The sequence below is a fragment of the Eleutherodactylus coqui genome, chromosome 2 (assembly GCF_035609145.1).
Source record: "Eleutherodactylus coqui strain aEleCoq1 chromosome 2, aEleCoq1.hap1, whole genome shotgun sequence".
NCBI classification, from domain to species: Eukaryota; Metazoa; Chordata; class Amphibia; order Anura; family Eleutherodactylidae; genus Eleutherodactylus; species Eleutherodactylus coqui.
The window spans coordinates 178,255,156-178,399,334 of record NC_089838.1 but is presented as its reverse complement, the minus strand read 5'-3'; the positions used below and the strand labels follow the sequence as shown (position 1 = coordinate 178,399,334).

At 44.2% G+C, this 144,179-nt stretch overlaps 1 protein-coding gene across 1 annotated transcript; it reads right to left on the bottom strand.

The window, feature by feature from the left end:
• Positions 1-26,735: 26,735 nt before the first annotated feature.
• On the bottom strand, positions 26,736-82,066 carry CD36 (CD36 molecule (CD36 blood group)). Its single transcript, XM_066589905.1, has 13 exons — positions 81,947-82,066; positions 78,091-78,248; positions 71,617-71,764; positions 67,604-67,786; positions 55,725-55,816; positions 53,653-53,702; positions 51,430-51,499; positions 37,388-37,575; positions 36,561-36,679; positions 34,036-34,109; positions 29,784-29,838; positions 29,283-29,440; positions 26,736-26,871 (listed from the first exon to the last, which is right to left on the bottom strand). The coding sequence occupies exons 1-13, from the start codon at positions 82,064-82,066 to the stop codon at positions 26,862-26,864; spliced, it is 1,425 nt and encodes a 474-aa protein (XP_066446002.1). The 3' UTR covers positions 26,736-26,861.
• Between the last annotated feature and the right edge of the window lie 62,113 nt (positions 82,067-144,179).

Genomic DNA, 144,179 nt, shown 5'->3' with positions numbered 1-144,179 from the left:
TTTGGAGGCAATCAGACACTCTCTGTTTTCGAAATTTTTTTTACTTTGCAGCAATTTTTCCACACATGCCTAAAGTACTTACACAGTACTGTATATATTATGTTCACTGGATCTGCCAGTATTTCTTGAGATTTAATATTTGATTTATCGTGTCTCAACTTTTTACATGCCATGCCAAAATATCACTTGTCTGTCACTTGTCATAAATCTAAAGTTATGTAGCAAATGTTTACAAAAATACATGGTATATCAAGCTACAAAATACAATTTTTTCTAAATTGTGTGAATGAAACAAAAAATTTATTTTTTTTACATTTATTTTAAAGTGCCCAATAACTTCCAGCTGCTGTACAAACAAAATACAGACAGGTTAGAAAACATAAAGAATACAATAAATATATGCTTACTGAGTAACTGGTACAGAGGGTGAAAGCACCTTGCTCTTGAAGTCTATGCTTCTCTGTCTGGTTAAAAAGCCGGAACTGAAAGGAAACTTGAAAAGCCCCCAGCTTTGTTCTCCGTTCTAGTAGTGACATCCTATTGTTTTATCCAGAGTCTATTAAAGCTGTCTTCATATTTCACATGGAAGCCTGGGATGGAGACCATAGAAAGAGACTTGGATGTAAGCTGAGTATAGCCCAATCTGCAAGTTATGTACACATTAAGTTTTTGTTGTGTTTCTGCCATATATTTTTGTAATTTTTCATCATTTTTTCAGAATAATGACAGAAAAATATTTTTTAAGCTTGCATTCATATGAAAAAATGGGGAAATGGGGCAAAAATACCCGATATGAACGTGAAGGAAGTGCAGAAAATGTAAAATTATCTTAGAGATATTCATGAAGCTACTTAAGATAAATTTGAAAGGAAATGTAAACTGCGCTTCATTTTAAATATATTTGATAGTGGAAATTTTTGTGTTCAAAAATGTTTTCTATTTTCTAGATGATTATATAAAGATAATTTCCAATGCAAAGAAACACTAGGGCACATTTACCATTATGGCTGCACCTCAACTGTGTTGTATTTTGGGCCCAATTGTGGTGGATTTTTCTCACACAATGTCACAACTCAATTGAACCCCTTAATGACGCGGCCCTTTTTTCCCCCCATTTTCATTTTTTCCTCCCCCCTTTTAAAATATTGTAACTCCTTTATTTATCCATCGACGTCGCTGTATGAGGGCTGCTTTGTTGTTGTTACAAAAAGTTGTATTTTTTAATGGTGCTATTTAATGAACCATGTACTGAAAAAAAAGGAGAGTAAAATAACAAAAAAAAGGATGACATTCGGTCATCTTTCAGTGTGTCTTGTTTCTACGGCGCAAAAATTGCAACAAAAATGACATGATAACTTTATTCTATGGGTCAGTACGATTGCTACGATACCAAACGTGTATAGTTTTTTTTTCTGCACTATTATTTTTTTTCAAAGATATTTCATATTTTAAAATTATTTTCTGCCGCGATTTTCTGCGTGCAATAACTTTTTAAATTTTTCATCAACGTAGTTGTGCAAAGGCTTATTTTTTGTGACACATCCTGTAGTTTATGTTGGTACCATTTTGGAATACATACGACTTTTTGATAACTTTTTATTGCATTTTTTCTGGGAGACAGGGTGACTGAAAAAGTGCATTACTGGTGTGATTTTTTTTACAATTTTGACTACGTTCACCGTGCAAGGTGAATAATGCACTACTTTTATAGATTGGACTTTTACAGACGTGGCGATCCCAAATATGTATTTTTGCTTTATGATTTCGTATTTTTTATTATGGATATGGCAAAAGGGGGGTGATTTAAACTTTTAATACTTTTTTTTTCACAATTAGTAAAACTTTATCGATGTTATTTTTAGTTGTTTTTTTTCGCCCCCCCCCCCCCTTCCCCCCGGGGGGACTACAACTAGTGATGCTTTGATCGCTTCTGCAGTTAACGAATGGCTTGATAGGCAGTCTGCTAAGGCAGCCCTGGGGTCTTTCAGAAGGCCCCCGACTGCCATGACACCTGCACATCTCCCTGCGATCTTATCGCGCGGGGCGTACGGGGGATTTAAATGCTGCTGGCCGATTGCATCTATTGCCCACGGGTGTCAGCTGTAATAAACAGCTGACGCCTGCGCTGTATGAAGAGAGGTCGCCCTGTGATCTCTCTTCATACATACACTGACGCTGCATGACGTAAATGTACGTCATACAGTGGAAGGGGGTTAAACTTTTTTTTTTCATTATTAAATTTTTATTGCAATCCTCAAACATGTTACATAAAGAATAGTAGACAGAAACCATCAATAATATGCTGTAACAAGAACTGGAGTAAACCCCAGCAACATAGAAGAGTATATGAACGTCCATTATTGGTAATCTAGCAATATACAGAACATACAGCGGACAAAACCCTATAAAATTGTATATACATTGGCACATCCATTCGGATTGTTATGATGCATGGCATTGTCCAAAACAGCATATAGTATAGCAATTTCATTAGAGTAGAATAGAAGCAAAAAAGGAGAAAGTATTCCAAGTATAAATATAGAACAAGAAGAAACAGTAAGAAAGAGGGGAAAAATGGGGAAGAATTAGTGTCTTGAGGCAGTGGACCAGCGCATGAGGGAGATGATGAACACCCCCAAAGTACCTGTGCATTAATATACTGTTCTGCACAAAAAAAAATTTCTGTGCTTCACCTGCCAGTTAGCAAGACAATCTCCAGCCGAGAAGTCCATCCATTGAGACCAAGTATATAATTGACTACTAAGACCCATTCATTAAGCGCCGGAGGAATAGTATACTCCAATGGTATAGTATGACTGTCCTAGCTGCTGACAGGAAATGTTTAACCCCTTAACGACCAGCCCATAGTGTTTTTACGTCCTGCCCAAAAGTTTAAAAAAAAAAAATTTAAGTTTCATCCCCCCTCACTGATGTGATCGGTGAGAGGAGATGAAACTTTTTACCGGAAGCCTCCGTATTTGCACCCCGACGCGATCCTCATCCGCAAACTGACCCGGATTCTGTACATGTGACCGCCGGACACATGCGCAGGAGTCGCGGAGCCCAGGAAACTTAAAATTTCCTTGCTCTCGGCGACCAACGGTCGCCGAGAGCATGGAGCAGTGACGGGTGGCCTCGTTGAGCGGTCCCTGGTCACGTAATAAAAAAGTAGCGCTCTAACATAGGTCGGTCTCACATGACTGGATAGGAATTACAGATTCCACATGCGTCTAATCCGCGCTAATACGCAGATCAATCGCAGTGGATTACTCAATTCCACTCACATTAGCAGGTTGGAATTGTGTAATCCACTCGCAGAAAAGAGAACAGAGCAGGTTCTATTTTACCGCGGATATCCGCAACATAGAGCCCATTTTGCTCCATGGTCGCGGATATACCCGCAGCCCATACGCAACTACGTTGTGTACGGGCTGCGGGTACCCGCGTCATCGCTAAGCGACGGTGCAGGAAATACAAACAAAAAAAGGTGTACTGCGCATGACCGCCCATGTAAGTACGCAGTTATGTGCAGTACATTACGCGGCCGTACGCAGGGTCACAGCCGGGCTCACAGCTGGGATCCGCTGCGGGCCTCCGCAAGCAGATTCCGCCTACGGCTGCGTGAGCCCGGCGTTATTCAGACCGCTACCTGTAATACGTATTTTACAAGAAGCCCCGGGAATGCTTGCCTTTATGCAGTTCCAGGAGCAGCTTGTTAAGTGCCTTCTATGTGAGACCGCCGCACCTCATCAAGCCTACGGAGACTCACGGCACGCCACTTTTTACACCCCATTCCAACCAGCCTCCGTAATTACCCCTGTCTTCGGAAATACCACACAGTTCACATTATTATTACTTTTATCTAAGATTTGCGAATGCCAAAAAGGGCACGGAGTGTGTGTGGGCGGGATTTTTAGGGAGTCAATTTTTATTCCGTACAAATAAGCAATGGGGCCTGGAATTTATTCAGTTGTGCCCTGAAATCCAACGGGTGTTCCCTCCTTTATAGGCCTTGCCATGGGTCCTGTAAGTAAATTAGTGTTACAATGTGTATGTTTCTGAACACGGGACAAATGGGGGTATCCATTTGGGGGTGAACGTCTTCATTCCTATGTACACTGTACAAAAAAACTGTTTTTAAATTTAAAAAATTGAAAATTGTAACTTTTTCCTTCTGCTTTGCTTAGATTCATTCAAATACTGTGGGGTCAAAATACGCAGTACACCCCTAGATGAATTCGTTAAGGGGTCTAGTTTTCAAAATGGGGTCATTTGAGGGGGTTCTTTATAGTTTTGGCCGCTTAATGGCTCTATAAGTGGGCAATGGGGCCTGGAATTTATTCAGTTGTACCCTGAAATCCAACGGGTACTCCTTTCATTGTAGGCCTAGCCATGTGTCCTGTAAGTCTATTAGGGCCACAATGGGTATGTTTCTGAACACGGGACAAACAGGGGTATCCATTTTGGGTTGAAAGTCTTCATTTATATGTGTGCTGTACAAAAAAACCTGTTTTTAAATTGACGCAATAGCCCAAAAAATGAAAATCGCAATTTTTTTCTTACTGCTTCGCTTAGATCTATTCAAAAATTGTAGGGTTAAAATACACAGTACACTCCTAGATAAATTCGTTAAGGGGTCTAGTTTTCAAAATGGGGTAATTTGTGGGGGTTCTCTATGGTTTTGGGCGCTCAAGAACTCTACAAGTGGGCAATGGGGCCTAAAAGGACTTCAAGCAAAATCTATGTTCTGAAAGCCACCGATTACTCCTTTCATTTTGGGCCCCGTTGTGCATTCGGACATAATATTAGGGCCACAATGGGTATGTTTCTGAAAACAGTAGAAACAGGGGTATCCATTTTGGGGTGCAAGTCTTCCTTCATATGTGTGCTGTACAAAAAAAGCTGTTTTTAAAATGACAGAATTGCCAAAAAAATGAAAATCCTAATTTTTTCCTTTTGCTTTGCTTGAATTTATGGGGTCAAAATACACAGTACACCCCTAGATAAATTTGTTAAGGAGTGTAGTTTTCAAAATGGGGTCATTTGTGGGGGTTCTATATGGTTTTGGGTGCTCAAGAACTCTACAGGTGGGCAATCGGGCCTAAAAGGACTTCAAGCAAAATCTATGTTCTGAAAGCCACTGACTACTCCTTTCATTTTGGGCCCTGTTGTGCATCCAGACATAAGATTAGGGCCACAATGGGTATGTCTCTGAACACGGGACAAACAGGGGTATCCATTTTCCAATATTATGTCCGTTGTGCATGTGGACATAATATTAGGGCCACAATGGGTATGTTTCTGAAAACAGTACAAACAGGGGTATCCATTTTGGGGTGCAAGTCTTCCTTCATATGTGTGCTGTACAAAAAAAGCTGTTTTTAAAATGACAGAATTGCCAAAAAAACGAAAAGCACAATTTTTTCCTTTTGCTTGGTTTGAATTCATTCAAGAACTGTAGGGTCAAAATATGCAGTACACCCCTAGATAAATTCCTTAAGGGGTCTAGTTTTCAAAATGGGGTCATTTGTGGGTGTTTTCTATGGTGTTGGGTGCTCAAGAACTCTACATGTGTGCTATGGGGCCTAAAAGGACTTCAAGCAAAATATCTGTTTTGAAAGACACTGACTACTCCTTTCATTTTGGGCCCCGTTGTGGACTCAGATATAACATTAGTGCCACAATAGGTATATTTCTGAACACGGGAGAAACAGGGGTATCCATTTTGGGGTGTAAATCCTCATTTTCATGTAAACTATAGGAAAAAAATATGCCTTTAAAATGATAGATTTGCAAAAATATGACATTTTACTTTTTCTCCTCTAAATTGAATTAATTCCTGAAAAAAAACTGTGGGGTCAAAATACTCATGACACCCCTCAGTGAATACACTAAGGTGTGTAGTTTTCAAAATGGGGTCATTTGTGGGGGTATCTATTATTCTGACACTCATGAGCCTTTCCAATCTTGGCTTGGTGTAGGAAAACAAAGTGTTCCTCAAAATGCTAAAAAGTAATGTTAAATTTGTACGTCTTCTAAATGGTTAAAAAAAAGCAAAAGTTTTTCCAATGTGCGCCCAAAATAAAGTAAACGGGTGGAAATATAAATCTTAGCAATAATTTCTACATTATGTTTGCACATATTTAAGATATTGCTGTTGGAAATGTGAAAAAATGATGATTTTTTCAAAATTTTCCCAATTTTGGTGCTTTTAATAAATAAACACAAATTCTTTCGTCTATTTTTTACGCCTAAATGAAGTACAACATGTGGCGAAAAAACAATGTCAGAATTGCTTGGATATGCAAAACCTTTCTGGTGTTTTTCCATGTTAAAGTGACACATGTCAGATTTGCAAAATTTGGCCTGGTCATTAAGGCGCAAACAGGCTTGGTCACTAAGGGGTTAAGTAATCCCTATTTTGTTTTAGAGCGTGGACTAGGGAGAATAAAGCGGGGGCCAATATAAGATGTCACAGAATATTGTGCGACTAGTGAGATGATTGAGGAGCTCAAAGATCCTACACCAAAATAAATGAATGGGAGGACATTCCCACCATATATGTAACCTAATTCCCGAGGTGCTACCACAGCTCCAACAAATGTCCGACTCAGAGGGGAACACCTTGTGCAAAAGATATCACCTCAAAAGAATTTTAAAGTTTTTTTCTTGTGCAAAGCAAGCCATCGATAACACTAGGCAATCATTTTTTTTTCTTTTTGTGTCCGGGAAAACAGTGGTATTTTGACATCAGCTAATGACAGCTGAATGACAGCTAAGAGCTGCCCCTGATTGGTCCCTGCGCTGAGACAATCAGAGGCAGCACTCACTCACCCATTCATGAATTCATGAATGGGTGAGTGAGAGCTGCCTCTGATTGGTGAGGCTGTGACCAATCAGAGGCAGCTCATTCAGCAGGCGGGGATTTTAAATCCCCGGCTGCTGAATACTACTCAGAGCAGTTCAGGAGAACTGCCGGACGGCCGCGGCTGAACTCCGTCTGCCGGGACAAGGTGAGTATATATTTTTTTTTAAATTTTTACACAGTTTTGGATGATTTTCAGGGAAGGGCTTATATTTTTAAGCCCTTCCAGAAAATTCATCCCGTGCTCGCCGGCAGCCCATTGCTTTCAATGGAGCCGGCTGTATTGCCGGCTCCATTGAATTCAATGGGCGAACATTGTTCTTCTCTGCCACAGCTGTTACAGCTGTGGCAGAGGAGAACGATCTTTATGCTGACAGTGCGGGGGGTCTCACTCTTGCCACTATTGTGGCTTAATAGTGAGACCTTGGAGCCTGAAATGCAGTCCTGCATGTTGCTCCCCGCCTGCCCTATCCATTTCTGTGTTTTTACATGACTTTGGTGATTTGCTAAGATTTTCACAAATGAAAACCTTAGCGGAGCACCAGTCATATACAAAAATGCTCGAGTCGCCCATTGACTTCGATGGGGTTCGTTACTCGAAACAAACTCTCGAGCATCACTGAAAGTTCAACTCGAGTAACGAGCACTCGAGCATTTTGGTGCTCGCTCATCTCTATTTATTAACAGTTATTGAACCAAAACTTTAATTGTCACATTGCTGACTAAGATTATATGTACAGTGCAGGTTCATGACCACATGTGCTTCCTGACCACAAAAGCAAACTTTTGCTGAAATGAAAGTTATTTTCCATTATATTTTACAATAAGCTAACAGGAACAAATAAACTTTTCTTAGACACAAAAATCGCGTTGCCTGGTGTAATGGGCGAAAATAAATGCTTTTTTTTGGCCAGTCCTCTGCAGTAAAATGTCCATTTAGTTCCTCCCATGCCAACTGCTTTAGTGTTTTTACACATCCACTTTTTCATTAACTGCAAATTCTTGCAGATCAGTGTTATGACGACAAATGTAAGTTAATCGACTAGGCGATTGGCATGTATCAAGGTCAGTTAGGGTAGTATGTTAAATCTAATATGCACCCTTTAATAATGCATTATGTAACTTTGGCCATCTGAGCTTAATGTCCTTGGGCTTTGGTATATTAATTATAATAGTCAGAATTATTTTATTTCTTTATTGCACAAAGAACAAAGTTCTTCCAATAGCCAAAATCAGCATATAACTGAACCTTATCTTTGTTCTGCTCAGTGTTCAGATAAAAGCTGTTACAACCTAAAGAACTGTTCATCACTTAAAGGGAACCTATAATGGCATTGCGGCTATTAAACCACCAGAATGCACAATGAACATTTGAGTTAACAAAAATGTTTATTGATTTTAGAAGGGCCAAACATATTAATCATGGCTTTCAACATTACATTCATGTATATAGTCAGGGGGTTACAAAGTTGAGTAAATGCCCAGAATTACATACCAGGTATTACTTCTTACAGAGAAAATTAAGATACAATTCAAAGTTCTGTTCCTTTATTAGAAAAACCCCTAGTAAAATAAAATAGAATCAGCCTGAATAGACCTGTAACAGAAGTAGCAGTTAGGGAGAGATGAATATGAAGGCAGTGGGCAAAACACATAAGGGGAAGATCATGGGGAGAAGGGAGTTGGGTTGTGCTTGTTGCTTGTAATATCAGAGCACCTGAGTTGAAAGGTAAAGTAAACTCTTCTGTTTATTAGCTCAGTTGATGTGTACCTCATAAATTTGTTGGGGGGGGGGGGAGGGTAGAGGTTATACTTTATGGTAAGCTAGAGACCCTTGGGAGGGTCAAAGATCTGTTTATTAGGTTACATAGATGCATAATGAGCGAGTATTGATACCAAGACGACCAGATTTTTTCATATACCGTTTCACGGTCTGAAAGAATAGCCGCCAATTTCTCATTGACCATAATCCATGACAATTTGTTTTACCTAAATCAACACTAACTGATGGTTTCCTCCAGGAGCAAGCAATAGCTGTACGTGCAGCTAGCAGACAATAGAATATCCATTTATGAGTGTGTTTGGGGATGTTAGGAATACGTTTGTCCAGTAAAGCTTCCAGGATGATTTTTGTTGTGAAATGTTAGTAATGGAATATATGTAGATAAATAGCACGGTACCAACAGCACACTTCAAATACCTCACAGGAGGAAGCCATATAAGTGGTAAGATGCCCGCTCAATCCAAGGATGTGGACCTCACCATCCAATATCGTCATGTCCAATAGTCATTATTTGAGCAGCAGTCGGGGTAATATCACAAACGTCAGAAGCAGCCTCTTATGAAGTGATCATCTTTATTTAAATCCACCGCATACAGCAGCGTTTCAACCGCTACTGCGGTCTTTGTCAAGCTGATGCCACAAGTTAAAAATCACATACAATGTATAAATACCGTTTACCAATCAACACATCTCTAATCACATCTTAAAACAGACCATCTGTGTCAAACATACCTAATAGGCTGTGTTGTGGAAAGGCAGGCAGGTGTGGACACTCTGGCAATCATCCTCATATGGAAACAACTCTGTCCCCATTTCCTTTAAATCACATTTGGCATTAGGAAGCCGCCATACTATCAGATGTGGTGTCCTGGATCGCAATTGCGCATGTGCAAGATCCACTTTTACTGATGTGAGGGCTACAGTCATTAACTTCCGTGACTATCCATCTGCACATGCGTGAGAGTATCGCGAGATCACGCAGTATAGGACAATTGATAGCAGAAAGCATCACCTATTTTTACTACCTTCACCATCACTATTCTAACAAGATAATCCTGGGCAGACAGTCTCTATGCTTATCCTATACTATCATCTCTAGCCTACCTCAGCGCAATATAAATGTCTCGGTCATAGCAGGTTGGATATGTGACATGTATGGTATACCTAGTTGTATTGTGCAAGATCCAATCTAATCACCCCTCTGAAAACAACCAACAGAGAACAAACACTGGCACCATGTATTCATATGCAAAATTCACTTTTATTAAACCATATTTCTGTGCATCAATTATTGCCAACCTTCAAACTGCATTATTGTATTACAAATACGGATAATTAATTGTAGCCTTGGACCAGTAACATGGAGATGCCAAAAATGTTCCACATCGTCTCTAGTCCAATACAAGTCTGAAAAAATAAAAACACTGTAAAATCAAACATCCACAACAAGGACATCACATTAAATGTGTGAAAAGTCCCTATTATGCTTTTGAAAGTGGGGTCATAGATAAACAACTCTATGATTTTCTTTTACCCTCCTTTGCTTTTGTGCCAATTCTGTATACACTTCCAAAAGTCCATAAAAATTTGACAACCTCTCCAGGTAGGCCCATAATATCTGGTAGGGGATCCCTTTTTCATAATATGTTGGGTTTTCTCGATAAAGTACTTAGAGGTTTTGTTACAGAATCCAAGTCATTTTGTATACGGCACACTTTCTGTCTAAATTGCAGGGGATCTCCATTACTGAAAACTCTCTCTTGGGCTCTTTTGATGTCACTTCACTCTATACCGTCATTGATCATGAGAGCGGGATAAATGCAACTAGGGAACATCTGATTACATCAGATCTGTCAAACAGAAGCATTCTTTTTGTACTGTCTTTATTAATGATTGTATTGCAAAAAAAGTTTATATGATGGCGCATTTTACAGGCAGAAACAAGGGACTGCCATGGAGTCCAACATGGCCCCCACTTATGCTAACTCTTTATGAGTTTTGTTGAATACAACTATATACATACCTCCCCATCCTGGACCTTGATCCAGGTTTGGTGGAGGTATATTGATGACATCTTTTTCATTTGGACTGATACTGAAGTTGAGCTAAGATTCCATGATGAACTGAATGGACTTTTGATGAAATTGGAACTCACTCTGTCCTAGGAAAGAGTTGAATTTCTTGATGTCCTAGTAATGAAGTCTAGTCATACTCTCAAAACGGATTTGTACATCAAACCCACTGACCGTAATAACATGCTTAGGTTTGACAGTTACCATCCTCTCAACATGTTACAGATGTTACCTTGGAGTCAGATATTACTCTTTAGACGCATTGTAGATGAGGAATAAGTTGACGAACGACTGACAGCTGTGTGTTACCCAAGAGAACAGGTGGAGGAATTTAAAAAGAAAGCACGCAACATTGATCGAGAAACTTTGCTGACACCCAAGAATAATAATAAGGCCTTAACTCGTATTCCCTTTGTCTCGTTCTTTAGTCAACTTAGCGGAAGAATTAGACATCATAAAATCAAACATTGGTCTATATTAGCCCGTTTTCATCCGGAAATTGCAAAATTTAGACAACCACCCTTAATAACCAATTGCCGTGGAGCTAATTTTAAGGATAAGTTAATCAACAACATGCAGACATCCAGAATTGGTATGATACAATGTACATTGGCACCTGTGAAAACAGGTAATTTCCCGTGTTTGGGATGTGCATGTTGCCACAATCTGACTAAAGGGAGCAGGTTTACACATCCCATCCTCATACTAGTAAGATATATCATATTAAACATAGATATACATGCCCTTCTTCCTTTGACATCTATATGATTACATATCCATGTGGACTACTTTACATTGGCAAAATGACCGTGCAGATCAGAAATAAGATGACCAAACATAAAAGCACCATTAGGACTGGTAGGACGGATGTTCCAGTAGCGAAACATTTTGTGCAGGCAGGACATATGGTTAGTCAACTAAGATTCCGGGTCAATGATTTAGTGCCCAAATATACTGGACATAGGGAGGTATTTAGATATCACATTGAACATTTAAAGCTGAGCAGAAAATGTATGGTAACTATTCTCAAATTGTCAATGTGGTAGAAGCAACTCTGTGATACTGAAGACAAAAACATGTTTATACTACAGTAAAATAATAAAAGGGAATAAGACAGATGTTAAACTGATTTTGATTTACTTTATTCTGTGAATAACTAAAAAAATATTATTACTATTAATACAACTTACTAGGGTTAGAGCCTGTAGCTATATAGAGATAAGCATGAGGGTCTTTGTTAAGCTCTTACGGTAACCTATTGGAAACCCCCAAAATCATCTTGTTCAAGTTTTATAAGTGTAATCCATATGATTTATTAGCTTGTATATACTGTATATTGTTTTTGTTAATTTTGTATTGTATTTCCGCAGTCATACCATATAAATATAAACTTTACATCCATTTTCACATATATAGGTATATAGTTACTTCTAGTGGAGAACTATGCCCACCATAATCAGGTGCGGACTTTGGTCATTGACTTCCTGTTTCATTGGCTGGGATACAGTTACCTGCCTGACATTGGTTATTCCAGTTAAGCTTACGGTTAGCTGAAATCCCCAAGTCCTTTTCCATGTCAGTTTTGCCCAGTGGTTTCCCATTTATTCTTTCCATTTTTGGATATATGGCACACTTCTGTTAGAGCTTTAATCAACATTTGATAAAAGAGCAAGACAGCCTGATAAACACAAAAATACAGATTTTAAATGCTCATTTCCTTTTTTTAATGGAAACTTTGTTGCAGAGATTTTGACATTGTTGTATGGTAAATTTTGGTCTTAACATCTTAAAATAAAATGTCTAGTTATAGTAGTTTGTGATCTGAAGCTTGTGCGCAATGTGTTTATGCAGCAACAACCATTCAAAGCACACAAGCAAGTTCACCTCTCAATAGTGCAAAAAAACAGAATTGTGGTTTTGGGCTGGCCTAGTCAAAGTCTTTATTTGAACAACAACAAAATGCTGCAATAGTACCTTAAACAAGCAATTTGTATTCAAAAGATATTCAGGGTTGCTGAACAAAAACAAATCAGGTTTGATCTGTGGTTCTAGCTTACTTTGGAGTGGAACTCATTTTAGGGGCGGCTGTGAAGTCTCTATGTAGGAATCTGGTCTATACTGACGTCCTGATGAACATGTGAAAACCCTGTGCTATGCACAGCAATCAATCTGAGGAGACAGGGCAAGAAAACAACTGTTGGAACCAACAGATAAGTGTGTCTACAGAGAAAAACAAAAAGTAAATAGCAAGTAATTGTAACCTAGAGATACCGGATAATATGTAATTTTTAGCCCACAAATGTGCTTTAAATGGTTGCAAACTCAGGACTCTAAAGAAATTAGCTGGTCTGGTTTTATTACATTTTTTCAAAAATACAGAAAAGTTATAAGAGATAAGTAGTTAAAACAATACATTTGTAATATAAAGGTATAAAATAAAATCAGTACAGAGTATTAAAGTAAATGAAATCACATTAAAATAGAAAAAAAACTAATTTTTAGACCACATAATAAGCTCATGGCATGAAAAATAAATGGAGAAAGAAACACAAGAGTGGAAAGAATGAGGAGAAAGAAGAAGAATTAAAAAAAAAATTAGAGCCTCACAAATATATGTGTTACAAGTGTATTAAAAACCATTGTACTGCCTGCGCTGAACGGCCACAGCGGTACAGAGGTGAGCCAAAGACCTTATTACCTGGCAGAGCTGTGGAGAACTGTCACCAGCTACCCCCAGAGGCCCCCCCCTCTCCTCCCCTGAGGAAGATAACACAACCTGTTAACTATTGTGCCCACCAGACCAGTAGCCACACGCCAAGCAAGTCCGCAGCCGTCATTCCCAGTATTGGACAGTACTGATGTTTAAATAAGAGCCCGCCAAACACCTACCAAAAAGCCGCAATATAATCAGCCACCACATAAAGCAGGCCCTGCATCTCGCATGAGACTCTGAAAAAATACATAATATCTGAACCCTGCATCAGCGGAGACCCTCTATACATCAAAGTCCACAAAGGCACCCTACAGCCGGCCGCATATTCAAGCCTATACCTAAGAATATATACGGCCCCACATCAAGATACCTAATACTGGGAGCCCCCCCATATAGGACAAGGGTCATACGCAGTTAGTGGAATGACTACGGTCTACCCGTAGGCTGCGCTCTGTCCCCGTCCCAATCTTCAGAACAGAAAAAACGCTCAACATTGAACTAGGTGACCTCACAATATTGATTATCTAATATGTCCAGGAGGATTAGCAGACAAAACAAGGGACAACCTGCAGCATCCCAGTGTACACTACCAGAACTATTCTCAGGCAACCAATTTTCTCCACTAGCTCAAATGGAGCAACCACCCCACAACTCCGAAACAGGGGACACCCCCGATACTGGTCAGAATACTGACCCACTTGCTACGCCACAAAATTCTGATCTCTCCATCGGATTCCACACTTCTTACCCACATCAAGAAATTGTTCCGAGAAGAACTCCAGGCAGCAGTACATGACATCTCTAAACAAATCAATGATTTAGGACAATGAACAAACGATCTCGAGCACAAGACCGACGACATCATTGATGCGTTAGACCATGAAAGAGCAAGATGGGACGGCTACGCTGAAAGAATGGAAGCTTTCAAATTAAAATGCGAGGACCTTGATAACCGGAGCAGGAGAGAAAATATACGCATCCGTGGCCTCCCTGAAACCATTACCAACCTGAAAGAGGCCGCTATGAATTTGTTCTCCGCTCTCCTCCCCCAAGTAGCACATGAATCTTTTCGTATGGACAAAATACATTGTGCCCTCTCAAGACCGACTAACACCGACCTCCCAAGAGACACAATTTTAAAGCTACATTATTCTGATATGCGAGACCAACTCCTAATGGCGGCCCCTAACCTGGACTCCCTACCGGGGGTCCCCCCCCCCAGTTCAAATTTTTGCCGACATCGCTCCGTCTACCCTCGCTAAACAGCAATCTTTGAGACCCATCACCTTAGCTCTACAACAAGCAAACATAAGATACCGCTGGAACTTTTCATTTGCCCTACTGGTTCGCATCAACCAAAGATCGTTCGCTATAAGAAATTTGGAAGATGGAAAGCGTATGTTAGAAGAAGAACGCATCCCCTACGTGATTGAACCGAGTAGATCCCCCAGGCAACATCGACCAACGCGCTCCTGGACAACTGTGGGGAACCCTCGTTGTGGACAGAACTTGGCAGAAAACCGAGCCCAGATCGCCTGAGACAGATATGTATTGCCCAAGTTGTAATGCTTATTAATCTTGATAGACTCGGGCTCTTCCAGGCCTCCCCTTGAGGGGCCGGGGACAGCTCAAGGTCCTTCCACCTTTTCCTCAGGATGTGATGGACTTTAAATGCAGGAATGTGAACTACCCTGCGAATTGCATAGACAACCTTATGAAGCTTCGCTCATTGATAATACATAAGGACAATGTACCTCCAAGATGAATCACATTCACAAACACCTTATCCAGGTGGGGTCCTGTGGCACTTAATTCATAAATTGCTGATCCCCACTGTACGGGAGGGGGAAGCTCAGATCCATTACCACCACAGGCGCTGCATGGACCCCACCCGGTTAAATACAACACTAAATAAATAAAAACTTTAATAAGGCGCTACCTCTCTTGCTCTGTCCCTGCCTCTTACCCCTGTCTAATCCAGCTAGGACTGACACTGTAGGGGTTCTGTCTTTCCTGGTCTCTATGAAAGAACTTTGAATGGGGTATTATCCCCCAGGTCTAGCCGAAACAACCCTCTATTCTCTGAAGCTAACTCTATCTGAGACTTATATTGCTACTTACCTGAGCTTCATCTGTGTAGGCAGTGCCCTCAGCACACACAGCCGGGATAACTACCAGCTGTGTGAGAAGGGTCGGCCATAGATCCTGGAGAAGCATTCGCTTTAACAAACACTGAGAGACAGAACAATTTCCATCTGGGTATTGCATTAATCCACACTGGTCACAGAAATCTACAGACCAATGCAAGTACCCTAATGGATATTGCAGGAATTCTCTAGGAGGGTATTACCTGGCCTTGCCGTAGTAGCCGGTGACTAAGCCTGATTAAAGGGCGCCATCTGCTACACGGAAGTGCTATCTGAGGCATTCAAATACTGGCACATACCATCTTATATGCCAGATGGGATGAATGACCCTCTCCCTCTCTGAATATTCAAATAGAGAGCCCGATAGCGGTACTAACACAGATACCGCACGGGAAGTGACAAGCAAGAAGAGGTGACTATCGAACAGGTGGCATCACCTTAGCAGTATCAAACTGCAGCAGGACTATGTCCTGACGCACTAATCCTGTTGCTCTATTATCTTTACGTACTTTTCGGGCAATAATTACCCGCGCTCCTGAGGAACTGCCCCCTACATGGGTAGGGAAACGCGTCGAGCGAGCTTTCCGAAACGTTCTGGTCAGCATCACTGACACACAATGAGCCCATGTGTTTAGCACCTGTATACACAATAACTGTGCTACCAATGGGAAGTTATTAAATAAAGTGTTCTAGCAACAAGAGTACACATAAGACTACTGTGCCCTAGTACAGGTACCAATTCCTGTACCATATCAACATCTAAGTACAAATAATCCTTAGACGTGGATATCACTCTTTTACCTTCTGGAGTTCTATCCTCTCTCATTTGTATGAGCGGCAGCTATCTCTAAAAATCTATCCGAGAGATACGTTGTCTTACATATATCCATAAGGGCCTATTCTTTGCTTATATGTTACCTGTCCTTTTTACGTATTGTCTATAAGTGTTATATGTGAGCCCACAATTTTAGAAATTTTCAATAAATGTCATTATATTTTAATCTATATCTGTGAAGTTAAAGTTTCAACGCTTTTAAGAGCATTGAAACGTATAAAAATTGTTTAGAAAAATTATATGAGTGAGCCTTGTGGCCCTAAGAAAAATTGCCTGTTCGGCGGGATTACGTCAGGTTTCAGGAGGAGGAGCAGGAGGAGGAGGAGGAATATTATACACAGATTGATGAAGCAGAAATGTCCCCGTTTTGGATGGTGAGAGAGAACGATGCTTCCATCCGCGGGTGCATAATACGTATTGCTTAGGTATCGCTGCTGTCCGCTAGTGCAGAAGAGAAGTCTGGGGAAATCCAGGATTTGTTCATCTTGATGAGTGTAAGCCTGTCGGCACTGTCGGTTGACAGGTGGGTACGCTTATCCGTGATGATTCCCCCAGCCACACTAAACACACTCTCTGACAAGACGCTAGCCGCAGGACAAGCAAGCACCTCCAGGGCATACAGCGCGAGTTCAGGCCACGTGTCCAGCTTCGACACCCAGTAGTTGTAGGTGGCAGAGGCGTCACGGAGGACGCTTGTGCGATCGGCTACGTACTCCCTCACCATCCTTTTACAGTGCTCCCGCAGACTCAGCCTTGACTGGGGAGCGGTGACACAGTCTTGCTGGGGAGCCATAAAGCTGGCAAAGGCCTTGGAGAATGTTCCCCTGCCTGCGCTGTACATGCTGCATGATCTCTGCGCCTCCCCTGCTACCTGGCCCTCGGAACTGCGCCTTCTGCCACTAGCGCTGTCGGATGGGAAGTTTATCATCAGTTTGTCCACCAGCGCCCTGTGGTATAGCATCATTCTCGAACCCCTTTCCTCTTCGGGAATGAGAGTGCAAAGGCTCTCCTTATACCGTGGGTCGAGCAGTGTGTACACCCAGTAATCCATAGTGGCCAGAATGCGTGTAACGCGAGGGTCACGAGAAAGGCATCCTAACATGAAGTCAGCCATGTGTGCCAGGGTACCTGTACGCAACACATGGCTGTCTTCACTAGGAAGATCACTTTCAGGATCCTGCTCCTCCTCCTCTTCCTCCTCCTCAGGCCATACACGCTGAAAGGATGACAGGCAAGCAGCATGGGTACCGTCAGCAGTGGGCCAAGCTGTCTCTTCCCCCTCCTCCTCATCCTCCTCATGCTCCTCCTCCTCCTCCTGAACGCGCTGAGATATAGACAGGAGGGTGCTCTGACTATCCAGCGACATACTGTCTTCCCCTGGCTCGGTTTCCGAGCGCAAAGCGTCTGCCTTTATGCTTTGCAGGGAACTTCTCAAGATGCATAGCAGAGGAATGGTGACGCTAATGATTGCAGCATCGCCGCTCACCACCTGGGTAGACTCCTCAAATTTTCCAAGGACCTGGCAGATGGCTGCCAACCAGGGCCACTCTTCTGTAAATAATTGAGGAGGCTGACTCACACTGCGCCGCGCAAGTTGGAGTTGGTATTCCACTATAGCTCTACGCTGCTCATAGAGTCTGGCCAACATGTGGAGCGTAGAGTTCCACTGTGTGGGCACGTCGCACAGCAGTCGGTGCACTGGCAGATTAAACCGATGTTGCAGGGTCCGCAGGGTGGTAGCGTGCGTGTGGGATTTGCGGAAATGTGCGCAGAGCTGGCGCACCTTTCCGAGCAGGTATGACAAGTGGGGGTAGCTTTTCAGAAAGCGCTGAACCACCAAATTAAAGACATGGGCCAGGCATGGCACGTGCGTGAGGCTGCCGAGCTGCAGAGCCGCCACCAGCTTACGGCCGTTGTCACACACGACCATGCCCGGTTGGAGGCTCAGCGGCGCAAGCCAGCGGTCGGTCTGCTCTGTCAGACCCTGCAGCAGTTCGTGGGCCGTGTGCCTCTTCTCTCCTAAGCTGAGTAGTTTCAGCACGGCCTGCTGACGCTTGCCCACCGCTGTGCTGCCACGCCGCGTGACATCGACTGCTGGCGACGTGCTGCTGCTGACACATCTTGATTGCGAGACAGAGGTTGCGTTGGAGGAGGAGGAGAAGGAAGGTGCTTTAGTGGAGGAAGCATACACCGCCGCAGATACCACCACCGAGCTGTGGCCCGCAATTCTGGGGGTGGGTAGGACGTGAGCGGTCCCAGGCTCTGACTCTGTCCCAGCCTCCACTAAATTCGCCCAATGTGCCGTCAGGGAGATATAGTGGCCCTGCCCGCCTGTGCTTGTCCACGTGTCTGTTGTTAAGTGGACCTTGGCAGTAACCGCGTTGGTGAGGGCGCGTACAATGTTGCGGGAGACGTGGTCGTGCAGGCCTGGGACGGCACATCGGGAAAAGTAGTGGCGACTGGGAACCGAGTAGCGCGGGGCAGCCGCCGCCATCATGCTTTTGAAAGCCTCCGTTTCCACAAGCCTATACGGCAGCATCTCTAGGCTGATCAATTTTGCAATGTGCACGTTTAACGCTTGAGCGTGCGGGTGCGTGGCGTCGTACTTGCGCTTGCGCTCAAACTGTGGCGCTAGCGACGTCTGGACGCTACGCTGAGAGACATTGCTGGATGGGGCCGAGGACAGCGGAGGTGAGGGTGTGGGTGCAGGCCAGGAGACGGTAGTGCCTGTGTCCTCAGAGGGGGGTTGGATCTCAGTGGCAGGTTGGGGCTCAGGGGGAGAGGCAGTGGTGCAAACCGGAGGCGGTGAACGGGCATCGTCCCACCTTGTGGGGTGCTTGGCCATCATATGCCTGCGCATGCTGTTGGTGGTGCCTCCCCAGCTGATCTTGGCGCGACAAAGGTTGCACACCACTGTTCGTCGGTCGTCAGGCGTCTCTGTGAAAAACTGCCACACCGTAGAGCACCTTGACCTGTGCAGGGTGGCATGGCGCAAGGAGGCGCTTTGGGAAACAGTTGGTGGATTATTCGGTCTGGCCCTGCCTCTACCCCTGGCCACCGCACTGGCTCGGCCTGTGCCCACACCCTGACTTGGGCCTCCGCGTCCTCGCCCGCGTCCACGTCCTATAGGCCTATCCCTACCCCTCAGCATGGTGTATTACCAGTGATTTGATTTTCCAGGCAGGAAAGAAAGTGGCGCAAGCCTGCAGCCAAAATAGAATTTTTTCCCTTGTTTTTCAAAGGACAAGCCACACTGCGTGTATTCAATGAATACTACTAAGTTTAATAACTGTGTTGTGGCCCTGCAAATGTGTCAGAGAACTGCAGTGATGCAAAGTTATTCGCTACAGCAGATCAGGGATGTCCCATGCAGGAAAAAAATTGGCGCAAGCCTGCAGTAAAACGTAGCTGGCTGCGTCTGATCTTTTTTAACGTTCTGCACGCAGCACACACGTACCCAGAGCCCTGAGGACTGTCAGAGGCAGGCGAAATAGAATTTTTTCCCTTGTTTTTCAAAGGACAAGCCACACTGCGTGTATTCAATGAATACTACTAAGTTTAATAACTGTGTTGTGGCCCTGCAAATGTGTCAGAGAACTGCAGTGATGCAAAGTTATTCGCTACAGCAGATCAGGGATTTCCCATGCAGGAAAAAAATTGGCGCATGCCTCCAGTAAAACGTAGCTGGCTGCGTCTGATTTTTTTTAACGTTCTGCACGCAGCACACACGTACCCAGAGCCCTGAGGACTGTCAGAGGCAGGCGAAATAGAATTTTTTCCCTTGTTTTTCAAAGGAAAAGCCACACTGCGTCTATTCAATGAATAATGTATGTCTTCTGGCCCTGCCTATACAATTCTATCCCTGTAGTATTAATGCCGGGTGCAATGGTCTGCACAGCCGGTTTTGAGAAAAAAAAAAAATATGCAACACTGCTAACAGCAGCCTGGACAGTACTGCACACGGATAGATGTGGCCCTAGAAAGGACCGTTGGGGTTCTTGAAGCCTACACTCACTGCTAACACTCTCCCTGCCTAACCACCACTTCTGTCCCTATTGTAGGGCGCAATGCTCTGCAGATCCAATTTTGAAAAAAAAAAAAAAAAATACAGTGCTAACACAGTACTGCACACTATTAGATGTGGCCCTGAGAAGGACTGTTGGGGTTCTTGAAGCCTACACTAACTCCTAACGCTCTCCCTACAGCAGCTCCAGCACGATACCACTGTCCCTCAGCTAACTCACAAGGCATCTGAGCCGAGCCGCGGGAGGGGCCGATTTTTATACTCGGGTGACATCAGATCTCCCCAGCCACTCACAGCAGGGGGGTGGTATAGGGCTTGAACGTCGCAGGGGGAAGTTGTAATGCCTTCCCTGTCTTTCAATTGGCCAGAAAAGCGCGCTAACGTCTCAGAGAGGAAACTGAAAGTAACCGGAACATCGCGTGGTACTCGTTACGAGTAACGAGCATCCCGAACACGCTAATATTCGCCCGAGCATCAAGCTCGGACGAGTACGTTCGCTCATCTCTAGTTCTTTTATATAAAGCCAACCTATTATGAGATACTGTGCTATCTGTGTAGGTGATGTAGGATCTAATCACATTTTGAACTTTATGTGAACTCATTTTATCTATATTGATAAAGGGAATCAAGATTAGTACAATGTGACTTCAAAACTAGATGTCATATTGTGTATAGAACCTTTGACTCTTTTGATATGAAGCTTACTGTATTCGAGGAATCTTATAAGCTGCACAGTTATACATGCATAGTCATTATATTTAGCTCAACTGTACTAAATAAAATACATAAATTTAGGGACATGATCATGAGAGCGTAATGTATTATCAATGTAGTCAATACCAAATTGGAAGTTAGCTCACATTACTGTTAGTTAGACTGTCTTCAGTTTAATACTGTAGCTGTAAAGCTATAAGGTTTAGCTATTTAGCACTCAGCTTGACTGTAGCAGATTCACTGTAGGGTTATATTGAGATGTGTGATGGGATGCATGGTGCATTACAAAGGCTGTCAAGTATAGACTAAATTGTATAATCACTAGCTGCTAATTTTCTTCTTCTCTTCACTGCCAATATTTCAGATCATATTTGCTATAAGTTATTCTTTTCTGATCTATTCTATGAAGACTAATAATAATGCTCCAATGACCATTGGATTAGGAGTTTAGACAGCAATAGGAGAAGATATGTCTTATGAACTACTGCTATTCTTTTTTTTGGTGGACATCCTTGAATATTGTGTTACCGCAGTACGTTTTATTATGTTGAAAATAGTACACTGATTGCATATTTACTATAGCTCATAGCATTGAATGCAAGCTTTAACAAAGAAGCATATCATATTAGTCAGTGAAGCTAGCAAGGCCATTACAACCCAGAAGGTCGCACACATTCATCCCCCACATTTTGTCATCCACAGGCACTAAAATGCACGACCCAACACTCATATCGGGGCAATTTCAGAAATTCTACCAAGATTTATACAATATATGAGCACCATACTCAGAGTTGCCCCTAGATCAGCTGGATATTAAAATAAGAGAATACATTCAGAACCCTCTCTCATCTATTTCAACAGAGGTTAAATCATCCTTAGAGGAGGAGTTTGCAGTAGAAGAGGTGGCGGAGGTCATCAAGGCAACCCTGCCAGGGAAAAGCCCGGGCCCGGATGGCTACACTCCCCACTTTTACAAAACGTTTGTGGAACAGTTAATACCCTTTATCACAAAAGCAATCAACAGTATATCTCCATCCTCCTTGTTTCCAGCTCAGTCCTTATCTACACTTATTACAGTCATACCAAAGCTGGGAAAAGATCCATCTGTGTGCAATAGTTATAGACCAATCTACTTAATTATTGTAGATGATAAGATATTCTCTAAATGTATGATAAATAGATGAAGTCCTGTCATCCAATCTTTGATACATGTAGACCAGTTTTTGTTTCGATTATGAGAAAATTGTAATAAAAAGAGTTTAAAAAAAAAAAGGCTCTTGACCGGGTACACTGGGGTTTCCTAAGGGTTCTCAATAGCAAACAGAACTAGGCAGGGTTGCCCACTGTCTCTGATGGTTTTTGCTCCGATGCTGGAGCATCTTGCCGTGGTGGTCTGATGGAACTCCAGTGTGCACAGTCTCTCAATAGGGTCCAGAGAGTACAAAATGTCTTTATACGCACTGAATGCATCTCTACTTCCTGCAGAGGTTGCCAGTTTATCACAGCGTTTCCCATTTAAATGGAGGAACTCTAGCATTAAGTGTCTGGGCACACATATAACCAGAGATTTTTCATCAATTCATTCTCTAAAATTGCCTCCCATTACTAGAATGTACTATTAAGGATTTAAACAATTGTGACAAAAAAGTCTTGTCATGGCTTGGTTGTATTAATGTTCTTAAAATGGATGTTGTCCCTCGCTTCTTGAATCTGTTTCAGATGCTCCCCATTGCCTCCTCCCTTCCTTTCCCCTGAGGTTTTTTTTTTCAAACAACTGCAAACAGCATTTAGTAAGATAGGTTTTGGACCAATTTACGAGACCTAGAGGGGATGGAGGAGCAGGTCTTCCCGACCTAAGGATCTACCACTTGATCTCCATAGTAATGCATTTGTTTGACTGGCATTTTCACAGAGAGTCAATGGGTGAGTCTAGAAGAGGACTTGTTGGAAACAGTGGGGGGTTTGCCATGGTTAGCACAGACATTCAAGACCTTCGCTTTTTGCGGGAGATTTCCTGAAAATTTAAAATAAATCAGTGATAAGATATGGACTGTCCAATAAGAGGGGACCATTAACTACTTTATTTGATAAATAGATTTCCTTCCTGTTATATGGAGACTTTTAGATTCTTAGGTTGGTCAATAGCAGATGACATTAGCGTGTACCAGATTTTGAGAGATGAGGGGATTTCGTCATACGAGGGCCTTATGGCGGCACAATCAGAAGAATCGTTGTTATGGTTCTCCTACATGCAATTAGCGCATACCCTGAAATCCAATAGCACTCCACTTCTTTTGAAACATTATTTACAAAGGGATCACCCCCACCTAGATACCTGTCAAAAATCTATCAAGAAATGATGCGGAAAACCCTTGACTGGGACCCCACCTTTATTAAAAAAGTGGAAACATGCCCTGGGATGTTCAATCAAATCTAGCCTCACAAGCTGTTCATAGCCTGTAGAGCACAAGAAGGAATTACAAAATAATAAGATGGTACAGATGTCCAGCTATGCTGCATCACATTTTCCACATGATCTTTCCAGATTGTTGGAGATGTGGTAGAGAAATAGGAACCATGCTGCATATTTGGTAGAATTGTCCTAGCACTGTGCCCCTAAGGGGTATGGTGTTCTCCACTTAGAAGGAAATTAGGAAATTTGATTTCTCCATCCCCACAGACAGCGCTCCTGTCTATGCTTCCTAGTTCAGTTTCTGCTATGGTTATTTTTAACAGCTGCACACCCAGTTATACCTAGATATTGGAAAACTCACAAAAAACTGACATTGTAAGAGTGGATACAGGAGGTCAATGAGTTGATGTCTATGGAGGAGTATGTGGCGGAGGAGAGAGATAATGCCCCTTAAGGCACAATGATTATTGCTCAAAATTCGCTCAAAAGCCATGTTTTGAGCGATAATCGTGTTTAAATGTGCCCATCTTTCAGTTTTCTGCTTGAAAACCATCCTTCAGCAGAGCAGCTGAAAAGCAGCTGTTCAATTCAGCAACAGCTCCCAGAAGCTCATTTGCATGCACATGAAGCTGATAAAGTACTAATAGCAATTAGTGCCTATTATTACTTTATGCAAAATGATTGCTGATCTTTAAGTCTTTTGAAAGATTATCTTTGTGTATAAATGGGCCTTTAGTAGGGAGAAGTTTATTTGAATTTGGAGTCTCTGGATACACTTCCAGAAATCTCCGGAATGTAGAAGACTGATTGGAAATTTGCAGACAACAGTCTAGGATTGATCTTTCTTTTTCTTTGTGTATGTCAAATGAGAAATAATAACTATAAATGAATATAGACACATACTTTGTTATTCCATATACCATTATACTATGTATTCTTCTTTTCCCACTGATGTGTGCAAGGTGAATGGATGAAGATTCCTTCCCCTCCCCCCCTTTTTTGTCTTTTATATTCTTTATTTCTTCCATTCCATCTTAGAACAACCTAATTCTTAATATAGATATCCCCAACTTCTTAAAGGGTACCCCCCTGACGAATGCTATCACAGGCGCGATTCTAAGGGTCAGGGACATAACCCTAGGTGACGGATTCAAAACATTACAGGAACTACTGGAAGGACAGAGACCCCCATCCAGAGCATGGTTCCAATACTTACAACTGCGTCAATACACAGGGGCCCTAGGGGATGCACGCCAGATGAGACGCCCTCTGACCACCTTTGAGAGGATGTGTCTCGCGTCCTCTATGACTCAACAGAAAATATCATCACTGTACAGGATGTTAATAGAAGAAGACACTCGTGATAGAAATGGGGACTTGATGCGGCACTGGGAGAGGGACCTTGGAATTACACCCCCAGAGGAGTCGTGGAAGAAAGCGTTCATCCTAACCCACAAAATAAATGTATCTAGCAAACTGCAAGAACTAAACTATAAACTTCTAACAAGATGGTACCGAACCCCAGCGAAACTAGTTAGGATATTCCCCCTGTATCCTGATACCTGTTGGAGATGCCAAACAGAAACGGGCACGCTGGTCCACATATGGTGGTCTTGCCCCAGGTCCGCCCCCTTGGGCAGGAGGTCAATGCCTTGTACTCTTATGTATGCAGATGCAAAATTACGTTTACGCCAGGAATGGCTTTGCTCTCCATGTTCCCTGGATCAATAGCCCATTCTAAAGGTTCCCTACTTAGATTTTTTGGAATGGCTATGGGCCAGATAATCCCCAGGAACTGGAAATCGATGACACCCCCCTCAAAATTGATGTGGCTAGAAGCGCTGGACCACATGAGGTACATGGAGGAAATATGTGCAAAGGACGAAATGAGGCACAACAATTACATCTTGACATGGCTGACCTAGAACCAATTCAGACTTTCCCCAGACCTTAACACATGGCTCGACAACGGAGCTTTGCCCACTCCCACGACCACCACCATAGCCAGCCCTATCACTCCATAAACCATAATTCTACTATTACTCATCTGAAAGCCAGGACCGTCTATCCCCCACCCCTCCACACCCCCCATCTGCTCCCCTGCTCTCTTTCTACTCTCTCCCCCTTCCCCTCTCTTTTTCCCCCCTCTCGTCTCTCTATTCCCCCCTTTTATTGTTTCTTTTTTATATCTGTTTAAATAATTAGTTTCATACCCGTCGGAGCACAAAATTGTTATAACAGATTTGTTCATATAGGAAAAAGAAATTGAATGTGGACCGAGAAATGAAGACAGACTGAGTATATGTTAAGTATATCTATGTTTATTCATGACATTTCTCCACAACGTTGTAACCACTGTTTATCCATGGCAAACAAAATAAAAACCGTTTGAATCTTAAAACAACCTAATTCTGGTACCCGTACTAAGAGCTAAGACTCTCAGGAAAACTTAGGAATAGGGATCAGACAAATAAAACTTTTGGTTCATTTGGTAGACAGTGACACTGATCAAGAGCTAATAGCATGATATGGAAGACAATGTGAGATGCGCTGTGAGAGCATGCTCCAACATAGGGCATGCTACGATTTGCAATACAGGAAAACATCGCTCATGTGTATGCATATTGTAACGCACAAATCTTGCGCAATTTCTTAATGCATTAAATCAGGTTAAACTTAGCTACATCTGTAGAACCACAGACTCAAATGTAAGTAAGGAAACCATAAAATGTACAGCAGTGTATAGATGTGTCATAGTCATATAGAAGATAAGAACAGAAATCGGTTTTGAAATACAGGAGTGATATTACAATTTATTTGTTAGAAGATATGTAGTTAAACTAATAAAATCACACAAGATAAATAAATATAAAGAATTTATTATTCTTATGGTTTGCACAGAATTTCTCTCAATATCCGCTACGAAGTGTACAAATACAGTCATATGAAAACTGTACAACATTATATTGCACTTTATTTTGAGTTATAAAACTTTATCACATAAGTGTATTGACATAGTATTGCATTAAATTAATACAGGATAGTTCAAATATACTGTGCAACCAAAACTGTGTATTGGCCATAGTTATATTTATGGTACAGCTACAAAATAACACATTACAATGTAATACACAGTTATCATGCTTGTCCAGTTTTAGTTGGATCATATATGGGATGTGGACATGTAATGTCTTGTATACTGTTGCAATGGACTATATTCTATTTTAATATTCTGGGACAATGTTCTAAATGTTATGGTCGAATAATATTAGGTTTCCATCATTTCAGCATTCATTTATGCTTTCCTGGAAAGAAAAAACAATGTATTTAGTATCAGCATCAGGTGATAAGTTACTACTACTAAGCTAAAAGAATAAAAGTATTTCCTGTAGCAAGGCTGAGTTCACAGCACATTTACTGGGAGCGTTTGAGATGGTCCATAGAACATGGGTGGCAGAATTACGCAAGTGTATACATATACAATTGTATACATCTGCTCAGTCATACATCATCATTGACTCTTTTGGCATATTGTACATCTAACTAATAAAAGTCTATGAGCATGTTATACATATGAATCTGTATTTTTTCCCATTGAATAAACCACGTGTTCACTGCAAATTTTTGGTAGCTAAAAGTAAAACTTGTACGGCTTTGGCCAGTTTCACAATTAAAGTAGCGTGCATCTTGTTATATTTGGCCTTGCCCCTTTTCCTTACTCCACATGTGTTACTTAACTGTCAGAAACTTCCCATTTCCCAGCAATTATTGTTATTGAACAAAAGAGATATTGTAGCCTGCGGCTGTGGGACAAAAAAGGAGCAACCTACAATATCTTCAGTGGCATCTGGTAAATCTCACAGACAAATGGTTCTTTTACACAGTAGGATTATTGTGCCAATAGTTGTTAAGGCCCATTTAGATGTGCTGATTATCCTGGAAAAATGGCTTAACGATTGAAAAAGTGTGATAATTGTTACGTCTAAACCTGAGCCATCGTGCACTTTTTGTTCACTTTTTGTTCGTTGTTCAGCCAGCATAAAAATCATCAGCATCTTGTTCACTTCTCATTACGTTTAACCCCTTGAGTGGCACGCCCGGAAAATTTCCGGGACGAGCTCCACTGCTCATAGCAACATAGCCCGGAAGATTTCCGGGCTATGTATCACTATGGGAGCTGCAGAGCACAATGCCACAAGCTGTGACATTATGCTCTGCCTGCACAGACCCACACAGAGCAGTGCAAGGGCTTTGAAAAAACAGCAGAAGGTATTGCCGACATGTCGGCAACCTCCTGCTTTGTTTACAAGTTGCCATAGAGACCATCCGCTTGTCAGAAGCAAGCCGATGGTCTCTGTGGCAGGGAGAGCTGGTTGTTAGCTGTCAGAGGACAGCTAGGTACTAGCTCTTACAGCAGAGATCAGAGAAAACCTCCGATCTCTGCTGTGTTAACCCTTTACATGCTGCAGTCTATGTAACTGCAGCATGTAAAGGCCTGTCACTGCAGCATGTAAAGGGCTGTCACCATCGGACCCCCGGAATGTGATCAGGGGTCCTGATGGGTCCCTGTGGAAGTCCCCTAAAGGGACAAAAAAAATAAAAAATTTAAAAAAAAAAAAAAAAAAAAAAAGGAAAAAAATAATTAAAAAAAACACTTGTCTCCCTTTGCTTTGTAAAAAATCAAAAATACAATTACACATGTGGTATCCATGCGTCATAATGACCCAGAGAAGGAAGTTAATACATTATTTAACCCCTTAATGACATGGACCCTTTTTTTCTTTTTTCCCCATTTCTTTTTTTCCTCCCCCCTGTTTAAAAAATCACAACTTGTCCCGCAAAAAACAAGCCCTCATATGGCCATGTCAATGGAAAAATGAAAAAGGTATGGCTCTTGAGACGCAACTGCAAAACTAGTTGAAATTCAATGATTAGACCATTTTAAAAAACCTGCCCTGGTGGGCACGACAGGGTGGTAGGAAACCTGCCACTCAAGGGGTTAAACGCTCCCCGCTCAGTGTTTCATGTAGAATGGAAAGCACTGAAGGAGAAGTGAACGATTCTCAACGATAATCTAAACAAGCTGCACGAATGTGAATGAGGTGACGTCACCCGCCTGTGTGCTTTGTTCAAACGAGAATCAGCTCATGTGAAAGGGGCATTAGATTGATTGGTTTGTACAATAATTGTTAGGTGTAAATGAGTGCAGCACCTGAGCAATTAGTGATAGATTGCTGATTGGACCTTCATGCAGAGCTAAAAATCCTTCTTCAGGTCATGCAAATTTCTTGATATAAACAGACATTTTAAAGATTTGCTGAAAAGAAAACAGTGGCAGGAGGGTTGACAAGAGGTAGGGTCATGGTCCGATGAACAATCAAAACTACCCCGTGCATGCCAAGTGAAGGATATACAATCGCTACTTCACCACTGGTCACATGCTCCTTCCAATTTATCTTGCAATTTAAAAGGGCTTTAAATCTACTGCTAACTTCAAACAAATGTTCAGTATTTACATGGGTGGAAGGAGATAAATATCTATGAAGTTCACACATCTGAGTGATCAATGTTGGCCACATTGTGTTACAAAAGAGGAAAAAACATCCTTCCCAACTCTGCAAGAACAGTTAGATATATCTCCTGCGCCATTTTGCCTTCATATTCATTATCAAAATATGGAGACATTTGTAATGACATAACACCATGTAGTACTCACTTCCCTCTGCACCTTCTGACACAAAGTGTGATGGAGCATGGAACAAATAGAATACAGCCAAGGCAAAGAAATAGGATCTGCATAGCCTTTAATACAGTCATTGGAGTAGTTACGCTGGATTTAAACAAATTTGCTGAATCTTCACCAATGACGGCAGTCTGAAAGAAGACAAAGCACAGATATATTTCTATATTCAGGAGCTCTGACAAGTGTAAAAACAAGTTTAAAATGTGAATTGGAAGTCACTAAGTTAGAACTTTAAATAATGCATTTTCTGCCTAAACATTTCTTTTAAGGCTATGGAGACCTGTGCAGACACAGTTTTTATTGCATTGCATGTGTTTTATTAAATAAAACAAATTTACAATTGGTTTTAATTTTAAGACTATTTGTCTTCTATTTTTCTTGTTTTTGCTCCTATTTAAGGGGCAAATATTTTTTATATAGAAACTACTGCACAATGCAATTTAGGTCCAAGTAAAAAAGTCTTTAAATGCTCACCTCATTTAGCCACACTATAGGAAACATAAATTCTCCTTGAAGATTTGACATGATGCTGAAATATAAAATGCAAGAAAAGGTGAAAAATATTGGAAGCGATTCTCTCTGACATTACAAGAACATACTAGAATGTTGGGTTTTATCCAAAATAATGCAAATAAGGCAGATCGAAGAACACCTTTGTAGCACCACCTATTGGATGGCAGCATTCCTGCAAATCAATGTCCAACGCTTTAGACAGGTCTTTAGAAAAATAATTGGGAATTCACATCATAGGCCTCTTACTAGCCAAGCCAGATTCCTACTGCACACTGATGAAGAACAAAAACCCCGGAAACAGCTGTCTGTGTATGGATTCTGCTTGCTTTTCAACTCCCAATCATGATAAACTGTATTCTTCACAACAGAAATAAGGGTTTATTTAGATGAGGCAATTTTCTTTTGTACGAGCAAACTATGTCAGAGTTTGCTTGTTCGCTCATGCAGCATATTTATACAGGCATATACATCACTGGCTCGTTCAAACAAGAAGTCGTTCTCATTCAATATATTAGTGAATGAGAATGACTAAATGATTGGTATTTAAACTGAACAATAAGTGAATGAGCTGACAATGATTTTTAGGCCTGCATAAAATGAACGACGAATGAAAAATTAATGATTTATCGTTTGGTCATTGGCTGCGTTTAGACTGAACAATTATCATTCACTTTCACTTGTTTGAATGATTTTTCTGAATAATCATTCTGCGCAAAAGTGCCTTAACTGATACTGTAATGGATTTCCCCAGAATAAAAGAAAAAAACAACATAGTGCTTCTTCAACCTTATAACGACCACCCAGATACCCTTGGACAGCTGTGCAGCTTTATTCTAATGCAATCACCTTTTTACAGCACTGTATCAGAACCCTAGCATGGGTCTCCCATACCAAGGAGAGTGGGTGCACAGCTGTTAAATAATAGCCTGGCACCTGCTCTAAACTAATTATATTAAACTACAAAGGGTGGATTCACACAGGAGATATTTGAAACTGTCTAAAGCAACCAATGATAGTGTAGCTTTAATTTCATATTTGCTATGGGCAACAAAATCTATTTTTCTTTTAGACAGTTTCTTAAATCTGCCCAATAGCGTTTTTAGAAAGAAGCCTGGATTTTACTGTTTTTTCTAAGCTTCGGCTAGATGTTTGCTGTAAGTCAACAGGGAAATATTAAATGCACAACATCATGTATGTTTTTTGGTTTTTTTCTGTGGTGTTTTTTTTCACTTTTTGTGGAGTTTTTTTAGGTCAGTTTTTACCTAGCCCTTTACCACGCCAAACAAGTTTATTTCACCTCCCTTGTCTCCTCACTATCCCCCAAACAACTCTTTGAGACCTTTCACTCCCTCCTCAGACCCAAAGAACAGGCCCCTGTGACAGACCTGACTGCTGGAGAACTAGTTGCCTATTTCAAAGAAAAAAAATCGACAACATTCGAAAAGAAAAAGAAATGTCTGAAAACTGCATGGTTAGCCCCGATCCCAGTTTCCTCAGCACTGCATCCAGCACCTACTCATTTTTTACGTTAGAACCACAGAGGAAGAAGTCTCCAGGCTCCTTTCTGCTGCCCGCCCCACTAACTGCGTTAGTGACCCTCTCCCCTTTCCCCAGCTCTCATTACTCACCTCACCACAATCTGCAACCTCTCCCTAACCTCTGGCACTTTCCCCTTATTTAAACACTCCATCATATCCCCTCTGCTTAAAAAAAAACAACCCTGGACCCAACTGATGCTGCCAACTACCGACTCGTCTCAAACCTCCCCTTCATCTCCAAATTACTAGAATGCCTGGTCTACTCCCACCTTACACGCTTTCTCTCTGACAACTCACTCCTCGACCCCCTCCGGTCTTGTTTCCGCTCTCTACACTCGACCGAAACTGCCTTTACAAAAGTAACAAATGACCTGATGACTGCAAAGTCGAGAGGTGACTACTTCCTACTAATCCTCCCTGACCTGTCTGCTGCATTTGACACTGTCGACCATAACCGCCTTCTCACTATGCTCCGCTCTATTGGTCTAAAGGACACTGCTCTCTCCTGGTTCTCTTCCTACCTCTCTGACCGCTCTTTCAGTGTCTCCTTTGCTGGTTCTATCTCCGCTCCACTTCCTCTCGCTGTTGGGGTACCCCAGGGCTCGGTTCTTGGTCCCCTTCCCTTCTCTATCTATACTGCCCCAATTGGACAAACCATCCACGAATTCGGCCTCCAATACCATCTCTACGCTGACGACATCCAACTATACACCTCCTCTCGTGAGATCTCTGGACCATTCCTCCAAAATATCACCGACTGTCTGTCCGCTGTCTCTAACACTATGTCCTCCCTTTTTCTCAAACTAAACCTCTCTAAAAAACTGACCTCCTTGTCTTTCCACCTTCCAACTGACCTCCCCTCAACATCTCCATTCCAGTGTCTGGGACCATCATAACTCCCAGGCGGCATGCCCGCTGCCTTGGGGTCACACTGGTCTGTGACCTCTCCTTTACTACCCATATCCAATCTCTGGACCAAACATGCCACATACACCTCAGAAATATTGCTAAAATACGGCCGTTCCTAACCACGGACACGCTAAAGACATTCGTGGTTGCCCTCATCCACTCCCGGCTTGAATACTGCAACTTGCTACTCATCGACCTCCCTTGTATTAGACTCGCTCCACTCAAATCCATACTAAATGCGGCAGCTAGGCTTATTTTTCTATCCAGCTGTTATTCAGGCGCCTCTGCATTATGCCAGTTGCTGCATTGGCTGCCCATCCACTGCAGAACTAAATTTAAACTCCTCTACCTCACTCATAAAGCTCTGCATGGCGCCGCGCCACCATACATCACCTCCCTCCTGTCAGTACACCACCCAGCCCGCTCACTCCGATCGGCTAACACACTCAGACTAAACACCCCTGTAATACGAACCTCACATACTCGCCTACAGGACTTCATCAGAGCAGCACCCATCCTCTGGAATGCTCTACCCCAACCAAGGCATCCGGGCAATTCCCGATGCACGAAATTTCAGACGTGCCTTAAAAATGCACCTCTTCAGGGAAGCATACCAAATCTCCTGACCTAGTCCCCTACCCCTCCCTATGGCTCCCCACCCCGTTTGCCTTCTAATAACGGTTTTCCACATGAAATCCCCTACTGCCTGTGTTCCCCATGCCTTGCTCCTCCCCCCACCCCTTGCACCTCCTGTACCACCCTCAACCCATTTGTGTCAAACCAAATGTACGTCACATTGTAATTGTTGTATTGTTTTGCATTTATGAATGCCTGAAAGTGCTGCGGAATAAGTTGGCGCTATACAAATAAAGATTATTTATTATTATTATAAATGCATAAACTACATGTGTTGCTTTTTGTACATACGTTTTGCTATAAGACTGTAAAAATGCATAAAAAAGCTTATAAAAATATATCAATAAAAAGTCCTGCTAAAAAACAACAGAATGCATAAAATCCATGGAGTTTTTTATTAGCTAAAAAAACAGTGTGAAAGTAGGTTAAAGAAGGAATGAAAGAAATTTGCATTTCTTTTCCAATTTTTTACATTTTCCTCTATATAAAACCTAAAAAAAAGAAATACAGTTTTTTGGTATCACAATAAAGCCTTAACAGTATTGCAGAAAAAGAAAACAAATACCCAAAAGTATTACAAAAAATGTTCATTTTTTTTAGAATGTGTCATTCTAAAAGATCCAAAAATGTATCTTTGGACATTCACGTATCTGAATGTCATGGTCTAGAAAGGATAAAAAGGGGTTTCCGTGACTAGGATATTGATGACCTATCCTGAGGGGAGTTCATCAATATCAGATTGATGGGGGTCTGCTGCTTAGAACCCCTTCCAATCAGCTGTCTGAAGTAGTAGTGGCACTGTGCATACCAGGCACAAGGTCTTACATTTTACAGAGGCTGTACCTGTTATTGCAGCACATTCCCATTCACTTGAATGGGTCTAAGCTGCTCTCAGGCCATGTGACCAATGAATTTGATACCCGCAGCAGTGGACCCTTACTGATCTGACTGATCTGATACTGATCATCTATATTGAGGGTAGGTCATCAATACTGGAGTTCCAGAAAATCCCTTCAATTGATTTTTTTATATTACAGTTTATAAATTTGACATATCATATAACTTACATTTTTGTATAAAAGAGAAATTCTCCAACAAAAAAACAATTATATAGTAGTTTGTATACTCACTCTACTTGCTCTGTTCGGTTAAACATAACATTGACTTGCAATCTTTTAGCAAAATGCATAGTAAAGCCTGTAATCTGAAATAAAGAAAAACAGTGTTTTCACTTAGCAGCAAGCTAACACATGTATGCATATGTGTAGCTTCCATAAGTAGTTTGTACAGCTTCTCTCATTCTATTACAAAAATACAGCAGCAATTCTCTGAGAATAGCATATATTTATGACATACTTCATAAAGGAGTTTCCCCCTCAGAATAGGCATATGAACTTTCTAGAGGGTTCTCCATTGAGCTACAGTACAGAGCCACTGACGAGTAGCAGCTCCCACATTTGTGAAGTGGTTAACTTGACTAACTTAAGGCTGCATTCCCACGAACGTATATCGGCTCGGTTTTCACGCCGAGCCGATATACGTCCTCCTCATCTGCAGGGGGGGGGGGAGGATGGAAGAGCCAGGAGCAGAAACTGAGCTCCCGCCCCCTCTCTGACTCCTCTCCGCCCCTCTGCACTATTTGCAATGGGGAGAGGTGGGACGGGGGCGGGGCTAATTATCAGAACTTAGCCCCACCCCCGTCCCGCCTCATTTCATTGCAAATAGTGCAGAGGGGCGGAGAGGAGGCAGAGAGGGGGCAGGAGCTCAGTTCCTGCTCCTGGCTCTTCCATCCTCCCCCCCGCAGATGAGGAGGACGTATATAGGCTCGGCGTGAAAACCGAGCCGATATACGTTCGTGGGAATGCAGCCTTACACTAAATAACCCCATCAGAGGTCCTCAAAGGGGTTTTCCAGGCAATTTTTATTGATGACTAGAGATGAGCGAGCACCAAAATGCTCGAGTGCTCGTTACTCGAGTCGAACTTTCAGTGATGCTCGAGAGTTCGTTTCGAGTAACGAACCCCATTGAAGTCAATGGGCGACTCGAGCATTTTTGTATATGACTGGTGCTCCGCTAAGGTTTTCATTTGTGAAAATCTTAGCAAATCACCAAAGTCATGTAAAAAACACAGAAATGGATAGGGCAGGCGAGGAGCAACATGCAGGGCTGCGTTTCGGGCTCTGAGGTCTCCCTATTAAGCCACAATAGTGACAAGAGTGAGACCCCCCCCCCCGCACTGTCAGCATAACGATCGTTCTCCTCTGCCACAGCTGTAACAGCTGTGGCAGAGCAGAACGATGTTAGCCCATTGAATTCAATGGAGCCGGCAATACAGCCGGCTCCATTGAAAGCAATGGGCTGCCGGCGAGCACGGGATGAATTTTCGGGAAGGGCTTAAAAATATAAACCCTTACCTGAAAATCATCCTAAAATGTCTAAAAAGTAAAAAAAAAAATATACTCACCTTGTCCCAGCAGAACGATGTTAGCCCATTAAATTCAATGGGCTGCCGACGAGCGTGGGATGAATTTTCGGGAAGGGCTTAAAAATATAAGCCCTTACCTGCAAATCATCCTAAAATGTGTAAAAAGTAAAAAAAAAAAAAAAAAATTTAAATCCCCGGCTGCTGAATACTACAGACAGCAGTTCAGGAGAACTGCCAGCTAGCCGCGGCTGAACTCCGTCTGCCGGGACCAGGTGAGTATATATTTTTATTTTTATTTTTACACATTTCTGGATGAATTGTAGGCGATCGCACAAGGAATTTTCGGGAAGGGCTTAAATATATAAGCCCTTCCCGAAAATTCCTTGTGCGATCGCCGGCAGCCCATTGCTTTCAATGGAGCCGGCTGTATTGCCGGCTCCATTGAATTCAATGGGCTAACATCGTTCTGCCGGGACAAGGTGAGTTTTTTTTTTTTTTAACTTTTTACACATTTTAGGATGATTTTCAGGTAAGGGCTTATATTTTTAAGCCCTTCCCGAAAATTCATCCCGCGATCGCCGGCAGCCCATTGCTTTCAATGGAGCCGGCTGTATTGCCGGCTCTATTGAATTCAATGGTCAGTGCTCGTTTAATCGAGACGAGCATCGCGTGGTGCTCGTCTCGAGTAACGAGCATCTCGAGCACCCTAATACTCGAACGAGCATCAAGCTTGGACGAGTATGCTCGCTCATCTCTATTGATGACCTATCCTCCATTAAAATCAATTAAGGATGCACCTGCAATTACTAGTGCTGACCACTAGACTTGTGTCACAGCGATCTGCTTCTGCTCCCCGATAGGTGAGTATATATATTTTTTAAACAAGCCAGGGAGGATTTTCAGGGAAGGGCTTATAGTTAAAGCCCTGTGAGAGCTGTCACAGTCTTCAGTGACAAGGGGACTCCCTGTGGGGAATATTGACACGCACCACGGATCTATGCGTGCACACATGTACTCGTGTTTGCACGCCTGTAAAACACAGATATGTGAACACATCATAGGGAACCAATGGTTCTAAATAGATGTGTGGTCTTGTGCGCGTGTATGTACGCACATAAACATGCTAGTGTGAATGAGGCCTTAGAATGCTATGCATTCAAGTATAACTATGTTCAACGTGAGAAGGTGCTATAAAAGAGAACCACATATTATTTAGCAATTCAACTTACTGGCTCCACGTCTACATAAGTCTCATGCTCCTCTATATTCGGGCTCAAACCTTCAAGAGTGTCCAAAATATATGAGGTTGCAAACAGGAAATGAGGTAATGTAAGGAATATAGGTTTTCCTACAATAAAGGAAATGATGCAGATTCTTTAATTAGTGTTATTAAATTATGGAAGGAAGTTACACTTTAAAGGTTACATTACATTTCAAAATATGCTTATCAATTTCTCACCATTCCCATAGAGCTAGTTTTCTCATGCCTTGCTGATGTTTGTGTACATGTCCATATAACACCATGCTACGTCAGTGGGCAGTTACTTCCTCTAATAGGAATGTACACAGACAACAACATAGGGCCAAGAAGATCAACACTACAGGAAATAAGAGGAAAAGTGAAAAGTTTTTTTGTAAGCTTCACTATTTTTTTGTTTTAGGCGCATAGAAAGCAAGCTTTATTTAGCTTTTGTTATTCTGTTTATATTGCAAGTAGAGATGAGCGAAAGTACTCATTTAGGGCAATTACTCGATCGAGCATCGCTTTTTTCGAGTAACTGCCTAATCGGGCGAAAAGATTCTGGGTGCGCCGGGGGTGAGCGGGGGGTTGCAGAGGGGAATGGGGGGGGGGGGGGGGAGAGAGAGAGCTCCCCCCTGTTCCGCACTGCTACCCTCTGCTCCACCACGCCGCCCACCCAAATCTTTTCGCCCGAGTAGGTAGTTACTCGAAAAAAAGCGATGCTCGATCGAGTAATTGCCCTAAACGAGTATGTTCGCTCATCTCTAATTGCAAGTTGTTTTGACAGGGTGCAGTACATCTTATCACAACACTTACCGCCTTGGCAGCCTCGAAGATCCAATAAACCTTCAAGACTACAGTTATAGGAAACTACCGTATCTGTGCAAAAACATTGGTTGTCTGGATTTACATGCGGGGAGGCAAAAGCTCTTTTTGGCAGTACAAACCGATACAGGGTAATTCCTTTTAACGTATATTCTTTTTGAAAATCAGCAAATATTGATCTGTTAAAGATACAAAACATAAAAGGGCAGAGTTATAAAAATTTCTAAAAGAAAAAAAACTGTCTTTGTAGCCCATAACAACCAATCAGTAAGACTTTCTTTTATCAAGAGTAGAATATGTTGCTATGGGTAACAAAGAGCCATTCTTTTAAAATAGTGTTTCACAAACTCCAGTGCTTACAACTCCAAACGGGCCATGTTTTCAGGATATCCTATAGAGAGGACAGCAGTGGCAATTGTTTGACAATAATTATATCACCTGTGCAATACTATGGTAGCAACCTGTTGCGGGTGGGGTGGGGTGGGTGCATGAAGAATGGAGTTTGTGAAACACTGTTTTAGACAGTTTTTATAAATCTTTCACATTGCTTAGAAATATTTATATCCCATGGAGTTCATTCATAAATCTAATGTTCCAAGAAATGTTCTATTAGCCTTAGGCTGCTCTCACACATGCGTCCCCAAAATGCCACTTCCGAAACCGCAGTGTTTTACAGCAATTTCACACTGCATTTTCAAACACGTTACAGCATTTGACAACATTCCTTAATGCATCCCATCATTGTGATGAGTGCTGAGGTACATTAAAAAGCACTAAAACACACAAAAATGAAGCATTTTCTAACTCTGCAATTTCTGCATGCCATCTGCTCATTTTTATGTGTTTTAGCACTTAGAATTGAATAATCAAATTGTGACTGCTTTACTTTTCCTATTTAGGACCTAAAGAATGGTCGTGCCAAATTTCACATTTGTATGACACTGGAAAGTTAGAGAATCAGTCAGTCAGTTAGTCAGTGAGGGATTTCGCCTTTATATAGATATATATAAAAATAAAATAAATCTTGGTATTTGTATAGCGCCAACTTATTCCGCAGCGCTTTCAGGTAATTATTACTTATTACCCCCCACCAAGCTGGGTTCTCATTTTACCGACCTCAGAAGGATGGAAGGCTTGAGCCGGCTACCTGACTCACACGGGGATCGAGCTTGCAACCTTCAGGTCGTAGGCGAGACCTTACACTCTGCACCACACGAGGCTCATATATATATACATATATATAAAACATGTTTCCCTCGAAAATAAGACCCTGTCTTATATTGATTTTTTATATCAAAGAGACACTAGGTCTTATTTTGGTGGGAATGACTTATTATACTTACCTAGCAGGCTTGGTCCAGGTCCCCCCGCTCCCCACAGCTCTGACACGCTTCCCGCAATCCTTGACCGCTGATACAAGATCACTTCCTGGTTACAGGATTCATAAATCCCACCTCCAGAAAGCAATGCCTGTGATTTGGTTCTTCAACCGCTGCTCAGTCAAATCAATGCAGTGCTGGATGAACCAATGCAATGGCTGTGATTTGTTTATCCACCACTACACTGATTGTTTCTTCCACCTCTGTGCAGCCAATCAATGCAGTGCTGGATAAACCAATCACAGCCATTTCATTGGTTTAGCCAATGCTGCATTGATTGGCTAACCAGCAGTCAAAGAGCCAATCACAGCCATTGCTTCATGGAGGTGGGATTAAGGAATCCCATAAGCAGGAAGTGATGTTGCACAAGTGGCTGAGGACTGCAGGAACCGCGTCAAACCTCTACACAGCAGCGGGAGGGACCTGGACCAAGCCTGCTAGGTAATGTATTTTTTTTTAAATGTAGTTTAACTAGGGCTTATTTTCAGTGTATGACCTATATTTCAAGCCTCCTTAAAAATTAGACTAGGACTTACTTTTGGGGTAGGTCTTATTTTTAGGGAAACCGGGGATATATACATATTTTTTCCAGCTATTTATTTGCTACTTTTGCACAATAAAAGCATTTCTAATACAATTTTTTTCTTGTATTGCCATATCCAGGAACTAGAGATGAGCGAGCACCAAAATGCTCGGGTGCTCGTTGCTCGAGTCGAACCTTTCGCGATGCTCGAGAGTTCGTTTCGAGTAACGAACTCCATTGAAGTCAATGGGCGACTCTAGCATTTTTGTATATGACCCATGATCCGCTAAGGTTTTCATTTGTGAAAATCTGGAAAACCCAAGGAAGTGATGGAAACGACACAGAAACAGATAGGGCAGGCAAGGGGCAACATGCTGGGCTGCATCTCAGGTTCCCAGGTCCCACTATTAAGCCACAATAGTGGCAAGAGTGCCCCCCCTCACAATTTTTACTTCGGACAAACCCTCATTAGAAAGGCACACCTTAGCTAAGCACCACACTACCTCCAACCAAGCACAATCACTGCCTGCGGGACACACCGCTGCCACTTCTCCTGGGTTACATGCTGCCCAACCCCCCCCCCCCCCCGCATGACCCTGCATACACAGCGAACACAAAAGTGTCCCTGCGCAGCCTTCAGCTGCCACATGCTCACTTCATAGCCACACCACCCTCATGTCTATTTATAAGTGCGTCTGCGATGAGGAGGAACTGGAGGCACCCACAGGCCCAACTTGGCACCGTTGCAGTTCCCCCGGGACATAGGCCTCGGCCAACAGCTTCAGCAATCGTAGGCAGGAAGCGGACTTCGATGCTAGTACACCTGTGAGGGTCTCAGTAAATCCATGACGTTTTCTTTCACCGCTCCAAAGACTGCATTAGCCAGGAAAATGTTCCACAGGCCCAACCTGGCACCGTTGCAGTTCCCCCGGGACATAGGCCTCGGCCAACAGCTTCAGCAATCGTAGGCAGGAAGCGGACTTCGATGCTAGTACCCCTGTGAGGGTCTCAGTAAATCCATTACGTTTTCTTTCACCGCTCCAAAGACTGCATTAGCCAGGAAAATGTTCCAGAGTCCCAACCTGGCACTGTTGCAGTTCCCCCGGGACATAGGCCTCGGCCAACAGCTTCAGCAATTGTCGGCAGGAAGTGGACTTCGATGCTAGTACACCTGTGAAGGTCTCAGTAAATCCGTTACGTTTTCTTTCACCGCTCCAAAGACTGCATTAGCCAGGAAAAAGTTCCACGGGCCCAACCTGGCACCGTTGCAGTTCCCCCGGGACATAGGCCTCGGCCAACAGCTTCAGCAATCGTAGGCAGGAAGCGGACTTCGATGCTAGTACACCTGTGAGGGTCTCAGTAAATCCATTACGTTTTCTTTCACCGCTCCAAAGACTGCATTAGCCAGGAAAATGTTCCAGAGTCCCAACCTGGCACTGTTGCAGTTCCCCCGGGACATAGGCCTCGGCCAACAGCTTCAGCAATTGTCGGCAGGAAGTGGACTTCGATGCTAGTACACCTGTGAAGGTCTCAGTAAATCCGTTACGTTTTCTTTCACCGCTCCAAAGACTGCATTAGCCAGGAAAAAGTTCCACGGGCCCAACCTGGCACCGTTGCAGTTCCCCCGGGACATAGGCCTCGGCCAACAGCTTCAGCAATCGTAGGCAGGAAGCGGACTTCGATGCTAGTACACCTGTGAGGGTCTCAGTAAATCCATTACGTTTTCTTTCACCGCTCCAAAGACTGCATTAGCCAGGAAAATGTTCCACAGGCCCAACCTGGCACCGTTGCAGTTCCCCCGGGACATAGGCCTCGGCCAACAGCTTCAGCAATCGTAGGCAGGAAGCGGACTTCGATGCTAGTACACCTGTGAGGGTCTCATTAATGCAGTTATGTTCCTCTCCTGTGGCCCAAACGAGTCTCTCAGATAACTGTGGTAACACGAGAGAAAATACATGATGCGCAATGCTCACCCCCTGACCCCAAGCAGGAGGAGGAGTTGGTCTCACAAGGCCAAGAAAGCAGGACCCGCTGTAGCCTGTGCTGAAAGGATGTGAGCGGGCCCTTGGCCAGGCTCGGTCTCAGCAAACACCTTGTGTGGCCCAAGGTGCTGCGAGTGACATAGCAATGGGGAATCTATGTGTCAACACACTACTTATTCTGTTTTGGTGTCAGATACCTCATCGACAACGCAAGGGGTAAACCATCTGCACTCTGCACCCTACCTGAGTCTGTCAGTCTTTTGAGGACAGACAGGTAAAACACCTCTATGGGAAGTCTGTGTGCACCCACAGCATGGGTGGGCCCAAGGAACTTAAAGACAGTACACATAAAGAAATCAGAGTGCCCAAACATGGCAGACATTCACTGCGCCCAGGACATAGGCCTCTGCACAAACCCTCAGCAATCGCGGGCATAGAGCGGACTCCGATGCTAGCGTAGCTGTGAACGTCTCATTAGCGCTGTATCGCTCCTCTTGTTTGTCCCAATGCAGTGCCCCGGATAGCTGTGGTAACGTGAGAGAAAATGCATGTTGGCTTCGGCCCACACTCCATGCCCTAGTCAGTCTGTTTTTTTTTTTTAAAGTGCCAGGCAGGTACAACTCCGCTATGGGAAGTCTGTGTGCACCCACAGCATGGGTGGGTCCCAGGAACCCAGAGAAGGTACATAAAGAAATCCCATTGCAGTGCCCCGGATAGCTGTGGTAACGTGAGAGAAAATACATGTTGGCTTCGGCCCTAGTCAGTCAGTGCTTTTTTGGGGGCCAGATAGGTAGAACACTGCGATTGGAAAACTTAGTGCACCCATAGTATGCACAGACCCCTGTAATATTCCTGTAGCAAAGGTATAAGCTGATCCCAGTAACAGTTATGTTGCAGAAGTCTAGGGAGACCCCAGTAACATTCCAGTAGTAACAGTATAGGCAGACCCCAGTAACATTTCTGTAGTAACAGTATAGGCAGACCCGAGTAACATTTGTGTAGCAGCAGTATAGGCAGACCCCTGTAACATTTGTGTAGCAGCAGTATAGGCAGACCCCTGTAACATTTCTGCAGCTGAAGTATAGGCAGACCCCTGTAACATTAATGCAGTTACGCTCTTCTTCTTTGGCCCAAACAAGTTTCTCAGATAACTGTGGTAACACGAGAGAAAATACATGATGCGCATTGCTGATCACCTGACCCCAAGCAGGAGGAGGAGGTGGCCTTACAAGGCCAAGAAACCATGACCAGGACCCGCTGTAGCCTGTGTTGAAAGGATGTGAACGGGCCCTTGGCCAGGCTCAGTCCCAGCAAATACCTTGTGAAATCCAAGGTGCTGCGACTGACATAGCAGTGGGCAGTCCATGTGCCCACACAGTATTCTTTCTGTCTAGGTGTCGGATGGCTCTATCGACACCGCAAGGGGAAAGCCATCTGCACCATGCACCCTACCCAAGTCAGTCAGTGACTTTGTGCAGGACAGGGAAATCACCGCTATGGGAAGTCTGTGTGCACCCACAGCATAGGCGAGTCGAAGGAACTCAAAGACAGTATTAAATATGAAGGAATCAGAGTGCCAAAACATGGCAGACTTAAAGTGTGCTAAGGCCATAGGCCTCTGCCTACACCCTTAGCAATCGCGGGCATAGAGCAGACTCCGATGCTAGTACAGCAGTGAACGTCTCATTAATGCAGTTACGCTCCTCTCCTTTGGCCCAAAGGAGTTTCTCAGATAACTGTGGTAACACGAGAGAAAATTCATGATGCGCATTGCTGACCCTCTGACCCCAAGCAGGAGGAGGAGGTGGCCTTACAAGGCCAAGAAACCATGACCAGGGCCCGCTGTAGCCTGTGTTGAAAGGATGTGAGCGGGCCCTTGGCCAGGCTCAGTCCCAGCAAACACCTTGTGAGACCCAAGGTGCCGCGACTGACATAGCAATGGGAAGTCCATGTGCCCACACAGCATTCTTTCTGTCTAGGTGTTGGATAGCTCTATCGACACCACAAGGGGAAAGCCATCTGCACTATGCACCCTACCCAAGTCAGTCAGTGACTTTGTGCCGGACAGGTAAATCACCGCTATTGGAAGTCTTTGTGCACCCACAGCGTAGGCGAGCCGAAGGAACCCAAAGACAGTAATAAACATGAAGAAATGATAGTGCCCAAACATGCCAGACTTTCACTGCGCCGAGTACATAGGCCTCTGCAAACACCCTCAGCAATCGTGGGCATAGAGCAGACTCCGATGCTAGTACAGCTGTGAAGGTCTCATCAATGCAGTAACGCTCCTCTTCTTTGGCCCAAACCAGTGTCTCAGATAACTGTGGTAACACGGAGAAAATACATGATGCCTAGTGCCGATCCCCTGACCCCAAGCAGGAGGAAGAGGTGGCATTACAAGCCCAAGACACCATGACCAGGACCCGCCATAGTCTGTGTGGGAAGCAAGTTAGTGGGCCCAGGGTCAGGCTCGGTTCCAAGCCTTCACCTTTGTAACCCAAGGTGCCCTGAGTTACATAGCAATGGGAAATCCATGTGTCGCAACATAGATAGCTCAACACTGGAAGGGGCAGTCTTTGGCCTAGCCTATGCTGTAAGTGCACAAAGATGGTATTACACAGGAAGAAATTGGAGTGCCCAACCATGGGAGAGTTTCGCCCCGCCAAGCAACTTTGCCTCGGCCAGCAATTCTGGCCTAGTCAGTCACTGTATTATTTGTGCCACATAGGTAAAACACCGCGATGGGAAGACTTAGTGCACCCATAGTATAGACAGACCGCTGTAACATTCCTGTAGCAAAGGTATAAACAGACCCCAGGAACATTTCTGTAGCAGCAGTATAGGCAGACCCCTGTAACATTTTTGTAGCTGCAGTATAGGCAGACCCCAGTACCATTTCTGTAGTAGAAGTATTGGCAGACCCCAGTAACATTTCTCTAGCAGCAGTATACGCAGACCCCAGTAACATTTCTCTAGCAGCAGTATAGGCAGACACCTGTAACATTTATGTAGCAGAAGTATAGACCGACCCCAGTACCATTTTTGTAGCAGCAGTATAGGCAGACCCCAGTACCATTTCTGTAGTGGAAGTATAGGCAGACCCCAGTAACATTTCTCTAGCAGCAGTATACACAGACCCCTGTAACATTTATGTAGCAGAAGCATATACAGACCCCAGTACCATTTTTTTAGCAGCAGTATAGGCTGTGAGGAAGGAGGAGCAGCAGCCAGAGGATTCAGAGTTTCAGCAGTGGATGGCGTAGAAGACTGGGTGCCCGATGCATTGCTGGATGCATTTTCTGCCATCCACGACAGGACCTGCTCACACTGCTCTGTTTGCAATAAAGGTCTACCACATGGACCCATAAATTGTGATATGAAGCTGGGGACCCCAGAAACTTGCCTCTCTCCTAATCCCGCAGCAGCCGGCTGGGATACACCTGGACCAGGAACTAGGCCTGTGCCCACACCCTCACTTGGAACTCCGCATCCTCGCCCGCATCCACATTCTTGACCCCTACCCCTCAGCATGGTGGATTACGAATAGAGCAGACACAGACCGCTATAAATAATTATGGAATTATATGCGTACACTTTCACGCAGAGAGCGGAATCGTAACGCTAACTCCAGGCAGAAAAAAATGGAAGGAAAGCCGCAAACAGGCCTAGCAATGCAATAGTGATGCACAAAAAACTCCCACCAGGCACCCAGTAAAATGCAGACGGTCAGAGGTAGCCCAACGAAGGAGCTTTTTGGGTTTTTTTGAAAAAGAAGACAGGCTATATACTGTGTATATCACTTTCCCTCTATAAGTGGCTGCGTTGGCCATATGCTGTGCATCTCTAATTCACTGCAGACACAGGCCAGTGTAAATAATCTTGGAATTATGTGCGTAGACTTTGTCGCTGAGAGCGGTATAGTAAGGCAAACTCCAGGCAGAAAAAAATAGTCAGGAAGGCCACAAACAGGCCTAAGTGCAATAGTGATGGACTAAAACTCCCACCAGACAACCAGTGAAATTTAAACAGTCAAAGGTAGCCCAACTGAGGACCTTTTTGTTTTTTTTTTGTAAAAGAATACAGGCTATATACTGTGTATATCACTTTCTCTCTATCAGTCGCTGTGGCCGTATGCTATGCATCTCTAATTCACTGCAGACACAGCCCGGTGTAAATAATCTTGGAATTATGTGCGTAGACTTTGTCGCTGAGAGCGGTATAGTAAGGCAAACTCCAGGCAGAAAAAAATAGTCAGGAAGGCCGCAAACAGGCCTAATTGCAATAGTGATGGACTAAAACTCCCACCAGACATCCAGTGAAATTTAAACGGAAAGCGGTAGCCCCAAGAAGGAGCTTTTTGTTTTTTTTTGGTCAAAGAATACAGGCTATATAGTGTGTATATCACTTTCCCTCTATCAGTCGCTGTGGCCGTATGCTGTGCGTCTCTAATTCACTGCAGACACAGCCCGGTGTAAATAATCTTGGAATTATGTGCGTAGACTTTGTCGCTGAGAGCAGTCTAGTAAGGCAAACTCCAGACAGAAAAAAAAGTCAGGAAGGCCACAAACAGGCCTAAGTGCAATAGTGATGGACTACAACTCCCCTCAGACAACCTGTAAAATGCACACGGTCACAGGTAGCCGTATGAAGGAGCTTTTATTTAAAAATTTTTTTGAAAAAGAATACTGGCTATATAGCGTATATATGACTTTCCCTCTGTCAGGGGCTGTCGCCGTACGCTGTGCATGAAGTTGACGGCAGACACAGAACGGTGTAAAAAATTTTGGAATTATTGGTGTACAGTTGTAAGCTGACAGTGGTAATGTAATGCTAACTGCAGCCAGAAAAAAATTATACGGAAGGCTGCAAACAGGCCTAGCTGTGCAATAGTGATGGACTACAACTCCCATCAGACAACCTGTAAAATGCACACGGTCACAGGTAGCCCTAAGAAGGACCGTTGAGGTTCTTGTACACAGGATCCTTCACTACCACTCTCCCTATCTCAGCAACGCTGTCCCTATACTATGTAGTACAGACTGAAGCCTGATAACGCTATAGCTGTAATGTGGCTGCATGCCCGATATACAAAAAAAAAAAATGCAAAACTGCTACCAGCAGCCACAACAGTAATGCACACGGTCAGATGTGGCCCTAAGAAGGACCGTTGGGGTTCTTGTACACAGGATCCTACACTAACACTTTCCCTATAGCAGCACCAGCACTGTCTCTGATCTCTCCCAGTGTGTGACTGTGGCAAGCCGTGGGCGGCCCCACTTTAAGTACTCGGGGGTCACTTGATCTCGCCAGCCACTCACTGCAGGGGGGTGGGATAGGGCTGTAACGTCACAGAAGGAAGTTGTAATGCCTTCCCTGCATGTCTATTGGCCAGAAAATGGCGCAAAACTTCCAGGGAAGGAAATGGAATTGACTCGAACATCGTGTGGTGCTCGCCTCGAGTAACGAGCATCTTGAGTATACTAATACTCGAACGAGCATCAAGCTCGGACGAGTACGCTCGCTTATCTCTACCAGGGACACATAATTTTTTAATTTTTTTATTTGATTGAGAGATATTTTTTGCGGGATGAGTTGACGTGTGCATTGGTACCATTTTGGAGTGCATGTGACTATTTGATAAAGTCACATGCACTCTGACACAGCTCTGACACAGTTTTTTTTTATTTTCTACGCATTCCGTTGACCATGTGGTATAAATGATATGTTATCTTTATTCAGTGTGTCATTACGATTCTTTTAGATCCTACTACTTTGGTGCCATAAAAGAATTTTTCATATAATATTTTTATTTTTGGATCACCACATTCACAGAGTCATTACTTGATTTTTCCATCTGCTGAGCTGTATGAGGGTTTGATTTTTGTGGGATGAGTTGATAATTTCATTTATTTTGAATTTCTGTGTTGAAGAATGATCCAAAACAGCAATTTTGGCATTTCTTTTGTTTTTAACAGTGTTCACCATATGGAATAAAATTACACAATAATTTTATAGTTTCAGTCATTATAAACATGTCAAAAACTCAAAATAGAGTTTTATTTGAAAAATGGCACTCTGTGGATTTATTTTTCGGAGGAAGAGATTTGGCCATGAAGACATTTTTTATTATTTTTATTTTCTTTTTTTACCACATTTGTTTGCCTCACAAGGGGACTTAAAGATCTGATCATTTGATTACTTAGATAATACACTGCATTGCTTATTCACTACAGTGCATTTCCTCGAACTGTCACATTCATTACTAACCGTAATCTTCCATTAGTGACAGTGATGACCGTAATCTTCCATTAGTGTCAGTGATTACATGGCAGACCTGAAAGTCATGGTAACCACTGGTACTCTGTGATCAGATCATGTAAGTGCTGATGGGGTGAAGGAGGGAGTCCCTTCCCTCTTCAAACCCTCTAGATGCTGCTGCCTGCATAGATAGTGACATCTAAGTGGTTAAATCACCGGGATCTGAGCTAAGCTCTATCCTGGGGTTGCAGCAGGACTACAGCTGTAATTTACCAGGGGCTCAACTTGTTAGCCACCTGGTAATCAGCACCATGCATGTACAGTGCAATGTGGGAACTACTGGTCCGCTGTACCATACAGGTACAACACGTGTCAGGAAGGTATTAAGTATACACCTACTGGCTTTCCTATATATCAGCTTGTTTTCTCCCTATTGCTCTCCACACAGCAGAAATCTTGCGGATATATACCTCCTCTATATGACCACACCTGTATTTTTATCACTATATATATATATATATATATATATATATATATATATATATATATATATATATATATATATACACACACACACACACACACACATATATATACAGGGGTGTAGTCAAAAAGATTGATCCAGTGCTATATCTCAATACTAGTGTCCTATCATACTTGAATAAGAAAGTATCATGCACTAGACAATGGTATGGTTCTTATGGGGCCTGGAAAATGGATTTCACTGTTGTGTTCTGGCTCCAGTAGGAGATAGAAAGTAAAATCCAATTGCAAAGTTGAAGAGTAGCATGTGGGAATCAGAAATCAGCTTTCCACGTCACTTTAAGTTCCGTTGGACTGCTGCTATGACTGAAGTAAGAAACGCGCACTTGAAGTGGCCTCCTTCTTCTACAATAAATGCATGGAGTCATTTGACAATGCCTTCCAGGGCTGATGCTATTATTGTGGGACCATATGAATGAACAGTGAAGCGCCAATTCAGTACTTATGAAATGCAAATTACTAGTAAAAGCACAACCGAATCAAAAGACAATACAAATTTCAGCGTGAATATGTGGGTTGGCATTTGGCCTCGTTGGACCTGTGTTCACTTTCAACTTGAATTTCCTGCAGACGACAATGGATTACTTCAGGGATGATCCGCCCCTATAATAGCAGAAGGAGGCCACTTCAACGACGCTTCTCTTACGTCAGTCATAGTCAATCCAATGGGACTTGGGGAGACATGGAAAGCGTATTCCTGCTTCTCACATACCACTCTTTAATTTTGTGAAGAGTAGTAAATTGTGTTTTATTCTCTCTCTTACAGGGGTCACAACACAAAATTAAAATCCAAGTTCCAGGGCTCGCAGGGGCCTGTGCCTCATACCATTATGTAGTTCATCAATGCTTTACCATTCAAGTACGCTAGATAGTATCTATATATATAAAGACGAAAGCCCTCACTGACTCACTCACTCACTCACTTACTGACTGACTCGCCAAAAGTTCTCCAACTTCCCGATGTCGTAGAAAGATGAATTTTGGCACAAGCATAGATTATCTCCAAAATAGGAAAAGTAATTGGGTCCCAACTCGATTATTCAATTCTAGCGCAAAAGAATTGGCATCGAAATTTAACGTACATAATCTAAATCTCTCACTTCCCAATGTCATAGAAACTTAAAATTTGGCACGCGCATTGAATATGTCATAAATAGGAAAAGTTAATAGGTCCCAACTTGATTATTCAATTCTATACGCAAAAGAATTAGCGTCCAAATTTTACGTACGGAATCTAATTCTCTCACTTCCCGGTGTCATAGAAACTCAAAATTTGGCAGGAGCATTGATTATGTCATAAATAGGAAAAGCTAATGGGTCCCAATTCGATTATTCAATTCTATGCACAAAAGAATTAGCGTCCAAATTTTACGTACGGAATCTAATTTTCGCACTTTCCGGTGTCATAGAAACGTGAAATTTGGCACGAGCATTGATTATGTCATAAATAGGAAAAGTTCATAGGTCCCAACTTGATTATTCAATTCTATGCGCAAAAGAATTAGCGTCCAAATTTTACGTACGGAATCTAATTTTCTCACTTTCCGGTGTCATAGAAACGTGAAATTTGGCACGAGCATTGATTATGTCATAAATAGGAAAAGTTCATAGGTCCCAACTTGATTATTCAATTCTATGCGCAAAAGAATTCGCGTCCAAATTTTACGTACGGAATCTAATTTTCTCACTTTCCGTTGTCATAGAAACGTGAAATTTGGCACGAGCATTGATTATGTCATAAATAGGAAAAGTTCATAGGTCCCAACTCGATTATTCAATTCTAGCGCAAAAGAATTGGCTTCGAAATTTTATGTGCGGAATGTAATTTTTTCACTTTCCGGTGTCATAGAAACAGAAATTTGGCACGAGCATTGATTATGTCATAAATAGGAAAAGCTAATGGGTCCCAACTCGATAATTCAATTCTATGCGCAAAAGAATTAGCATCCAAATTTTACGTGCGGAATGTAATTTCTTCACTTTCCGGTGTCATAGAAACAGGAAATTCGGCACGAGCATTGATTATGTCATCAATAGTAAAAGCTAATGGGTCCCAGCTCCATTATTGAATTCTATGCGCAAAATAATTAGCGTCCAAATTTTACGTACGTAAACTAATTTTCTCTCTTTCCGGTGTCATAGAAACGTGAAATTTGGCACGACATTGATTATGTCATAAATAGGAAAAGCTAATGGGTCCCAACTCCATTATTCAATTGTATGCGCAAAAGAATTAGCGTCCAAATTTTACGTGCGGAATGTAATTTTCTCACTTTCCGGTGTCATAGAAACGAGAAATTTGGCACGAGCATTGATTATGTCATAAATAGAAAAAACTAATGGGTCCCAACTCGATTATTCAATTCTATGCGCAAAAGAATTAGCGTCCAAATTTTACGTACATAATCTAAATCTCTCACTTCCCAGTGTCATAGAAACATGAAATTTGGCAAGAGCATTGATTGTGTCATAAATATGAAAAGTTAATGGGTCCCAACTCGATTATTCAATTCTATGCGCAAAAGAATTGGCGCCCAAATTTTACGTACGGAATCTAATTTTCTCACTTTCCGGTGTCATAGAAACGTGAAATTTGGCACAAGCATTGATTATGTCATAAATAGGAAAAGTTCATAGGTCCCAACTCGATTATTCAATTCTAGCGCAAAAGAATTGGCGTCGAAATTTTACGTGCGGAATGTAATTTTTTCACTTTCCGGTGTCATAAAAACGGAAAATTTGGCACGAGCATTGATTATGTCATAAATAGGAAAAGCTAATGGGTCCCAACTCGATAATTCAATTCTATGCGCAAAAGAATTAGCGTCCAAATTTTATGTGCGGAATGTAATTTCTTCACTTTCCGGTGTCATAAAAACAGGAAATTTGGCACGAACATTGATTATGTCATAAATAGGAAAAGCTAATGGGTCCCAACTCCATTATTCAATTCTATGCGCAAAAGAATTAGTGTCCAAATTTTATGTACGTAATCTAATTCTCTCACTTCCTGATGTCATTTTATATGAAGGAAACGTTGTATGGTTACCTCCACGTGGTGTTTCCTGGGTAACGCAGAGAACTATGCAAAATGGTGAACATATGTTTTTCCTCAGTATCTCTAAAGTAACCAAGACTTCATGGGATTTTCCATGTGAACACCAGATAAACACCAGTACCAAATTAACTCGGGCGAAGCCGGGTATATCAGCTAGTGCTATCTATAAATAGATAGTATGCATGGCATGATTTCATAATACTCAAGATCCAAAAGAGAAAGTTGCATGTGAAGGGCTTGCTGCAGCTTCAGCAGTTTCAAAAAATATTAAGATACAACTCAATTATTACCTGCAGATTTCTGATGCGAAGAAATATAAAGGTGCGTTTTTGTCCACAAATGGAGGAAATGAAGATGCATCTGTTTCACAAAAACATTTATAAATTATTGATGTTTCAAACTCATAAAAAAGAATTTCTTTGAAAATTAGTAGATTAAACATCATATCGTAAGTGCTTAGGATAATTTATACATTGTTCTACAGCATTTTATGTTATAATTACTGTGAATTAGAATGCTGATTTCTTAGATAATTGCTCAAAAAATGAACTGTACAAATGTAGCAAACGTTAACATGACACTTGGCAAAGTTTTAGCAAACTTTAAATTGACACTAAAAAAGGAATCTGTTATTAGCTTTAAGCTAACCGCCATGTGACTTCTCCGTATCTAACTCAACAGGTCTCCCCTTATACTCAAATAGGGAGAGACCGGTCAATCAAGCCAAGCAACGTGGAGAGAAGCTGCACAGGAGACTCATTCCCCTATATCTATCCAGTTCAGCCTGCAATGTTGATCCAGAGAAAGGTAAAAAGAAAACATGAAGCAGAAGTCAATTTTCCTCATTTAAGGGAAAATATTCCTTCTTGTCTTTAATCTGATAATTAGAATAAATCCCTGAATCAACAACCCTTCTGAATAATCAGTTACTATAATATGTAGTAGTATTACACTCAAGAAAGGCATCCAGGACCCTCTTGTAGTCTTTAGTGACTTCGCCACCACCACATCCTCAGATGCTGTCTGGGGGTTATAATGGTGTCAGATACTGATATGGAGATGTTAGGGGGCGGTCGGCTGGTTGAGGGCTGAAAGACAAGGAGGTTTGTTTTTAAGAGGTTAAGTTTGAGAGAAAGGGAGGACATGGTGTTAGAGACAGCAGACAGACAATTGGTGATGTTTGGAGGAGTGATGCTGAGATATCGTGGGAAGAGGCGTATAACTGGGTGTCATCAGCATAGAGGTGATATTGGAGGCCAAATCTGCAGATGGTTTGTCCGAATAGGGTTTTGTAGATAGAGAAGAGAAAGGGGCCAAGGATCAAGCTCTGAGGGACCCCAACAGCATTGGGGAGTGGAGAGGACATAGAGTCAGCGAAGGAGATGCTGAAAGAGCGGTCAGAGAGGTAGGAGGAGAATCAGGAGAGAGCAGTGTCCTTTAGGCCAATGCAGCAAAGCATAGCAAGGAGGAGGTCATGATCAACAGTGTTAAATGTAGCGGAGAGGTCAAGGAGGATTAGTAGGGAGTAGTTATCCATTGATTTGGCCATCATCAGGTCATTGAAGGGGAGATGAAGGGGAGGTTTGAGACTCGGGTGGGTTTTTTTAGCATATGATGGAGTGTTTGAATGAGGAGGGGAAAATACTAGAGGTCAGGGAGAGGTTGAAGATGGTGGTAAGGTGGGTAATGACAGCTGGGGAAAGGGACCGGAGGAGGTGTGAGGGAAGAGGGTTGCTAGCGCATGTGGTGAGCGAGCAGCAGAAAGCAGTCTGGAGACTTCTTCCTCTGTCATTGGCTCTAGTATAGATAGTGAGTGAGTGATGGATGCAGTGCTGAGGAGACCGGGATTAGGGCTGGCCATGTAATGTTCAGACATTGCTTTGCGGATCTTTTTGATTTTTTCTTTGAAGTGGGTGGCTAGCTCTCGAGCACTGAGATCTGTCATGGGGGCCTGTTATTTGGGACTGGGAAGGAAGTGAGAGGAATTGAAGAGTTGTTTGGAGTTCTAATAGACAATCATTTCTGTCAAAATGAGTATCACTAAGTTCTACCAGTACTGTAGCTGTACAAAGACAAGTGTAATATTAAGGGCTAATTCTCCCTTATGAATTTAATAAAAACCCTAATTATCTGCACATTATTATTTTTATTGTATATCTGCATTCTCTCTCTTACTTCAAGCAATTATACTCCTAACTTATTAAAGGACTATATATCTTTTATAACTGCCTCTATGAACTGAGCTTCCCCACCATGCTGTTTCCCCTGAATTCATGTCTATGACTACAACAGTTACTTTTGTTGGAAATGTAGATACTAGTGGGATAGGAAGTGATCTCATTTGATAGACACATACAGCCAGGAGGGTACTGTACTTTGGAGCAGAAGGGAGAAGCACACATGAAAAAGACATGCGATCATATTACATAGCATCTCGTTTCGTTTGAATAAGTCACATGATATTTTGTCACTGAACTTAGGCTTCAAAATGTGGCTTAAAGTGCTACACATACCTGTACCATTTATCATATCACAGTAATCATTTTTCCAGTAGGAGAGCGTGCTGAAAAAAAGTTTCAGTTTTGGGTCAATAGAAAAACCATATGCCTTTACCAAAGAAAACACTTGAATACAAGAGATGCATTGCAACAAAGCACGTACACAGGTGTGCCCTTACCATGAGGCTACTTGAGACTGCTGCCTCAGGCAGCAGTATACCGGACCTCAGAGGGGCAGCAAATTGCCATCTTGCTGGTAATTAATTTTTATTGGCATTAATGGCCAACAAAAACTACTTGCCTGCTGCGAGTCGGCCAGATAGCAACCCAACAGACATTTCACTCACCCAGCCTGCAGCTCTGGATTGGCAGCAGCCCCCTTTCCACCTGGCATCTAGGTATGCTGTCCTATATGCAGTGCAGGTGCTGGGGGAAGAGGTCAGTGGTCACAAGCTTGACAAAGGCCATAGTGATCTTGGCCGAAACGTCGCTGTAGAATGCCAGTCTTTTAACAATAAAGATTGGGAGGTTATTTTAACCCGACTCTGTATGCTTTCTGGATGAAGGATCCCATTTACTTGCTGCCTCTCCTGGTGGATGTTTTGAATTTGGAATAGCGGATCCCAGGTGTCCGGGTCTGGATTGGGGCTTGCAAGACAAGTACGTATTTTGGAGAGTACCTCTTATTACGTGGTGCTGCTGTGACTTGTGTGTATACTTACTTGCTGCTACCAATCCCATTGTCCGTCGGGAAGGACAGCGACAAGACTGGGAGCGCCGGCTGCGGCAGGAGGAGAGATGCAGCATAAGGAAAGGCAGCAGCGGCAGGACAAGAGGTGGCATGAGGAGAGGTGATGGCAGGACGAGAGGCAGCTACGGCGGTGGCGGCAGGACAACCAGAGGTCCTAGCAGCAGCGTCTTAAAGGGGTTGTCCCGCGCCGAAACGGGTTTTTTTTTTTTTCAACCCCCCCCCCCCCGTTCGGCGCGAGACAACCCCGATGCAGGGACCTAAAGAAAGCTTACCGGAGCGCTTACCTGAATCCCCGCGCTCCGGTGACTTCTATACTTACCGGTGAAGATGGCCGCTGGGATCCTCTTCCTCCGTGGACCGCAGCTCTTCTGTGCGGTCCATTGCCGATTCCAGCCTCCTGATTGGCTGGAATCGGCACGTGACGGGGCGGAGCTACACGGAGCCGGCATCCTGCACGAGAGGCTCCATTGAAGAAAGCAGAAGACCCGGACTGCGCAAGCGCGGCTAATTTGGCCATCAGAGGCCGAAAATTAGTCCAAAACCATGGAGACGAGGACGCCAGCAACGGAGCAGGTAAGTATAAAACTTTTTATAACTTCTGTATGGCTCATAATTAATGCACAATGTATATTACAAAGTGCATTATTATGGCCATACAGAAGTGTATAGACCCACTTGCTGCCGCGGGACAACCCCTTTAATTGATTTTTGCCTGTGCTGGAGGCTTAGGGTTATTTTTCCTGTTAGGCTTACATGTAATGTAATGTAAGCCTAACAAGAAAACTAACTGTAACCCTCCAGCCCAGGCAAAACTCAATACAGATGCTGCTGCTCGGACCTTAGAGAATTCAGCCAATCAGGAGCTAAGGGCATGACAGGGGCGTTCCTCCATGCAAACCCTGTCAAACCCTTAGCTTCCAGTGGCGTGAAGGTACAATAGTACCGTTTTGAGAAGTGTCTAAAAAGGGAGGGTTGGGTAAGTGGATTCATAAAATGGGGAATATTTATCAACGGTGTATGCCATTATTTTCGAACAAAATATTCATGTAAAATAAATCAATCAAGAGGTGGTATAGCACCTAACATGCTTAGCAGGATGCACCAGATTTATTACACATAATGCATCAATGTGATAAATTTGGCACAGGTTCTGCCTGTCTCATCTATTTTCCTGCTGTCAAAATTTAAGAAGGTAATAATACACCTCCCCCACTGTGTACTAGTACCCAGAGTATTGCCAGTATACAGCAGGTAATACTGGAATTATGTATTTTTTTATTACAAAGTTCAAACAGAAAATAAAAAAAGAAGAAAAAATACAATAAAATTAAAATACCTTTGTTTCTGGTATCTGGTAATCATGTTAACTTTACTGATATCCTTCTTTCCATTATACACAACGTAAGGGCCATCGTAAGTTCCGTTATACTGGGTATATGGAGATAAATAATGTTCCATTAGTGTTAGGGTACATGCACATGGGCAATCTTTCTGTCAGATTTTCAGACCGAAAAATCGGTCCGAATATTAGACAGAAATTGGGCCCATGCATTTGAATGGGTGTATGCACATCAACTTTTTATTTACTGGGACGGAAAGTCTGAGTAAAAAAACTGCAGTATGTCCTATTCTTGTCTGATTTTCAGACAAAAATAGCATGTCAGTATGCGGTGTTCAGCAGATCGGACAACACACGGACTGGATGTTTAATGTGAATTGCGCCCAAGAATCTTGAGCGTAAATTTTAAATTGTTCATGTGCAAGTAGTCTTATGTGGATCAAATTTATGCAGCCCTAGCATATACTTAATGATCTGGTAGCTAAAGACAATGGATATCAGCCTAGTTTATAGTGATCCTAGAAGGAGTAAAGATAATGGTGTTACAAACTACTGTATAGTTTAAGGAATATTCCAGGTTCAGCAAATAAAGGCTATTTATTGTGTAATGATGCTAGGCAATTTTTCTGTATATTTTCTATAACAATTTATTGAAATTTTCAAGATCTCTTCTTGAAGTCAATAGAAACCTTAATTCTTTACTCCTAGTGAATAACAGCTCCAAGCAGGAACTATAGACTTTTTTTAAAACTCAAATAGAGACCAATAAGATCCCTGAGCTGCTTTCCATTCTTTGCTGCGAAAAGTGGGAAAACGGCATAACCTTTTATTTCACCATATTTATTGAAATAGGTATTTTTATGTGTTATTTTTACTGCATTTATCTTTAAGTTAGAGTTAGGCTATAATTACATTGCGTTTTTAGTCTCTGTTTAACGTATACATTGGAAGAAGCTTTCAATGTATATACGAGAGTCAAAAATTATTCGTATTCTAGCTGTAGAATTTATTTTATTCAACTTTCAGAAGAGACAAATACATTCTTTTTCATAGCTTCTCCCTGCTTTTCAATACATTTTGTCCATATGTCAACAACCTTTTGTATTCCCTCAATGAAAAATGTTTAAGGTTGAACTATGAGCCACCCATCAGATGTGAATCTTAGGGCTTCTTTCAGGGAACTAAACAGATGATGGTCCAATGGGGCAAGATCAGGACCAAAGGGAGGTTGCCATAACACCTCAAAACAATAAGAAAAATCAGTTAACATGCATGCTCAATGTTGTTATCAGTCGTGGGCATAGACAGGCATCTAATTCCTTCTTCATGGCTGATACTTGTGCAACCTTCCTTGAACTTCTGTATCCATTCATACACATTTCTTCACAACAAAACACTTTCTCCATACTGCGCACAAAGTCTTTGGTACCAGACATACCCTCAGACCATTAAAAAAGAATCACTACATGCTGTTCTTCTTTCATGCAAATCATAAGTGTGGCAGCCATTTTTTCTAGCACCACAGTCACAAATTAACTGATGTAACACATTGAAACCCGCTCAGCAGTGGCCGTGGAGATAACGACGTACAACAGAAAGTCTTCATAAGGCAATGCAGCCAACAGACGTTTTCATATAATTGAAGTGCAGATAATTTTTGACTCACCCTCGTATTAAAAAGAGGCTACAATGGATACCTAGTAGTGGTATCTGTCACCCATAGTCTATAATGGCATGTTTAATGGTTGCATCATAGCCTTTTCAATAGCATTTCAGGATGTTAAATAGACGTCATTAGAGCCTATGGGTGATGGATGCACTGTGAAACAACTGTTTAATGCATCCATTACATATCTATTTATCAGATATGTAATATCAAGCTATTGGAAAACGCATGACGTATGCGTTTAATGTCTGCCTGTGATAGATGTGACATAGTAGCATCCGTCACCTATAGGCTGACATACTAAAGAGCATATACTTTTAACAAATTATTATTTTTTCACTAAACTCTATGGGATGGACATCATAACATCGTAATCTCGTATACAAACTGAAAATCTGCAACTATTGCTTTACGTGAACATTATGTATTTTTTAAAAGGTTAGATGGGGCAGAGCACCTAATGAAATTTCAAGAGCACCCATTTTACAGTATTTAAGACCACAAATAAAATGCAACATGGCATGCACAAATACATGTGTGTGTTCAAGGATGTTTTTAATTCACCAAATATGATCACAATGTGTGCCAACAACCTTTGATTTAAAGTGCACTTGCATTTTCAAATGACTTTTCAAAATAAGCCACCATGTGGTACATGAAGAATAACACTATTTTTGGCCAATACATGGCATATGGCATTTTTCAACAATTTTCCCTCTCTGTAGGCTGCATCTCTAATTTTAAGTTTTCCTTGAGTTGGTGGGTGAAGACTAGTTTCTATGATATCTACTGTGCACAGAGAATATCAGCATATCTTCTTTATCACTTTGCAACCCACTCTCTAACAAAAATACATAATAGAGGACATTATGCTGCAGTACTGAACAGTGTTGATGGGATTTCAGTAGTAGTAAGACAATAAACACCAGATAGCTGCTGCGGTGTTTGCGTGTGAATTAATGATGTGTCAATCACGAATCAGCTCATGCCTGACAACTGCAAATAGCTCTTTAATAGAGATGAACGAACGTACTCGTCCGAGCTTGATACTCGTTCGAGTATTAGCGTGTTCGAGAGGCTCGTTATTCGTAACGAGTACCACGCGATGTTCGGGTTACTTTCACTTTCATCTCTGAGACGTTAGCGCGCTTTTCTGGCCAATAGAAAGACAGGGAAGGCATTACAACTTCCCCCTGCGACGTTCAAGCCCTATACCACCCCCCTGCAGTGAGTGGCTGGCGAGATCAGGTGTCACCCGAGTATAAAAATCGGCCCCTCCCGCGGCTCGCCACAGATGCATTCTGACATAGAGGAGGGAAAGTGCTGCTGCTGGTGCCGGAGCTGCTATAGGGAGAGCGTTAGGAGTATTTTAGGCTTCAAGAACCTCAACGGTCCTTCTTAGGGCCACATCTAACCGTGTGCAGTACTGTGGAGGCTGCTTTTTGCAGTGTTGCACTTTTTTTTTTTTGGTATATCGGCCGTGCAGAGTATTGCGCCCTGCAGTAATTAGATATAGTGCAGGGCCAGTAGTGGTGAGGCAGGGACAGAAGACATATATTGTGAGGCAGGGACAGAACACATATATTGTGAGGCAGGGACAGAAGACATATTGGTTGAATATAGGCAGTGGGTCTTTGTAAAAACAATTGGGGAAAAAAATCTATTTGGGCTGCCTGTGACTGTCCTCAGTGTTCTGGGTCTGTGCTGGGTGTAGTAGTCCTCCTCATTCATACGCAGCCAGCTAAGTGTTACAGCAGGCTTGCGCAAAATTATTTCCTGGCTCTGTCTGGGCTGTTAAATCACCGCTGTATTGCAGTCCACAGTGCAACACTCTGCAGTTCTTTGACATACTCCAGGGCCAGAAGTGGTGACGCAGAGAGAGAAGAGATATATTGATTGAATATAGGCAGTGGGCCTTTGCAAAAACATTAGGGGAAAAAAATCTATTTGGGTTGCCTGTGACTGTCCTCAGTGTTCTGGGTCTCTGCTGGGTGTAGTAGTCCACCAAATTATTTCCTGGCGTTCCGTAAGCGAAGTCAGCCTCCAACCACAGGCCAATAAGCGGCACATTTAATTACAGCGTTCTGTTTCTGCACTACTGGTAATACACCATGCTGAGGGGTAGGGGTAGGCCTAGAGGACGTGGACGCGGGCGAGGACGCGGAGGCCCAAGTCAGGGTGTGGGCACAGGCCGAGCCAGTGCGGTGGCCAGGGGTAGAGGCAGGGCCAGACCGAATAATCCACCAACTGTTTCCCAAAGCGCCCCCTCGCGCCATGCCACCCTGCAGAGGTCAAGGTGCAGTTTTTCACAGAGACGCCTGACGACCGACGAACAGTGGTGTGCAACCTTTGTCGCGCCAAGATCAGCTGGGGAGCCACCACCACCAGCATGCGCAGGCATATGATGGCCAAGCACCCCACAAGGTGGGACGAAGGCCATTCACCGCCTCCGGTTTGCACCACTGCCTCTCCCCCTGTGCCCCAACCTGCCACTGAGATCCAACCCCCCTCTGAGGACACAGGCACAAGTGCCTACCGGCCTGCACCCACACCCTCACCTCCGCTGTCCTCGGCCCCATCCAGCAATGTCTCTCAGCGCAGCGTCCAGACGTCGCTAGCGCCACTGTTTGAGCGCGAGCGCAAGTATGCCGTCACGCACCCGCACGCTCAAGCGTTAAACGTGCACATTGCCAAATTGATCAGCCTGGAGATGCTGCCGTATAGGCTTGTGGAAACGGAGGCTTTCAAAAGCATGATGGCAGCGGCTGCCCCGCGCTACTCGGTTCCCAGTCGCCACTACTTTTCCCGATGTGCCGTCCCAGCCCTGCACGACCACGTCTCCCGCAACATTGTACGCGCCCTCACCAACGCGGTTACTGCCAAGGTCCACTTAACAACAGACACATGGACAAGCACAGGCGGGCAGGGCCACTATATCTCCCTGACGGCACATTGGGTGAATTTAGTGGAGGCTGGGACAGAGTCAGAGCCTGAGACCGCTCACGTCCTACCCACCCCCCGAATTGCGTGCCCCAGCTCGGTGGTGGTATCTGCGGCGGTGTATGCTTCCTCCACTAAACCACCCTCCTCCTCCTCCTATGCAACCTCTGTCTCGCAATCAAGATGTGTCAGCAGCAGCACGTCGCCAGCAGTCGGTGTCGCGCGGCATGGCAGCACAGCAGTGGGCAAGCGTCAGCAAGCCGTGTTGAAACTACTCAGCTTAGGAGAGAAGAGGCAGACGGCCCACGAACTGCTGCAGGGTCTGACAGAGCAGACCGACCGCTGGCTTGCGCCGCTGAGCCTCCGTCCGGGCATGGTCATGTGTGACAACGGCCGTAACCTGGTGGTGGCTCTGCAGCTCGGCAGCCTCATGCACGTGCCATGCCTGGCCCATGTCTTTAATTTGGTGGTTCAGCGCTTTCTGAAAAGCTACCCACACTTGTCATACCTGCTCAGAAAGGTGCGTCGGGTCAGCGCACATTTCCGCAACTCCAAGACGGACGCTGCCACCCTGCGGACCCTGCAACATCGGTTTCATCTGCCAGTGCACCGATTGCTATGCGACGTGCCCACACAGTGGAACTCTACGCTACAGATGTTGGCCAGACTCTATGAGCAGCGTAGAGCTATTGCGGAATACCAACTCCAACATGGGCGGCGTAGTGGGAGTCAGCCTCCTCAATTATTTACAGAAGAGTGGGCCTGGTTGGCAGCCATCTGCCAGGTCCTTGGAAACTTTGAGGAGTCTACCCAGATGCTGAGTGGGGATGCTGCAATCATTAGCGTCACCATTCCTCTGCTATGCCTCTTGAGAAGTTCCCTGCAAAGCATAAAGGCAGACGCTTTGCACTCGGAAACGGAGGCGGGGGAAGACAGTATGTCGCTGGATAGTCAGAGCACCCTCATGTCTATATCTAAGCGCATTGAGGAGGAGGAGGGGGAGGAGCATGAGGAGGAGGGGGAAGAGACAGCTTGGCCCACTGCTGAGGGTACACATGCTGCTTGCCTGTCATCCTTTCAGCGTGTATGGCCAGAGGAGGAGGAGGAGGGGGAGGAGCATGAGGAGGAGGGGGAAGAGACAGCTTGGCCCACTGCTGAGGGTACACATGCTGCTTGCCTGTCATCCTTTCAGCGTGTATGGCCAGAGGAGGAGGAGGAGGATCCTGAAAGCGATCTTCCTAGTGAGGACAGCCATGTGTTGCGTATAGTTACCCTGGAACACATGGCTGACTTCATGTTAGGATGCCTTTCTCGTGACCCTCGCGTTACACGCATTCTGGCCACTACGGATTACTGGGTGTACACACTGCTCAACCCACGGTATAAGGATAACCTTTCCACTCTCATTCCCGAAGAGGAAAGGGGTTCCAGAATGATGCTATACCACAGGGCGCTGGTGGACAAACTGATGGTAAACTTCCCATCCGACAGCGCTAGTGGCCGAAGGCGCAGTTCCGAGGGCCAGGTAGCAGGGGAGGCGCAGAGATCAGGCAGCATGTACAGCGCAGGCAGGGGAACATTCTCCAAGGCCTTTGCCAGCTTTATGGCTCCCCAGCAAGACTGTGTCACCGCTCCCCAGTCAAGGCTGAGTTGGCGGGAGCACTGTAAAAGGATGGTGAGGGAGTACGTAGCCGATCGCAAGACCGTCCTCGGTGACGCCTCTGCCCCCTACAACTGCTGGGTATCGAAGCTGGACACGTGGCCTGAACTCGCGCTGTATGCCCTGGAGGTGCTTGCTTGTCCTGCGGCTAGCGTCTTGTCAGAGAGTGTGTTTAGTGTGGCTGGGGGAATCATCAGGGATAAGCGTACCCACCTGTCAACCGACAGTGCCGACAGGCTAACACTCATCAAGATGAACAAAGCCTGGATTTCCCCAGACTTCTCTTCTTCACCAGCGGACAGCAGCGATACCTAAGCAAAACGTAGGCTGCACCCGCGGATGGAAGCATCGTTCTCTATCACCTTCAAAAACGGGGACCTTTTTGCTTCATCAATCTGTGTATAATATTCCTCCTCCTGCTCCTCCTCCTGAAACCTCACATAATCACGCCGAACGGGCAATTTTTCTTAGGCCCACAAGGCTCAGTCATATAATTTTTTTAAACACTTTTTATACGTTTCAATGCTCTTTAAAGCGTTGAAACTTTCACCTCAACCAATTTTTATTTTAACTGGGCTGCCTCCAGGCCTAGTTACCAATTAAGCCACATTAACCAAAGCGATTAATGGATTTCACCTGCCCTCTTGGTTGGGCATGGGCAATTTTTCTGAGGTACATTAGTACTGTTGGTACACCAATTTTTGGGGGCCCTCACCTACAGTGTAATCAAATTAATTTTTAGCCCACCTGCATTACTGTGACGTTACATCAGCTGTGTTGGGCACTGCAATGGGATATATTTATGTACCGCCGGTGGGTTCCAGGGAGCCACCCATGCCGTGGGTCCACAGGGAGTTGTAACTGCATGTGTCCACTTCTAAAGAACCCCAGTCTGACTGGGGCATGCAGTGTGGGCCGAAGCCCACCTGCATTAAGCACGACCTTACCTCAGCTGTGATGGGCAATGCAATGGGATATATTTATGTACCGCCGGTGGCTTCCTGGCACCCACCCATGCTGTCGGTCCACAGGGAGTTGTAACTGCATGTGTCCACTTCTAAAGAACCCCAGTCTGACTGGGGCATGCAGTTAGGGCCGAAGCCCACCTGCATTAAGCCCGACATTACATCAGCTGTGTTGGGCACTGCAATGGGATAAATTTATGTACCGCCGGTGGGTTCCAGGGAGCCACCCATGCCGTGGGTCCACAGGGAGTTGTAACTGCATGTGTCCACTTCTAAAGAACCCCAGTCTGACTGGGGCATGCAGTGTGTGCCGAAGCCCACCTGCATTAAGCACGACATTACCTCAGCTGTGATGGGCAATGCAATGGGATATATTTATGTACCGCTGGTGGCTTCCTGGCATCCACCCATGCTGTCGGTCCACAGGGAGTTGTAACTGCATGTGTCCACTTCTAAAGAACCCCAGTCTGATTGGGGCATGCAGTGTGGGCCGAAGCCCACCTGCATTAAGCACGACATTACATCAGCTGTGTTGGGCACTGCAATGGGATATATTTATGTACCGCCGGTGGGTTCCAGGGAGCCACCCATGCCGTGGGTCCACACGGAGTTGTAACTGCATGTGTCCACTTCTAAAGAACCCCAGTCTGACTGGGGCATGCAGTGTGGGCCGAAGCCCACCTGCATTAAGCACAACATTACATCAGCAATGGGCAATGATGGGCAATGCAATGGGATATATTTATGTACCGCCGGTGGGTTCCAGGGAGCCACCCATGCCGTGGGTCCACACGGAAATCCCATTGCGGAGTTGTACCTGCCTGTGACTATTTATAAAAAAACGCGGTCTGACTGGGGCATGCAGACACCTTGACAGAATGAATAGTGTGTGGCACATAGGTTCCCCATTGCTATGCCCACGTGTGCAGCTCCAGATAGAGGTGGCACAGGATTGGATTTCTCATTACTTCTGTACAGCATTGTGGGCTATCGCCCCGCCCCTTTTAAAGAGGGTCGCTGCCTAGCCGTGCCAACCCTCTGCAGTGTGTGCCTGCTTTTCCTCTGGCAGATGAACTTATAAATAGACATGAGGGTGGCGTGGCATGAGGGCAGCTGAAGGCTGGGCAGGGACAGTTTGGTGTGCGCTGTGGACACTGGGTCGTGCAGGGGGGGGTTGGGAAGCTTGTAACCCAGGAGAAGTGGCAGCGGAGTGTCATGCAGGCAGTGATTGTGCTTTGTTGGAGGTAGTGTGGTGCTTAGCTAAGGTATGCATTGCTAATGAGGGCTTTTCAGAAGTAAAAGTTGTTGGGAGGGGGGGGGGGCACTCTTGCCGCTATTGTGGCTTAATAGTGGGACCTGGGAACTTGAGATGCAGCCCAACATGTAGCCCCTTGCCTGCCCTATCCGTTGCTGTGTCGTTCCCATCACTTTCTTGAAATGCCCCGATTTTCACAAATGGAAACCTTAGCGAGCATCGGCGATATACAAAAATGCTCGGATCGCCCATTGACTTCAATGGGGTTCGTTACTCGAAACAAACCCTTGAGCATCGCGAAAAGTTCGTCTCGAGTAACGAGCACCCGAGCATTTTGGTGCTCGCTCATCTCTACTCTTTAACCTTGTGTACTTAGGGGTTTGGATAGCAGGTCGGAGCTACTTAAGAATCTCTAGTGGGGTAAACACTGCCAGCATGAAACCTACCATCATGTTAAAAAGGGGAGGCTGACTGTCTGCTGTTCTGCCGTGTACTTGTCTCTTGTACAGTCTAAGCAGAGTATAAATATGATTTTAAGTAAACATAGTGATTTGTACTTTTGCTAGATATCACAGAAGTACAAATTGTTTAAAAAGTCAATGACCATGTAAGGGTCTATGTACAATGTGTTTGGAGTATATATATTGAAGGTATAGAGGACGATTTCCCAATATACTGTATATTTCCAACAAATGCCTACAGTGTATGCTACCCAAATATTCCCAGGTTAAAAAAATAAATACTCCTCAGTGTACATTTTTTTACTGGATGCCTCTCTATTTCATACAAATATGATATCCTAAATAGAGATGAGTGAGTATACTCGCTAAGGCACATTACTCAAGCGAGTAGTGCCTTAGCCGAGTATCTCCCCGCTCATCTCTAAAGATTCTGAGGCTGGCGCTGGTGACAGGTGAGTTGCGGGGGGAGCGCGGGGGGAGAGAGGGAGAGAGAGATCTCCCCTCCTTTCCTCCCCGCTGCTCCCCGCCCGCCGCTGGCCCCCGAATCTTTAGAGACGAGCGGGGAGATACTCGGCTAAGGCACTACTCGCTTGAGTAATGTGCCTTAGCGAGTATACTCGCTCATCTCTAATCCTAAACAATGGAAAACATGTATGCTAATGTATACCAGCCTGACAGGCGACAAAAGTATACTCTTTTGGTATCTGTTGGATGAATGGGAAACTATGGATACTTTAGACGTGTGTATCTGGAACTGCAGTGTGAATTGTCCATAAAGTACAGTATACTAAAATAGTAGTAATTAGAGATGAGCGAGCACCAAAATGCTCGGGTGCTCGTTACTCGGGACGAAATTTTCGCAATGCTCGAGGGTTCGTTTCGAGTAACGAACCCCATTGAAGTCAATGGGCGACCCGAGCATTTTTGTATATCGCCGATGCTCGCTAAGGTTTTCGTTTGTGAAAATCTGGGCAATTCTACAAAGTGATGGGAACGACACAGCAACGGATAGGGCAGGCGAGGGGCTACATGGTGGGCTGCATCTCAAGTTCCCAGGTCCCACTATTAAGCCACAATAGCGGCAAGAGTGCCCCCCCCCCCGCACTGTCAGCGTAAAGATCGTTCTCCTCTGCCATAGCTGTAACAGCTGTGGCAGAGAAGAACGATGTTTGCCCATTGAATTCAATGGAGCCAGCAATACAGCAGGTTCCACTGAAAGCAATGGGCTGCCGGCGATCGCAGGATGAATTGTCGGGAAGGGGTTAAATATATAACCCCTTCCCTGCAATTCATCCAGAAATGTGTTACAATAAAAATATATACCGGCGTATAAGGCGACGGGGCGTATAAGACGACCCCCCAACTGTCACCTTATACGCCGGCAATACAGTGGAGCAAAGAATAAAAATCATTACTTACTTCTTCAGACATTCTGCGGTGCTCCTGCAGGCTGTTGCTCCCTCCTGGTCCACGGCAGAGTATTGCTTTCTGGACGCAGGGCTTGAAATCCCCGCCTCCAGAAACACAGCCAATCACAGCCATTCAATGACATCATTGTCATTGGCTGTGATTGGCTGAAGGCACGTGTGTTTCTGGAGGCGGGGATTTAAAGCCCTTCATAGAGAAATCAGTGCTCTGCCGGGAACCAGGAGGGAGCAACAGCTTGCAGCAGCACCGCAGAACGTCTGAAGAAGTGAGTAATGCTGTTTATTCTTTGCTCCACTGTATTGCCGGCGTATAAGGTGACAGTTGGGGGGTCGTCTTATACGCCCCGTCGCCTTATACGCCGGTATATATTTTTATTGTAACACATTTCTGGATGAATTGCAGGGAAGGGGTTATATATTTAACCCCTTCCCGACAATTCATCCCCGCGCACGCCGGCAGCCCATTGCTTTCAGTGGAACCTGCTGTATTGCTGGCTCCATTGAATTCAATGGGCAAACATCGTTCTTCTCTGCCACAGCTGTTACAGCTGTGGCAGAGAAGAAGGATTTGTCTTCTATATGTTCTCAATGGGGTCGGCGCTGCTGCCGCCGGCCCCATTGAGCGCATATAGAGAAGATTTATGGCCTTAAGAAGGACCGTTGGGGTTCTTGAAACCTAAAATACTCCTAACACTCTCCCTATAGCAGCTCCAACACGATAGCACTTTCCCTGAACTAATGTCAGAATGCATCCGTAGCGAGCCGCGGGAGGGGCAGGTTTCAATACTCGGGTGACACCTAATCTCGCCAGCCACTCACTGCAGGGGGGTGGTATAGGGCTTGAACGTTGCAGGGGGAAGTTGTAATGCCTTCCCTGTCTTTCTATTGGCCAGAAAAGCGCGCAAATTTCTCAGGGAAGAAAGTGAAAGTAACCCGAACATCACGTGGTACTCGTTACGAGTAACGAGCATCTCGAACATCAAGCTCGGACGAGTATGCTCGCTCATCTCTAGTAGTAATGTAATCCAAAATAATTAAAATACTAAATGTTTGTATTTTTCTTAGCACCTGGTGTTGGTTTGCTTATGTATTGTAGTCACAACAAATGAACAACTGGCTCTTTTTTCCATTGTTTTTGTTAGTAAGTGCTTACTAACTTTATATTTTGCATTAGGGTCCATTCACATGGCCACATATGTACTGTCTGTGTATTCCTATGAGGCTATTCACATGGCACCTTTTTTACATGGACTGATGATCCACATGGAAAACATCACTGGATGAAGTATTCTTGTCCCTTTGCACAGATGAGAATAGCACATGCAATTTCCAGGCTCCGTGTATACTGGATGGCACACAGACAGGTATTCATGTGCTGTCCGATGTGAGTTGCGCCTGAGTTTTTTGGGTATATCTTATATAGAACCAACTGAATACCACCTTATAGATTTTTTCATCACTGCAGTTTACAACCTCAGCTCATAACATTAGTTCATACATACCGGATAGAATACTCCAGTCATGTTACCACGATAAATGATATTTGGTACTAGCTGCAAAAAAGCATCTTCGTAGCCCCATAGGATCTCTTTAACACTCCTTGATTGAAACAATGATGCATTTGATTGCTTAATCCATCTATTCATAAGCCAATGTACATCTTCAGAAACCAGAGTAGCAGCAGCCTAAAACACATTCATTGTATAAGTACTTCATTTCACTGTTTACATAGCAAGTTTACCGTCAATTCTGCTTCAAATTAAATCTAAGTCCCTGTGGTCCTCTATTGACTAATGGAAACCTGCGCTGTAGTCTATACAGCATGGATTTGAAATCCACATTCGGAAAAAAAATGACATGTTACTTTTAGGGAAGTTTACCATGAGTGTATGCGCAAAATCACTCACAAAAGTGCAACATTTTTGTGACATGATGGAGCCTTTTTTGTGCGCATTTTAGTGCATGTTACTGTACTTTTTACACTGATGGGGAGCTTTCCCATGGGCGCAGGACACTCCCGTGCTGTGATTGTAAAGGCTGTGCACCCCAATTAGCCTCTGGTGTGTTTGTTTTTCGGCTCAATTGCACAGTGTAATGCACAATTATGCAGGGATCGGATGCAGATTTGCGCACTTACCATAGACTCCTTTGGAGCCTTCAGTGCACAAATGTGCACAAAGATAGATGATGCGGCGTTTTTTTTCACCCACACAGATTGCACACGCAAAAATGCATAATGCAAGAGAACGCATTGGTATCAATGGGTTCTATTTTCTGCTTACTATGTGCACAAAAACGTCCATGGGAAGCTTCCCAAGGTTTCCATGTTGAGAAAACCACACTTGGATTAACCACTTAGAAAGGTGCTAAATCTGTGTGCGGATCCGCAGGAAAGTAAAGCCCAATCTGTTGTTGCAGAAATCCATTACCGGGTTATTGCAGTTTGCTATGATCAGAGCATTACAGATAGACTGTGAGGAGGAGGGAGAACAATTCTGGGACACATAGAGAAGACTTCTTTATATATAAGTTCAATAGATGACTAAATAGGATCAAAGAAAATTTGGAGATTAAAAAACAACGTGCTGGGATTTTTCAAAAAGTTTTTGTGCATTTTCTGTTGGGTGTTCTTTAAATCCACCAAATTATCATGGCGTCATTAATAGGTGGCTGGTCTGCATGGTGAACTACATATATCAGAATGGTCTGGCACCCTGTATCCACTATGTGTGGGAGTATACGCCAAGCATCCACCCCCCTCATTATCAAGAGGCAGTGTGAGTGGTTGTCTTATCGGTGTCTTGCACGGGTGTTATTTGCTCCTCCATTTGGTAGTCAGCTACCTGCATGGTGAGAGGAGGATGCATCTATATGCACTCCTCAGTCAGTAAGTAATGGCCATTTTTCTGTGATTGTTTTAAATTTTTTGTTTCCCCTTCTGTGATGGGTGTTCCTTTAATGATATCTATATTGTACTACTGGAAACCTAGATAAGGTAAGATCTCTACTCTATATACTATATATACAGATAAGGCTCTGTATAAAGCTCTTTGCAAAGGGGGCTTTACTCTATCACTTTAGAGAATGTACAAATCTATGAGATCAATTGACTGCCAATCATTTAAGCTGCCGAAAAAGCTCACAGACTGCTGTACTGAGTAGATAGGAAATACGGGGAAGACGTGTGTGCAACTAATATGGCTGCCCTCAGGGCATGTTTTATAAATAAAAATATATTCATAAAAAGGCCAAAAACATTATATACCTAAATCTAATTTAAAATTCCTGGATAGCCTCTTTAAATTAATATCAGAACAGTGGAGGTCTGACTCCAGTCATCCTCACCAATTAGTTGTTTGAAGGGGCAGCGTTGTGGCCTCTTCCTTGGCCTGTGACATCACATCCACCACATGGCCAATTTGCAGCTCAATCTCATTCAGAAGGATTAAGCTGCAATGCCACACATGCCCACTACAAAATTAATGGCACTGTGCCTAGTATATAATGAAGGTAAAAAGGTTAAATCTTCTGGTCTTCTGGTGCAAGCACCAAGTCATGACTGACTTCTCAGAAAATGTGACGTTTTATCAGCAGACTGTTTTTGCGGGGTGTTTGCCATTGCCTTCCCCAGTCATCTTTTTACCATTGAGCAAGCTGGGTACACATTTCACCAATCTTGGAAGGATGAAAGGCTGAGTCAACCTTGAGCTGGCTACCTGAACCATGCAGGGATTGAACCTACAACCTTCAGGTCATGAGTGAGAGCTTAGGACTATGTTTCTGCTGCCTTAACACTCTGGCCCATATACAATGAAGAGGCCCCTACAAATAGCTTATCGACAGGATGTGCCAGATGTCAGATCCGCACCAATCTGATATTGAAGAGTTATCCTAAGTCCCAGATACCCGCGTTAAACTAAAATCAAGCACATAAAACATTCCCTCTAAGGGCGCCCACCCACTGGCGTTTTTTTTACCTGCGTTTGCGTTTTGCGTTTTGCGTTTTTCCTGCACAGGCATAGAGATAACATGTGTTCCTGTCCACTGGCGTTTTTTTTTTGGTCCGTTGCGATTTTTAACATAGGAACTGTCAGTTGCATATGTGTCCTTATTTTTCTCTTAATGCACCCATGAATGTCAATGGAAATGGCGCGAAAAAGCAGCGAAAACGCCGCGAAAAACGCGCCGAAAACGCTATGTTTTTCACGCACGGAAATCGCAAACGCCAGTGGGTGGGCGCCCTTAGGATAAAGACTCTTGTGGCCCATGGCACTTGAGTTTAATATAATCAGTAAGTTGCCTCTAGCGAGGGCCAGAGACTTCCTAAATCTTTATGCTGACCAGTGGGTTTGGAGCTATGACACTTTTACCATTATAATAGGAGAATAATATTAATATTCTGCAGTCATTTTGCTTTATTAGTATTTTTTATTTTAAATCCTCTAAAAATGTCTATCGTATACTGCTGGGTTATACACACTCTAAGGGTTTTGACAAGAGCAAAAGTCTGGTTCCATGATTAGCATAGTTCCTAATACAGAACTTTATTTCAACTACATAAGACAGTCATTCTTAAAATATGAACCCATATTGTCTTAAAGGGGTTGTCTCGCGAAAGCAAGTGGGGTTAAGCACTTCTGTACGGCCATATTAATGCACTTTGTAATATACATCGTGCATTAAATATGAGCCATACAGAAGTTATTCACTTACCTTCCCTGCGCTGGCGTCCCCGTCTCCATGGCTCCGTCTAACTTCAGCGTCTAATCGCCCGATTAGACGTGCTTGCGCAGAAGGGTCTTCTGCCTTCGGCTCGGCTCGGCAGCAGCGGCATTCTGGCTCCGGCCCCTTCTATGCGTCATTGCGTAGCTCCGCCCCGTTACGTGTGCCGATTCCAGCCAATCAGGAGGACGTCACAGTGTTTAGTGACAAGGGGACTCCCCGCAGCTGTGGCAAAGAAGCGCGATTCTCTACCATTGCTTTCAATGGGGCCGCCGCCCATTGAATTCAATGAATGGCTGAGTGCTGCCTCTGATTGGCTGAGAGCTGTGACCAATCACAGGCAGCGCTCAGCTATCATTCAATGAATGGCTAAGCGCTCAGCCAATCAGACACAGCCCTTTCAGGAGGCGGAAATTTTAAATCCCCGCCTGCTGAAAGAGCTTCAGTACAGTGCCGCGGAGCCAAGCGGCAAGAAACGCCAAGCCCCGACAGTGGCGGAGAGGTGAGTATTTTGTTTTTTACACCAGCTAGGGATGATTTTCACTAGAAAATACTGAAGAAAATCACCGCAGGGATTGCCATAGTCCCATTGCTTTCAATTGAAAGCAATGGGCACAAAGCTTCTTCACGTTTTTTTTTGCACATCCGTGCAGTGCTGCAAAAAAACACTTGTGTGAACAAGGCCTAAAACTGAGAAAAGTGCTAAGATTTTTTTCAAAACTGTTGGGCAAGTAGTTACAAGAACTTTATCATTCACAATATTTGATGATTTTAAAGGAAAGTGCTTACTTACAGCAACAGCAAGATTCAGAACTGTATATTCATCTTCCTCAGGTCCAATAGACATGCTGCTCTCAAATATAGCCTCGTTTGGCTGAAAGAAAGTCACCGTGTTGTTGTTATAGTTCTGTGTCACATTATGCTTTGGTGAGTAACGGACCCTTTGTAGAAAAAATAGAAAATAAAAAAAACTTTATTATAGTCATTAAAAAGGCATTTTCATGAAAACTGTGCAAAGATATATATTAGGAGCTGCTGAGAGGAATCACTAAGATTGCAGCTGTCAGTTTGTACCATGAATTATGGATTAACCCCTTAAGAAGCAAAGGACCAAGCGATTTTTTTTGTTTTTTCCCCCCTGCTTTCCAAAAATCATAACATTTCTATTTTTCAATCAATATAGCTGCATGAAGGCTTGTTTTTGCAGGATGAGTTGTATTTCTCAGTGGTATCATTTAATCTAAATAAATATAGTGTGCTGAAAAACTTTAAGGCCTCATCTTCACGGGCATAATTGAATTGTGGAATCCGCGTGGGTCACATGCAGATGATCCACAGTTCAATATGCCCATAGACTATCATTGGGCACCCGCAGGTATTTAAATGCCTGCGGATGTCATTTTTGTACCCCGGTGTGCGTATCGCATGCGCAGGAAAAAATGCAGCATGCTCCATTTTTTGCGGTTTTACCGCATGGATGGTTTTCCCAGGCTTCCATTGAAGTCAATGAAAGCCATCCGGATTCGCGAAACGCGGAAAAACAGGAGTTTAAAAAAAATAAAAGAAGGCACAGATCATACGCGTGGTACACCGCTGGCGTCTTGAGCGTATCCGCCATACAGAAGAAAGAAGATCTGGACGCGACGGAGGAGAGCCCCGCAGCATCAGGACAGGTGAGTGTAATCTATTTTTTGGCCTCATGTCTGCAGGACGGGTGGAATCCGCTGCAGGATTCTACACAGGGAAACCGTACGGGCCCATGGACATGACGCCTAACACTTTTAAAAATTTCTAAGTGGGGTGCCACTTTGAAGTATCTGGTTCGTACAGCATACATGATGCAGAAAAAATGACACTAGATTTATTTTCTGTCATTTCTGTTGATACCCTTCTGGGATACATATGACCTTTTAATCACTTTTTAAACAATTATTTTCCTGGAGACAAAGTGACCAAAAAGCGCAATTCTAGCGTTATGCATTCTAGTGGGATAAGTAATGTGCTGTTTTAATAGATTGGGCTTTTACATAAACAGCAAAACAAAATATGGTAATTTTTTGTTTTGATTGTTTATGTTAAAAAAGGTAAAAGGATAGAATTTTGAACTTTTAGGGCTCAGTTATACGAGCATGTTTTTTGTGTGCCTATATGCAAAAAAAAAACCACTGCAGAAAACGCATTACCGGGCAAAGTTTCATATGCGCAGCGCATGAAACTTTGCTTGTTCACTGAAGCCGCTGTGCTTGGAGAAGCACAGCTGTTCCATGAAGAGAAAGAAGAAGCCCCACAGGGCTTCGGGATTTTCCCAGAGCAAGAAGAGAGACAGAGCGGAGCTATGGGAAAATCCCCCATACCACCGCTCACTGTCCCTGCTCTGGGGAAATCCCCCATAGCAGTGTTGTGTCTCTCTGATATGGGGAAATCACAGAGAGTCCTGCTAGCCCTTTCCCTCTCCTCCCATGCTTTTAGCAGAAACCCTGTAACCCTGCCCCTCCTCTCTCTCCCTGCTATAGGGAATTCCCCTGGGGAAAGAGGTGGGGGGAGTTCCCTACTGCCTCCCGATTCTGGGAAATTGTCCAGTAGGGGGACAGTAGGAATACCCTGCTGCTTACAGCAGGACAGTTAAAAGGTGCTGCCCAGAAGCACCTTTTAAATGTTTCATTGTAAAATCCTGTCAGTCCCTGCGGGGATTAACAGAACCCAAAGGGAGTCCCCTCATCCCCGCGCGGACTAACAGGAGATAGCGGCGAAAAGCACCTAGTCACAAGCACCTTTTAAATGCCCTGCTATTAGCAGCAGGGAATTTATTGCGAGTGCAGGAGTTTCCATTAACTCCTGCTGTCATAGGAGTCAATGCAAACTCCTACCGACACGCACCAAAGAGAGTGCATGTTCTATCTTTTTTAGGTACGCACCATTTTGCGCTGCAAATTCCTCGCATATGAACACTTCTTTAAGAACCCATTGGTTCTTCTTTTTAGAAGCATTCATTTGCCACCGACCTAAAACACGCTCGTCCTTAATATTCATTTTTTGTAATGAGTAAAAAAAGTTTTTGTTTTAATTATTTTTATCTTTTTTTAGGTTTCACACATCCTTTTAATTTTCAATCATGTGTTTGCTTATACAATATACTTCAATATTGCAGTGTATTGTAGTAATAATAATAATAATCTTTATTTGTATAGTGCCAACTTATTCCGCAGCGCTTTCAAGCGTTGGATAAATGTCAACAATACAACAATTACAATGTGAGATACAATCTGTTTGAAACAAATGGGGTGGAGGTGGTACAGGAGGTACAAGGGGGGGGGGAGCGAGGCATGGGGAACACAGACAGTAGGGGATTTCACGCGGAAATCAGTTATTAGAAAGCAAACAGGGTGGGGTGGTAAGGAGGTGCAGGGGTAGAGGTTGTATGTGATAGGCAGGGAGGAAGGTGTGGGGAGCCATAGGGAGGGGCAGGGGACTAGGTCAGGGGATTTGGTATGCCTCCCTGAAGAGGTGCATTTTTAAGGCGCGTCTGAAATTTCATGCATCGGGAATTGTCCGGATGCCTTGGGGTACAGCATTCCAGAGGATGGGTGCTGCTCTGGTAAAGTCCTGTAGGCGAGCATGTGAAGTTCGTATTAGAGGGGTGTTTAGTCTGAGGGTGTTAGCGGATCGGAGTGAGTGGGCTGGGTGGTGTATGGACAGGAGGGAGGCAATGTATGGTGGCGCGGCGCCATGCAGAGCTTTGTGCGTGAGGTTGAGGAGTTTAAATTTAGTTTTGCAGTGGATGGGCAGCCAATGCAGCGACTGGCATAGTGCAGAGGCGTATGAGTAACGGCTGGATAGAAAAATGAGCCTAGCTGACGCATTTAGTATGGATTGGAGTGGAGCGAGTCTGGTGTGGGAGAAGCAGAGGAATAGCGAGTTGTAGTAGTCAAGTCAGGAGTGGATGAGGACGGCCACGAGTGTCTTTACTGTGTCCATGGTGAGACACGGCAGTATTTTAGCAATATTTCTGAGGTGCATGTGGCATGTTTGGGCCAGAGATTGGATGTGAGGGCTAAAGGAGTGTGACCCCAAGGCAGCGGGCATGATGTCTGGGGGTTATGATGGTGCCAGACACTGGAATGGAAATGTTGACGGAAGGTCGGTTGGAAGGCGGAAAGAAGATGGGGTCAGTTTTAGAGAGGTTAAGTTTGAAAAAAACAGAGGACATAGTGTTAGAGACAGCGGACAGACTGTCGGAGATATTTTGGAGGAATTGTTCAGAGATCTCACGGGAAGAGGTGCATAGGTGGGTGTCGTCAGCGTAGAGATGGTATTGGAGGCCAAATTTGTGGATGGTTTGTCTAATTGGGCCTGTATAGAAAGAAAAGAGAAGGGTACCAAAGACTAAGCCCTGAGGTACCCTGACAGTGAGAGGAAGTAGAGAGGAGATAGAGTCAGCAAAGGAGATATTGAAAGAGCGGTCAGAGAGGTAGGAGGAGAACCAGGAGAGAGAAGTGTCCTTTAGACCAATAGAGTGGAGCATAGTGAGAAGGAAGTCATGGTTGACAGTGTCAAATGCAGCAGACAGGTCAAGGAGGTTTAGTAGGGAGTAGCTGTCATCAGGTTATTTGATACTTTTATGAGAGCAGTTTCAGTCAAGTGTAGAGAGCTGAAACCAGACTGGAGGGGGTTGAAGAGTGAGTTGTCAGACAGAAAGCGTGTGAGGTGGGAGTAGACCAGGTGTTCTAGTAATTTGGTGGTGAAGAGGAGGTTTGAGACGGGTCGGTAGTTGGCAGCATCAGTTGGTTCTAGGGTTGTTTTTTTAAGCAGAGGGGATATGATGGAGTGTTTAAATGAGGAGGGGAAAGTGCCAGACGTTAGGGAGAGGTTGCAGATAATGGTGAGGTGAGTAATAAGAGCTGGGGAAAGTGACCGGAGGAGGTGAGAGGGGAGAGGGATGCTAGCGCAGTTAGTGGGGTGGGCAGCGGAAAGCAGCCTGCAGACTTCTTTTTCTGTCGTTGGTTCTAACATAGAAAGTGAGTAAGTGCTGTATGCAGTGCTGAGGAGACTGGGATCGGGGATAGCCATGCAGTTTTTGGAGATTTCTTTTCGGATGTTGTCAATTTTTTCTTTGAAATAGGCAGCCAGTTCACCTAGCAGTCAGATCCATCACAGGGGCCTGTTCTTAAGGGCTGAGGAGGGAGTAGAAGGTGTCGAAGAGTTATTTGGGGTTGTGGGATAGTCAGGCGACAAGGGAGGTGAAATAAACTTGTTTGGCATGTGAAGGGCGAGGTTATAAGTTTTAAGCATGAATTTGAAGTGGAGGAAGTCTACGGGCAGCTTTAATTTTCTCCACAGTGCTCGGCACACCTAGAGAACCACTGGATGAAGCGCGTTTGGGACGTGAGCCAAGGTTACAGTTGACGGCTCAGGTCATGGGTGGTACCGCTTCATCCAGGGCACATCTCAGGGTGGTGTTGTAGTGTAGTGCTCGAAAAACGGAATAGAAAAACAAGAATCCAAAACGGATATAAATACTAATTGGAATAATCCCTTAAGCATGCAAGTTGCAGAACACAAATAAGTAGAAATACAAAAAGTCCATCATCTTTAGAGACGAGCGGGCAGGTACTCGCATAAGGCACTTCTCGAGTAGTTTGCCTTAGCGAGTACACTCGCTCATCTCTATTCAGAACCGATGACAGGTTCCCTTTAATGGTTCACAGAATACACCATATTGCCCCATAGTAGTAGTACCCAATATTGTGCAGTCACATAGTAATATTCCTTCATGCTCTCCATAGTAATATTCCTCTTTGTGCCTTCAAACAAATATCCTTACTTAGTGCTCCCCCCAATAGTAATAATACCCCTTCTATACATATTGTGAGGTCCATAGCCACCCACCCTTATCAAAGATGTGCAGCTCTGTTATGCTCTAACTGCACCAACTAAGCAATAGAACAAACATTACTTTTCATCTGTGCTGTCCGACACAGGGCGACAACGTTCATACCCCGTCTCCTCCTACTGTCTTCCTCTCAGGCACTTTAGACTACATACTCTTAGGGAACGAGTCATGGGTAGACAAGTGCCCAAGGAAAGGAGACTGGAGAAAAAGTCGCACTATGAACGCTGATGATAACACCAGAGAACTTGCGGACTTTGGTCATCACCAATTACTTGATTCAGTAGGTTTAACAAAAATCTGTCTTCGACCTGTTAACCCTACAGAGCCACATGTATGTTATTTGAAAGAAGTAAATTACCATTTAACACAGTGACCACCACCATACCAATACGAGTGAGGACCCTACTAAACAACTCTGCACTGTACATCTCAACTTCCCTGTGAATATTACATAGATGATTTTAAAGGGAACCGGTCATCAATTTTCACCAAACTAAACCAAGAACAGAGCTGCCATTATACTGCTCCTCACTTTCCCAAAGTTATTATGTCATGTGTGTTTATAACAGCAGACCTGAGGAATTACAGTTTAAATGTTTCCTTGGTCACATGCAAATCATGTAGAGAAATCTGGTGAGCAGGCCAAACTGTCACAAGTAGCTGATGTTTTTGTCCAGAAGTCTATCCCCCTCATGTTTGCTGATGTGGATGATGTACTAGGCATCATCCATGTGCAGTGAGTTTGTCTATGGGCTAGAAGAATTCACAGTGGGACCGATGATCTGCGCATGCGCTGGTGGATGAGGTCGTGACACTTGGCAGTGCTGCATAGATGCCTAGTATATCATCCACATAAGAGACAAGAGAGGTACACTTTTAGGCAAAACCGTCAGCTTTAGAGATGGTTCGCTCCTCCCATTGGACCACTCTACATGATCTGCATGCGGCACGCAAAACTTTTAAACTGTAATTCCTCAACGATGCATTTATAGTCACACACACATCAAAATAAGTTTGGGAAAGAGAGGACTATCATAATTGTAGCGCTGTTCTTGATTTAGTTTGGTAAAGACTGATGACAGGAGACCTATAACAATACAAATGAAACTCAATAGATTATAAAGAAAGCAGAACTGATATTGTTGCATCTGTTTATGTATATAGTTAAAAGAATTCCATCTTTATTAAAGCCACGCCAGGGCTTGATGCCAACGTTTCGGCTGTCGCCGCAGCCTTTGTCAAGTCACCAAAGCCCAGATACACAGAGACATATATACATCACAAGTAAAATCTTAGCCAATAGAGACACAGCATTTAAAAACACAATGATCAGCAGGTGTTACCTGGCAAAGACCAATAAATAAAACCAGTGCTTACCGATATGTGTACGGTCCTCTTTGCTGTAATTTAGGTTTTGATCCATTCATGATGTCAGCTGGATTTAAAACATGAAAGAACCAAAACTGTCTAAAGACAGGACTTCCGGGCACTATCCAGTTTTCATAGGCGAGGGTTCCTTCTTCAAGAACAGCTTGCTGTGTAAAAGGAACAGATACTCAATGCAAACTAATAATAATTTCTACATCAGCCATCAGCTCTGTTCACACATTGCCGTCATGTAGGTTTTGTCACAGAAAATAGACAAAGGGCCACAACTCTGTCACAAATGTGTGGGCAAATGGGCACGCAACTGGCAGGACACAAGAGAAAATGGATGATGTATATGGCAGCTCAATATGATAAAAAAACTGTAACATATATTATTGGGGAATGTGCCTTAAAGGCCTCAGTCATACGGGCGTTTTTTCACGCGATTTGCGGATCGCATGACGGATGCGCATCCGCAAATCGCGTGACCGGGGCCAAAAAAAAAAAAACGCCCGAAAAATCTGCTCCTAGCCGAGTTTCATTAGAAACGGGCCGGAGCTGTCCAGCGCATTGAATTCAATGGAGCCGGCAATACAGCCGGCTCCATTGAAAGCAATTCGCTGCGGGCGAGCGCAGGATGAATTGTCGGGAAGGGCTTAAATATATAAGCCCTTCCCTGCAATTCATCCAGAAATGTGTTAAAATAAAAAATATATATATACTCACCTTGTCCCGGCAGACGGAGTTCAGAGCAGCCGGCCTGCAGTGGGTGTGAAGGGGGTGTGAGTCAGACTTGCCTCTGATTGGCTCAGCGGTGAGCCAATCAGGGGCAAGTCTGACTCACACCCCCTGCAGGCCGGCCGCTCTGAACTCCGTCTGCCGGGACAAGGTGAGTATATTTTTATTTTTACACATTTCTGGATGAATTGCAGGGAAGGGCTTAAATATTTAAGCCCTTCCCGACAATTCATCCCGCGCTCGCCGGCAGCCCATTGCTTTCAATAGAGCCGGCTGTATTGCCGGCTCCATTGAATTCAATGGGCAAACATCGTTCTTCTCTGCCACAGCTGTTACAGCTGTGGCAGAGAAGAATGATTTGTCTTCTATATGTTCTCAATGGGGTCGGCGCTGCTGCCGCCGGCCCCATTGAGCGCATATAGAGAAGAGAACAGGAATCGCAGATCGCAGATAGGTGCGATCTGCGATTTCTGTTCTATAATTTATCGGACCAGCGCATAAAAAGCGCTCATGTGTCCGATACCATTGCAAAGCAATGGTTTTAAAAAATCGCCGGATGCATGCGCATGCGCAAATCGCGTGAAAAAACACCCGTCTGACTAAGGCCTAAGACTGCGGCGTGATGGCAATTTCCCCCAAATGTCCAGCATGCAGTGTGGCACGGGGGAGTCATTGTTGCAAAATGGCACAGAAAAAAGTCTAATTGCAGCAAAAGACAAAGTATACTGTTGGGCACAGCAGTATATCCCAACAAGCGGGGGCGCACAATAGCCTTATCTAGCAGAGGCATAGTCTCTGCACGGCCATTGTGGAAACAGGGGGATCTCCTTGGTGGTGTCCCAAATATATACAGTTTTCTGTGGCAGGGGGTTGATAGCCAAATAAATCCAACAGAGACTCCTAAAAAGCTGCGGAGCAAAAAGAAAATCTCACCGAACTCGCTTGCGAGTTTCATGCAGGTGCGATAAAATGTGTTTTTGCTCCGATAGGGATTAATATTTTCACTTGTGTTTAACATGTGATTGAAAATTTCAAGTGCAGCAATGCAAATGTGATGCGATTTTCCTGCAAAACACATTGCACTCACATAGGAATTGTGGATTTGCAGGTGTGATATTGCACTCGCCCATGTAAAGGCACCCTTTGACCTATGTCACATGAACGTATTTGCACAGTGTTTTATATAAGTGTATTTTGCATGCAAAAAAAATACGCACCGTGCTCTATTTATTTTAGTGCTTTATTTCCCTGTACATTTGCGCACAAATACAGCACATATTGAACTAACTAAATTAACTTCCCATTTCAATGAATTGGAACATGGTTGCGTATTTTTTCTTGCACACACAAATGCGCATGATTTTCTCATGCAGAAAGTACAGTAAAACATGCGTGCAGAAATACGCAATGCCCATTACAGCACAAAAGCGTCTACACCCATTTGACACCGTCCTTTGGGTATTCTCCTGCACTGCAGAATTGTGTGGAAACCCATTCACTTACAGTGGGGGAAATACAAGATGGAAAATAGACATGGTGGGAATTAGAAAATCCACAGAAAAGCGACAGATTTTCACCGTGGATTTCATTTATTGCAATGCAAAATGAAATCTGCACAAATGTCCTCACCAAAATCTACAATGAAGTCACATGTGGATTAATTCCATGATGTGTGATCTTACCTTTAGGCCCCTTTCACATGGCAGTGATTTCAATGGGGCTTCTCAGACTAGCGTTTTAGGACAGCGTTTATAACACACGCTAAAACGAATGCAGGCATTCAGCGCATTTTGGACGCCCTGCATCGCCCATTGTAATGAATGGGGTGCATTAAAATTGCTGTCAAGCGCTGTGTACAGTGTTTTTAACGCTGCTTACTATGGGGCTGGGAGGGAGAAAGTGGTGACGTCATCGACTTACTTTGCCTGTGTTGTTACTGCATATTTTGTACAGTAACAACGCAGGCAAAGCAACCTGATGACGTCACCATTTTTTCCCACTCCTAGCAAAATAACACTCACAAAAACGCCCTAAGACGTGTAAAACGCTACTCTTAACACTGTAAAATGCTGCATCATCTGACACAGCGCTTCTACAAACGTTTATGTGAGAGTGGACTAAGTATTTGTAAGCTGAAACAAGGAGGGGAACCTACAGGGGAAACCATATTAGAAAGATTTGTACCTCTTTTGTATTTTAGATCTAATCCTAGTTTTGGCTTACAAATACTCATGCAAAATACTGATACAAAATACTACTGTCTGAGTAATATATCAACACAGCAAATACGGGTAACTAGGCAATAATACAATAAATCTCTATTATAGGAAGGTAATATTACAACGTTAAATCACTATTAAAGCTATATATGTTGTGTGTGTATGTATATGTGTGTGTGTATATATATATATATATATATATATATATATATAGGAATTTCATGCAGCAATATATTGATTCTCCTCAAAAAAATGGGATTGGATCAAACATTGACGGAAGGTACAGGTATAATTTGATGTGGCTTTTGGTTTATGTTTAGAGGCAGCTTTCATTGCAAGTTTTTTAGCCAAACACTGATGAAGAGAAATATGTCTTCCTATATACATAGCCTACCTTTTCTATTTACACCTGGTTTTGGCAAAAAAAAAAAACTGCACAAAAATTGCATGTTTGAATTTAGCCTAATATATATATATATATATATATATATATATATATATATATATATATATATATATATATATACATACCCTGCTGCATGCAATCTGAATTTTGCAATATAAGAACAAAAACCGTAGTGCAGCAGCACACCACAACTGCTGCGTATGGAACCGTCTTGGGAAGTCAATGGAGAAAATATTCACTTTTCTATATAAGACTGTTTTATATAATTTCTTTTGCAAATCATTCAAAATGGCATTAGTGGGTCCTGACATGGATGTCCTGATATATCTCAATGGAATAAAGCACAGTGGTACATAGCACATATTGTATAATACATTTTTAGCAAGTCTCCACAAAATCCTGTAATCACAGAAAATTCTGGATTTTATTCAAATAGTTAGAACTGATCCAGCGCACTCCTAAAGGTCTACCGTAGTTGTAATAACACATCATGTTACTGTACCTTGTCTATTTCTCCTTTAATAATGATGTCTCCAACAGGTATTAAGATCCCTCCAAGAATAGCCAGCAGTGCCCCAATGATAGATCCCGCTGTTAGCCAGCATGTTGCATTGCAGCACATGGTGTTCTGCTGTTGGGGAAAATCCAGACGGAGTTGTGGGATGATTTTAACATCACAAGTTCCTTTTATACTGTTTTTTTGTACTTTGACTGATAATTATAGAATTACCAGTAACTTGAGTTGTAATGAAAACTCCTGTCCATCATTAGAGATCAAAGTTCATGAAACTGCAATTTTAGATTAGATAATACACTTGCATTGCGTGTTAAATGAGTATTGTGCAAACAGAGGACTAAAATGAAAAAGGTGGCGGTGTCCATAGGAACCAATCACATCAGCTTACATTACATATAAACAGAATATCATATGATTTCATTGTTTTTTTTTGCCTTCCTCTGGATCAACATTGGGGGTAATAGACTGAACTGGATGGACATAGGTCTTTTTTCAGTCTAACAGACTATGTTACGCTATGCATCAAAAGAGGCAAAAAATAGAGGGGTTGGAGCAACTGCAGCTGAATATAAAGTCCAGTTGGTAAAAGGCAAGAGATTTAATAGAAAGCAGTAATGAGGTGCTGCCAGCCCAAATGACACCACCGAGTACAAGGGGGAGTAATAGTGCAAATCAGAAAAACTCAGAAATGATGGGCCATAGGTGCAACCCTTTGTACAGAATGATCCATGAGACTGGAGAAATAACCTGATTTCTCTTTAATAGATCACATGTTTCAGGTGCGCAGCAGAATTGGCTGGAGGGCACAATAGTTGAGTGGTGTAACAGACAGACCGCTTTCTCTGCGCCATTTCATCTTTATTTGCTTCTCTATATGCATTTATTGGTATTCATTTCTATTGGGCAAAAGAAGGATCAGTTTTTTGCCCAGTAGAAACTGAAACCAATGGAAGTAAATACCAAGGCAAAGATAAAATACTGATGACCTATTGATACAATATCATCTGTAAATGTCTGTATTACTCATATATATAATTATGCTTAAGTAAAACTAGCCTTAGGGCAAAAACACATGCGGCATGCGCTAACATGCTTGCTTCTATGGTGCGTTTTATTGCATGAACCGTTTCTTTTTTCCGGACTACTCAAACTCTGCACTAGTACCGGTATGTACGAGTTTGAAAAAATAAACGGAGAGATAGGTCCTGCCCTATCCTTCTTGCATGTAGAAGAATCCCGATAGTAGAAACAAAACCATTGAAATCAATAGTTTTGTTTCGTCCCATATAAGGCCGTGATTTTTAGGGCTGCATAAAGGGTCAAAATCACCCCAATCTGTTTAAGCCCTTAAAAGGAAATTGCGGGGCAGCATCAAAGCCTTGGAGTCAGTTTGGAGTCACATTGTCCTCTTGTAAATCCCCTGTCCAACCATTTAATATGTTCTTCTGTGTAATATGATAGCAGACATCCAGATAAAAGCAAATTTCCTTTTATTATACAAATGCTTCAAATAAAAATGTTCTGGGCCAAAAAAGACAAATACTTGACTATGTTTAGGAACTGAAATATTGATCTGTAAGGCTGCTTGAATAATACATCAAGTTTGTATTTATCCACATAGAAGACTACGTAACAGTTGTTCCATTTAGTTAGAAGCTTGAATTGCTCACATGAGAGAGAAGAGATAGACAGATGTAGCAGAGTTGAGACTGAAACTATCAGGGTTGGTACAATTTATCATGTCGGCACATTCTGTTAGCGGTGACTTTCCACTAACAGGACAGTGTATTCTAGAAAGATATGGGGTCATCCATCTATGGAACAACTTTTATTACAAGTGTGTGTTTGTCTGTGTATGCTCACGCATTCGCATTTTTTCATTCTATTTATGATAAATATATGAATTAGTAAAAAAACAACTTGTAATTCAGTAATCAGACATATCTACACTCTTAAAACACCTGAGGGAGTGTGGGCCACCAGTGGAGGAGATATGTGGGCTGTAAGATGGTTCTGGAGAACAATGGCAATGGTTAACAAATATTTCCTTTACTGATGCTTCACTGGAACTGTACAGCGGTGCAACAAGTACAAGAATGCAGAATTCTAGCAACTAAGCTACAAGCAAACAGGTGAGTCCATATATTAGTCTCTATTTGTGTCTTCTAATTAACTCTGTCAGGGCTTGTCTCCCCAGTTCATGCTTATATAATATCTGACCCTCCTTCGACAGGTCTGTTCCCAGTCAGGATTGTCTTTCCGATCTATCGCTGTCGTGACTTCAATGTGGCTGTACTGCTCTGTGGCTGGATCTCCTCTCGCTGCACAATCTTGATGTGTCCTGGCACAGGACAGCTGGTCTTGACTGTATGATTTCTACCTCTGCAAATAAATGTTTTGCAGCAATCTCAAGCTCTATCCTTCTGCTTGAACATTCTACTGTTTTTTTTAAAGAAGGAAGAAAGACCTTTCTTTCCCTGTCCCAGCAAGCGTCTGTCCTTCCAGAACAGTTTTTTTGTCTCTCTAAACTGCATACAGACAGCCCTTTGGCTCCCTCTTGTGGTAACTGCAGGTTTCATGCTTTTTAATAAATAGGTATTTATTTTGCATTAGTCTTGTCCTGAAATAGTTTGCCTATTACTATAATCCATACCCCACAGAATGGCCATATTAGGGTAAAATTCCAGCTTTCCACGGGTGGTCTATGGGACGTCATCACATTGAGACTATCCTACTCAATGCCATGTGCCTGCTTTGCTGCTCAGTGTTTGCTAATTATGTGCCTTCTCTGCTGCCCAGTTAACCCCTATACTGTACTTACTGATTCCAGTCGCTGTCAATTGTACCCACCACTCCATGCTGTTACAGCTCTACTTTTAAGTTTGGTTGTCAGGAAGGCTCCAGTATCCAAAGCCTTGTATTGCCAGACAGAGGCCAAAAGAGTGTTCTTTTGGCCTCCATCTGGTAGGTATACATCAGTACACCACAGAAAAAAGGGATGTAGTAGCATAGTAGACTAGGCTATTGCATCTATCAGGACACTAATAAAAAGTATCAATTTAACAGAGGCCATAAAAGCAAATGGGTGGTAGGTGTCACTGTACAGCATTCATCACTGGCTCCATTAAATGGATACATCTGAATGTGGCACCATCAACATCCTTCCCCTCATGTTCTCCTCTGCATATGGTCATTTCTGTGAATGTAGCTGCTAGCAATGTTACTCGGCCTGCTGCTATACACATGTATACAGTACACGCTAAACAGGGCTGCATTGCACACGGCTGCCATCTAGTGGTCTAGACTTGTACATACTGACATTTTCTATTTGGCTGTTCCATTCTTCTTTTTAGTAATTGTTACAAATTACTAAATGTATTTATATTTATTTACATATTTATTACATTTTAGTTACTCGTTCCTAAATACCTAATGTACTCCAACTTATAGTCCACTGAGATTTTCAAATAGATGCCAGCACATAATATTTTGAAAATGAAGATATGTAATAAAATCCCCTTATGGGAGAATCTGCTATGTGTGCAGCAGCCTTGTGTTTGGCTGCTTCCATATATCCTATTTACCATTATGAAGCAAGACAGAAAATGCTACCTATTTCCTGTAAATTGAGGACAAGGAGTACTAAATGTAATGTACCTCTCTCTAAAGGAGAGAAAGTTTGTATGTGAGGTCCTCATAATGTAAAGGTTTAATCATCACTGCATGAAGCCACAGCTAAAGCATTGCTTAAAGGGGTTGCACCGGAATTACCTTTAATCACCATAGCCATAGGTTAGCTGATAAGAGCCTGATCAGTGGGGGTCTCACCACTAAGACCCCCACCAGTCCCGAGAACGGATGTACCATTTCCATGGCCCTACTCACTGTGGACTGCACCTTCCTCCGTGAGAATGAGATTGATTGGAACCATGCATGGGCTGTGCTGTACGATTGATTTTCAATGGGACTTCCAAAGAGAGCTGAGTACAAGCACTCAGGTATTTCCATCAGCCCCATTGAAATGAATATAGCTGTGCATCGTTGGCCATTGCTCCATTCAATGTGGCATCATGTCCTGTTGCCGTGGCAACCCATCGGCCCTCCACGATTACATTGTGGGGATCTGATGACGTCACAGAGTGAGCGCCCTCCCTCTGTGAACCCTTTACATGTTGCGAACCACATAGATCACAGCGTGAAGAGGGTTAACAGCGGGGGTCGCTGTCCTTATGTATAATCGCTGTTGCAGTGGGAGGCTGGCTATTGGTAACAGACGGCTACCTCTGCAGGATGGCGTGGGCTCAGCTTCTGATCCCACACCATCCAGAGGGTGTAAGTTTATATCCTGTTGCATTAAGTACCCCACCGCCAGGGCGTAAACTTATGCCATGTGGCGTTAAGGGGTTAAAGCCAAGATTCTAGCTGAAGCTACAGCCTTCAGAGCAGCAGCTCCCTCTGCAGTCTCATTCCCTCAGGCTGTGATCACACTAAACTGTATTGTCTTTTTTTTTTTTAACTGGTAAAGTGTGGACAGAAAATTGGGCAAATCAAAGATGTGTCTGTTAGGTTATCAAGACTCTTCAGTTCTACAGGCTACTACCCATTCCTACTAATACATATTGGGGCATATCATAAAAAGGACCTTGCAACTATCTACAGAGAATTTGAAGACCTGGCAAAGAAGGTGAAGGAACTAGAAGCATACTTAGTCTTCTCATCCATCCTCCCAGTGGATGGCCATGGAATAAGAAAATGGAACAGGATTCTAGAGGTGAACAACTGGCTATGTCAATGATGCTGTCAGCAAGGATTTGGATTTCTAGACCATGGACTGAATTACCTATATGACTGACTACTTGCTAGAGACGGGTTGTACCTTGCAAAGACAGGTAAGCATATATTTGGTGGGCGCCTTGCTTCACTCATTAGGAGAGCTTGAAACTAGAACAATATGGGAAGGGAAGTGAAAGGCCAGGTAAAAATATACTAATAAATACAATTGAGAACTTTGTTATTAGAAGTGGAAAGAAAGAACAAAGACAAAAAATTCTGAAGAAAAGTAGAAAGTAGATGGAACATCAACTGATGGGTTGATTAGGGCAATGCAGTAGATATAGTATATCTTGATTTTAGTAAAGCACTTCACAAAATATCTCATGCCACCCTAAATGAAAAAAAGACCAAATATGAGATAGACAAGGCAACTAAGATGATGTTAGTTTGTATGCTTGCAAGCCTTAAATTGAACAAAATGAAGGAGTTTATTATAATTTGCACAGAATTTCTTTTGAAACATAATTGTTTCATGTTTAATAATCAATTTTCTTTTGCAATTGTTAGATGCCCATATAGGGTCTAAATTCTCACCCACCTTAGCCAATTTGTATATGGCGTGATGGGAAGAATCCTTATTTGGGATTATAGTATGTACTCTGACCCTTTAAGCTGCCTGTCTGCGGGCGTAGCGGTATCCCACGGCGGATCTCCGTCGCCCGGGAGCAGGAGCCAGCAAACGGATCTCCATGGTCAGCCTTTCTGACACATAAGCTGACCGCGGACAATTGCGACAATTCTCAGCATGCTGCGATTTGCCGCCCACGAGCAGAGAATCGCTATGATTCTCCCCTCGTGGACGGGGGGGGGGGGGGGGGCTGCACTTTCCATAGCAACGCTATGGAAAGCGTACATTGAGTTCCTCGCGGACGGATTATCGCCGCGGGGAACGCACTTCAAAAACGCCCGTGGACAGGCAGCCTAAGTCTATGCAGAGAAGACCAGTGCAGACATCTCTATAGGATTCCAAGATTTTTTAAATTATATTAATAATTCTTGTAATCTGAAATTCACGCTGAATCATTATCCTAATATGATAACTTTTTTGGATCCTTGTTTGAAGACTAATTCTTCTAAACGAAATATCAGCATCTCATTACATCGCAAACCAGGCTCTGTGAACACCACCTTGAAGGCCACTAGCTGCCATCCATGTCACACTATTCAGGCAATACCAACTGGAGAATTGATTAGGGCCCGAAGAATATATACCAATTCTGAAACATATAGCACAACAGAGAAGAACATTTGCAATAGATTACAGGAGAGAGGATACAACACACATATCTTAAACAAAGCAAACAACAAGATCAAAAATACTGGAAGAAATTCTTTATTGTATACTAAAGAATATAAAGAGAAGGGCATTTCAAACAAAGTAATATTTACAACAACAGATAGTAAAGAGTTTTCAAGAATAAGAAATTTATTTTATACTTTTCTACCTATTCAGAAAGAAGACGAGGATGTCAAAAATTTTTTAGAACATGCAGTGGTATGTGTTCCACGAAAAAATAAAAGTATGGGCTTATTTACATGAGCATATATCGGCCGGTGTTTTCAGGGCCGGCCGATATACCCTTCCACCTAAGCAGCGCCCCCCCCTCCTTCCCCTCCCATTTTTACAGATAGGAGTAGGACCTCCAATGTGCAGTGTGTGCGCGGATCGGACAGTACACGGACATGTACAACTTGGAATCCTGCCTCACACTTGTAAATGTGCAGGTCATCCTAGTGCACTTGGCTGCAGCATAGTATTTCAACACAGAAATGTAAGCAATAGAGATGAGCGAGCCTACTCGGCCACGCCCCTTTTTCACCCGAGCGCCGCGATTTTCGAGTACTTCCGTACTCGGGTGAAAAGATTCAGGGGGGTGCCGTGGGTGAGTGGGGGGTTGCAGCGGGGAGTGGGGGGTAGAGGGAGAGAGAGAGGGCTCCCCTCTGTTCCCCGCTGCTACCCCCCGCTCCGCCACTCCCCCTGCCTCCCGGTGCCCCCCGAATCTTTTCACCCGAGTACAGAAGTACTCGAAAATCGCGGTGCTCGATCGAGTAATTACTCGAAATGAGTACGTTCGCTCATCTCTAGTAAGCAATTAAAGGAGCGCTGCAGAATTATAAAAACATGGCTGCCATTATACAAAAGTAGTACCACTACCAATGGAGTTAATCAGCAATACCAAGCATAATCTATAGATAGATGACTGTTTTTGGAAGAAAGCAGCCAATGATTTCTAACCCTAGACAATCCCTTTAAGGCCTGAAAGCAAATGACATGCTTACACAAAACCATCTGGCACTGAACTGGATGTTGAGAAACTGAGATTTGACTTGTTTGCTCATTTAGATTACACAGGTCAAGATGGATTTTCCTTTTTTGTTTTTGATTCTTGTATTACATGTAATTTGTTCTCCTGAATGCAAAAATGCCCTTACTTTTGTCCTATTAGATTCCATTTTTTAATCATTTCAGTAATTATGATTAACAAGATATTTAAAACAAACAATATATCCAATGAAATACGGTAGGAACACACATGTATTTGAAAGTAAACATTCTCTCTAATTCAGTTCATTTTGCATTGTTTTTTTTTTACAGCAGACGACCTTATTTCATCAGCCGGCAGCACGTTCCACTGTTGTAAGTGTGGACACTGGGTAGAAGCTACATCAACCAGTGCTGAGTGAGATATCGTAATGCATGTCTAGAAGAGGGTTTGTGGTCTATTTCACCTGTTTTAGTATAGATGTTGTGCTATAAATATGCAAAGAAGGAAGTGCTCGAATGATCCAAGTATATTTTGTTATATTTGTGGACGTTTTATGATCGCAGCACAGAGACCGAGCATAACCTCATTTGTTAAAAGTGTTTATTTCTCTTATTTTGGAATGAAGCTGGGGGATCAAGATAAACCGTGGGCCCCCCATAAAGTGTGCCATGCTTGTGTTGCAGAGCTGAGAAACTGGTCAAAGGAAAAGATAAAGGCACTTAGTTTTGGGGCTCCAATGGTATGGCGTGAGCCAAAGATATTTTAAAAACTTGATGTGATACAGGAAAATGGAAGTAATTTCTGTAATTCATTCACTCGGAATATACAAAATCAGTTATTGCATCTAAAAAAGTCTCAAAAAATGTTTGTTTGTAGACCTGTGTAATCGGTTGTATGACACATTGTAGCGTATACAGTATGCCTGCCTGTTAGCATTTCAGCCAAATGTTGTACCGTACTCCTCTCCAGCCTGACAAAGCGTGGACTACCTGTCTATTTAAAAGTGTCTTCCAAGTGCTGATGCTCCTGCGGTCCCCACAGCCATCATTGCTTACAAGGCGTACGTTACCTCTGCAGCCAGTTGCTTGCTGTTGTAACAATAAGAACATTGTATTCAAATAATTTTACATATTCTGCTGGTAGATATATATTTTTTTACTTATGGAGCATCCCTTTAACAAAATCTCAGCATTTACTAAGCAGGACTAGCTTGGCCACATACTTCACAATTCCTCTTCACAGTTTCTCTTACTACTTTATCCAAAATTTACTTGACAATCTGCTATAAGTAACTCGCACAACACTTGTAGAAGACTCAGACTGTTGTAAATATTTGAAGTATTTACGAAGCTTTTCCAGAGATAGCTACAATCTTGTGTTTTATGTCATTCAGCATTTCATGTGGGAATGTAAACACATTTTGTAGTACTATAAACCTAAACTTTTTGTGCTACACGTTTTACCATTTTTATCCACTAGATGGAAGCCTACTTGTATTTTACAATCCGTGCATGATCATTAAGTAATTTTGTACTCACTTGTACAAGGTATAGGCTTTGGCTATGATAATACACTGAGTTTTTATCAAATCTTTATTTATGGAAGTTTTAGAACATAATGATAACAACAAGCATGCCTTTTTATAGATCTTGATTGGCATTAGGCAATATAAAAGACAGTAGTAATAGTAAAACTAGTACTGATTTGGCATTTTAACAAATCTAATAACAAAATGCCTCGTAAGGCAATAAACGAAACTCACATTAGACAGCACTTATTATTTTATAATAGAACTAGCTTTTACCTGCAACTTCGTGAAATTCGTATTACATTTTCTAGATGATACAAATAGTAACTATCTTCATAATTATTATATTGCTAACACATCGTTATTTAACTTGTTATACACCTTTAGCTTTATCCTATATCGTTGGTATTTCTTTATTATATCAACCATTTTCATAATACCTGTATTATAAGATGTCCTTCAGTTATCCGGATTAGTGAAGGACCTCTTTGTAAAATACATTGGTAGCATTACCTTCAGGTGTAAGGATCACCAGACTGCTAGCAGAACTCACTCTGGAACAGCCACGTAAAACTGACCATGTGAATTAGAATACGACCTATGTGCTCAGGTAAAAAGGATCAAGGTTAGAGATGAGCGAGCATACTCGTCCGAGCTTGATGCTCGTTCGAGTATTAGGGTGCTCGAGATGCTCGTTACTCGAGACGAGCACCACGCGGTACTCGTCTCGATTAAACGAGCACTGACCATTGAATTCAATGGAGCCGGCAATACAGCCGACTCCATTGAAAGCAATGGGCTGCCGGCGATCGCGGGATGAATTGTCGGGAAGGGGTTAAATATATAAGCCCTTCCCTGCAATTCATCCAGAAATGTGTAAAAATAAAAAATATATATATACTTACCTGGTCCCGGCAGACGGAGTTCAGCTCGGCAGGCTGCAGTTCTCCTGAACTGCTCTAAACAGCTGTGAGTAGTATTCAGCAGCCGGGGATTTAAAATCCCCGCCTGCTGAATGAGATGCCTCTGATTGGTCACAGCCTGACCAATCAGAGGCATCCCTCACTCACACCCATTCATGAATGGGTGAGTGAGGGCTGCCTCTGATTGGCTCAGGGGCAGCTCTCAGCTGTCCCTGCGCTGAGCCAATCAGAGGCAGCCCTCACTCACCCATTCATGAATTCATGAATGGTTGTGAGTGAGGGATGCCTCTGATTGGTCAGGCTGTGACCAATCAGAGGCATCTCATTCAGCAGGCGGGGATTTTAAATCCCCGGCTGCTGAATACTACTCACAGCTGTTCAGAGCAGTTCAGGAGAACTGCAGCCTGCCGCGCTGAACTCCGTCTGCCGGGACCAGGTAAGTATATATATATTTTTTATTTTTACACATTTCTGGATGAATTGCAGGGAAGGGCTTATATATTTAACCCCTTCCCGACAATTCATCCCGCGATCGCCGGCAGCCCATTGCTTTCAATGGAGTCGGCTGTATTGCCGGCTCCATTGAATTCAATGGGCTAACATCGTTCTTCTCTGCCACAGCTGTTACAGCTGTGGCAGAGGAGAACGATCTTTACGCTGACAGTGGGGGGGTCTCACTCTTGCCGCTATTGTGGCTTAATAGTGGGACCTGGGAACTTGAGATGGAGCCCAAAATGTAGCTCCTCGCCTGCCCTATTCGTTTCTGTGTCGTTTCCATCACTTTCTTGTGTTTTGCAGATTTTCACAAATGAAAACCTTAGCGAGCATCGGCGATATACAAAAATGCTCGAGTCACCCATTGACTTCAATGGGGTTCGTTACTCGAAACGAACTCTCGAGCATCACTGAAAGTTCGACTCGAGTAACGAGCACCCGAGCATTTTGGTGCTCGCTCATCTCTAATCAAGGTATGAAGGAGATAATTACTCACTCAAAATGGGGAGATTCCCTACAAAGAGAACCTCTACCCTTACGATCCCAAGAAGGCTCTGATGAACTGCCAGGTGCTCCTTGGGTCGGGCTCCTAGGTTGTTCTTTAAAACAGGGGTCCCCAACTCCAGTCCTCAGGGACCACCAACAGGTCATGTTTTCAGGATATCCTATGGTAAGAACACTTGTGACAATGTCTGAGGCATTCACAATAATTACATCACCTGTGCAATACTGGGGAAATCCAGAAAACATGACCTGTTGGTGGTCCCTGAGGACTGAAGTTGGGGAACGCTGCTTTAAAAGAACCCACGTCCTCACCGGAGTTAAGGTGAATCCTCTGTTAATGGCAACGTCAAACACGGTAAAATTCCACATGCAAGTGGTCGAGACAAGTATGTAATGCATTTCGGCCCACTGTGGGCTCTTTTCAAGCATACAATATACACATTTGTAACAGAATGAATAGGTAATGCAAGATCTACTCACCGGGTGCGTGGAATCACACAGTGCGCTCGGTAGTGTTGCATTAGGTGGAAGCATGTGTCATCCTGCTGGCCGCTGTGCTTGTGGAACGAAAAACGTGTTCCATTGAGTGACGTGATGACGTCACTCCGCAGTCCCCTCATACTGAAGTTATTAAATGAACTTCATTTACATCACAAAAAATGAACGCTATTAGATGTCTAAAAATATGTATAAAAAGATGTTATATAAGTATAAATAATTAAATATTAGTACGGGGCTTTTACTATAGACATGAATGGACTAGTAATGAATACCAAAAACTGCAGTTGTCAGCAGCACAATCACAGAAGTCCATGTAGGTGGGGGAGCAAAACATACCACGTTGTGCACTCTTCAAGGTGAGGTCAGGGATCGAAACGTCACGCTTTTTTTTTTTTTTTTTTAAAGCATGTGAGTCATTCAATAAAGGATGCTTTTTAAGCTCTAAAAGAAGAATACTTGGAAGTTGTGCTGCTTCTCAATTTTTTTTTTTAGTAATGAATACCAGGTACTAAAAAAATTTTAGAATCTAATATCAGAATTATCTGAGGGCTCGAATGATGGCATCATTAGGTCACCCTACAAGTGAAAAGAGTTCTTAATGAAACTCAATAAATAGGATGTAAATCCCCAAAATATATATAATATATTCATTGTTCAGAATGATAAGAAACAAAACAAAATCAGGGTCATTCTATCTCCTTTATCGTGAAATAGTCTTTCATGTCTTTCTTTGATGTCATTCATTGAATGGCTGTGATTGGCTCATCAAGCACCGGCTGTGATTGGCTGAGGCAACAGTCCTGAGTCAATCACAACATTCTCTTTCTGGAGGCGGGGTATTCAACCCACGTTACCAGTAAGAGAATGCTCTTTCAGCACTGAGGATGAAAAAAGAAAGAATGCTGGCGTGCCTGGAGAGCAGCGTGTATTTTTTTTGTAGTGTAGCTAGGGCTTATCTTTGGGGGAAGGCTTATATTTCAAGCCCCCCCCCCCATGAAAATCAGGGTAGGGCTTATTAGAATAGGTCTTATTATCAGGGGAAACACAATATTAGGGCAAGCTTCTGAAAATGAGACCAAATATGAAGATTTTAAACATGACCTTACTTCGTCGGCTCGTGTTCCGCTTGCTACGACTGGCAAAGTTTGCCGAATGTCTTAAGCTAAGAGAACTGTAACACCCCCCATTAAGCCATCATTTCCCCTTATATCTTTCAGCGTTCTATCGAGCGCTTCAGCTCCACCTTTTGAGGCATAGTGCATTCATGCCATAATATTAGCTTAGTCTATTTCGGCACCTACACCATATTACTCTGCTTTGATTTTCTGCATAGAGGTGTCTCTACATGCATCAGATTTAAGGACAGTTTAAAAGCAGAATCAGCTGTCTTACCTCCATCTAGTAATGTGGCAGCAATGCCAGAAGAGGTGGCAGCAATACCAGAAGAGGCGATAGCCAAGGCCATTCCCTGATCTTACCATATTCTGGCTAGTAGTAGATTTAGCACAAATGTTTTGCCGGTACCCCCAGGAGCATCCAGGAAAATTATTTGAACAGTGTCCTGCTCAAGACTTTTCAAAATTTGGTTGTAAACTTGAAACTATTTTTCAATTAATGAACTTTTGTTATTAGACACTACTTGTGCCAAAGAAATTGTGTCGCAACTGATCTCTCTAAGGCAATCTCTCTTTTGTAAGGCTGTATCACATCTTGTAGGTTGAGGTAAGCCTTAGTATTCTAAACATTGTCTTCCCAAACACAGCACTGCATCTTCAATAGAGATCAGGCATTTATTATAAATTTCATCCATAATGTGGTGAACATGCTCTTGCAATTTGGACACTATATGACACTATATGTCCTCCGACATACTATCCTTGTATTTTTCCCAAGGGCATAAAGCATCTGATAGTCAACGAAATATCAACAGTACTGAAAAAAGTTCCCGTAGTCTGAATGGAGAATCACAAAGAGAAGCTTCTTCCATAGTAGCATTCCAGTGCTTGCCATCCTCTAGCAAGCCTAGAGCCTTACAGACTGATTGATATGTCGGGTGAACAATACTATTAACAGTCTTCAAATGCAAGAATGATGTTGGAGCTCTAGTTTCATGAAGTATGAAATGAGGATAATAGCACTCAGCGTTATTAGGGTGGACGGTGTACACTCTGCCCAAAGCTTGATCCTTTTATACTTCTGAACCGCCATCGATGTCATTTCCAGGTTTCCTCTCAAATCTGTTACTTTTCTATATTTAGTAGGAAGGAACTTCCACATAAGGAAGAGTGTTTGGAAAATCATCAGTTTTGCATAGTTCCAAAAATGCTAAAAGTGTAGTTTACTGGGGGCTGTTAACCTTTTGTAGCAAATTACTGTTGTCATTTGGATTAAAATAGATACACTAGCCATTTGCCAAATGCACAGCAAGATTCACGACTGTTGGAAAGCTTTCGTGTATGGGAAACGCCAGAATTCTCCAGACGACCTCAGAACTGCTAAGGTATCAACTAGAGATGAGCGAACACCAAAATGCTCGGGTGCTTGGTACTCAAGTCAAACTTTTCGGAATGCTCGAGAGCTCGTTTCGAGTAACAAACCCCATTAAAGTCAATGGGGGACTCGAGCATTTTTGTATGGGAGCGATGCTCTGCATAGGTGATGACTTGCGAAACACCAGAAAACCTCAGAAAGTCATGGAAACACCACAGAAATGGATAGGGAAAGGCAGGGGCAGCATGCATGGCTGCATCTGAGGCTCCCATGTCTCACTATTAAGCCAAACTGGAGGCAAGAGCCTGGCAGCCACCCCCCTAAACAATTTACTTGGGACAAACCCTCATTAGCAAGTCACATGCGCTGGCACATCTTAGCTAAGCACCACACCACACTGCCTGCGGGTGGCACTGCTGCCTCTTTTCCTGGGTAACATGCTGGCATTGCTGTCCAACCCCCCCCCCCCCCCCCCCGCACAATCCTGCGTCCACAACGCACACAAGTGTCCCTGCGCAGCGTTCAGCTGCCCTCATGCCACACGCTCACCTCATAGCCAGACCACCCTCATGTCTATTTATAAGTGTGTACTGGATGAGGACGAACCGGAGGCACACACTGCAGAGGGTTGGCAGGGCTAGGCAGCGACCCTCTTTGAAAGTGTGGGCAATAGCCCACAATGCTGTTGAGAATTGATGATAAATTGACGTACGATCATCATTCCAATCCCATGCCACCTTCGTCACAAAATTGTCAGGAGCAAACGTGAGCATAAAGAGGACTCAGGTGCCAGCACTTCTACACATCTCCATAATGCAGCAATACTCTGTGTGGGAAGCACGTAAGGGGGCCCAGGGTCACGCTCGGTCCCAGCCTCCACCTTGTGTGGTCCAAGGTGCTGCAAGGTTCATAGCAATGGTGAATCCATGTGTCCCCACACAATTCATTCTGTGTAGGTGTCAGATAGCTCAATGCCGCAATGGGAAGTCTTTGAGTTCCTTGGGCTCGCCTATGCTGTCGGTGCACAAACATGGTATTACACAGGAAGAAATCAGAGTGCCCAAACATGGCAGAGTTTCACCCCGCCAAGGACCTTGGCCCACATTTCTGCCCTAGTCAGTCAGTGTATTTGTGCCAGACAGGTAAAAAAACGCAATGGGAAGTCTTTATGCACCCACAGCATAGGCGAGCCCCTGGAACCCAAGGAAAGTATTACACATGAAGAAATCAGAGTGCCCAAACAAGGCAGAGTTTCACCCCGCGAAGGACCTCGGCCTCGGCCCACATTTCTGCCCAATTCATTCTTTGTATGTGTCAGATAGCTGAACAATGCAATGGGGAAGCCTTTGTGCACCCACAGTATAGGCGAGCCCCTGGAACCCAGGGACAAAATTAAACAGGAAGAAAAGAGAGTGACCAAACATGGTAGAGTTTCACCCTGTCCAGGACCTTGGCCCACACTTCTGCCCTAGTCATTCAGTGTATTTGTGCCAGATAGGTTAAACACTGCAATGGGAAAGCCATCTGCACCCTAGCCAAGTCAGTCAGTGTATTTCTGCCAGACAGGTAAAACAACTCAATGGGAAGTCTTTGCTCACCCACAGCATAGGCGAGCCCATGAAACTCAAAGACAGTATTACACATAAAAAAATCAGAGCACCCAGTTTCACCCCGTCAAGGACCTCAGCTCACACCCTCTGTAATCGTGGGCATAAAGCTGACTCGGATGCTAGTACAGCTGCGAACATCTCTTTAAATCTGTAATCATTGCTTTCATCGCTCCAAAGACTGAATGAACCGCAAAGAAGTTCCACAGGCCTTACCTGGCGCAGTTGATTCTCCCCCCCCCTCCCAGGACCTTGGCCTCTGCTCATACCCTCAGTAATCGTGGGCCTCAAGCAGACTCAGATGCTAGTGCAGCTGTGTACGTCACATTAATGCAGTAACGCTCCTTTTGTTTGGCCCAAACCACTGTCTCAGATAACTGTGGTAACACGAGAGAAAATACATGTTGCCCACCGGTGATCCCCAGACCCCAAGCAGGAGGAGGAGGTGGCATAATAAGACCAAGAAACCATGAGCGAGGTAGGACCCGCAATACTCTGTGGGGGAAGTACGTGAGTGGGCCCTGGGTCAGGCTCGGTCCCAGCCTCCACCTTGTGTGACCCAAGGTGCCGTGAGTTAAATAGCTATGGGCAATCCATGTGTCCCCACACACTTCATTCTGTGTATGTGTCAGGCAGCTGAACACCGCAATGGGAAACCTTTGTGCACCCACGGTATAGGCGGACGCCAGTAACATTTCTGTAGCAAGAGTATAGGCGAACCCCTCCAACCTTTCAGTAGCAAGTGTATAGGGTGGACCCCAGTAACATTTCTGTATCAAGAGTATAGGTGAACCCCCCCCTCAAACCTTTCAGTACCAAGTGTATAGGCGGACCCCAGTAACATTGATGTAGCAAGAGTATAGGGGGACCCCAGTAATATTGATGTAGCTAGAGTATAGGCGGACCCCAGTAACATTGATGTAGCGAGAGTATAGGCGGACCCCAGTAACATTGATGTAGCGAGAGTATAAGCGGACCCCAGTAACACTGATGTAGCGAGAGTATAGGCGGACCCCAGTAACATTGATGTAGCGAGAGTATAGGCGGACAACAGTAACATTGATGTAGCAAGAGTATAGGTGAACCCCTCAAAGCTTTCAGTACCAAGTTTATAGGCGGACCCCAGTAACATTTCTGTAGCAAGAGTATAGGTGAACCCCCCTCAAACCTTTCAGTACCAAGTGTATAGGCGGACCCCAGTAACATTGATGTAGCAAGAGTGTAGGCGAACCCTTGAAACATTGGTGTACCAAAAGTATAGGCGAAAACCTGAAAAATTTGGTTACCAAGAGTGTAGGCGAAGGCCAGAAAAATTAGTTAGATAACAGTATAGGCGAGTGCCAGAAAAATTGGTGTACCAAGAGTACAAGTGTACCCCAGAAAAATTGCTCAACCACGAGGGCAGGTGAAACCCATAAACCTTTTTTAAAGATGCGCTCACTGTTGCTTAATTTGTAACAGAGCCTGGAGGCAGCCCTATGAAAAAAAATAGGTTTCTGTTAAAGTATCAATACTTTTGAAACTTTGAAAATTGTAAAAAAAAACTTTTAAACAGAGCCTTTTGGGCTGCAGAAAAATTGGCAGTTCAGCGTGATGACATGCTGTTTTAGGAGGAGGAGTAGGAGTAATAATATCCGAGAGTGATTGACAAAGCTAATTCCCTCTTTTTTTGTGGTGATGGAGGATGCATTTTTCTCCTGTTGCAGTGAAAAGAATCATTAGCTTCCACTGAACCTAATGGAGAAGAGAAGTCTGGGGAAATCCAGCTCTTGTTCATCTTTATGAGTGTAAGCACTACTTCCTTCTCTACTATCAGTGTAAGCATGTCAGCACTGGCAGTTGACAAGCGGGTATGCTTATCCGTGATGATTCCCCCAGCTGCACTAAACACCCTCTCTGTCAAGATGCTAGCGGCAGGGCAGGCCAACACCTCCAGGTCATACAGCTCAAGTTCGTGCCACGTGTCCAGCTTTGACACCCAATAGTTGTATGGAGCAGAGGCATCACGGAGGATGGTGGTACGATCGGCTGCGTACTCCCTCACCATCTTTTTACAGTGCTGCCTTGGACTCAGCCTTGACTGGGGAGTGGTGACACAGTCTTGCTGGGGAGCCATAAAGCTAGCAAAAGCCTTGGAGAATGTTCCCCTGCCTGCGCTGGACATGCTGCCTGATCCTCGCTCCTCCCCTGCTACTTGGCCCTCTGAACTGCTTCTTCTGCCGCTAGCGTTGTCAGATGGGAACTTTAGCTCCACTTTTTCCACCAGGGCCCTGTGGTATTGCATCACTCTCATTTCCTTTTCGGGAATGAGAGCGGAAAGGTTCTCCTTATACCGTACGTCTAGAAGGGTGTACACCCAGTAATCCATGTTGGCCAGAATGCGTCTAATGCGAGGGTCACGGAAAAGGCAGCCTAACATGAAGTCAGCCATGTGTGCCAGGGTCCCAGTACGCAACACATCGCTGTCCTCACTAGGAAGATGACTTTCAGGATCTTTCTCCTCCTCTTCAGCCCATACATGCTGAACAGATGAGAGGCAAGCAGCATTAGTACCCTCTGCAGTGTGGCCAGCTGTCTCTTCCCCCTCTTCCTCCTCCCCCTCCCCTTCCTCCTCCAAAACACGCTGAGATATAGACATGAGGGTGGTCTGGCTATCAAGCAACATACTGTCATCCCCCAACTCCTGTTCCAACCGCAAAGCGTCGGCCTTTATGCTTAGCAGCGAACTTTTCAGCAGGCAAAGCAGCGGGATGGTAACGCTAATGATGGCCGCTCACCATCTGGGTAGACTCCTCAAAGTTTCCAAGGACCTGGCAGATATCTGCATCCATGCCCACTCCTCAGTAAAGAATTGCGGAGGCTGACAACCACTCCGCCGCCCATGTTGCAGCTGGGTACAGCCTGGCCAACATGTGCAGCGTAGAATTCTAGCGTGTGGGCACGTTGCACAGCAGACGGTGCTCTGGCAGCTGAAACCGACGTTGCAGAGTCCTCAGGGTGGCAGCGTCCGTGGTGGACTTACAGAAATGTGCGCAGATGCAGCGCACCTTGCCGAGCAGGTCAGACAACTGCATGGAGGTAGTTTTTCTAGAAACCGTTGAACCACCAGATTGAAGACATGGGCAGGCATGGCACATGTGTGAGGCTGCTGAGCTGCGGAGCTGCCACCGGGTTACGGCCATTGTCACACACGACCATGCCCGGTTGGAGGCTCAGCAGCGAAAGCCAGAGGTTGGTCTGCTCTGTCAGACCCTGCAACAGCTCGGGGGCCGTGTGCCTCTTGTCACCTAAGCTGATTGGTTTCAGCACGGCTTGCTGACGCTTGTCCACCGCTGTGCTGCCGCGCTACCGACTGCTGGCGACATGCTCACACTTCTTAATTGAGAGGTAGAGGTGGCGGAAGGGGAGGGTTTGGAGGAGGTGGCATAAAACGCCACAGATACCAGCACCGAGGTAGGACCCGTTATTCTGGGTGTGGGTAGGACGTGAGCGGTCCCAGGCTCTCACTCAGTCCCAGCCTCCACCAAGTTCACCCAATGTGTGGTCAGGGAGATATAGTGGCCCTGCCCGCCAGTACTTGTCCACGTGTCCATGGTTAAGTGGATCTTCCCAGTTACCGCGTTGGTGAGGGCACGATTTATGTTGCGGGAGACGTGGTCGTGCAGGGCTGGGACGGCACATCGGGAAAAGTAGTGGCGACTGGGAACTGAGTAGCGCGGGGCCGCCGCCGCCATCATACCTTTGAAAGCCTCCGTTTCCACAAGCCTGTATGGCAGCCTCTCCAGGCTGATTAATTTGGCAATGTGCACGTTTAAAGCTTGTGCATGCGGGTGGGTGGCGGCATATTTCTGCTTTTGCTCCAACGCTTGCTGGATGGAGTGGAGGACCGTGGAGGTGAGGGTGTGGGTGAAGGCCGGGAGGCGCTTGTGCCTGCGCCCTGGGAGGGGGATTGGTTCTGTGTGGCAGGTTGGGGCACAGGGTAAGAGGCAGTGGTGTGACCCGGAGGCGGTGAATGTCATTTGTCCCACCTTGTGGGGTGCTTGGCCATCATATGCCTGCGTATGCTGGTGTGGTCAGGCTGGTAGTGGTGGCTCCCCGGCTGATCTTGGTGTGACACAGGTTGCACACCACTGTTCGTCGGTCGTCCACGCTCTCACTAAAAAACATCCACACCTTTGAACACCTAGCCCTCTGCACGGAGGCTTGCCGTGAGGGTGTGCTTTGGGATACAGTTGGGGGATTCTTCGCTCTGGCCCTGCCTCTACCCTTGGCCACTCCACTGCCTCTTCTAACCAGTCCTGCTGCTGCACTTGCCTCCCCCTCTGAAGCCCTGTCCTCAGTAGGCTTAGCAAACCAGGTGGGGTCAGTCACCTCATCATCCAGCAGCTCTTCCTCCGAATCCTCTGTGCGCTCCTCCCTTGGACTTACTGCCCTTACTACTACCTCACTGACAGACAATTGTGTCTCATCATCCTCATCCACAAAAAGCTCTTGAGACAGTTGCCAGAAGTCCCCAGCCTCATCACCCGGACTCCGGGAACTTTCTAAAGGTTGGTCATCGGTCACGACAAACTCCTCAGGTGAGAGAGGAACTGTTTTTTCCCACTCATGGCAGGGACCCGAGAACAGTTCCTGGGAGTCTGCCTGCTCAGAATATGTCATTTTCATGGAGTGAGGAGGCTGGCAGGAAGAGGAGCAACCAGAGGATTCAGGGTTGCAGTCCCTAGGCCGGGAGTAGTGGACTGCGTAGAAGACTGGGTGGTCGATACATTGCTGGACACGTTTTCTGCCATCCATGACAGGAACTGCTCGCACTGCTCTGTTTGTAATAAAGGTCTACTACGCGGACTCGCAAATTGTGATATGAAGCTGGGGAGCCCAGAAACTTGCCTCTCTCCTAATCCCTCAGCAGTTGTCTGTGATTCACCACGCCCACGTCCTCAACCCTTACCCCTACTCCTCATCATGGCGGAATAAGAATAGAGCAGAGCCCAAATAAATTACCCCACTGTACAGCGCGGACAACTGTGGCTAATTCACCGCACACAGAGACTTGTAGATAGCAGAGGCTCTATGCTGTGAATTTAAAAAATTAACCCGCTGTCTTGCGCTGATACCTAGGGGTAATTTAATGCTCACAGAGACTTGTAGATAAGAGAGGCTGTATAAAGTGGGAGAAGACTCTAAAGCCAGTGGATAGTGCTGGTAACTGCGGCTATCTCAACCCTACCATGGAAAGGGTATTGTGAGACACTCTGCACAGCGGCAGAGCTGAAAAACTTTGCAGTGGCCTAGGAAATATTAGAGCACTGTTTAGTGGTGAGACCTCTGTCTAATGCACTGCAGACATAGAATGATATAACTGAAATACGTTGCAGTAGCCTAGGAAATGTTAGAGTGCAGTTTACGGTGAGAGCTGGTTGTATGGCACTGCAGGCTGAGAACGCTATTACTGAAAGGCTGGGAACAGGCCTAGATGCGTAATACAAAAAAAGGTGCACTACTGCTCCCAGCCAGCCACAACTGAGAAGCACACGGTGAGATGTAGCCCTAAGAAGGAGCATTGGGCTTCTTGTACGGAGGATCAGGACTGTATAACTTTCCCTATAGAAGCAGCTCTGTCCCTAAACTCTGCGTTATGCACTGCAGACACAGAACGGTATAACTGAACTATTTTGCAGTAGGCTAGGAAATTTTAGTGTGCAGTTTCACGGTGAGAGCTGGTTGTACAGCACTGCTGGCTGAGAATGCTATTACTGAAAGGCTGGGAACAGGCCTAGATGTGTAATACAAAAGTTGGTGCACTACTGCTCCCAGCCAGCCTCAACTATAATGCACACGGTGAGATGTAGCCCTAAGAAGGACCGTTGGGGTTCTTGCACAGAGGATCAGGAGTCCTGTAAAACTTTCCCTATATAGGCAGCTCTGTCCCTAAACTCTGCGTAATGCACTGCAGACTAAGAACGCTATAGCTGAAATGGCCTGCACAGCCCGAGATGCTTTAAAAAAAAAAGAAAAATTGGTGCACTACTGCTCCCAGCCAGCCACAATAGTAATGCACACGATGAGGAGTAGCCCTAAGAAGGACCGTTGGGGTTCTTGAAGACCGGATCCTACACTAACACTATCCCTGTATAAGCAGCAGCACTTTCCCTAACCTCTGCCACCATGTGTCTGAGGCGAGCCGCGGGCGGGACCACTTTAAGTACTCGGCGGTAACCTGATCAGGCCAGCCACTCACTGCTGTTGGCGGGCAGAGGGCTGGCACGTCACCGCAGGAAGTGGCAATGCCTTCCCCGCATGTTTATTGGCTAGAAAATGGCGCTAAACATGCAGGGAAGGGAAATGCAATTGACGCAAGTACCACGTGGTGTTCGTCTCGAGTAATGAGCATCTCGAGTACCCTAATACTCGAACGAGCATCAAGCGTGGACGAGTGTGCTCGCTCATCTGTAGTATTTCATATAATTTGATCGCATCACTATCATTTTCAAGACCAAATTAAGCCTGGTTGCTGCTTTTATTAACATACTTGCATATTTATTTAATAGATTTTACAGAACTGCAATACTCTATGTTAATATGGGCAATAAATGTACGTGAAAGAACTGCATTATAAGACACCACCCAGTGGTTATCCAGGGTCACACCATTGATTTCAATGATGAAACCACCATCTTTCGGAGCTCTTCTCCAGTACTGGGGGTATCTGTCGCCTCCTATTTGAGTTTCAGGAGGAGTTGCAGCAACCTTCTTTCATGTATCTCCGCACAAATAATATCATTTATTTTGTTTGGAGAACTACGTTGCTCTAGCTACAACAATATGTGGATATGAGGAAAACCTCTCTTTTGCCATTCAACAGAATAATAAAACACACTTTTCCAAAAAATGCCTCTTTGTTAACAATGCCATTAATGCTTTAGCTTTTAAGTGAAATACTCTAGCTATGATGTCATGACTATCGTGGGGCTATGGACCAGGCAGCAATACTGCCGCATCTTCCTTCCATTAAGGATTACACATAAATGTGATGAAAAAGTCAGGACAACCGTAATAACAGACAAACATTATGGGGTCTTTAGTTTTATCATGCATATATTGAGGAGAACCAGTGAATGAGGATGGGAGCACCACCATTTTCTCAAGCTGAGCGGTATCCCTCCCATATAGCATCTCTAAGATGTATATAGCTCCGTACTCTGAGTTGTGCTTGATTGCTTTTAATATAATTTAATTGCTTTGTCTCCAATTTTGGGTACATAGCAACTAAATATTGATGGAAAACAGATCGATAGTATAGCAAATGGTTAGTACTGGTATCAGTTTCTCTGTTCATCATGTGGTAGAAAGAAAATGTAATGTAGATACAAATTTTGCAATGCTCTGTTGCGGGGACACCCCCCCCCCCCCCCCCCCGGCAATGTGATCGGCGCTATCCAATGGATAGTGCCGATCGCAATTAAGTGAATAAGAAGTTTAAAAAATTTCTGAACTGCTCTTCTGCGCTTGTGCCCCAGACGTATGACGCGCAGAAGGACGGGAGCCCCCGCAAATTTGAAATCTTCTGCCTCCCGACTCCTGAAGGTAGCCGGGAACCAGGAAATGTCGCGCCCCCCCCCCCACGCCCGGGTCCGTGATTGCCGCTATCCAATCACGATAAAGTTTTTAAAAGTTTTTAAAATGTTCAAGTTTCACCTCCCCTCATGGATCAGATCCATGAGGGGAGGTGAAAATACTCACCAAGGGTCCTCCGCGATGTCCCGGTCTTCCAGGACCTGGAGCAGTGACATAATATCTTGTTGTTCGAACTGCTGTCCAAATATGACCAAAGCCACTTTGCCACTCATGTTCTATGGACCTTGAGTTTATTTTTTGGGTTATTAGCTGCTCCAGCTATATGAACCTCAGGGTTATTTTGTACGTAATTAGCTGCAGCAGCTCTATAAATCTTGTGTTTATTTTATTGGTATTTAGCTGCTGCTGCTCTATGAACCTGTGGATTTGTTTGTTGGTAAGCTGTCAATGTAGCATTGTGAACTTCCCTATTTTTTTTTTGTGTTCTTAGTAGCAGCTTCATTGAGCTGTCGTCTTCTAATCGTATCAGTAAATCTAGCTCTTTGTTTTTTAACAATTTTCCCAGAATTCAAAGGAGTGGCAAGTGTGTTCAACGCAGCTTCATAAGGCAGGTAAACATGAAAATGTCTGTTAGAAAGATCTTGCGAAGAAGTAAAACGCAGTCTAATTACAGGATTCCCTTCAACTCTGAGCCTTTAATACAACTTTCCAATGTGATAGACTTCAAACAGTGGCCTAAATCATCCAAGTGATTCACCACCCTATATTATCAGTTACACATATGTATGAAATATGATTTTGCTTGTTACCCCACTACAGTCATCCTCTCCTCATTCTAAAATAGCTGATAACAGGGAGCAATAGATAACATTTAACAGGAGGAGATATTGGAGCATGTGGTGAATCACTGGGTTCTTTTCCCCATTTTAACAGTTTTGCTGATATGTGACCTCACAGGTATGGTGGTTTGTGCGAATTAGTAACAGCCGGGCAAATATTTAGATCAGTGTTTTCAACAAACGGTAAAATACGTGTTTAATTATTTGCTTGATAGATAATTTTCTGCCAAACTCATAAGTGCAGTAGATATTGTATTCGCATACAAACTTTGACCCCCCCCCCTTTTTTTGTACCTCCTATGGGGTTGAATTTCAAAAAAACCTTTCTTAGTGGATCTCTACATTATACAAAGAAGCGACTATCCAAATTTCATGTTTCTAACTTCAGTAGTTTTGACTTTGCATTGATGAATCAGACAGGACATTTCATTTTATTTATTGATACAAACGTAAGCCAACATGAAAGATGGTTGTCAGGACTCAAACCTGCAACCTACAGCACTCCGAGCTGGAGCCCTACCTATTGAGCTTCCCCAAGTCTTAGCACCTTGTTCTTTTTCTTTTGTCTCCTGTTCCATGTTCTTAGCTCTGTGTTTCTCTGTCTTGGTCCTCCCCTATCTTGTACCTTTTCTGATTAGGCTCTCTTTAAAAGCCTGGCCTTGCCACACCCTCCTTGTGTATTTATTGTGCCCTGTGCCTCTAACCAAGCAATTCTCCCTCATACCTGCCTCTCTACAACTGATCGTCCACCCTGTGTACCAGACCTCGGCTTTAACTCTTCACTACATTATTGCTTTAACCCTCTGTGCAGCACCTCTACCTTGTGTACCAGACTTTGGCTATACCTCCTGATTCTTCTTCTGCCTGAACCCGCTGTACTGCACTTGTGTACCAGACCTCGGCTACTCCTGGACCACGCTACCTTCCTGTAGGTGGCTCCATTACAAGATTCGAGTCCTGCACTAGACTTTGGTCAATGGCTCACTTTATAATATGTTTGTATATCTGACATGACAAATCCTCTGTGCTGTTTCTTTTGGATTAATTGCGAGTATGCTATTCTAGGTGGCTTGTTATTCCATGGAAACTTGAGAAACAAATTCCTAATAGGTTTAAAAAAGAAGTGAAGGAGATGGATCAGAACTATCTGCAAAATTGACAACATCTTAAGGAGGATATAAGTCTTTAGAATGTTCTTTCTACCTATCCAAGAAGTATAAGGTAGACTAATATCCTGTAGTTGTTGTCAAGGTTTGCTAAGTAAAAGTGTGTAATTTTGACTACAAAGTAGTGTTTGGTCTGCCGTAATCTGAATTCCCAGGTATTTGATTGAGGTATTTGACCAAGAGAAGGCATCTCAATGTCTCACTCAGGTACAGACATGTTAAGAGCTTCTGATTCTGTCAGGTTTATCTTAAAATTAAAAACTTTACCAAAAGTTTAAAAAGAGCCATATAATAAAGGGGATGGCTTGAATTGGGTTAGTTATCATAATTAGTACATCGTCTGCAAAAGCTACAGTGGTATGAGTAAAGCAGACGATTTTTAATACTCAGTTCTTATGATTTGTCTAATGTACTATATGAGAGATTGCACTATTAGGATGAATAACATACTGTATTTTTCGCTTTATAAGACACACTTTTCTCCCCCGTCCACCCCCGCTGCGTCTTATAAAGTAAATGTGCTAAAATTCATCGCATCCCCATTTGTTTGCGCGATCACGTGTTTAAATGCACAATCAGGCTAACTAAATTACTGCCACGCAAACAAATATGCATCAGTTACTAGTTCTCTCTTTTCCCCACTGCCGTCTATACATGCCGCTGATTGGTGGTGAGCGCCGGCGGGAACTGCTGCTGCTTCCCCACCTCTACTAATCGGCTTCTTCCCTTCCCTCTGCCGAACAAGCATTACTGTGACACAGAGCTCTGGTATTTCTGACCTCTCTTGTGCCTTCTTCTCCATCACCCGACACTATCCCCTGCACTGTTCCTGGGTGAGTTAAAAATATTTTTTCCCTATTTTTTCCCCTGAAAAACAAGAGAGCGTCTTATCATCTGGTGCATAGTAACATAGTATGTAAGGCTGAATGAAGACAATGTCCATCTAGTCCAGCCTGTCTATCCTACTGTGTTGATCCAGAGGAAGGCAAAAAACCCCAATGCCAGAAGCCAATTAGCCCTTTTGGGGAAAAAATTCCTTACCGACTCCCTAATGGCAATCAGACTGTTCCCTGGATCAACCCCTAATAGTTCCTACCTGCCTATATACCCGGATTGACAATTAACTTAAGATTTATATCCTATAATGTCCTTCCTCTCCAGAAATACATCAAGTCCCCTTTAAACTCCTCTATGGATTTTGCCATCACCACTTCCTCTGGCAGAGAGTTCCACAGTCTAACTGCTCTTACAGTAAAGAATCCCCTTCTATGTTGGTGATGAAACCTACTTTCCTCTAATCGTAGCGGATGTCCTCTTGTTACCGTCATGGTCCTGGGTGTAAACAGGTGCGTCTTATAAAGTGAAAATTATGGTAAGTAATAAGGGACAGCCTTGTTGTGTGCTGTTTGTAATATTAAAAGGATCTGATAGGGTGCGATTGATTCTCATTTGTGCATAAGGCTTGTAGTATAGGAAGATTATAGCTGAAATTATGTTAGTTGGAAACTGAAATGTTTCCTCTGCGCAATAAAGAAATCCCAGATTCCCTCTATCAAGTGCTTTTCTTTCGGCGCCAGTAATAACTAGGACTTAAGGGATATTGTATTTTTTGCTTAATAAATGGAGCGTAAAATTCTGCTTGTATTAAATTTACCTTCTCTTATAGGAACAAAATCTACTTGCTCTATTGTATGTTTATACGTTAAAGGATTGAGTCCAGAAGGAATGTTGCTCATCTTGATCGGCTAGGCTATAAAATTGCCCCAATTTTTAGCAAAATTCCCTGAAGAATCTGATAAGTCGAAACTGTTTTTTGGCAAAAATCATGGGGGAAATCTAATTTACCATAAAGCCTACTGCAGAGGTCAGCAGGCAGCCAGAGCACCTTGCTGATGTAATCAAATCTGTTCTCCATCTGGCACATGACTTAACCATATATAACATAGGCACAGTGTAACCAGCAGCCATTTTACAGTTGAGCACGGGATAGAGTAGCTGCATCACGTTTATATGCCTAAATAACACGAGGTCTGTTGTTAGGGTCAGGTATACTTCAGAGGGTATATTGCTGCTGTGTGAAAGCTTGTATATGGGGGTTATATTGAAGGGACCAGAGAACGGAGTTACAGTATGTTTCTATGCCTATATAACATGTGGACTGTTGTTGGGGGCCACATATTCTACAGGAGATACATTGCTGCTGGTGTGAAAGCTAAGAACTTAAATGGGGTTCTATTGAAGGGAACAGAGAAGGAAGCTGCATCACGTTTATATGCCTATACAAAATGTGGTCTGTACATTGGGAGAGGGTATATTTCTGCTGCTGTCAATGTATATAGCAGCAAAACAGACAAAGAAAAAATATTCTTTGGTGTGGGAAATATTGCAGTTCTCTGTTAGTGACTTCAGGTGTCAGTTGAAATCTGGCCACTAAGAATTATTTGCAGACCTAACGCATGTAACGGAGGGGTTTGGGGAATTCAATTACGCTTTGCCAAACAGGGACAGCCCACAAAGATGCAAGCTATACTCTGTGGCCTATTGTGCCTTCCAGGGATTGCAGCCTGTTTAGTTGGTATAAAACAAAAATGAACCCAATCAGGGAAACAGAAAATACACAGTGTATATCAGCAGCCTCAGATGTTGTTCAAAGTCCTCAGTCTGGCCACTATGAATTATTTGCAGATCTTATGCAGCTAGCAATGGTTTTCTGCAAACTACAAAGTAAGCTGAAAGGTTACATAAAATAAACTAAAAAAAAAAAAATTAAATAAGAAAAGCTAAATAAATAAAAAATTTAAAAGCAAACGGAAAGCAGAGGTAGGGAACGTGTCAGCAGTGGTGGTGTTGGAGGTGGTAGAGGACGGGCCATGTTTTATGGTACCCCCAATAGTTGTAGGACATTTATCCTTGTCTGTCCCCTCCTCCTCTTCCTCCACCAGCTCATACCATCTTTCAAATCGGCACAGAAGTCTGTATGTGACAAAATCTGGCCTCTATACATGTGGTAAATGCCAAAACTCTGTCCTATAACTATTATGACACTACCACATGGCCAGAGAACCATTCACAGCTCTGCAAGCAAAGGCTAAGCTATGGCTGACACCACATAATCTGAAGTCAGGCATGCTCCTGGGCTTGTGTGGGACAATGAGGCCAACCTGCTGGCAGCCCTTCACCTTTGACAATCTTACACATGTACCTTGTCTGGCCCATGTAATGAGCTTGGCAGTGCTTCCAAAACAATTACCCAATGCGGGAAAAGGTCAAGAAACTGCTTGCACTTTCAGCATTAACACCAAGCCGCCACTTGCCTAGTGAAGGTGCAGTGATAGTTCGGGCTATCACCCAACAACCTTATCTGTGACGTACCTACATGATAGAATTCCACATTGTACATGTTGCAGAGGTTAAGTCAGCAGCAGGGAGTGATCACAGAGTACCAAATGGTGTATGCTGTTAGCAGGTGCTATATGGTGATCAGTCACTTGACGCCTGTGGAGTGCCTGCAGATCAAAGATGTGTGCCATTTTAGCACGCTTTGAGGAAGCAACCAAAATGGTCAGTCATGATGATACACTGATCGGTATGACCATTCCTGTTATCTGCTTGCTGGAACAGACACCACAAGGTCTCAAGGATAATCATGTGTTTTTGTCACAGGAGAAGGAAGGGATACCAATCTCACAATGGTCTGGACAGTCTGCCATTACTCAACACTGCACCTTAGAAAGTTTAAGACATACAAGTGCTTTTATGGCTGCAGCGTTTTCAGAAGGCCTGTTGCATATCCCAAATTAAAACATCAGATCATTACTAGGTGGCTACCCTCCTGATCCTCACTACAAGGCCAAAATGACAAATCACATTCTGGCAGTGGGGAGGGACTTCAAAAGGCAGTACTATCAGGCCAGGCTGTTAAGCAGCTTGAGCAGAGCATTTCCCCATGGTTGTGGGGATGCACCCACAATGAATTGCAAATTTGCGATTCTTAGGGAATGGGCAGGAAGTTGCCACAGCCACCGGTGTCAGGGGAAGTCTAACAGAGGTGTAACATAGTTTTCAACCCATCGCAGCCTGCAGCAAAAGCACAGGGTAAGACTGACAGTCACAGGCAGCACTTATCCATGATGCTCCAAGAGTATAAGAAATAGAAAGTCCTTACAACATGTCAGGAGGCAAAATTATAAGCAAAACTTTATTCTTCCTTCACATATGACGTTTCGACCTCATAGGTCTTTATCAAGCATGGTCCAAGAGTATGTCTGCTCCCACATGGATGTACTCAGACACAGCATTGGCCCCTTTGACTTCTGAGTGTCTAACCTGGGCAAGTAGCCAGAGCTTGTACAACATTCGCTAAAGGTGCTTGTCTCCTCCACTGCCAGTGTGTTATCAGAAAGGATATTCAGCATATTTAAGGGTGTGATAACTGGCTGATGCATCTGCCTGTCCATAGACAATGTGAATCTCCTGCTGTTTTTAATAATGAACCAGGCATGGATTTTATCTGATTTCTGCACCCCCTTGGTAGTTTCTATCGATTAGTTAGCATGCTGGCAATTTTTACTCACATATAACTGAGCATAGATTTATATCAAAGACCACAATGTACCTTCAGGATACTGGTGGTTATGGTGCTGCTGCAGAAGAAACAGCTGTAGTTTCTACAGCTTTTCCTTGGAGCAGGCCCGTGCTTGGCTGTTCTGTTCACCTGGTAGAATTTGTCCTTTACAAACGTTAGGACATTGCATTTAAAACAAGCACCACATCTGCTGTCTCCCTTGGCATCATTTTTGGTAATATTACTGCTTTTCTTTGAAGAAGTAGGAGGCCTGTGCTTTAGTGTTGTGTTCACCTGGCAGAATTTGTCCTTGTAAAATTTATGACAATGCTTTTTAAAAGAAGCAGCACACCTCCTGTCTTATTTGGCACACTTTTTGATCTAGGAGACCCTACGTGGGCCTGCTTTTGTTTTTATCTTTTGTTGCTGTTTCTCCCGTTACCAATCCAATTAGTACATTTCAATACGTTTTCTTGTTCACTGCCCATCCTCACCTGTGCCTGTCTACCATTCATAAATGTACTGTGCCTATCTTGATCTGTGCTTTGCCTGACTACGATTTCTGTCCATTGCTTTGGTATTGCATTTTGGTATCTTCAGTCCATCAACTTCAGAGGTAGTGACTTTGGGGTTCCCTGTGGGAAAGTCAATATTCCTTTGCAGGTGGGTTATGAGTGAAGATTTCACAATCCCTCAGACTCTACTCCTTAGTTTAGCCTAACCAAATCCTTTAGTGACTCACGGGTTCCTCGCCCTCTGTAAATCTCATTAAAATTATGCTTTGGTTTCTAATAAAGAAAGCAATAGATTTAGGAATAATGTCTAAGAAAAAAAGTTATATAGAAATACTGTACAACCATAAAAAGATATTCCTAGCAGTAACTTAATATGGTATCATTCCAAATTGACTTCCTCATACCTCACATGTATTTGGTAACATAGCATATGCATGAACACTAAAGTAGGTCAAATCACTGTTTGATATTTACTGTGAATAGCAAAAGTAAAAGCAACTGTTCTAGTAAGAAAAACACATGAAGTAGAAGTAAAAAAATATTTTAAATAAAATATGAAAATTCTGCCATTGTAGTGGCAAGCTGTGTAGGAAGTGCTTCATATACTACTGTCAGGCTGCTGTTGTACTGGCCAGTCAGAATGCGGTGCAGAAACCAACTGATTTCAAGAACCAGTGTTTAAAGGGTTATTGACTGCCATCTAATATTTATTACCCCTAAAATAAAGCCAACATACGTTCTGCGAATCGTTGTGTCCTATAATTTTCGCCACATGCGTTTGTGAGCATGAAAAATGCGCACATGTGACTGCTCCCATTGTAAAGCATTGGGTCTTTAAAGATGCGGATGGCAAATGCAGCTGTAAATCGTGCGAAAAAAAGCCAGTGTGACTGAGCCTTTATGGCGGATTCAGATGAACGTGGTTTGTTTTTTTTCTCCAGTAATGCGACCATTATAATTTCAGTAGTTTTGTCTTCACTATCTCTTTTCAGTTGAGAAAAGATAGGACCTGCCCTATTTTTCCTGCATGTATTGAATACTACGTATGGGAAACATCAGGCAGTACCTATCTTCCCGTGTTTTTTTTTTTTCAAACTCCTGGCACTCTTGTGTTTGAAAAACCCACAAAGGGGAAGAAATTCCCCTCGTTCAGGCGCAACTACGCTCCGTACTCTCATCTGAATGCGCCTTTAGGTGTGTCTTGCAGAAATATTCCATCCCATGTGAAAGGTCCCTTAAATTCAAAAATCTGGGTTGCTGTGTTTGGTCAAATCCAGCACAGGTTGAAGGATGTCAAGCTTGCAACCATTCCCACCTTTAACCTAGTAATAAACCTCTGTGTCCGGCTACCTTTTTTTCAAACTAATTATTAAATTCACTAAACTAGTATCTTAGAGCAGCAAAATAATAAAGCCTAAGGCCTCCCGCACACGGGCCGAAAATTCCGTGGTGGGATTTCCCGCAGAATTTCCACCCATGCCCACTGCCATAGGACTGCATTAGATAATGCAATCCTATGCAGACAGCCGTGATTTGACCGTGTGAAAACCTGGGCGGTAAACAAATTGTGGCATGTCCTATTTCTGTGCGAGCCTCGCAGAGGCCACACAGAAATGTCACTGTTGACGCGCCGCCTCTGCACTGCGCATGTTCAGAGAGAGAATACACCGGACGGGTGGGTAGAAGGTCAATACCGGGGCATAGGTTTTCATCCCGCTGCGAAAATTCTCGCAGCAGGCCCCAACTCAGCCATCTGCAGGCGGCCTATGGTCATTTCACACAAAGTTTTAAGATAAAAGAAAAACACTATGGCCAGATGATACCTGGAAGTTGAAAGGAAAATATTAAACGTACTACAGTCTTTTTTGGACTTTTTTTTCTCAATTATGCATTTTTTTGGGGTTAGTCAGTTGGTTTTTTTTCAGTAGTCTGTAATGTTTGTCATTTTTTTCTGGCATTCTTGCATAGGCTTTTCTATAATGAATAGAGATGAGCGAGCATACTCGCTAAGGACAATTGCTCGAGCGAGTATTGTCCTTAGTGAGTACCTGCCTGCTCAGAAGAACAGGTCCGGGTGCCGGCGGGGGGTGGGGGGGGGGGGGCGGGCGGGGAGCAGCGGGGGAGAGCAGGGGGCAAGGGGGGGGAGATCTCTCCCTCCCCCCCCCCCCCCCCCCCCCGCTCCCCCCTGCTCACTCCCGCAACTCACCGCTCACCTGCATCGGCACCCGAACCTTTTCTTCCGAGCGGGCAAGTACTCGCTAAGGACAATGCTCGCTCGAGTAATTGTCCTTAGCGAGTATGCTCGCTCATCTCTTATAATGAATATAAAGCAACCAAAAAGAAGCTTGTAAAAATGAATCCTATACCAGTAAAAACGCTAGATTTTTTTGCATACATCTTATAGGGTAAATTAAAGCCACTGAAAAAGTATGTGAAGGAAGCCTTTTGCATGAAGTTGATTAAGCATTGAATTCTTAGCTTAGAAACACATAGCCAGTGCTATTTAAATAGTTTAAATCTTACAACATATCATTTACTTTACACACGTAAATTATAGTTTGTAGATTTCGTCCTTAGTTTTCCACATAGGATGACTTACTTAAATACAGTTGTGTGTTCTGTTGCTGGCAGGCACGTATAATAAAGCTTCAGCCATTGCATTCTAACTTTAGTTGTATAAGAAATTCTTCCTTCATGTATCCTAATTCCAAAAATTAAGGGCCAATATAAACATAACAGACAGGCCAAAATACAGAACACTGGGCAAAACCACATATTAAAGCCAATTGTACCATTAAGGCAACCTGCAGACGGCCAGGTCGGATCCGGCTGCGAGAATTCTCGCAGCGGGACCCAACCCGAGCGTCTGCAGAGAGCAGAGTGTCACTCACCTCTCCCGCGGCCCTGGCTCTTTCATGTGCCGGCTGTCGGGCCGCCGGTGCATGCGCAGAGCCCCGCACAGAAATAGAGCATGCTGCGATTTGTTTGCCGTGCGAGATTTCGCGTGGCCAAATTGCGGCTGTCTGCATAGGAATGCGTTTGTTAACGCAGTCCTATGGCAGCTTCCAGGGGCGGAAATTCCGTGGGAAATCCCACTGCAGGCGCCCTAAGGCAACCTTTGCATCACTATTAGGGCTTAAACAGATAGGCATGATAATCACAGCCACATAATGGGATGAAACGAAACCACTGATTACGTACTACATGCGAGAAAGATAGGTCCTGCCTTATCTTCACGTTTTTTTTCAAACTTGCGCGGAATTCGAAAGGCTAAAAAAAAAAGATTTTTATCTGGTTTATGCGCAATTACGCTCTGTAGAGAGAGCAATGTCTGTCCGAGAAATGTGGACCAATATTGTGCTTGTATTCCTGTAATGCATTTTCAGAGAAAGACCTATCGCAAGTGTGAAATTTTTTTTTTTTTACTCCCATAGGAAATAAGGGCGATATTGCCCAAAAAATAGAATATGCTGCGACTTCTCCATCTAGAAAAATCATCCATAAAAACTGTCCCATTGCAAAGAATGGGTTCTAATTTTGCGCGAGTTTTGTGCATGAGAATTGCAGTTGGCCCCAATCACTTGAGTTATCATGCTGGGTTATCACTAAACCTCTGGGAATTCTAATAGCCTGCAGGTGACGGGTACACCAAGACAAATTTGTGCACCACCAGACGTTGGAGTGTTACTATTTGACAGCATAAACATACTCTATAGTGTAAAGCAAGCACACCACCCGGTATAATGTATTATACCATTTACAATATGCTTTGTTTTGGTTATCCATACTGGAAATGGAGCTAAAAGCAAATTAGAAACTGACCTCATATTTATGTTTTGTAGTCTGATTATTTTTGAGAGCAGACCATGTTTTGCTAAACTCCCAAAGGTAAGAGAACAGAATGATCACAACGCACAAGGAGAGCACTCATTCAGTGTATTAGCTATAGTCACTGTTGCCAGACATCTGCATCCAATTAGTAACTGAGCTAGTCAATCAGAAAAGAGGATGACCTAGATTTGAGAGGAGCTATTCCCGCAGCACTTATCATCACTGAACACTGTTTGCTCAGTGAAAACCTTAATTGCTACACATAGATACTAAGAGGGATTTCTCAGAAAAATGACTTGGTACATTTTAAATAATAGTATGCATTAACCTATACTTAGAATCGGAGCTCTCCTACATCCTCTTATTAGAACTTTTGTAGCCTTGTTGACATATTGTGAAACTAGATTGTCCGCTGGATTAATGCTAAGTAGTAAGGAATATTTCTGTGCTATACACAATAAAAATAACAAATAGTGTAAAGAATTCATAGAAACAAAATAACAAATGGGAATGAAAAATCCATAGTATATACTAAACGAAAAATTCTGAATTACGTCTAAATATAATTCAGTAGGTTCAAATTTAAAGGGGTTGTCTCACGAAAGCAAGTGGGGTTATACACTTCTGTATGGCCATATTAATGCACTTTGTAATGTACATTGTGCATTAAATATGAGCCATACAGAAGTTATTCACTTACCTGCTCCGTTGCTGGCGTCCCCGTCTCCATGGCTCCGTCTAATTTCGGGGTCTTCTTGCTTTTTTAGACGCGCTTGCGCAGAAGGGTCTTCTCCCTTCTGGACGGTCCAGGCACGAGCGGCGTTCTGGCTCCCCCCTTCTACGTCTCATCACGTAGCTCCGCCCCGTCACGTGTGCCGATTCCAGCCAATCAGGAGGCTGGAATCGTCAATGGAACGCACAGAGCTCATGGTGCACCATGGGAGAAGACCCGCGGTGCACCATGGGAGAAAACCGCAGTGCATCCCTGGGAAAGGACCGGCGGCCATCTTGGGAGAAGAATTTTATAAGTTCATCTTTCATCACATCGGTGAGTAGCAAGCGGTTTAAAAACCGCAATAAAATGCTATTTTATGCCAGGGGGGTGACAGGGGGAATGGGCTAATGTAAAATTTTGATGTTTGCTGCGAGACAACCCCTTTAAGTGCAATTTGTTTTTTACTTACTTAATTCAGAACTTGGTTTTTTGAAAAGAATGCACAGCTTTCTCTTGCTCGAGGGCCACTTCCAGAGGCGACAAGAAAACATAATCGGTATTCCCATCACAGACGTTTGTGGTACATCATTAGGATGTGCCATAAATATCTGAAGGGTGAGGGCTCCCTTTCTGAGACCCCTTCCTTTGGGAAGTAGGTTCCCTGTTCAGCTTACCAGAGAAGAAAAAAGTCAAGGTAGTCATAGTAACATAGTTCGTAAGGCTGAATGAAGACAATGTCCATCTAGTCCAGCCTGTCTAGCCTCCTGTTTTGTTGATCCAGAGGAAGGCAAAAAAACCCAAGAGCAGGAGCCAATTAGCCCTTTTGGGGAAAAAATTCCTTCCCGACTCCCTAATGGCAATCAGGCTGTTCCCTGGATTAACCCCTAATAGTTCCTACCTGCCTGTATACCAGGATTAACAAATAATCTTAGATTTATAGCCTATAATATCCTTCCTCTCCAGAAAGACATCAAGTCCCCTTTTAAACTCCTCTAAGGATTTTGCCATCACCACGTCCTCAGGCAGAGAGTTCCACAGTCTAGCTGCTCTAACAGTAAAGAATCACTTTCTATGTTGGTGATGAAACCTGCTTTCTTCTAAGCGTAGCGGATGCCCTCTTGTTACCGTTGCAGTCCTGGGTGTAAACAGATCCTGGGAGAGATCCTTGTATTGTCCCCTCATGTACTTATACATGGTTATATGGTCGCCTCTTAACCTTCTTTTTCTAGAGTAAATAGTCCCAATTTGGATAGCCTCTCTGGGTATTCCAGTCCCGTCATTCCATGTATTAGTTTAGTTGCCCTTCTTTGAACCCCCTCCAACACCGTAACATCTTTCCTGAGCACCGGTGTCCAGAACTGTACGCAGTATTCCATGTGAGGCCTGACAAGTGCCTTACATAATGGAAGTATAATGTTCTCGTCCTTCGCCCCTATACTTCTTTTAATGCATCCCAAAACTTTATTTGCCTTTGCAGCAGCTGATTGGCATTGGTTACTCCAGTTTAGTCTATAGTCCACTAGTACCCCCAGGTCTTATTCCATATCACTTGGTAACCTCCATTCTTGCTGCCCATGTGCATAACCTTACATTTATCAACATTGAACTTCATTTGCCATTTTTCTGCCCAAGCCCCCAGCTTATCTAGGTCAGTTTGTAGCCGCACATTGTCCTCTGTTGCATTAATTATATTGTATAATTTTGTGTCATCTGCAGATATTTTGCTGTGCAGCCCCTCTATCAGGTCGTTGATAAATATATTGAACAGAATGTGGCCCAATACTGAACCTTGTGGCACCCCACTAGTGACTGTGGCCCAATCGGAGTATGAGCCATTTATTACCACCCTCTGCTTTCTATCATTGAGCCAATTTTTAACCCAATTACACACGTTTTCACCCAATCCAAGCTGTCTCATTTTGTATATTAGCCTATTATGTGGCACGGTGTCAAATGCTTTAGAGAAGTCCAGATATACGAGATCAATAGACTCTCCCAGGTCCAGCTTAGAGCTTACTTCATTGTAGAAACTGATCAGATTTGTCTGACATGAGCGACCCTTCATGAATCCATGCTGGTGAGGAGTTATTCCCTCGAAAATTTTTCCCGTTACTGAAGTCAGACTTACCAGCCTGTAGTTGCCAGGCTCACTTTTGGTCCCCTTTTTATAAATTGGAACCACGCTGGCAATGCGCCAATCCAATGGTACAACACCAGTCTTGATAGTGTCTAGAAATATTAGGTATAGCGGCCTAGCTAACTCATCACTTAGTTCCCTTAGTATCCTTGGGTGTATTCCATCTGGGCCTGGCGATTTATCGATTTTAATCTTCTTTACGCTGTTCCACACTTCCTCCTGCGTTAGGTATGACATATTTTGCGAGGGGTTTATTTTATTCCCCTGTATCTTGTGTGGCATTTCCTTTTCATTTGTGAATACGCTTGAAAAGAAACAATTTAATAGATTTGCCTTCCCTCCATCATCTTCAATGATTTCCCCTGCATTATTTAACGGGCCAGTACTCTCCCTGCAAATCCTTTTGCTGTTAATATAGTTGAAAAATAGTTTTGGGTTGTTTTTGCTCTCTTTAGCGATCAGTCTTTCTGCCTCCTCCTTGGCAATTTTGATCGTATCTTTGCATATTTTGTTTTTTTCCCTGTACGATTTTAGCGCTTCTTCGCTGCCTTGTTGCTTTAGTAGTTTGAACGCTTTCTTTTTTTCGTTTATTGCCCCTCTTACCGTCTTGTCGAGCCACATTGGTTTCCTTTTAGTTAAGATTCTTTTATTTTTAAAGGGAATAAACTGTTCACATGAGGTGATTAGGATCCTTTTGAACTTTCCCATTTGTCCTCTGTACGGTCATTTTTGAGGATGTTGTCCCATTTAATGTTACCGATAGTAGTTCTAAGCTGATAAAATTTTGCTTTACTAAAGTTTAGTTTTTTTGTCGCTCCCTGATAAGGCTTCTTATTGAATGACAGCTTGAAGTTGATTATATTGTGGTCACTGTTCCCCAAGTGCCCCTCAACCTGCACCCCCTTTATACGTTCCGGTTTGTTAGTTAGTACTAGGTCCAGAATGGCCCTCCCTCTTGTTGGTTCCTGCACCAGTTGGTTCAGATAATTATCTTTAATTACTCTCAAGAACTTATCACCCCTGTGAGATTTGCAGGTCTCATTTTCCCATATTATATCTGGATAATTAAAGTCAAATGTCGCACATTGTAACTTATGAGAGGTACGGATACAAGTGAGCATTTCGCAATGAAATATAATTGAGAGAGCCTTGTGCATATACAGTTATCTATGCATCTCATCTCGCACATTAATGACCTATCCTGTAGATATTTTGTTATACCTAATGCAGTTCTTGTGGGGGAATGGCACAAAGATTCAAAGAGCACCAAAGAAAGAATACCTTTCACATGGTCTGCCCTAGACATAACACAGGAACAGTTTTGTCTAGATTGCTAGTTTAGTTTGCTTAAAATAGAGCCCATAACTCCACAGCACACATTGTGACATTACTAGCGGCACAACGCCCCAGTAATGGCCTTAGGACTAGAGATGAGCGAACGTACTCGTCCGAGCTTGATACTCGGGCCAGTACTGGTGAGGCAGGGAAAGAGATATTCAGGCTACATAGGCAGTGGGCTTTTTCCAAAAAATTGGGGAAAATACTATATTTGGGCTGCCTGTGACCGTCTTCAGTTTACTGCGTGTCTGCTGGGGGTAGTAGTCCTAATTAATACGCAGCTAAGCGTTACAGCAGGCTTGCGCAAAATTGTTTCCTGGATCTGCTGTCTCTGTTACATGATCACCGTCATCCCGCCAGAGGGAAAGAGTATACATAATATTATACGCTGCCTACAGTATCTATCTGATGGGGGTAGTAGTCGTAATTAATACGCAGCTAAGCGTTACAGCAGGCTTGCGCAAAATTGTTTCCTGGATCTGCTGTCTCTGTTACATGATCGCCGTCATCCCGCCAGAGGGAAAGAGTATACATAATATTATACGCTGCCTACAGTATCTATCTGATGGGGGTAGTAGTCGTAATTAATACGCAGCTAAGCGTTACAGCAGGCTTGCGCAAAATTGTTTCCTGGATCTGCTGTCTCTGTTACATGATCGCCGTCATCCCGCCAGAGGGAAAGAGTATACATAATATTATACGCTGCCTACAGTATCTATCTGCTGGGGGTAGTAGTCCTAATTAATACGCAGCTAAGCGTTACAGCAGGCTTGCGCAAAATTGTTTCCTGGATCTGCTGTCTCTGTTACATCAGCGCTGTCATCCCGCCATAGGGAAACAGTATACATAATATTATACGCTGCCTACAGTATCTGTCTGCTGTATCAGCTCAGCATTTTAAAAAAATAGAAGCAAAATACTTAAGGCCTACTACTGGCCTTTGGCCACTTGACTGCTTCTGCACTGTGAATTCCACTAGCTCAGTCATACGCACCTACGTCTCACTACAGGTGTGCGCAAAATTGTTTCCTGGCTCTGCTGTGCGTTCCGTAAGGGAAGTCAGCCTCCAACCACAGGCCAATAAGCGGCACATTTAATTACAGCGTTCTGTTTCTGCACTACTGGTAATACAGCATGCTGAGGGGTAGGGGTAGGCCTAGAGGACGTGGACGCGGCCGAGGACGCGGAGGCCCAAGTCAGGGTGTGGGCACAGGCCGAGCTCCTGATCCAGGTGTATCGCAGCCGACTGCTGTGGGATTAGGAGAGAGGCACATTTCTGGCGTCCCCACATTCATCTCACAATTAATGGGTCCACGCGGTAGACCTTTATTAGAAAATGAGCAGTGTGAGCAGGTCCTGTCGTGGATGGCAGAAAGTGCATCGAGCAATCTATCGACCACCCAGAATTCTGCGCCGTCCACTGCTGCAACTCTGAATCCTCTGGCTGCTGCTCCTCCTTCCTCCCAGCCTACTCACTCCATTACAATGACACATTCTGAGGAGCAGGCAGACTCCCAGGAACTGTTCTCGGGCCCCTGCCCAGAATGGGCAGCAATGGTTCCGAATCCTCTCCCACTGGAGGAGTTTGTCGCGACCGATGCCCAACCTTTGGAATGTTCCCAGGGTCCGGGGGATGAGGCTGGGGACTTCCGGCAACTGTCTCAATAGCTTTCAGTGGGTGAGGAGGACGATGACGATGAGACACAGTTGTCTATCACTCAGGTAGTAGTAATTGGAGTAAGTACGAGGGAGGAGCGCACAGAGGATTCGGAGGAAGAGCAGCAGGACGATGAGGTGACTGACCCCACCTGGTTTGCTACGCCTACTGTGGACAGGTCTTCAGATGGGGAGGCAAGTGCAGCAGCAGGGCAGGTTGGAAGAGGCAGTGTGGTGGCCAGGGGTAGAGGCAGGGCAAGACCGAATAATCCACCAACTGTTTCTCAAAGCGCCCCCTCGCGCCATGCCACCCTGCAGAGGCCGAGGTGCTCAAAGGTCTGGCAGTTTTTCACTGAGAGTGCAGACGACCGATGAGCAGTGGTGTGCAACCTTTGTCGCGCCAAGATCAGCCGGGGAGCCACCACCACCAGCCTCACCACCACCAGCATGCGCAGATATATGATGGCCAAGCACCCCACAAGGTGGGACGAAGGTTGTTCACCGCCTCCGGTTTGCACCGCTGCCTCTCCCCCTGTGCCCCAACCTGCCACTGAGATCCAACCCCCCTCTCAGGACACAGGCACTACCGTCTCCTGGCCTGCACCCACACCCTCACCTCCGCTGTGCTCGGCCCCATCCACCAATGTCCCTCAGCGCACCGTCCAGCCGTCGCTAGCGCAAGTGTTGGAGCGCAAGCGCAAGTACGCCGCCACGCACCCGCACGTTCAAGCGTTAAACGTGCACATAGCCAAATTTATCAGCCTGGAGATGCTGCCGTATAGGGTTGTGGAAACGGAGGCTTTCAAAGGTATGATGGCGGCGGCGGCCCCGCGCTACTCAGTTCCCAGTCACCACTACTTTTCCCAATGTGCCGTCCCAGCCCTGCACGACCATGTCTCCCGCAACATTGTACGCGCCCTCACCAACGTGGTTACTGCCAAGGTCCACTTAACAACGGACCCGTGGACAAGCACAGGCGGGCAGGGCCACTATATCTCCCTGACGGCACATTGGGTGAATTTAGTGGAGGCTGGGACAGAGTCAGAGCCTGGGACCGCTCACGTCCTACCCACCCCCAGAATTGCGGGCCCCAGCTCGGTGGTGGTATCTGCGGCGGTGTATGCTTCCTCCACTAAACCACCCTCCTCCTCCTCCTCCTCCTACGCAACCTCTGTCTCGCGATCAAGATGTGTCAGCAGCAGCACGTCGCCAGCAGTCGGTGTCGCGCGGCACGGCAGCACAGCGGTGGGCAAGCGTCAGCAGGCCGTGCTGAAACTACTCGGCTTAGGAGAGAAGAGGCACACGGCCCACAAACTGCTGCAGGGTCTGACAGAGCAGACCGACCACTGGCTTGCACCGCTGAGCCTCCAACCGGGCAAGGTCGTGTGTGACAACGGCCGTAACCTGGTGGTGGCTCTGCAGCTCGGCAGCCTCACGCACGTGCCATGCCTGGCCCACATCTTTAATTTGGTGGTTCAGCGCTTTCTGAAAAGCTACCCACGCTTGTCAGACCTGCTCGGAAAGGTGCGCCAGCTCTGCGCACATTTCCGCAAGTCCCACACGGACGCTGCCACCCTGCGCACCCTGCAACATCGGTTTCATCTGCCAGTGCACCGACTGCTGTGCGACGTGCCCACACGGTGGAACTCTACGCTCCACATGTTGGCCAGGCTCTATGAGCAGCGTAGAGCTATAGTGGAATACCAACTTCAACATGGGCGGCGCAGTGGGAGTCAGCCTCCTCAATTATTTACAGAAGAGTGGGCCTGGTTGGCAAACATCTGCCAGGGCCTTGGAAACTTTGAGGAGTCTACCCAGATGGTGAGCGGTGATGTTGCAATCATTAGCGTCACCATTCCTCTGCTATGCCTCTTGAGAAGTTCCCTGCAAAGCATAAAGGCAGACGCTCGGAAACAGAGGTGGGGGAAGACAGTATGTCGCTGGATAGTCAGAGCACCCTCCTGTCTATATCTCAGCGCGTTGAGGAGGAGGAGGAGGAGCATGAGGAGGATGAGGAGGAGACGGAAGAGACAGCTTGGCCCACTGCTGAGGGTACCCATGCTGCTTGCCTGTCATCCTTTCAGCGTGTTTGGCCTGAGGAGGAGGATCCTGAAAGTGATCTTCCTAGTGAGGACAGCCATGTGTTGCGTACAGGTACCCTGGCACACATGGCTGACTTCATGTTAGGATGCCTTTCTCGTGACCCTCGCGTTACACGCATTCTGGCCACTACGGATTACTGGTTGTACACACTGCTCGACCCACGGTATAAGGAGAACCTTTCCACTCTCATTCCCGAAGAGGAAAGGGGTTCGAGAGTGATGCTATACCACAGGACCCTGGCGGACAAACTGATGGTAAAATTCCCATCCAACAGCGCTAGTGGCCGAAGGTGCAGTTCCGAGGGCCAGGTAGCAGGGGAGGCGCAGAGATCAGGCAGCATGTACAGCACAGGCAGGGGAACACTCTCTAAGGCCTTTGACAGCTTTCTGGCTCCCCAGGAAGACTGTGTCACCGCTCCCCAGTCAAGGCTGAGTCGGCGGGAGCACTGTAAAAGGATGGTGAGGGAGTACGTAGCCGATCGCACGACCGTCCTCCGTGACGCCTCTGCCCCCTACAACTACTGGGTGTCGAAGCTGGACACGTGGCCTGAACTCGCGCTGTATGCCGTGGAGGTGCTTGCTTGTCCTGCGGCTAGCGTCTTGTCAGAGAGGCTGTTTAGTGCAGCTGGGGGAATCAACACAGATAAGCGTACCCGCCTGTCAACCGACAGTGCCGACAGGCTTACACTCATCAAGATGAACAAAGCCTGGATTTCCCCAGACTTCTCTTCTCCACCAGCGGACAGCAGCGATACCTAAACAATACGTAGGCTGCACCCGCGGATGGAAGCATTGTTCTCTATCACCATCAGAAACGTGGACCTCTTAGCTTCATCAATCTGTGTATAATATTCATCCTCCTCCTCCTGCTCCTCCTCCTGAAACCTGACGTAATCACGCCGAACGTGCAATTTTTCTTAGGCCCACAAGGCTCAGTCATATAGTTTTTGTAAACAATTTTTATACGTTTCAATGATCATTAAAGCATTGAAACTTTCACCTGAACCAATTTTTATTTTAACTGGGCTGCCTCCAGGCCTAGTTACAAATTAAGCCACATTAACCAAAGCGATTAATGGGTTTCACCTGCCCTCTTGGTTGGGCATGGGCAATTTTTCTGACGTACATTAGTACTGTTGGTACACCAATTTTTTGGGGCCCTCGCCTACAGTGTAATCCAATTAATTTTTTGCCCACCTGCATTAAAGCTGACGTTACATCAGCTGTGCTGGGCACTGCAATGGGATATATTTATGTACCGCCGGTGGGTTCCAGGGAGCCACCCATGCTATGGGTGCACACGGAATTCCCATTGCGGAGTTGTACCTGCCTGTGACTATTTATAAAAAACCGCGGTCTGACTGAGGCATGCAGACACCTTGACAGAATGAATAGTGTGTGGCACATAGGTTCCCCATTGCTATGCCCACGTGTGCAGCTCCTGATGGCTGTGGCACAGGATTATATTACTCATTGCTTCTGTACAGCATTGTGGGCTATTGCCCCGCCCCTTTTAAAGAGGGTCGCTGCCTAGCCGTGCCAACCCTCTGCAGAGTGTGCCTGCGGTTCCTCCTCATGGCAGACGCACTTATAAATAGACATGAAGGTGGTGTGGCATGAGTGCAGCTGAAGGCTGCGCAGGGACACTTTGGTGTGCGCTGTGGACACTGCGTCGTGTGGGGGGGGTTGGGCAGCATGTAACCCAGGAGAAGTGGCAGCGGAGTGTCATGCAGGCAGTGATTGTGCTTTGTTGGAGGTAGTGTGGTGCTTAGCTAAGATATGCATTGCTAATGAGGGCTTTTCAGAAGTAAACGTTGTTGGGAGGGGGGGGCCCACTCTTGCCGCTATTGTGGCTTAATAGTGGGACCTGTGAACTTGAGATGCAGCCCAACATGTAGCCCCTCGCCTGCCCTATCCGTTGCTGTGTCGTTCCCATCACTTTCTTGAATTGCCCAGATTTTCACAAATGGAAACCTTAGCGAGCATCGGCGATATACAAAAATTCTCGAGTCGCCCATTGACTTCAATGGGGTTCGTTACTCGAAACGAACCCTCGAGCATCGCGATAATTTCGTCCCGAGTAACGAGCACCCGAGCATGTTGGTGCTTGCTCATCTCTACTTAGGACCCTTTTACGCTGAATGATAATTGTTCAGATTTTCACTGGATCGCAGCAATCTGAACAATAATCATTCAGTGTAAATGCCTTTACCTCGGCACTAGCTATAGGTTCTTGAAGTAATAACACTTTGGACACATGACAGCACGGTGCGGTAGAGGATCCTGCTGCCGACCCCAGGTATTGGATTTTAGGAAAGGGCTTTAAATATAAGCCCTTCCCTGAAAAACCAGGAAACATAGAGTAAAAAAAAAATAAAAAATCAACTCACCTCCCTTTAGCTGCCAGGGCTCTGTAGTGTTGATCTATCAGCAGGCGGGGATTTAAAATCCCCGCCTGCTGAAAGAGCTGATTGTTATTGGCAGAGGTCCTCAGCCAATCACAGGCAGCTCTCGCTGAATGAATGACAGGCTGATTTTTTAATACTATGTTTCCTAGTTTTTTTAGGGAAGGACTTATATTTAAAGCCCTTCCCTGAAATCCAATTACTGGGGGGGGGGGGGGGCGGGAGCAGATTCCTCTACCACAGCTGGCATGTGTGACAGCTGCAGTAGGAAATTGAAGAATTCCTCTGCTGCATCTGTCACAGATGTGGCAGATGTAGCAGCAGGAAATTCTTTTTACTAGCGCGGAGGAAGGAAATATCTGCAGAATTTGGCAGATGTGTTCTTCTTCGCTGCGGAGGGCATGGCAGCCGTGGAAAGGTAAGGTTTTTTTTTTTGTTTTTTTTATTTTATTTATTTTTTTACACCAAAATTATTGTTTTTTAGGGAAGGGCTTATATGTAAAGCCTAGAGATGAGCGAGCACCCAAATGTTAGGGTCCGCGTTATTCGAGTCAAGCTTTTCGTAAAATTCGAGAGCTCTACTCGAGTAACGAACCCCATTGACTACAATGGAAGACTGAAGCATTTTTGTATGTGGGACGCGGGGTCCGTAGCTTTTTTTTTTTCTTGGTTCGTGTTCTCTCTCCTCTCTCCACAAAAAATTTGCCAATGACGCGCGCTGTGTCGCGGCGGGGAGGGGCCAAAAGAGGCACATCACAGTGGGGAGGAGCTAAAAGCTGGGGCGGGGTCGGACACGATTTGATGCTCGTTCGAGTAACGAGCACCATCGCGTACGCTAATACTTAAATGAGCATCAAGCTCGGCAGAGTATGTTCACTCAACTCTAGTAAAGCCCTTCCATGAAAAACAATTCAGTTGATGTAAGTGTAATTGATGTTAATTTTCATACACCTGTGAGGGTGGTTTCTGAATGGTTAATTCTCCTATACTATTTACTATATATGTGATACATGACTATGTTTGTATACTTGATAAATACCTGTTGGTCAAAATATTTCTACTGTTTATGGAAGAATAAAGACTTTGTTTTTTAAGCACTCTGGATGCTGTCAAATCTACTTTATGCATCACATATTGGGTCTTACAATTTATATAATCTTTAATCTGAAAACTATTTTTATTTTACATATCTGAAAAAGTTTTAGCTGGTGAAATAAAAGTACAGGTCCTACAAACTCTAGCTCCACATTAGAGATGAGCGAACACCAAAATGTTCGGGTGTTCGTTATTCGAAACGAACTTCCCGCGATGTTCGAGGGTTCGTTTCGAATAACGAACCCCATTGAAGTCAATGGGCGACCAGAGCATTTTTGTATTTCGCCGATGCTCGCTAAGGTTTTCATGTGTGAAAATCTGGGCAATTCAAGAAAGTGATGGGAATGACACAGAAACGGATAGGGCAGGCGAGGGGCTACATGTTGGGCTGCATCTCAAGTTCACATGTCCCACTATTAAGCCACAATACCGGCAAGAGTGGGCCCCCCCCTCCCAACAACTTTTACTTCTGAAAAGCCCTCATTAGCATGGCATACCTTTGCTAAGCACCACACTAGCTACAACAAAGCACAATCACTGCCTGGATGACACTCCGCTGCCACTTCTCCTGGGTTACATGCTGCCCAACCGCCCCCCCTCCCCCCCCCACAGCGCACACCAAAGTGTCCCTGCGCAGCCTTCAGCTGCCCTCATGCCACACCACCCTCATGTCTATTTAGAAGTGCGTCTGCCATGAGGAGGAACCGCAGGCACACACTGCAGAGGGTTGGCACGGCTAGGCAGCGACCCTCTTTAAAAGGGGCGGGGCGATAGCCCACAATGCTGTACAGAAGCAATGAGAAATATAATCCTGTGCCAACGCCATCAGGAGCTGCACACGTGGGCATAGCAATGGGGAACCTATGTGCCACACACTATTCATTCTGTCAAGGTGTCTGCATGCCCCAGTCAGACTGGTAATATGTACCTTAACAGTAACCGCGTTGGTGGTAATGTGGTGGTGACTGCGGACCTAGTAGCACGGTTGTATTTTGTTGGTTTTCGGAATGCGGCCAGGATTAAGTGGGCCGTGGCGGGGGGATGGTGTGGGGGCTCTCTTGTTGTGTCGGTAAAGGTGAAATTCTTGGACTGCCACCAGACGAACCAATGCAAAGGCATTTGCCAAGAATGTTTTCCCTGTTGGAGGAGGAGGGGGATGTTTTTGAGGCACTACGTGTCCTCTCCACGTGTCCGTGGTTATATGCACCTTAACAGTAACCGCGTTGGTGGTAATGTGGTGGTGACTGCGGACCTAGTAGCACGGTTGTATTTTGTTGGTTTTCGGAATGCGGCCAGGATTAAGTGGGTCGTGGCGGGGGGATGGTGTGGGGGCTCTCTTGTTGTGTCGGTAAAGGTGAAATTCTTGGACTGCCACCAGACGAACCAATGCAAAGGCATTTGCCAAGAATGTTTTCCCTGTTGGAGGAGGAGGGGGATGTTTTTGAGGCACTACGTGTCCTCTCCACGTGTCCGTGGTTATATGCACCTTAACAGTAACCGCGTTGGTGGCAAATGGCCTCGCCGCCATCATGTCTTTGGGAAGCCTCTGTTTCCACACCCCAGAGACATACCATTAGCAGCGGTATAGGCAGAGCCCAGAATTCGTAACATTTCAGCCGTAGCATTAGGACAGGCCCCACTAACATATCAGTAGCAGCATTATAGGAGGAGCGCAGTCTTCGTTCCATGTCAGCAATAGTAGCACTCAAGACAGGCCCCAGTAACAATTCCGAAGCAGCAGTATAGCGGGAGCGCAGTCTTCGTTCCATGTCAGCAATAGTAGCACTCAAGACAGGCCCCAGTAACAATTCCGAAGCAGCAGTATAGCGGGAGCGCAGTCTTCGTTCCATGTCAGCAATAGTAGCACTCAAGACAGGCCCCACTAACATATCAGTAGCAGCATTATAGGAGGAGCGCAGTCTTCGTTCCATGTCAGCAATAGTAGCACTCAAGACAGGCCCCAGTAACAATTCCGAAGCAGCAGTATAGCGGGAGCGCAGTCTTCGTTCCATGTCAGCAATAGTAGCACTCAAGACAGGCCCCAGTAACAATTCCGAAGCAGCAGTATAGCGGTAGCGCAGTCTTAGTTCCATTTCAGTAGCCTTAGTATAGCCAAGGCCCAAGTTACATTTATGTAGCTAAAGTGTAGGCCAACCCCACACACCTTTCTGTACCATGAGTGCAGGCGAAGAACATACAAATTGCTATGATTACACTGTAGGTGAGGGCCCCAAAAAATTGGTGTACCAACAGTACTAATGTACCTCAGTAAAAATTGGCCATGCCCAACCAAGATGGCAGGTGAATCGCTTTGGTTAATGTGGCTTAAGTGGTAACTAGGCCTGGAGGCAGCCCAGTGTAACGAAAAATTGGTTCAAGTTAAAGTTCCAACGCTTTTAAGCGCATTGAAACTTATAAAAATTGTTCAGAAAAATTATTTGAGTGAGCCTTGTGGCCCTAAGAAAAATTGCCCGTTCAGCGTGATTACGTGAGGTTTCAGGAGGAGGAGCAGGAGGAGGAGGAGGAATATTAGACACAGATTGATGAAGCAGAAATGTCCCCGTTTTGGATGGTGAGAGAGAACGTAGCTTCCATCCGCGGGTGCAGCCTACGTATTGCTTACGTATCGCTGCTGTCCGCTGGTGGAGAACAGAAGTCTGGGGAAATCCAGCCTTTGTTCATCTTGATGAGTGTTAGCCTGTCGGCACTGTCGGTTGTCAAGCGGCTACGCTTATCTGTGATGATTCCCCCAGCCGCACTAAACACCCTCTCCGACAAGACGCTAGCCGCAGGACAAGCAAGCACCTCCAGGGCATACAGCGCTAGTTCAGGCCACGTGTCCAGCTTCGACACCCAGTAGTTGTAGGGGGCAGAGGCGTCACCGAGGATGGTCGTGCGATCGGCTACGTACTCCCTCACCATCCTTTTACAGTGCTCCCGCCGACTCAGCCTTGACTGGGGAGCGGTGACACAGTCTTGGTGGGGAGCCATAAAGCTGGCCAGGCCCTTAAAGACTGTTGCACTGCCTGGGATGTACATGCTGCTCGATCTCCGCACCTCCCCTGCTACCTTGCCCTCGGTACTGCGCCTTCTGCCACTAGCACTGTCGGCAGGGAATTTTACCATCAGCTTGTCCGCAAGGGTCCTGTGGTATAGCAACACTCTCGAACCCCTTTCCTCTTCGGGAATGAGAGTGGGCAGGTTCTCCTTATAGCGTGGGTCGAGCAGTGTGTACACCCAGTAATCCGTCGTGGCCAGAATGCGTGCAACGCGAGGGTCACGAGAAAGGCATCCTAACATGAAGTCAGCCATGTGTGCCAGGGTACCTGTACGCAACACATGGCTGTCTTCACTACGAAGATCACTGCCAGGATCCTCCTCCTCCTCCTCCTCCTCCTCCTCAGGCCATACACGCTGAAAGGATGACAGGCAATCAGCCGGTGTACCGTCAGCAGCGGGCCAAGCTGTCTCTTCCCCCTCCTCCTCATCCTCCTCATGCTCCTCCTCCTCCTCCTGTACGCGCTGAGAAATAGACAGGAGGGTGCCCTGACTATCCAGCGGCATACTGTCTTCCCCCGCCCCCGTTTCCGAGCGCAAAGCAGCTGCCTTTATGGTTTGCAGGGAATTTCTCAAGATGCATAGCAGAGGAATGGTGAAGCTAATGATTGTAGCATCGCCGCTCACCACCTGGGTAGACTCCTCAAAATTACCAAGGACATGGCAGATGTCTGCCAACCAGGCCCACTCTTCTGAAAGGAATTGAGGAGGCTGACTCCCACTGCGCCGCTCATGTTGGAGTTGGTATTCGACTATAGCTCTACGCTGTTCATAGAGCCTGGCCAACATGTGGAGCGTAGAGTTCCACCGTGTGGGCACGTCGCACAGCAGTCGGTGCACTGGCAGCTTAAAGTGATGTTGCAGGGTGCGCAGGGTGGCAGCGTCCGTGTGGGACTTGCGGAAATGTGCGCAGAGCCGGCGCGCCTTTACGAGCAGGTCTGACAAGCGTGGGTAGCTTTTCAGAAAGCGCTGAACCACCAAATTAAAGACGTGGGCCAGGCATGGCACGTGCGTGAGGCTGCCGAGCTGCAGAGCCGCCACCAGGTTACGGCCGTTGTCACACACGACCATGCCCGGTTGGAGGCTCAGCGGCGCAAGCCAGCGGTCGGTCTGCTGTGTCAGACCCTGCAGCAGTTCGTGGGCCGTGTGCCTCTTATCGCCTAAGCTGAGTAGTTTCAGCACGGCCTGCTGACGCTTGCCCACCGCTGTGCTGCCACACCGCGCGACACCGACTGCTGGCGACATGCTGCTGCTAACACATCTTGATTGCGAGACAGAGGAGGAGGAGGAGGAGGGTGCTTTAGTGGAGGAAGCATACACCTCCGCAGATACCACCACCGAGCTGGGGCCCGCAATTCTGGGGGTGGGTAGGACGTGAGCGGTCCCAGGCCCTGACTCTGTCCCAGCCTCCACTAAATTCACCCAATGTGCCGTCAGGGAGATGTAGTGGCCCTGCCCGCCTGTGCTTGTCCACGTGTCCGTTGTTAAGTGGACCGTGGCAGTAACCGCGTTGGTGAGGGCGCGTACAATGTTGCGGGAGACGTGGTCGTGCAGGGCTGGGACGGCACATCGGGAAAAGTAGTGGCAACTGGGAACTGAGTAGCGCGGGGCCGCCGCCTCCATGATACTTTTGAAGGACTCCGTTTCCACAACCCTATACGGCAGCATCTCAAGGCTGATGAATTTTGCTATGCGGACGGTTAACGTTTGAGCGTGCGGGTGCGTGGCGGCGTACTTGCGCTTGCGCTCCAACAGTTGCGCAAGCGACGGCTGGACGGTGCGCTGAACTACACTGCTGGATGGGGCCGAGGACAGCGGAGATGAGGGTGTGGGTGCAGGCCATGAGGCGGTAGTGCCTGTGTCCTGAGAGGGGGGTTGCATCTTAGTGGCAGGTTGGGGCACAGGGGGAGAGGCAGGGGTGCAAACCGGAGGCGCTGAACGGCCTTCGTCCCACCTTGTGGGGTGCTTGGCCATCATATGTCTGCGCATGGTGGTGGTGGTGAGACTGTTGGTGTTGGCTCCCCGGCTGAGCTTTGCGCGACAAAGGTTGCACACCACTGTTCGTCGGTCGTCAGGCGTCTCTGTGAAAAACTGCCAGACCTTAGAGCACCTCGGCCTCTGCAGGGTGGCATGGCGCGAGGGGGCGCTTTGGAAAACAGTTGGTGGATTATTCGGTCTGGCCCTGCCTCTACCCCTGGCCACCGCACTGCCTCTTGCAACCTGCCCTGCTGATGCCCTTGACTCCCCCTCTGAAGACCTGTCCTCCTGAGTAAGCGTTGCACACCAGGTGGGGTCAGTCACCTCATCGTCCTGCTGCTCTTCCTCCGAATCCTCTGTGCGCTGCTCCCTCGGACTTACTGCCCTTACTACTACCTCACTGCAAGACAACTGTGTCTGATCGTCATCGTCCTCCTCACCCACAGAAAGTTGTTGAGACAGTTGGCGTAAGTCCCCAGCCTCTTCCCCCGGACCCCGGGAACTTTCGAATGGTTGGGCATCAGTGACGATAAACTCCTCTGGTGGGAGAGGAACCGCTGCTGCCCAATCTAAGCAGGGGCCCGAGAACAGTTCCTGGGAGTGTTCCCGCTCCTGAGCAGGTGTCATTGTAGTGGAGTGAGGAGGCTGGGAGGAAGGAGGAGCAGCAGACAGAGGATTCGGATTTGCAGCAGTGGACGGCGCAGAACTGCGTGTTGACGATAGGTTGCTCGAAGCACTTTCTGCCATCCAGGTCAGGACCTGCTCACACTGCTCATTTTCTAATAACCGTCTCCCGCGTGGACCCATTAATTGGGCGATGAATGTGGGGACGCCAGAAACGTGCCTCTCTCCTAATCGCGCAACAGTCGGCTGCGACACACCTGGATCAGGAGCTCGGCCTGTGCCCACACCCTGACTTGGCCCTCCGCGTCCTCGGCCGCGTCAACGTCCTCTAGGCCTACCCCTACCCCTCAGCATGCTGTATTACCAGTGATTTGATTTCACAGGCAGGAAATAAATTGGCGCAAGACTGCAGCCAAATATAATTTTTTCCCTTTTTTGAAAACGAAAGGCCCCACTGCCTCTAGTGAATGAATAATCTAAGTTTAATAACTGTGCTGTGTCCCTGCTAATGTGTCACAGAACGTGAGGGTAGCAGAGTTATTAACTCTGGCAGAGCAGGTATTTTTTTTCCCAATTAAGGAAAGCAAATGGCGAAGCCAGGAGTAAAACGTAGCTGGGTGCTTCTGATTTTTAAACGTTGCACACGCAGCCGACACGTGTCCACCGCCCTTAGGACGGACAGAGGCAGGACAAATACAATTATTTTCAGTTTTTTTCCACCAAAAGGCAGCACTGCGTATATTCAATGAACATGAGAAGTTTAATAACTGTGCTGTGGCCCTGCTAATGTGGCACAGAACGTGAGGGTAGCAGAGTTATTAACTCTGGCAGAGCAGGTATTTTTTTTCCCAATTAAGGAAAGCAAATGGCAAAGCCAGGAGTAAAACGTAGCTGGGTGCGTCTGATTTTTAAACGTTGCACACGCAGCCGACACGTGTCCACCGCCCTTAGGACGGACAGAGGCAGGACAAATACAATTATTTTCAGTTTTTTTCCACCAAAAGGCAGCACTGCGTATATTCAATGAACATGAGAAGTTTAATAACTGTGCTGTGGCCCTGCTAATGTGGCACAGAACGTGAGGGTAGCAGAGTTATTAACTCTGGCAGAGCAGGTATTTTTTTTCCCAATTAAGGAAAGCAAATGGCAAAGCCAGGAGTAAAACGTAGCTGGGTGCGTCTGATTTTTAAACGTTGCACACGCAGCCGACACGTGTCCACCGCCCTTAGGACGGACAGAGGCAGGACAAATACAATTATTTTCAGTTTTTTTCCACCAAAAGGCAGCACTGCGTATATTCAATGAACATGAGAAGTTTAATAACTGTGCTGTGGCCCTGCTAATGTGGCACAGAACGTGAGGGTAGCAGAGTTATTAACTCTGGCAGAGCAGGTATTTTTTTTCCCAATTAAGGAAAGCAAATGGCAAAGCCAGGAGTAAAACGTAGCTGGGTGCGTCTGATTTTTAAACGTTGCACACGCAGCCGACACGTGTCCACCGCCCTTAGGACGGACAGAGGCAGGACAAATACAATTATTTTCAGTTTTTTTCCACCAAAAGGCAGCACTGCGTATATTCAATGAACATGAGAAGTTTAATAACTGTGCTGTGGCCCTGCTAATGTGGCACAGAACGTGAGGGTAGCAGAGTTTTTAACTCTGGCAGAGCAGGTATTTTTTTTCCCAATTAAGGAAAGCAAATGGCAAAGCCAGGAGTAAAACGTAGCTGGGTGCGTCTGATTTTTAAACGTTGCACACGCAGCCGACACGTGTCCACCGCCCTTAGGACGGACAGAGGCAGGACAAATACAATTATTTTCAGTTTTTTTCCACCAAAAGGCAGCACTGCGTATATTCAATGAATAATAACTGTGTTGTGGCCCTGCCTACACAATTCTTTCCCTGCAGTATCAATGGAGGGTGCAATGCTCTGCAGAGGCGATTTTGAGAAGAAAAAAAAAATGCAGCACAGCTAACAGCAGCCAGCACAGTACTGCACACGGTTAAATATGGCCCTAGAAAGGACCGTTGAGGTTCTTGAAGGCTACACTCACTCCTAACACTCTCCCTGCCTATGCAGCACTTCTGTCCCTAATGCCGGGTGCAACGCTCTGCAGAGGCGATTTTGAGAAAAAAAATAATTGCCACTGCTAACAGCAGCCAACACACAGCTATCAGTGGCCCTAATAAGGACCTTTGGGGGTCTTGAAGCCTACACTAACTACCAATTCTTTCCCTACAGCAGCTCCGGTACAAACAGCACTGTCCCTCATCTAACTCACACGGCATCTGAGGCGAGCCGCGGGAGGGGCCGACTTTTATATTCGGCGGACACCTGATCACCCCAGCCACTCACAGCAGGGGGGTGGTATAGGGCTGGAACAACACAGGGGGAAGTTGTAATGCCTTCCCTGTCTTTCAATTGGCCAGAAAAGCGCGCTAACGTCTCAGGGAAGGAAGTGAAAGTAACCCGAACACCGCATGGTGTTCGTTACGAATAACGAACATCCCGAACACCCTAATATTCGCACGAATATCAAGCTCGGACGAACACGTTCGCTCATCTCTACTCCACATCTATTGAATCCCTTCTGTTGCAACCATGTTGCTTGTGGTCGCTTTCTAAGATCTACCAAACTAGAAGAAAGAGCCCTAAAATTAGGGGCCAATTAAAAACTACTCTGCATCCATTATACAAAATGAAATGTGGGTACTCATCCTCATATAACACTGGTATATATTAATGTCCCGAATCTGATGGATATTTACTGTCACGTTCTGCCCCTGGGACCTGTAGTTCTATGGGTTTCCAGGAACACACTGCTGCAGTTGTGGTTGATTTGGCTGGCTGATGGTGTGTAGTTCACCAGCCAATCGGTCTGCTGCACATAAATATCATCCCCTCTTTCTAGAGGGTGCTGGTCATTTACCCCTTTTGCTATTTTCCTCATACCCTCTCAGAACCCTGGTGGTTGGAGTCATGCATGTTCTGCTCTGGTGTTGCTAGCTTGCATGAGGTTCTGGGTGGGATTCCCTCGTCTGTTTGTTGGTGTGAACAGCGACATATTCAGTGTCTGTTGTAGGTGACCAGACATGAGGTGTGAACTATCCTGTTTAGTTTGCATGTTGAAATACCCTTTTGTGTTTCTGCCAGTTTCTATCTAGAGCGAACCAGGCCCTTAGTTCCAGTATGGGGCTGTCCCTCTTAGGATGGTCGCACCGCTTGCAGGTTCAACTCCCCTTTGGGTTTTAGTTGTCTTGTTAGAGTAGGCAACAAGGACCCTTGACATGGGCTTGTGAGCTTCTGTACTTTTTCCAAAGCACTAACTGATAACTCATATTTATTAGTTATTCCATCTGCTGATGTGTGTAGGTGTTCTTGGTAAGTGTTTTGGCGTTTGTCAGTCGTTGTTAGATGTTTGCTCACTCGTCCATTTATATGTTATAGCATTACAGTTTTATTGTTGTTGGTTATTTGCTTGCATGTGCCATTTATTTTTGTTGGGGTCCTGCGTGTATGCACATCCCATTCTACTCCCCTTTGTTCTTCATGTCCTTTCTCTCCAGCCTTTGTTTGGGTTGCATCCATGTAGGTCGTTGCTCCAACCGCCATCATGGACTTAACATAATGAACATAAGTGCTAACCTTCTATTTGCTTTCTCCCTGGACATGGTGCATCTTATACTCAGAGCTTACTCACTTGATCCTACAATGCACTTTGGAGAAGTTCCAACTGAGAAAGGGCAGGTGGGCATTTGGTGTACTTCAAGCATTATGCCAGCATTGGTGCATAGCACTACTTTTGCAACTTTAATGTTCTGGGTCCTTATGCAAAATCTGTAGCATGGCTCCTCTTACTGTTACCACACTGTATAGGATCTCCCTCTGTTATCAATGTGGCAGAGGGATTTTTGGATCCCCTCATAGATCTGCATTCTCTCCACCCTCCATAGCTCAGTACTAACTTGGACAGTTAAAGACAGTGGCATGTTGACACATAGCCAAATACGCTACATAGAATCACACAACTTTTACTTGTATTAAACATGCATACTTTCAGTAGAAAATAGGCATGCTGTAGAATTTCCATTGACAAAAGCTCTAAATTATTAAAAAATGTATTTAAATGTTTATTCTTGAGCCAGCTGCAGTCATGCATAATGGATCACTTGAAGGAAAGAGGCTTGCAAAAAGGGAAATTCAGAAACCTGCCAGGCTTTAGTTATAAATCTGATTATCTGGTAAAAATTAATTCCTGTTTAAATAACATGTCACAGTCTAAGTATAAACTTACATATTCAAATACTTCCCACATTTCCACATGCTGTGAACATAACGGAAGCTTGATATGTTTTATAGAATCGTCCATTTCTACTCCATAGATTTCATTAAAAATTGATCTTGGTGTCAAGAGAATGTTCTTTGTTGCTGATCTTTATTAAAGAAACTGGAGATATAGTAGTTCTAGATGAAATTCTTCTACCATTTTGAATATCCCACAGAATAGACCAATGTGTGCTTGTGTGTTTGTAAATAGTTTTTTTTTTTTTTTACTAAGCCTAACCTGATCTACATAAAGCAGGTGACAAAATGTGCCACAAATCCACAATGAAATTCACATAAAATCCACAAAATATTTTGGACCTGATGGATCTCTGTTCATGTTTTTTTCAATAAAAAGATATGTGAGCTAAAAATTCACAAACTATACCTGTGCGACATATGGAATGGATTTCACCCTTTGCAATCACGAGAATGAAAAATCTGCCACATTTCCACAGTAGAACAGAGCTTGCTGCAGATTTCAAAATCCACAATGCATGTTGCTATGAAAACCCTATGCACTGCAGCTTAGTGCAGATTTTTAGTGTAGAACAGGAAACATTGGGGATATAGTGTAGGATTGTAGGTATCTATAATACACCTGTTGCATGAGTCCTTTGCTGTTAGCAACACTGATGAATACATCCTGTGCTATTCTTTGGAAACATTGGTATAGCTTAAAAGGGTTGTACCACTGACGTAGCTATAGGGGATGCAGTTGCACCTGGGCCCAGGAGCCTTAGGGGCCCATAAAGCCTCTCTTCTCCATATAGGGAGCCCAGTACTATGAATAAAGCATTATAGTTGGGGACCCTGTTACAGGTTTTGTATTGGGGCCCAGAAGCATCAAATTACACCTCTAGGTTGTACGGCTAGTTAAACAGGACTACTATGTGAAAATAATAAAGAGATATACTTACCTCTGCAAAGATGAGGTGTCAATAAATTGGGTGATTGCTGCAGCCAATGAGAGGCTGTAGCAACACGTACCTGAACTCGTGGCATCATGGCGCTTAGGACGTAAGTGTCAATGCTAGGAGAACAGTGCAGCCTGTCATTGTCTGCAGCAATGACCTGATATCCTGTGACATCATCTGTCACAGGAATCACCAAGATTGAAGCAGGTTGTAGCTCTGGATTCCATCGGCCGCAGATGGGTAAGTATGCTTCTGTTTATTTTCACACAAGGGGTCCTATTCAAAAGGGGTTGTCCAGTAAGCGGACAACCCCTTTAAAGTTGGTGATTCAGTTTAGTGCAATGACAAAGATATTGTTTGTAATCCTATCAATTATTGAAGGAGTGTTCTTATCTCAGCCAATCATATGTAGCACAGTGGAGACAGCATAGCCTGGTGGACTCTGCTGTTTGCGGAACCCTCAAATTGCAGAAACAGTGTAGTTCTCTGTGCTACACAGTTCCTATAACTGTCATTCATTACTACTGGAGTCATGGAAACCGTGTAGAACAGCCAGGTCCGCTGTTTCCTTGGCTTCACTGGTAACCAAGGCATACAGACTAGTATTTTCATCTTGGCTATGGGAATATTCCTATAACCCCTTTGCACATTTGGGCATACCTGTACAGGTAAGTTCATATGTTCCTATGTAAGCTATGCACAAAGGTCACTAACGGAAGTGCATTTTCATGTTAATGACCAGCATCAGAGAAAGCTCTGTTCCCAGACGTTAATTCGTTAATACTTCAGATGATGCAGAACATGACACCTAAATAATTTCATAGAGGAAGCGGGCAAATGGGTTATGATAGCACAGGTGCCTAAAAAAAAAACAAGGTCTGCCATAAGTTTATGTCTATAAGGCTCATTCACAGCGATGTATTTTCTGTCCATGTGCTGTCCATATTTTTGGCTGACTCAATATGAACCAATGTTGCATGTAAAAAAAAAATTGAAGCATGTCATATTTTGGTTCAAATTCATCCTTTTTTTTTTTTTGCGTAGGAGAAAGATGAATGACACGAGGATGGCACACGGACATAAGAATATGCACATACGCAACAAAAACACACGCAACATGCAGTGAAATTAGACTAGAATTGCATTCACCTATGTGAATGAGCCAGAGGCACGAGCCATAGATGTGACACAGACAGACAGAAATACGGTCATTTAGAAAACGATGTATTTCAAAGCATTATATATAAAATCAGGAGATTGAAAAATGAATAAATAAAAGTTAATAAGTACACTAAAATTACTCCAATAAAGGTCAACATGTACAGAAAAAAACAAGCCATTACACAGCTATGTCAACAGAAAAGTGAAAAATGTGTTGGAATATGGTAATTTTTTTCATAAACACAAACTTTTATTGTGAAAAATAGTAAAACATAAAAAAAGTGCATTTGACATCACCATAACAACCCACAGAGTAATATGAACATGAGATTTATATCAATGGTGAGCAATGTAGAAAGAAAAACAACAGAATTACAATTTATTTATTTTTTATTTTTTTTACACTGCTTCCTTGGAAAAATGTTTTTAATCAATGTTCTAGTATGGTGCCAATCAAAACTGCATCTCGTCCTTCAAGAAACAGCCCCTCGCCAAAGGGAAATAAAAACCTTGAAGCGACCCTCCGGGCCTGGAGAAACAGAGACTGCCATACCAGCTTCTCTGACTGTCTGATACACACTGTGCATTAGTTTGGTCATTAGTCTAAGACACTACATGCTTTAATTAACCAGTGCTACCCACATGAGCAGTGCAGTCAGAGCAGCATGTAGTGTCTTACATATGACTACATGCTATGCACAGTGTGAATCAGGTAGTTAGAGAAGTGGTTGGGCCATCTTTGTTCCTCCAGGCCTGGAGGGTTGCTTTAAGACTCTAAGCAATGAAGAAAATTATGTATCCTGAAGGTGAAAAAAAAGCCAGATTTTAAGAGTTAAGATCAATGTAAAAAATTGTAATTATGTTGTTAATTATTTTCCATGCCTAAATGTCAAAAATAGAACATACAGTCAGCTGAACCACTTATATTTTAGGTGATATCTTTTAGTGCGCACTGTAGATATGCTAACATTATTTTTGTAATTGAAGAACTGATCAAAATCAATTGTGGATTAACTTCTCTTGCAAAGATATGAGCAGCTCCTAATTAATTTGCACACTAATCAGGATTGCTAAGCCTAATTCTCATAAGAAGCAAACATGAATTACTATGTGCTATGAGAGGAAAGTGCTGAGCAACATTATTTTCACAATATCTCTAGCTAAAGTTAGGACCCATCACTGGGATCCATTGGCATTCAATGCCAAGAAATATTTGAACAATACAAAATATGGCTGTATCTGATTTAGGCTTCATTCACACGAGCATATATTGGCCCCATTTTCACGGCTGGCCGATATACGCTGCCCACTGATGCATTGGTTTACAATGCATCAGTTCAGATGGCGTGGTCCCGTGGCGTAAAAACGGCTGGCCGGCAAAGATGGAGTGTATGGTGCGCTTTCTGGTCAGGCATTTGTACGCCGGCCAGAAAAGATAGTTCAAGGACTATCTTTCTGACTGGAATACGGCGGTGGTTCCCATAGACTCCTATTAGAGCTGCTGGAGAAGAGAGGTGGAAGGGAGTTTAGCAGCATGACTGCTAACCTTTCACCAACTACCCTCCTCCTCTCCACCCCTTACTGGCTGTTTGCAATGGGAGGAGGCAGGAGCTTGTTGCTAAGCTCCTGCCACGTCCTGCGCCCTTCCATTGCTTGCAGCCAACAAAGGGCGGAAGGGGGACAGAAGCTTAGAACACTAGCTCCCGCTCCCCCCTCACCCCCCATTCCCTTGCCGAGAGCTAGTGAGAGTATGGAAACGGGAAGGCAGTTTAGCAGAGCTAAACTGTCTCCCCCTGCTCAACCGTATCCATCTGAACGGGCGCACAAACGGCAGATGCAGCTGTGACTTGGTCATGGGTGTCTATCATTCACAAAATTTTCGGTCCCACTGTAGCCATGACACGGCTGACCGAAAATTGCCTATGCTTGTGTGAAAGAGCCCTTAGCCATAAACGTTTGCTACAGAGGTCTAATAATGTTCCTTATACTCTCACCTCAAAATAAAAAAAAACTGAGCTAAATTAAAGAAATGCTCCTTAACCCCTGAGGACACAATCCTTTTTTTTTTTTTTTCTTTTCCTTCCCACATTAAAACCGTCCTAACATTGTCTTTTTTAAGTGGTACCATTTAATGCACCATAGAATGCACTAAAACCTCTCTAAGGAGCTAAATAGAAACAATGCAATTGTACCATTTTGAGGGGTCCACTTTTCATGGTATACATGGTGTGGCAAAAAATGACATGGTGACTTTATGTTCAATCAGTTTTATTAAGTAACTTTTTTTTGCAAAAATACAATACAAAATATCCATCAGGTCGCGCAGGACCTGATAATATGTATAAGTATCAGAAATCTAACCTTTCAAACCGGCAGTGAACCTGAGTATACTAGGGACTCTTATTGTAAAATTATTATGTAGTGATCTAATAAGAAATGCTGGGAACTGAGAAAGCTGGTTAACAGTATTGCGGTATACCTGTTCACTGCCAAGGAAAGAGAGCCTCTGAGAGAATGGTCCCAGAGGCATAAGGTATAAGATGGTAACTTTATTATGTGGGTCAGTACGAATACGGCGATGCCATAACATTTTTTGGGTTGGACTACTTTTAAAAAATAAAATCTTTCACTTGCCATTTTCTGCTTTTTTTTTTCTTTCTTTTTTTACTATTCTGTTGATGGGGTTGTATAGAGACTCCTTTTTTGTGGAATGACCTGTAGATTCCTTTTTAATAGTTTTTTAAATTTAATTTTATGTTGGAGATGGGAACGTTGTTGGGACCTCCAGCAAGCAGCTTTTCTCTGTAGGGAAACCAATAATGTCCAATTTACCTTTGGTGCCATCACAGAGGAGAATGAGCATTCTACAATATTCATTCATCAATAAGTTATCTTAATGCAGCACAGGACAGGTACTCAGCGCAACAGACACTCTTTGTAACTGCTCTCCACTCTGGTCAAGAATTGAGTCGTATGTGATTTCCCCCCCTGACCCCTTTTTCCTTTCTGTATCACAAATACTTGAATAAAAACTGATTTAAAAAAAAAAAAAATTGAGGAAGAATCCTGAACCATGACGATCCATGGTGTTGGGAATTGCTGCTCCAATCATGCTTAAAACCACAGTACCCTTTTAAAATGTTTCCAAACCCCATCATATATGTATGGGGGAAGCCACAGTTGAGTGTATGAAGCAAGCTCTCAAGCTGAGCCCACTCCATTCGTGAAGGATGGCAATTGTGCTAATGAGCTGACATTCATGTGCAATAGCGGAGATTGGAGATCCAGTTCTGTCCATTTAACCCCTTAGATGTTATCAATGAAGGGTGCTCCCTCTATCATGTAATTATTGGAGCCCTAAGGCAGAGAACCTCCCCCCTAAAATCCTAGCTGTGCCTTTGTGTTAATCACTGGTATCTGAATGAAGTCCTAGGTCGAAGGTTCAATCTGAATTCATAGTGTATCATAAATATGTAATTTGTTCTTTATATGCTTCTATTTTTTCTGTTAATTTTAAAATAAAACATGTATTCAAAAAAAGGTAGTTGTTAAAATAAATAAAATAAGATACAAATAGGAAAATATAAAAATGCAAAACCATAAAGTAAAAATATGTGTATAGAAAGAACATAATATTGAAGAATAAATGAGATGTACACATCTATATATATATAATTGAATGTATGCATGTGTGTGTGTGTCTGTCTGTCTGTTTGTCCTTTATGCGCTACTACACCATTCATCCGATTGCCATGAAACTTTGGGAAGTTGTTGAGTACACTCCTGGGAAGATTACTGGCATAGTACATTTATGCTACGATAAATGGCGCGCGTGTGAGCGTTGTCGACAGTTAGGCCCCCCCACGTAGATCTTTCGATTTCCATCATTGCCACTAATTCTCCCACTTCCCGATGTTCTAGAAACATGAAATTTGGCACGAGCATTGATTATGTCATAAATAGGAAAAGGTAATGGGTCCCAACTCGATTATTCAATTCTAAGTGCCAAAGAATTAGCGTCCAAATTTTACGTACGGAATCTAATTCTCTCACTTCCCGATGTAATTTGGCGCAAGCATTGATTATGTCATAAATAGGAAAAGCTAATGGGTCTAAACTTGATTATTCAATTCTTGCGCAAAAGAATTAGCGTCCAAATTTTACATACGGAATCCAATTCTCTCACTTCCTGATGTCATCTATATATATATATATATATATATATATAAATGAATGTCTGTCTGTCTGTCCTTTATGCATTACTACACCATTCATCTGATCGCCATGAAACTTTGGGAAGTTGTTGAGTACACTCCTCGGAAGATTACTGGAATAGCACATCTATCCTACGATAGGTGGCGCGCGTGCAAGCGTCGTCGACATTTATGCCCCCCAGATAAAGATCGTTTGATTTCCATCTCAAGCACGAAAGCAAAAGGCATTACGAGCAACGGGATGAGTGTTCAACTACAAAATGATGCATCTGCCGAACGTTTCGCAAGACAATTGCTGGATATTGAGAATGCTGAGGTAAAATGAAAGCTGTGCTGTGATTGGTTGCTATTTCTTATACTGCTGAGGTAAAATGAAAGCTATGCTGTGATTGGTTGCTATTTCTTAAACTGCTGAGGTAACATGAAAGCTGTGCTGCGATTGGTTGCTATATATTATACTGCTGAGGCAACATGAAAGCTGTGCTGTGATTGGTTGCTACTTATACTGCTGAAGTTACATGAAAGTTGCGCTGTGATTGGTTGCTATTTCTTATACTGCTGAGGTAAAATGAAAGCTGTGCTGTGATTGGTTGCTATTTCTTATACTGCTGAGGTAAAATGAAAGCTATGCTGTGATTGGTTGCTATTTCTTAAACTGCTGAGGTAACATGAAAGCTGTGCTGCGATTGGTTGCTATATATTATACTGCTGAGGCAACATGAAAGCTGTGCTGTGATTGGTTGCTACTTATACTGCTGAAGTTACATGAAAGTTGCGCTGTGATTGGTTGCTATTTCTTATACTGCTGAGGTAAAATGAAAGCTGTGCTGTGATTGGTTGCTATATATTATACCGC

What these genes read in the sequence shown, in the direction of transcription:
- CD36 (XM_066589905.1), bottom strand. Translation starts at nt 82,066, where the DNA reads ATGTGCTGCAATGCAACATGCTGGCTAACAGCGGGATCTATCATTGGG. An exon ending in AGAGGACCGTACACATATCG is followed by an intron (nt 71,765 to 78,090) that starts GTAAGCACTGGT and finishes TTTTCTACAAAG; the next exon opens with GGTCCGTTACTCACCAAAGC. An exon ending in ACCAGATACCAGAAACAAAG is followed by an intron (nt 53,703 to 55,724) that starts GTATTTTAATTT and finishes ACTTTTTTTCAG; the next exon opens with CACGCTCTCCTACTGGAAAA.